The 102,047-nt window shown below is 32.1% G+C and overlaps 1 protein-coding gene and 1 pseudogene across 1 annotated transcript; one reads left to right on the top strand and one right to left on the bottom strand.

The window, feature by feature from the left end:
• Positions 1–2,165: 2,165 nt before the first annotated feature.
• On the bottom strand, positions 2,166–84,999 carry LOC114759102 (subtilisin-like protease Glyma18g48580; annotated as a pseudogene).
• Positions 85,000–95,345: 10,346 nt separating this feature from the next.
• On the top strand, positions 95,346–98,594 carry LOC114759101 (MDIS1-interacting receptor like kinase 2-like). The gene is made up of 2 exons (XM_028948192.1): positions 95,346–98,029; positions 98,116–98,594. The coding sequence occupies exons 1-2, from the start codon at positions 95,374–95,376 to the stop codon at positions 98,469–98,471; spliced, it is 3,012 nt and encodes a 1,003-aa protein (XP_028804025.1). The 5' UTR covers positions 95,346–95,373; the 3' UTR covers positions 98,472–98,594.
• Positions 98,595–102,047: the final 3,453 nt, after the last annotated feature.

The following is a 102,047-nucleotide window of genomic DNA, read 5'->3' on the forward strand; positions in this document are numbered from 1 at the left end:
TATATGTGATACCTAAACCCGCTTTCCTGTCAATTCTTAATTCCTTTATGGACCAGAGGTCAATGCAAATATTTAAGAAGATTCTCCATGTTATGTATAAATTCTAATATACAATTATAAAGTGTGAAACATACAACAACATTTAGCGGTGTGAGGATTATAATATAGAAAGTTTCATAGCCATCATTAATATATACTACTACTAACTTATTTCATACTACTGCATGCATATGTATATGATCCTAGCTTTAATTTAGTGATATTTCATAGTTTTGGTTAAAAAAATTGATAGTTTAATAATGCAATACATCTCTGGCAAAAAAAAAAAAAGGTGGATAGAGATATATCACTTCCCTAACATATATCGCTTCCCTAACAAATAATTGATTACTGATAGTAGCTAGAGATAAGATGGAGATTAAGAAAACATAATTCTAGAAAAAATGTTATATGCCCTCCTGTCTCATGTGCACATATGAACACACATTTATAAAGTTGATAACTAATTTATAATATTATATAAATTAGTTAAGTTAATTATTATAATATAAGTACGTTTTTTTTTTAATACTCTCTTTATTCATTACCCCATTCATGGAAAGCCCATTTAATATAATATAATTAATATGGATTGGTTAAAAAATATGAACTGAAGGGAAAAAAAAAGATTGAAATCTTATATTTAATATTAAAATAAATTCTTAAATTAACTCTTGTATTTATACTCAGAGGAAATATTAAAATAATAGACTCCATCAAGTGAAAAATGCCAGGTAAGTTGTGCAAGAGGAAAAAAAAAAACATTTGAGATGTGATTTTAATGGGAAAGCATAAATGATGTGGTATTCTCAAAGTATTTAAAAATTTCTCCAATAATTCCAATAGCATTTCAACGGTTCAGCCTACCTAGTTTTAATTTCCCTTAATTAATTTCCTTTTAGATTTCACTTATAAATGCGGGAGAATCACCGTTAAATCTCAACAAATAAAGGAATTACTAAAAATTATCATAGCAAGTAAAAAAACTGATTGGTCATGTGCGCTCCTTCTAGTTTTGTCTTTTGGTAAAACGGGGCAAAAGCCCAAACTTAGCGTGGATGGGCGATGACAGCATCATCTAGAATATTTGGACATACTCTCCTTCTTCGTGGACTCTCCCTTCTTCCATTGTTGTCGAGGATTCCATGAAATAGGATTCCATCAATAATTTTTTTTAAAAAAAAAAACTGCAACTTCAGTATTTTACAAAAATTTAAAATTAGGCTAAATTAAATCAACTTTTTTGTTTTAACAGAACTCTGATGTTTTCTTTTAATGCACAAACAAAAATAAATTTGTTTTTCTAGAAAATATACACAAATTTTCTGGTTCAACCACATCCGCCTTCACGTTCTCCATGACCTTCCTCCCAATTTTCTCAATCGACCGTAGACACTCCTAATCTGTCGTTGAATCGAGCAACTGCGCCACTGCCGTTGACCTAAGCTTCCACAGCGAACTTAATGATCTTGGTATATTGATTTCTTAGATAGGTTATGGCAGTGTAAGTCTTCGATTGCTATTTGCATTGAATCCTTGTATATTAACTAGCTCTGTTTCACATGAATATAATTTAGGGACAGGCATCATAACAGAATTTAACCAGATATATCATTTGGTTTACTTGGACTTTATATTTGGATTTGAATGGTATAAATTACTAGTTCAAATAGCCGGTCATTACGGATCTTATTTGCATCTCAAATAATGATTGGCAAGAATAACGACTTAAGTGGATAGTGAGCCTTGTTTCTTTGTTCTCGTTCTCACCAATCTTGTGCAGGAGGATGATTGATCTATTTCTCAATAAGATTATTTTCAAAGTTGCCTTTTATATGCGCTAATATGTGCTTTATGTACTTCAAAATAAGTGGACAGTATCATTTTTCTGCAGATGAAAGACCAACACATGATTCAACAAAACGGGGACAAAATGGAAACCCAATAGGATTCAAATAGAAGAAAGTAGAAACAAAGCAGTAAATCAGAAGTTGAAGTTGCTTGGGAGGACCTAGCGGGTTTTTTTCTGGTAGGAACCGTCATTTTTAAATTATAACATAGTTCAGCATATCCACACATCTGAAAACAGTCACTCTAACACTACCTCTCACTATCTGATTAACACACAACACACTGGATTGGTAACATTGAAATCTACAGAGCCATTTTTGCATGTTGAGGGATTACTATAGGACTTCTCACTTTGTGCTTGCCATCTGTCCATGTCAACTCTCCAAATGAAGGCTCTGAAGTTTTGGCTGAACGTGTTGCTTGAAAAATAACTAGATAGCTCTTCTTTTGGTTTGTCCCCTGGAATGTCAAAGTTGTTGGAAGAACAACAACTTCACACCTCTGCTGGGGCTTTGACATTTACAGTATATGTACTTGGAGGACCAACATTTGTTACTGTACGAGTAACATTTATAGGTTTCACACTCAGAAAAGGCAATGTGATAGAAGGGTAGTTGAAATCTTCTAGTCTGTAGGACCTTGGACATTTGTATGGCTTATTATTATTAATGGATTCAACTATTCTTTCCTCATAAGCTGAAGTACATAACAAGTTTAGGTAATCAGAGGCCTTCAAATCATAAACAAGTCCGGGGTCCATTGCAAGGTTAGGTTTTATGTGTCCTGAACCATAATGAAATGGAGTTGCTACTTCATCATCATTTTCATCTAGAATTGGCCGTTTGGCATTATCCTGGGTGGTTGCTGGATGGGCATAGATTTAGAAATGCTTCAATTAGTGAGAAAACAAAAGAAGGAAACCATAAACACATAACAATAGCACTTCATGTATGTCATCATACCTGTGGTCATAATTGCTGATTTGATAGCAGCTGGACTCCATCTAGGATGGCGATTCTTGAGAAGGCCAGCAACGCCAGCAACATGAGGACATGCCATGGAGGTTCCTGATAGAATGTTATAGTCAAAGTGACCTACATCTAAATCTAGGTTGGTGGGACTTGCCCCTGATGAATAAGCAGCAATTATATCCTGACCTGGTGCAATTACATCAGGCTAAATTTTGGGAAAAAAGTGTTAGGAATCACAGAAACTCAGGAACCATGCAGTTGATTTAGGGAAAATTAGATGGTTTGAGAATGGATAACCTTGAGGATTGACGGCAGAATCAAGTTGGGTCCCCTGGATGAGAATGCTGAAACTTTTGGAGCTGGCTTTATTGGGATAAATGTTTTTGCGTTATTCAAGAATGCAGTAAGGTTCCTACAATTATTTATAAATGTTGCCCTGTTATCAGATAATTTCAGAACAATTTCAAAAGGATTGGTAGAGGAGAAAGATGTATAATAATTACTTGACATCCAAAGGATTCTTTTCCTGCTGGGATATGGTCTTATTCTTTCTTGGATGTTTATATGTTGGAACATTAGAAGTATCTATAACTTGAGCATCAGCTGTGGCTGTGTTCAAATCCTCATCATTTTGCAGAATCATTTTCAAAGCACCTGCACGCTTTGCTTCTTGTCCCTTGTCCACAGGCCTTAAGCTCCTTCCTCTCCGGCATACCAATATACTACCTCTTACTTTGTTTGGATCAAGTGTTCCAGGTTTGCAATGGTCCCTGCAATAGGAGCCAAAATGTTTGTACTCATACTGACATATAAACATCTGATAGGTCAACACACACAAAAATCTATTCAAGAATAGGTAATTTTGTTCTTACGCATCGTCAAATGTCACATTAGGAAGCCTAGCATTACCAGCAATTAGCACAGGAACTAACTGTCGTGATGTTGAGTTTGTGGCAAGACTGGTCCCCTGATTGTCCAAGTTATTAGAAACAATCAATCAAAAGCATATATCACATTGGTGTATTGTTGTCTTGTTGAGAAATGAGCTGAACTGTTAATAGCTTATTAATAGTGCTGCTTCTGTATATATACATATATGCTGATATTGATATCTCGATGTTATAGGCAAATACCTTCATGAGTTGGCCATTACTGAGAGTAATATTATTACTGAAGTCTCTGTCAATAGAGCCAGAAGCAATAGTGAAGATCCAAGGTGCCACATTGGACACAGTTTGAAGCTCAGGTCCATCGTTACCAGCAGAGGCAACAACTAGAACACCTCTTGAAACTGCATGAAAGGATCCAATGGAGATCCCATTGGTCAACATGTCGTTGACATTTGGGACGGCGCTCCGGCCAATCGAAACAGAGAGCACATCAACACCATCATGAATAGCTTCATCAAAAGCTTTAATCAAGTCTTCATCAGTGCACTCTTCAGAATTACCGCTGCCCCAGCATACTTTGTACACTGCAAGACGAGCTTTTGGAGATCCTCCTTTTGCAGTGCCGTTACCATTTCGGAGAACGCTCACATCTCTCACAAATTCGCCGCCGGCCGTTGACAAACGTATGGGTTCCATGGCCAACACTGTCACGGGCACTGATTCGAGTTGATGAGCTAAGGGGTCCATTTTTTGTTTCATAGCCTTGAAAGAAGGTTTTTGCTCCTATTATCTTCCTGTTTCATCATGTTACATAGATCGTGAGCATGTATATGGATATACAGATTTTCTTCTTATTAAATTTTGGAGTGTGTGTCTATAAATAAGTTCATGGGTAGTATTTTAATTGGAGAAAATTAAATTGAACAATAGTGAAAGGTTTGTGACTTTGTGTTGGGGAATTTTGATTTTTTTAAAAATAATTTTAGTAAAATTGAAAGAAATTAATATAACTTAAAAGTAACAACATAAATTTTAAAGGTGAAAAAATTGGCTTACCGTATGTGTGCTTAAATTAAAATAAATTTGATTGACTTGACAGTGATTGAAACTCGTGTAAAGTGGTTGTATCAACACCACAAGAACAATTAGGGTTGGCATATACTTTTTTTTACATAATTAAAGATGAAATAGTATAAATTAAGTGCCCATTGAACTAAGAGGTATTGCTTTTAGTGGGAGAGGCTTTGATTGCTTAAATAGTGGTTTCGAATTTGAGCCTATGTAATTTTATAATTGAGCCTGATAATGTTTGAATCTGATTGAGTCAGATAATGATATAAAAAATTGTAGATCTGGCCTCTAATCTTGATATTTATAATCTAAGATGATTTGGTGATGGAGATGGCTCTAAAGAGACACATATGATGTGGGTAAAATTGAAAATTTCAGAGAATGTGAGGGCTAAATTTAATATTAAAATTGTTTTACAAACAAAATAAAGAAATGTATAAAAATAGTTGGAAGTTGTGAGCCCATGGTAGCCCATGTGATCCCCATTGATACGAACCAATTGTGAATCGTCCAATTCTTCGTTGTTTCCTGCATGTCATATATTATATTTAAACATATATATACTTTTCCGGTTCTTAGTATAAAATATATTTAATTAATTTGATTAGATTAAGAAAGTCAGATAAATTAGATAATTATAAGAAATATAACATACTTTTTCTAAAACACCATAATCATCTTTTTTAATATCCTCCCTCCTTCTTCTATTTGATTATAGTTGAAAAAATATCCATAGGGGTAATTAAAAAAAAACTGATATATATAAGAATATGTCTTATATATAAGATCAAAATCAACTCAATAATTAAGTCCTATATTAAGAATTAAACGAGTTTTTATATTATATTCTTTTGTTTTGGTAGGTAAATTAGATATACTATATTTCAATATTTGATAGATGGTGAGACATCGGTATCGCAGTTTCTTGCACACACTGCCATATCACAAGTTCTTACTCACCAGCCATTGACGAATTGTCCGTTTCCTTGTCGCTATAATTTTGGTAATGAAATTAATAAGGTTTTTAAAGCAAGCATTCAAATTAAATTAGCAAAATAAATAAATAAATAAAAATGAACCTGTTGCAAAGAGTTCTGTTTGCAATGCCAGACAAACTGAACAGCTCACATTTGGATCCGCCGCGCCACTTCCTTGGTATTGGTCCGTATCCATTGTCTCGGAAGCTTCTGGATTCTGGCCAAACACCTGTGGAAGCAAATTTGGAAACTCATTAACTTTATCTTAAAGTATATAAATATTTTAAATTTTACTTTTATTTAAAAATATACAAAAAAAATACTACATTAACCTTCAAGTCTTCTTCTAATAAATTAAAATAAAATTATATTTAAAAAATTAATTAGTAGTCCTTTCAGTCTTTTATATATACACACAGCAGCTAATTAAAAATTACGTCAATCAAAATTAGCTCAAATTAGTTAAAGTTAATAATATATAAGAAATATAATTTCTTTTTCAAAGATACCCTTATTCATGAAGATGGTGAGTGGGAAAGAGTGAGAGATACTAAGTGGGATTTGTTAGGCATAAAAATAAAAAAGCGTATTAAATTTTCAAACAAACAAAAAATATTGCTTATGAGGGTGTTTATATTAGTTTTTTAAAAGTGACTTTAAAGGTAAATATGTGGGAGGATATGAGAGGAATTTTATCTAACACTGTTCTCAGGTTACCAGCCAACCCCTGCATATAAGATCCGTTCTATATATAGAAGAGGAATACACCACAAATTATCTCACATTTGCTCTAATAGGACTATGGCAGAATATATACAGACATTTACTGATAGATAGAAGGAATTATATTACCAGTGTCAATGCTGCCTATGATGACATTCTGACCAAAATTGCCCCTCACCCAGGCAGAGTCCAATCTAACTCTTCCATTCCTCTCTTGTTCAAGAAAGTCCCATGACCTGGTTGTGTGCAGCTTATGTGATTGGCTCAAGAACACTGACACCACTCTTGGATTTTCTGCATATACATATATGCATATATCATTTTCCCAACCATAGTTTCTTTACCGTCTCACACGACTCAACCCACATGTTCCAGATCCACTTTCATAACAAAAACAGATCTGAACCACTCTGTCTGTAAAAGATGATGAGGATGACGATAATGATGAGTTCATATATAAATTTAAAAACTCTTACTTTGGAGCTCTTGTGCCTCTTCGTCTTCAAGTAATGCAGCAAAGCCATTGATGTGTTTATTGTAAGAGTAAAACATAGCTTCTTTGGCCTTCTCATGGCTGCCAAACACATCAATATATATATATATATATATATATCTACATTAATCATGAAGACAATGTTGAGATTGAACAGAACAGACAGTACCTTCCCAGAACAGAAGCGAGCAAATCATGTTGGGAGTTTGTAGCAGAGTCCATGTCAGCAGAAGAAGGTCGGGGGCCATGAGAATGTGATCCCAGGTATACAACGTACGACTGCAATTAGCGGTGAAATTAATGAAGGTTGCTGATACATACATGCGTACATACATACATACATATATATATAACACCCACACACAACACACTTGCCTTTTTAATGGCATACACAGGTTGCTGAAGCTGTGTAATGAAGGAGAAGCAAAGCAGAAAGGTTGAGAAAAGAAGCTGCAACATTGTTGAGAAATAGATAGTGATGAACCACACTGGCGAGTCTGCTTCTTCCTCCTGGCTCTATATATATCCCTTATATTATTACATCCTGGTAGTGAAATCCTGGATTATTGTTGGGATGAATGAGTCGTGTTCATATTATATACACTTCATATATAGATTGTGTAGCTTTGTTCTCTCGTCCAACTCAGATAGGCCAAGTCATTTTAAATAGGTCAAGTCAATTTTCTCATAATTTTAGTTTGAAATATAAATACCATTAATCATGGGGGTTTAGATTGTAAAGAAGACCAACCAATAATATTCAAATTTCTGCTAATTAACAAGAGATTGGTGTGGCTGATTGTGTTCCAAAACGAAATTTCTGCTAAAAAGAATACCTGTATGCAAACATATTATATATATATATATATATGTGTAAAACTTGTGTCCATAGTATTAAATACTCATTTTTCATAAATATCCTTATTTATCATTAACTCCTTGTTTTTTAGAAGCAATAAGCAAAGAATGAATTATTACTACTTATTAATTAATAAGCTAGGAAAAACATCAATTCGAAAGACTAGCTCAACCAATTTTTTCATGTGTGATGTTTAATAATTATAACTTAAATTTATGGTTAGGATTAAAATTTACAATATGCAATGTGGTTCACAAGTCATAAACGTGATGATTAATGTATCAAATTTTATAAGTCCACCAAGTTTGAACGACAAGAAGAAATATGGCTGCTTTGGAAAAATAAAATTTGATAAAACAACATTGTTATTTTTTTTTATTTGATTTTAAAGGTTCTTGTTAAACATGATGTTTCAAAAGTATTTAATACAATCTTCATATAAATTAATCAACATGTGGTTGTTGGAAAGTGACACTTAATATTCTATTTCTAATGTAACCAAGAAAATGGTGGCCAGTGATTTTCCTTTTGATTCCTATGCTTCATTATATTATTCTATTTGTCACCATAATAATTTCAATGCGTTCTTCATGCAATGGTAGAAAACAGGGTTATTGGGCTTATTATCTTCTTCTTCTTTTAGATTTGTGTACATTATTTTATTTGAAAATTTAAGTAAAATGCTTTCTGAGAAATGGGAAAACTGAGAAAAATTTCTTGTTAAAAATTTTATTGGTGATAATGTTGAGTAGGACTTGATAAATTTTTATACTAAGAAAGTATCAATTTCGGTGCTCATCATGATCACCATGACACTAATTGAATTTCAACCATTTAAATTTAATATAGATGGCTGAGATTTAATTTTTTATATATTTTTTAAAAAATTATTTTCTTTTAATAGATAGATAATCTAAAATAAATGTAATCTTTTAATTGAGATTTTTTTTTGAAATACTTTTTGATCTAAAAATTATTATTTAAAAAATTTAAATCCAAACCATTACAAAATGCTACAAGTATCGAAACTGGTTCCCAAAATGCTTGTACTCTGATTAAATATATTCATTATCTGTTAAATAGGATTAAAAATTCGCCTTATGAAATAAAAATACCTATAAAATACATTAGATATTAGATAATTCTTAAGAGAAATGAGACTTGTACACATGACCTATGCATCATTTATCTTGGTTTCGTGAAAAGCTGCTTCTTTCACGAGAGAATCATAATCTATTATATTACAACTCGAGAGAATCTTATGATTATTTTTATTAGATTTCATATTTCGTTAAGATTGATTATTTTTTAGGTTATGCCAACCAATTTTCCATAATGGTCCAGAGCAATGAATTTTTTGTAAACTACTCTACATTAATTAATTTTCACTAATTTAAGTATTAGACCATGTGAGTGTGCAATGTTCATAAAATAAGGGTACGCTTTTATTATAAGAGTCATATTTAAATGAGAAAATGGCAAATAAAAACTCTCAACATGTGAAATCCTGATTTGGGACCCTCAATTTGAAAAATAAGAAATAAAGACCCGATCTCATATTGGAAATATGAAATCTTGGTGAAATGTCTAAAATGCCTCTTAGCCAAGTAACAAGTTGACTATGGAAAATGATAAGTTCACTTTAGCAAATGACAATTTCAGTAGATCAAATCACACCTTGCTGAGTGTATGTCAAATGATAAGTTGACTATAAGAAATGACAAGTTCACTTTAGCGAATGACAACTTTAGTATACCAAATCACAACCCGGATGAGAGGCATTTCAGTCATTTCGCTAAGATTTCATATTTGCAATATGAAATCGGGTCTTTATTTGTTATTTTTCAAATTGAGGGTCTCAAATCACAATTTCACATATTGAGGATCTTTATTTACCATTTTCTCTATTTAAATCTTTGTTGTGTTGACGTAAATTAACTACACAAAGAAATTACAAAAAGGGGGTATTGGAATGTGCGTAATGGCCTGGTCATGAAAGATAAAAGTTGAATCTTTATTTTTTTTAATTATAGAAATTGAATGGATTAGATTTGCAAAAGAAAAATAACATTATCATTTTTCTAAACAAATATACTTATCCAATATTATTTTATTGAAAATCATATTCTTTTATATATTAATGAAAAAGGGGGTTTGTGAGTAATTAATCATGCCTGCTAAAGCATTCCCACTAGAAAAGGCATATTTTCATTTTATATATTTTGCCAACTTGTGCTAGCCAATTCAATTAAGATGACCTATAATTAATTCCTCATTACCAATGGAATTATTATAATCTAAAAAAATGCCGTCTAACTAATACATTATACATATGAGAAAGGGATGAAAAGTGGAAACTAGATTGGTGATTAACCCAATTGAACTGATAATTGAAAGGTCAATTGGTAATTGAGAAATCAAATCATAATTAAAATATAGAAAAATTTACCCATAATCTTAAAAAGAGCAATTTTAAAGAAAAAAGTATAATCATAAATAAACAAAAAATTCATATATAAATCACATATAATTTAGCAAAACAAATTTTTGAATTAAAATCCAAAGGACCATTAGTTTTTTCTTTTGAACTCAAAATAACATCGCCTTAGGCTCAATACGAGAAAAAAAATAAAATACAATTTGGTTATTCAAAACTTTTGGTATGACCGATAAATCCAAGTTAAGTTTTAATTTGATACATGGTATTTAAGGGTGGAAACAGGCCAAGCCAGGCCAGGCCTTGCTCTTAACAGGCCAGGCCTGTTTTGAAGCCTATTGGCCTGAGCCTGGCCTGTGACCTATTACAGGCTTATTTTTCAGCCTGAGCCTGGCCTGTGTAAAGGCCTGGCCTGGCCTGAAGCCTGTTAAAAGGCCTGTATTTTTAAAAAATTCAAATTATAATAATTATTTTTTAAAAAAGCTAAGATTAAAAAAAACATACATAATAATTAAATTTTTAGTCTTGTCTTTTATTTAAATTTTAGTATCATAAGTACTATTTTAAATCTTAATTATAATTTATAAGAATGTTATTGAAAACTAATTGTAATTATATGTTAAAATTTAGAATAAGACTACGTTTAAGTACACACAAAAAATTAAAATTAAGACAAATAAATAAAGAGGAAAAAAACTAATTTTATAATGAATAAAGAGGATATCATACTTAAATTAACATAATACTAAGTTAGTTAATTTATCATTCTTGAAACAAAATTTTCTTTCCTATTTTTTTTTATATTTTTAAGATTTAAAATCACATTATTTATTAATATTATTATTTTAAATTATATTTTTATCTTCACTTGTCATCTAAACTTCAAAATCTAAGAAAAGATTAAGCTATTAACTATATATTAAAATTAAAAAATAAATTAAAAGAGCACATTAACAATAATAGCGTTAATTAATTTTTATATATTTATAATTATAAATTCTTAACAGGCCCAGGCTGGCCTAACAGGCTTAACAGGCTTTTTAAAAAGCCTAAGCCTGGCCTGTTTAACTAAACAGGCCTTCAAACAGGCCTGAGCCTGTCTTTTTTGGAAAACAGGCCAGGCCATAGGCCCCTGACAGGCCGCCTGGCCTATTTCCACCCCTAATGGTATTAAAGAATTTCATAAGGCCTGTTTGTTTCTGTTTTCGACTTTCTCAAAAACATTTATAAAATCATTTTTTAAAACAAGTTTTGAAAACAGAAAAAAAAATCTATTTAGATAATTGCTCTGAAAATTGTATTTAAAAATAGGATTACAGGGTGAAACTTCAATGAAAACTCATATTCTCAAGTGAAGAAAATGTTACTAGTGAAAAAAAGAATTTCTCAATTTTTTCGAATAAAAAATAAGAAAACAACTAAAGATCGTTTTCGTTTTTAACTTTTAAAAACAAATTTTTGTATTTTCATTTTAAAAATATTTAACTGAAAATAAGTAATTAAACATTTTTTAAATTTTTTTAAAAAAAACACGAGGCCATAGTTTTTTATTTGTCGTTTTTCAAATTTAGATCTCCCTAATTTATTGACGGCGAGCTGTAAAGCATACGGCCTTATTTTATTCTCTGCTTTCCTTTTCAATATCAGCAAGGGGCAAGCCCATATCCTAATGATAAATACAATACTTTTCTAAAGGCCATTGTAATATTAACATGAACAAAAATTAAAAAATGGAAGAAAGTTACTACAGATTTTTTTAGCAAACAAAATAAAATAAATCCATGCTCTTTACCATTTTAGAATGGGATCCCTCTCTCTCTCTCTCTAAAATTTTATCATTAAATTAGTTTTTCTTTTGAACAAATGCCAAGTTTAAATCGATCTAAAAAGAACGGGGTCCACACCAAGTCTTCCATAAACGTGACATGAAACCTCTTCACTCAAGAATACGGAAGGTTATCCTAGGAAGCAATTTCTTAAGACAAGAATACCCCTGCGACTCTTCCAAGTTTATCTATTAACGCCATGGGGGTAGTTACGCCTTTTCCCATTTTTGGCTTTCTTCTTACTTTTTCCATTCGCTCATACCAAACAAGCTCCACTAATCATTCTCCGTTTCTTTCTTTTCATGCCAAAGAAAATATGGTCTTCCTTTGACTTATCATGATATGATATAGAAAATGCAATTTTATTATTTTTTTTGTTTTATTTTTCAAGTTACAAAAAGAGGACGTCATAAAAAAAGATAATTGCTCTCGCTAGTCCTAAACACAGGATTTAGTTGGGGTATATACTTTGATCTTAAATAGAAGACCGTAATCTGTTTTGTCTTTAAAATTTATAATATTTTTTTCAAGTTATTTCTATTGATTGCCTTTGTACATGAAAATTTTTTCTCATGAATAGGATAATGATCAAATAAGTATTTTAGAAATATTAACACAAATTTATTATGAATAATTACTTAATTAACTTTTTTAATATTTATAAATTAGTTATCTAATTTTCATATTTAAAATTAGAGAGATCGCAATATTATCAAACTTCAAACCAACAACAACAGCGCATCATTACAAATTGCAAATAATATTATAAAGGGTGTGGATGGTGGGTTTACAAGCCAATCTTGGAGGCACGTTCCCCACTAAAAGACTTGGAAAGCAAATTCACCACCTTTTTCACGAAACACGAGACCAAAAGTGATAGAAATTCTCAATGGCCATGACCAATCTTTACCTTACGTTTGATATATGAGGAAAATAGAGGGAAGGGTGGGAGAAAATTTTTTTTGTGAACTTGATTTAAAAAATTAGAAAAACGAGGTTTTAAAATTTTAATGAAGAGAATGTAAAATAAAAACATAAAAAACCTCAATTAAACTTTTAATTCCACTCCTTTAATTTTTTTAATAAATAATATATCCCATCAAAGTCCTTGTGTAATCATCAAGCAACAGTGGAGAAATCCCATTATTCCTTAAAATTCTCAAAGTCATCAACATGATTAATATCAGAAATTTTATATAAGCAGGTAGACGTGGGGCCATGAGGTCTGGCCAAATGTCTATATATATATATATATATATATATCATATATATAGACATGCCACTTCCCATGGTCTCTACTTTCCAGCAACACATGCATGACATCCATCTCACTGTTATTTACTTTTGTTCTCGTACATAATAGGGTTTAAGGCTTAAAATTTTTAATTAGTATAAAAATAAATATTTTGAAAGGTGCGATTATTTTGGCCGTACATTATTATGATGTTTTCTTTTTTTGGGGGGGGGGGTGGTTAAATTATCCAACAAATCATCATCATCGTTTTCTTGAATGCCCACTCTTCCCGTTCTTTTTCTAAAAAATACTTATTCTCCGCACGCTCTTCAGGAGCTAACGGACAAGTTTGAAATAAAATTGCACAAAAATGACACGCTATATTTTATCTGACACTTAAATAATATTGTGGTCCCAACGTTTTAAATTTTTAATTATAGTACTTGAAAGGAGGAAAAAAGACAATATATATAAAATTCTAGTCTCTTTATCACACACCTACTGCTTATGATAAAAAATTTTTTTTTTTTAAAAAGATCTAAGCATCATTATCGAGCTCCATTATATTGACGCATTTCCAAGGTAATATTCTCTGAGATCAATGATGTATAATTTTGACCAATCGATAATAAAATAAAAGTAATATATTCAGAAATATAATTATTGTCTGCAAGGGCCATCCATTTATAGGATAAGTTCTCTGTATGATCATCAACTTGTTCGTCCCAAGCTTCACATATACGCACCCATCATTCACAGAAACTTATTCACTTCAAACAGCCACCATGTCTGATAGTTATGAATACTGCACTAAGTTTCTATCATTTCAGTGTATTATCTTCTCCATGTTCTTCTTTCTTGTTGCTTCCTTTACATTTTCTGTTTCCACTGCCATTGAAGATGGTGAAGCAAAAGCTCTGTTGAACTGGAAAGCCAGCCTTACTGAGCAAAGCCAAGCAACGTTGTCTTCGTGGAATAATGGAACTAATCTTTGCAGAACTTGGAAGGGAATTTCATGTGATGAAGAATCCATGTCTGTGATCAATATAAGTCTGTCAAATCTTAGCCTACAAGGTACACTTCACAGTCTCAGCTTTGCTTCGTTTCCTAGCCTGCAGTATTTTGACCTGGGTTACAACCAATTTTATGGAACCATTCCCCAAGAGATTGGTAACTTGTCCAGTATTTTGAGGTTCAATTTGTCAGAGAATCCTTTAATTACTGGTCCCATTCCTAAAGAAATAGGAGCTTTGAGCACTCTTAGTGTTCTTGATCTTAGTGTATGTAAGCTTACGGATAGAATTCCCAGTGAAATTGGGAACTTGAGGAACCTGACAGATCTAGTGCTTGCTCGAAATTCTCTTTCTGGTTCCATTCCAGAAGAGATTGGAATGTTGAGTAATCTTTTACTACTTGATTTGGCTAGAAACTCCATGTTATCTGGTAGAATCCCGTCATCAATTGGAAACTTGAACTTGTTACAAGAACTTTATATTGATTTTTGCAATCTCTCCGGTCCTATACCAAATGAAATTGGGAAACTCGATTCTCTCACGACAATTTATTTAGAAAGCAATAAAATTTATGGGCCAATCCCTCCCTCTATAGGAAACTTGACAGGTCTCGGGGAGTTGGCCTTGTCAAATAACAGTCTTTATGGTTTAATTCCTCAATCCATTGGAAACTTGATCAATTTACAAGAAATCTATCTGGAATATAACAATCTTTCAGGACCTATTCCTTCCACCATAGGAAACTTGACAAAGCTCGACACTCTAGTATTGATCGAGAACAACCTCAGTGGTCAGCTTCCTCGAGAAATGAACAACATAAGTTGGTATAATTTACAAGTGGGTAATAATCATTTCCAAGGCCAATTGCCACAAGAAATTTGTCAGGGTAGGATGTTAATTAGGTTTGTTGCTCAAAATAACCAGCTCATTGGTCCTATTCCAACTAGTTTGAAGAATTGTTCTAGTTTAAGAAGACTCAGGCTTCAGGGTAACCAACTAGTTGATAATGTAACAGATGCTTTTGGAGTATATCCTGATTTGGACTTCATTGATCTAAGTGGAAATCAATTGTATGGCCACCTTTCATCCAATTGGGGAAGGTGTCAAAATCTCAAGCAATTGTATGTTAACAATAACAAGCTTTCCGGTGATATACCACCAGAACTAGGGAAGGCAGCTAAGCTTGGTGAACTTGACTTGTCTTCAAATCATTTGTATGGACAAATTCCAAAAGAACTAGGCAAGTTGATAATGTTGACGAAACTATTTTTGAGCCACAATAACTTCTCTGGTAATGTCCCCTCAAGTATAAGATCACTCACTCAACTTGAAACATTAGAGTTGGCAACAAATAATTTCTATGGCTTAATCACAAGAGAGCTTGGGGAATTAAAAAGCTTAAAGTTCTTGAACTTGAGTAGAAACAAATTTGATGGAAGTATTGCCCTTGAGTTTGGTCAACTCCGAGAGCTTGAACAACTTGATCTTAGCCACAATTTGCTCAATGGAACAATACCATCAGCGCTTGGCGTGTTACCCAAATTGCAAGTATTGAACCTCTCACATAATGACCTCATTGGTGCCATTCCTTCTGGTTTTAGTGGATCAATGTCAACTTTGACTATTATTGACCTATCAAACAATCAATTAGAAGGCCTTGTTCCAAACAAACCAGCCTTTCGAACATTTGAAGGATTGAAGAATAATAAAGGTTTGTGTGGTAATGTCACTGGCTTACATCCTTGTAGTAATTCTCAAATGAGTCATAAGAGCAAAATCTTCTTGAAGATATTCCTCCCATTAGCAATAATACTACTAATAGTGGTTGGAGCTTCTTTTATCTTTCTCCTACATGTGAGAAAAGCAAAAACCAAAGATGAAGAAGCACAACCACAGGACTTTTATTTTGTATGGAGTTCTAACAGAGAAATATTGTATGAAAATATCATCGAAGCCACAATGAACTTTGATGATAGATATCTTGTTGGGAAAGGTGGCCAAGGAAGTGTTTATAAGGCCGAGTTGCCTACAGGTGATGTTGTTGCTGTAAAAAAGCTTCATTCCTTACCAAGTGGGGAAATCTCTAACAAGAAAGCTTTCACAAGTGAGATTCGAGCTTTGACAGAAATCAAACATCGCAACATTGTGAAGTTGTATGGGTTTTGTTCCAACTCACGATTCTCCTTTCTGGTTTATGAGTTCTTAGAAGGTGGCAGCTTGGACAACATACTAAAGGATGAAGCACAAGCCACTAAGCTTGATTGGAAAAAGAGAGTGAATGCTGTTAAAGGTGTCGCTGGTGCTTTATTCCATATGCATCATGGCTGTTCATTTCCTATTGTTCATCGTGATATATCAAGCAAGAATGTACTTCTAACTTCAGAGTATGAAGAAGCTCACCTCATTGACTTTGGAACAGCCAAGTTTCTGAATCCTAACTCAAACAATATGACCACATTTGTTGGCACCTTCGGGTATGCTGCTCCAGGTAAGGATAATTTCTTCTTTTGCTTTTCTCCTGAGGTACTTTACACTCTTTGTTGTATTAAGGTTGTAACATTAAAACTATTGCAGAGATTGCTTATGTTATGGAAGCGAACGAGAAATGTGATGTTTACAGCTTTGGAGTGTTGACTTTGGAGATCATTATGGGAATGCATCCAGGAGAGCTTATTTCATCTTTGATGGAGAAATCAACCACATATGATTTGCTATTAAAGGATGTGTTGGATCCACGCCTTTCACCACCTAGAAAATCAATCATTGATGAGGTTATTACAGTTGCAAAAATAGCATTTTCTTGTTTGAATGAGGATCCTCGTTCTCGTCCAACAATGGAACAAGTATCTAAGGAGCTTGAACGGCAACCCAAGTCTCACATGGAAGAACCACTAGTCAGCATCACAATTGGACAACTAATGAATGATTAAACTCATTAATTAGTTAGTCATTTGTGTCTCTGTTGACATGTTGATGAACATAATTAATTGTAAGCTCTCAAAGATCATATGTACCATATGTATCATCAATTATGTTGCTTGAATTAGGTGAATGTTTGCTTTGAGCATTACATTTTTCACTTTTATAGAACATATAATAGATGACAATATTTAACACTACCAAATGGTTCACCCTAAAAATTTATGAGACACCTTAAAAATTTTAAAATGTCATGCTTTACTTAAAGTGATAATATATAATTACTAACGTTATTAAGCAGCTGGCATTAACGTTCATTGTTCCAACGAAGTTAGCAATGTGTTAGGTAAATAGAATCAAATACCTTAATTTATCAATTATTGTTCGGGGATAAACAATTCAATAATACCTTCACTTTTGACTTGATAATTAGTCATCCCACGTGATTTTGTATTATTATCTTATGAATCATATCCCAAAATAATTATCTGAATGGGAAAGGGAAAGTATCGCACCGTTCAAAATTAATCTATCATTGTTTATTGTTGTGATTCAATTTATTTTATATATTAAGACACGTGATATATATTTTTCTTTTATTTTATTTCTTAACATTCTTTATCATGATAATGAACCCAAATAAACGTTAAGAAAAAGGGAATGTGGAAACCCAACTATACAGTGGGGCCGGGACGGAAGCCGAGAGCACGCTAATTTGGAATTTTGAAGATTTAAATGTGTAAACACTCTTTAGGCCAATAATTTTTTGATTTCCCTATGGGCCAATGGTAAATGATAATGTTTGTTGATGATAAACAAACATGTTTGCTTTTCTCCGTATTTCTTTTGTTTTTGTAATGAAACTAATTAATGTATGCTTTTCTAGAAAGAGTAGGAGTCGTCAATGGAAGAAACAATGGTGTCCTCCAACGAAATAAAGCAAGGGAATATTGACAATGCGAATCCAAAATATATTTTTTTTGCCAAAAAACCAAAATATTTGATCCTAATAATTAAAGTTAATTACCATGTTTCTATCGTTATCAAGTTATATTATACAACTAATTATAAAGTAACTTTAACATATTCATAGTGAAATATTATATTATATACTCCTTCCATCCCTTTTTACAAGTAACAACTATCATTCCCTTCTTATCCCTAAATATAAACAACATTGGCAAGTTGTCTTAAATTTTTGTAGCAAATTTCCTATTTTATCGTATTAATTACTTATTTTAATATTTAATATATTTATTGTCTTATTTTTCAAACCATCATCTCTTCCCATCACACATTCTCTCTCTTTCATAATTCTCTTTATTATAAATAAGGGTATTTTGGAGAGAAAAAACTTCTATTTTTACCTATTTATTGTCTTTAACTAACTTTTTGATCTATGTAAAAGTCTTATATTGCTTATAATAAAGGACGGAGGGAGTAACTTACTGAAAACCTTTGGTCATTAGTTAAACATTGCATTTTAAAAAAAAAAATATTAACAACAAGTTGATGAGGATGGTTAATTTGATGAAGGATAGTGGTGGATGAGAAAGAAGAAGATTAGAAAATCACATTTTAACCAAAGATTAATTTGACGGAATCATTTTTCATCCCAAATTTTAGATGCAAAAAGGATGATAAGATTCTCTTTTCAGGCTTTACATTATACATCGTGTAAAAATGCAACCAAATGAGGCATTTTTTTTACTTAGCACAATTAAACACAATTAACAAAAGAAAAGGAAGCCCATAATATGTTCGCTATCACAAAAAAAAAACAAATCAATTTAATTTTATTATTTGGTTATGTATACTATCTATTATATGCATATATTATTCAACCCTGGTACGCGTGCAATATTCATTGTCAATTATTGTGAATGGCAATCCCAAGAAAAAAAAAATCAATACAATATTTAGGCTGTCATCTTTTAAACTAATAGTTTTGCTTTCTCATAGAACAAAATGATTCATATTTTTATTTAATTTTAGAGACCAACGTCTTAGACCAAAAAAAAATTGACAGATCAAAATTTATGATAATTTAAGAGACTAAAAATTATATTAACTCTAAAAAAAGTTACACTGTTGCTATTGAAGCCAGGTCAAAGTACACCAATTTAACATTTAAAATATTTGTGAATATCTAAGCCCCCTTCCCTGTCAATTCTTAATTCCTTTATGGACCAAAGGTCAATGCAAATATTTAAGAATATTCTCCATGTTATGTATGAAGTCTAATATACAATTATACAATGTGAAACATACAATAACATTAGCGGTGTGAGGATTATAATATAGAAAGTTCCATAAGCCATCGTTAATATTATATACTACGATAACTTATTTCATCCTGCATGCACATGTATTTGATCCCTGCTTTAATTTAATAATATTTCATAGCTTTGGTAAAAAAAATTGATAGTTTAATAAACGTAATATATCTCCGGCAAAAAAGAAGAAGTAACTTATCACTTCCCTAACAAATAATTAATTATTGATAGTAGCTAGAGATAAGATGGAGATTAAGAAAAAATAATTCTAGAAAAAATGCTATATGCCCTCTTATTTCATGTGTACATATACGCACGCACATGTATAAAGATAACTAATTTATAAATATTATATAAATTAGTCAAATTAATTATTTATAATATATGTATGTTTTTTTTTTTAGTACTCTCTTATTCATTACCCCATTCATGGATAGATAATTAATTTATAAATATTATATAAATTAGTTAAGTTAATTATTTATAATATACGTTTGTTTATTTTTTTAATACTCTCTTATTCATTACCCCATTCATGGAAACCCCATTTAATATAATATAATTAATATGGATGGTTTAAGAAAATATGAACTCAAGAGAAAAAAATAGAATGAAGTCTTATATTTAATATTAAAATAAATTTTTAAATTAACTCTTGTATTTATAATCAGAGGAAATATTAAAATAATATACTCCATCAAGTGAAAAATTCCAGGTAAGTTGTGCAAGAGAAAAAAAAAATTGAGATGTGATTTTAACGGGTAAAGCATAAATGATGTGGTATTCCCAAAGTATTTAGAAATTTCTCCAATAATTCCAATAGCATTTCAACGGTTCAGCCTACCTAGTTTTTAATTTTTTTTAATTTCCCTTAATTAATTTCCTTTTAGATTTCACTTATAAACGTGGGAGAATCACCGTTAAATCTCAACAAATAAATGTAATTACTAAAAATTATCATAACAAGTAAAAAAAAACACTGATTGGTCATATGCGCTCCGAAGTTCATGCAAGTGGGCTTCAGGATCCACTAAATTTAACTTTGTAAACCCATTAATTTTATCCCAAGTATAATGGGGATTTTTTTTTTTGGTAAAACGGGGCAAAAGCCCAAACACTGAAATCAGATATATCCCCATACAACCAGCTAGTTAGTCAGCTGGACAAATTCATTTCAAAATTGAAGCAATTTGTTCGAGTTATTGACTTAATTTTTTTTTTAATTTGAAAATTTTGAAATTGACTTTTGTCTTATCCATACATGCTCATGTCAAATTGAATTTTTTTTATAAATATATATCAAAATATAAATCATATTTTTTCTATCTCTTTTAAATCCTTTAAATACTCATTTTTATTTAAAAAATCTATTTTATTAAAATAAAAATGAGAGTTACTTTTCCAGTTATAAAAAAAGGAATAAAATGTGTACTTAGAATTAGAAATTAAACTGAAAAGGAATTTTAATAATCTCTTTTACTTTCATTTTTTTTCATTTATAAACGCCCAAGCAAAATGTGATCGTCATTCGTCAGTTCATCACAAAGGAAAAGGATGTCCCGGAACCCAATGACACATCTTCTCCTTCTCTCTCTTCCGCCATAAAGCAAGCTCTCACCCTCCTTCTCGTATTCCTTAATGTTTTCTTTCTTACCATCCTCCCTACCTCGCCGTTCCTTCTCATTAGCGTCATGGGCAAAGACAGCATCATCTGGAAGCAGAGCCGCCAAAGCCATAGTATCAGGATATTTGGACGTACTCTGCTTCTTCGTGGACGCCCCCTTCTTCCATTGTTGTCGAGGATTCCATCAAATGGAATAAAATTTTATCAATAAATTACTTTTTATAAATATAAATATATTAATTTTTCCTATATATATATATGTATATATACCTTTTTGGCCTTTAATGTAAAATATAATTAACTAATTTGAACAGATTAAAGATGTTAGTTAAACTAGTTAACATGATATGATTTTTCTAAAATACCCTAAATATCTTTTTTAATTTCTTCTTGTTTATTGTTAGAAGAATATCAATAGGGTTAATTTGAAAAAAAATTGATAAACACTTGAAATAGGTCTTATATATATGACTAACATCAACTCCCAAATTATGTCATATGTTAAGGACTAGAGGAGTAATACTTTATCTTCATGTAAAAATGCATATGGGTGAGATTTAATATAATGTCAAGTGATTTTACTTTATAACTTTTCGCACCAAACAATCACTTCAGTTTCATTCAAATCCCAAACAGATCATACAAACATTCATAATACAAAGACCACAAGTTTACAATGCATACATTAAAATACCAAGCTAAGCGCAACAATAATTTAAATAAGCAGACACTCAGAAATGAAGTTCAATCCCTCATCAGTTGTGCAATTGTGATGCTGTGAAACTGATCCTGTAAATGAGATATTGGTCTCCGCACAAGCTCCCTACATACTTGTTCCATAGTTGGACGAGACCGAGGATTCTCATTCAAGCAAGAAAATGCTATTTTTCCAACTAGGATAACGTCATCTTGAATTGCTTTTTTGAATCTCAAGGGAGAAAGTCGTGGGTCCACTAGATCTTTAAACAACAAATTATTATTGGTCAGTTTCTCTGCCAAGTATGAAATAAGCTCTGCAGGATGTGTACCCATGATGATTTCTAAAGTCAACACTCCAAAGCTGTATACATCACATTTTTCATTCGCTTCCATGATGAAAGCAAGCTCTGCAATAGATTTAATATTATGTATGCGTGTGTCTATATATATATCCAAAGCAAGCTTCGTAAAGAGTAGTATTTTGGAAAGAAGAGACAAAAATGTTTTACCTGGGGCAGCATACCCGAACGTGCCAACAAATGTGGTCATATTTTTTGAGTTAGGATTCAAAAACTTTGCCGTTCCAAAATCAATGATGCGGGCTTCTTCATAGTCAGAACTTAGAAGAACATTCTTGCTTGATATGTCACGGTGAACAATAGGAATTGAACAACCATGATGCATGTGGAATAAAGCATTACCCACACCTTTGACAATATTCAACCTCTTTTGCCAATTAAACTCAATGGCTTGGTTCTCATCCTTTAGTATGTTATCCAAACTGCCACCTTCCAAGTACTCATAAACTAAAATAGAGAGTTGTGGATTAGAATAAAACCCATACAGCTTTATAGTGTTACGATGTTTGATTTCTGTCAAGGCTTGAATCTCCCTTCTAAAAGCTTTCTGATTGGAGATTTCCCCACTTGGCATTGAATGAAGCTTCTTTACTGCAACGACGTCACCTGTAGGCAACTCAGCCCTATAAACGCTTCCTTGACCCCCTTTTCCGACTAGATATCTTTCATCAAATCTTTTTGTGGCTTTAATGATATCTTCATACGATATTTCTTTTTCAAGACTCCATACAAAATAAACATCTTCTAGTGAAGCTTCTTGATCTTTGGGTTTTGCTTTTGTTGCTATTTGAATGAAAATGAAAGATGCTCCAACAAGTACTAGTAGCAGTATTGTCAATGGGAGGAATATTATCAGAAACTTCCTGCTTTTTTGGCCATGCCCATTTGTTTGAAATTCACCACAGGGACTTAAACCAGGGACGTCACCACACAAGCCTTTATTAGATCTCAATGCATCAAAGTTGTGAAAGGCTGGTTTGTTCGGAATGAGGCCTTCTAATTGATTATAGGATATGTCAACTGTAGACAAAGTTGATATTGGTCCACTAAAACTAGAAGGAATGGTTCCATTGAGACTATTATGTGAGAGGTTCAATACTTGCAAGTTGGGTAACATTCCAAATGTTGCTGCTATTGGTCCAACCAACAAATTGTCACTGAGATCAAGTTCTTCAAGCTGCTCTAGTTGGCCAAACTCAACAGGAATGCTTTCATCAAATTTGTTTTTGCTCAAGTTCAAGACTCTTAAGCTTTTTAATACCCCAAGCTCTCTTGTGATTGAGCCACTAATGTTATTTCCTGCTAAGTCCAACTTTTCAAGTTGGTTAAGTGACCTTATTATATCTAAGGGGATATAACCAGAAAAGTTATTATGGCTCAGAAAGAGGAATCTCAAAAAGACCAACTTCCTTAGTTCTCTTGGAATTTGTCCAGACAAATGGTTTGAAGACAAGTCAAGTAATTTAAGCTGAGTTGCCTCTCCTAGTTTTGATGGCATATCACCAGAAAGCCTGTTATTGTGAATAATGAAATGAGTGAGATTTTGACATTTCCCCCACTTGGATGAAAGGTGGCCATACAATTCATTTGCACTTAGGTCAATATAGTCCAAATTGGGATATACTCCAAAAGCATTTGTTATATTATCAACTATATGGTTATTTTCAAGCCTAAGTCTTTCTAGACTAGAACAATTCTTCAAACTAGTTGGAATAGGACCAGTGAAATGGTTATCATTAGCATTAAACCAAGATAAAATCCCACTTTGACAAATTTTTTGTGGCGAAGGACCATTGAAATGATTATAACCTAGTCGTATGTAATACCAACTTGTTAAATTATTCATTTCTTGTGGAAGTTGCCCACTGAAACTGTTGTTATCCAGGAGCAGGATAGTGAGCTTTGTCATATTTCCCATGGTGGAAGGAAGAAAGCCTGAAAGACTGTTGTCTCGAAGGTGGAGACTATCTAAGTTGATCAAGTTACCAATGGATGGAGGAATTGGACCAAAAAGTCTGTTACTAGAAAAGGACAATCTTACAAGATTTGTTAGGTTTCCTATAGTGGAAGGAATAGATCCTGAAAGACTATTATATTGTAGAGAGAGATATTGTAAATTGATCAAGTTACCGATGGATGGAGGAATTGGACCAGAAAGTCTGTTATCTGAAATGAACAATAATACAAGAGTTGTTAGGTTTCCTATAGAGGAAGGAATAAACCCTGAAAGACTGTTGTTTCGAAGGTGGAGACTTTCTAAGTTGATCATGTTACCAATGGATGGAGGAATTGGACCAAAAAATTTATTATGAGAAAAGGACAACTCTACGAGATTGGTTAGATTTTCTATAGAGGGAGAGATTGGCCCTGAAAATCTATTATAACGAAATTGAATATTAATGAGAGAATAGAGTTTCCAGAATCCGGTAGGAAGAGGACCCATGAGATTGTTCTCATAAAGATAAAGTATTTGTAACTTGGTCAGGTTTCCAATTGATGATGTTATTCTCCCTGACAGAGAGTTGCTATGCAAACGAAGGTCTACAAGATTGCTCAGCATCCCTATCTCTTCAGGAATAGAACTAGAAAGGGAATTTTCTCCAAGCCATAGGAGACTCAAATTCCTCAAGTTCCCAATTTGTTGGGGAATTTTTCCTGTGAGATTACAAGTACTGAGATCAAGATGATTTAGAGTGGTCAGATTCCAGATTTGAGGAGGAATGGGACCTATAATTGGATTGTCTGACACACTCAACATCAAAATTCTAGACAAATTACCAATTTCATGGGGAATGTCTCCATAAAAATGGTTGTAACTTATGTTGAAGTAGAGGAGATTAGGAAAGGCAGCGAAGTTGAGACTGGAAAGTGTACCTTGAAGGCCAAGATTTGAGAGACTTATGTTGATGACGGACATGGATTTATCACAGAAAATTCCCCTCCAGAATTGTCTGCAAGGATTAGTATCATTCTTCCAAGAGGACAACATAGCTTTGCTTTGGTCGTTAAAGCTAGCTCTCCACTTCAACAGAGCTTTCGCTTCGCCATCTCCAGCAGCAACAGATGCAAAGAAAGCGACACAGAAGAACAACACAAGCAGCTTAGTGGAATCTCTTTCAGACATGTTTTTTGGTAAATTTTTTCAATGAGCCAGGAATATATTAGTTCGGCGGGAGAGCTGGAGGTTGTAAATAATGGTGGGTTTCTAAGGCTTGCGGCAGACCTTCTTATAGTATGGATTGGCCTTTGCAGGCAATGATTTCTCAGTATAACATAGTATTTTGCGATAGACTTGCAAACATAATTGACCTCAAGAAAGAGTAACTGGCCAATATTGATTCAGCGAAGCATTTTTCTTTTAATGTTATCCTTGTTTGAAGGGATATAAAGTAGATGATGATGCAGATCTATTAAAGTCGTCACTTTTTTAATTTGGACGTGTTTCACTCCTTTTGCTTCCTTTTCTTTGTTTTTTGCGCTTTTGTTTCGTTTCTTAATTTTCAACAGCAATAGGAACTCATCATTATTGTTTTCCCGAACTGCAGAAACATCTTGATGAAGAAGGTCTGTTTGGATTTTATCTTAATATTTATATCAATTCAAATTTGGTATATATTGACTATTGAGAAAAATGTAGTTTATATATTATTATTTTTCTATAATCTTGTCCCGATTTTATTGCTCTGACTTACTGGCGTTCTTTTTTAATTCTAGGACATTACTTTTAATAAAAGGTAAAATTAAGAATATACACATTTTTCTACCATGTGAAGAATACAGATTATTAGTCTTTCAAAACCATGAAGTAATACCAATGAGGGTGGGTCTAGTGATTGGAATCTCCTCTCAAGAGAAGTACCATACTTTTTTCTTGATAAATGTAGTAATAAATAGCGTTGTTATCTTTTTATCATTAATTATTATGATTTTCGGATGCTTCGTCATTAATTATATTCGGTTAAGTACTATAAATAATATCTTAACTTATTTACATCTTATAAATTAAATAAAATTGGTTTTCTTTCCTTCTATATTCTCCCTCTTCTCTCTTTTAGTTACGTGCCACATGTAACTTGTCACAAAATACAAAATAAGCATATGTTTTTACAATAAAGTGATGAAATTTTATTTATTGTCAACTTAAAAATAAAAAACATCATGCTTATCTCCTTGCATGTATAATTTGTAATATGGTTGGTTTTGATTTTTTTTAGATTCACGTAGCAGAACTAACTTTAATGTATGTTATGTGATGTCTCAACATCTTTAATTAACATAAGTTCTCTTATAAATTAACAAATTATATCCATAAGAAAAAATTCCAAAAAAAATACTGCTAAATTTCAAAATTCTAAATCAATCTTATTTTTTACATTTTAATAGAAATTAACTATACTTGAAAAGCAAATAACAATATATTTTTGTAATAATTTTTTATTTTGGATTTTAAAATTTAAGAGGTATTTTTTTTTAGGGATTTTGCCTATCTAGAATTGAGAAGACTTTAAGAACTTAATAAAAAGGAAAACATTGAATACTTAATTAAAAATGAAGTAAAAGTATTGGAACTTGCATATTAAAACTTAAGAAAAGAAATTAGATTTGTCACTTTGGCGGAGAGAATGGAGTAGGCACTTATAAGATACATGAGCGGAATTGAGAGAATCTTAAATTTTTGTGACATGGGTCATGGGATATCATAATCATTCGATAGTCTTACCGTTCCCTTCTTATGCACATGTGCATTTTTAACCAACCAATTACAAAAATGAAACAAAATATTATATTTCGTCATTTAATTCTATGAAAATAATCAAGTATGATTATTTGATTCCACCAAAATTTACTTTCATTCTCATTTCTGTACCTGTATACTCAATCTCAATCCTATGAGAAATTTTTAACGAAGAAACCAAGTGGGGCTTGGTGGAATCACTTTCCGACATGGTTTTTGTGTAACCAGGAATAGATTGAAAAGGTTGAATCGGTACACGTTTAAAGTTCTACGCAATAATTAAGAAAAAGTTTCTTTTTATTAGAATAACTGTGAGAAGGTTGGTTAGTGGAACAGGAAAGAAACATGATTATTATAAATAAAAATGAAAATTAAAGGGACTTCATCTCCATCTTTTCATAGAGTTGTTGTAACTTGCAAGGTGTTTCACATTATTACTGTGAAAGAACTTGCATAAATTAGTTCTTTGAACCTATTAGGCTTGATCCTTATAATTAGACTTCCACATTAAAAGCACCTTTCAACGGCATCATTAGGTCGCTGCTAAAAGTCATGGTTAGTTGCCACTGAAAGTATCCTTCTAATGAAGATATTAGAAGTCACTGCAAAAAGTTTCACTTTCAAAAATTAACTTTTAGCGGTGATTTTGAAATTTTTTTTTTTTGGTATTGTAAGCTTGTTTAGTGTTTGATAGTCCACACCTCCAAACCCTAACAATTCTCAGATTTAACCGGCTAGCCCTGCGATTCTGGTTCGTTCTCTAGATGATCGTTACTTTTTAACTTGAGGATGGTTTTGGCGTGTTGATTGGAGTGAAGCGGAGGGTAGGGTCATTCTAAGACATGGACGACGGGGAATTTCTCAGAAAACAAAAGGATCTTTTCATTTTCCTGATTCACCATGGAACTTTTACTAGTGGCGGTACTTTTCAGATTCTCATAGATCTTTTTTTTTTTTTTAATTTCAGACCTTTTCTTCCCTGATTCACACACACACACACACACACACACACACACACACACACTCTTCTTTGAAAAGCATTTGTTAGTTTAGTGAGAACATAGGAAAAACTGATCGGAGTTCCTGGCACACTCACTCACAACCACTTTGTCCACATAGGAAATTACAGGGAAATGGCAGTATGGGACTACATGATAATTAAATTCATAATTACATTTGACCTAACTGGTTTTCCCAAGTTAAAATAAATTTGGATCATCAATTGCAAATGCTTCGACCTTGATGTCAAATCTGGAAGGCAATTGTGAAATCTTTACACATGGACTAATTAATTACTATCTCAGATTTTTAATATAAGAATTATTTAATGATTAGATTTGATCCAAAATATAAAACTCCAATTTGTTTTATCCCTCATATCATTGTTTTACTGACCTAACCTTATTGATTGTATATGTAAAAAGAGTTTGCACCATCTAATTAATAGGGATAATTTGTAAAAAAAAATTATAAATTTAGGAAATAAAATGAGTTGAAGTCTTACATTTAATATTATAGTAAATCTTTTAACTAGCTTTTATATTTATAACAGAAAAAACTATTAAAATAATATATTCCATCACATAAAAAATGCCAGGTACGTTATGCAAGAAAAAAATTTTGAGACGTGATTTTATCGGGTAGAGTATAAATAACATGGTACTCTCAAAGTATTTAAAAATGTTCCCATTTCCAATCGCATTTCAGCTTACCTACTTTTTAATTTGCTGTATTCCGTTAACTAATTTCCTTTAGAGTTCACCTATAAACTTGGGAGAATTACTGGAGATGCTATGAAAAAAATATAATTAAAAAAGAAAAAAATCTCACAATATGCTAGTATTATGAAATGATATACTCTCTCTAGTTCTTATTATAAACTTCAAATAACTAATTTACGGATAACGAACAATTAGTTAAAATAGTCAAAAACAAAAAATATGTTAAAAACATACTTTTATTTCCAAATATATCTTTACAATAAATGAGAAAAAAGATGAAAAAGAATGTATGAAAAATATGATAAGAGAAAAATAATTAAGGATAATATTAAAAAAATATAAATTAAATGTTAAGATAAATCCAAATTGAAGCTTATAAAATAGATAACAACTTTTACTAAATTTAAAGCTTATAAATATGATTGGAGGGAGTATTTTTTTGCTGGCACAGGTACCCTATTATTGGAGGTAATCCTGTTTAAGACACTACGAGGTGCTAAATGTGGGCACCTCTTCTAACAAAAATTTGGACCTTAATTCAGTACAGCATTTCGCCTACAATCTTATGCCCTCCGAATTTCGTGCGCTTGGGCAGCAGGATCAATTGAATTTAAAGCGACAAACCCATTGGGTTTAGCCCAAGCATCACGTGGCCCAATTATAATTTTATTTATATATTTAGGTATTCTCTTATTAGTAATCGTATTCGAAGCATTATCAGTGCTAAAATATAAGCATGTGGTTAGCTCTTATCTTTAATATAAGTGCTTGTTTGGATCCCATAATGAACTTTGCGAGTTTTTGTTGGAGTAAAAAAATGCCGTTTGGATGCTTTGGCAAAATAAATTTTTGTCCAAAAATTATTTTAAAAGTCAAGCAACTTTTTCTGGTTTTAATTTTTTATTCTTGACTTTTATTTTTTATATTTGAACTTTCTAAAACTGATTTTATAATATATCATCTAAATGAGTTTTTGTAGATGGAAGAAAAGAAGTTTATGTCAAATTTGATTTTTTTTTTACAAAAGTTTATCTAAATATAAATCATATTACTTATAATTCAGTTTACGCTAATTTCAGTTTCTAAATATCAATTTGGGTAAAACAGTAAAAGTTATTTTTTGAAATGTTACCCCAAAAAAGCCCTAAGTGACATTCTAAATTTTTATTGTCTCTTTTAAACCAACATAAATTATAAATGAAAATCACTTATGAGCTTAGCCATATTATCATCATCAATGGCTCCTCACTTAAATCACTGTGCTATGAACAGTGATAGCTAATTGAACGGTCATAACTCTTTATTGTGAGTATATTTAAAAAATATTTTGAGTATATTTAAGAGAGTTATCAATGAATTTTCAGTGATTTCTAAAAGTTAATTTGAGAAATTAATTTGGAGCATTAATTGGGAGATTTTAGTGTGAATGTCATAGCTTTAAATCAAAATAGAAATAGTTTAGTTTAAGATGCAAATAAGTAATAAAAAGTAGTTTTGAAACGAAAGAAAATATCCAAGTTATTAGTATTTAATTGTGTTTCTTCCTTTTATTTTATCAATTCCTTTTCTTTGACCTTTAGCATAGGTGGCGTCATTTTCTTTAGCCGAGGAGAATGAAGTTTCGAATTTGGAAGAGGCAGAGACGCACCGTTTGGAGGAAGGAAAATTGAAATTTGACTTTTGAAAGTTAAGACGGAACGACAGCGTTTGGGAAGAGGTTGTTGAGGGCTTCAGAGGAGGATTGAATCGGGAATTGGGGAGGCTGTTTCTGTGGGAGGTTACTGTTCTGTATCATCTTCTTGCAGGGGAAGTCGGGCTGTTCCGGACGATCTTATTCTTCGCTGGACCTGCGGAGAAACGCCGATTGGTTCTGCGAGTAGAGACGCCTAGGTGGTTCGAAGAGAGAGAGCTGGAGAAGAATCATCGTCTTCGGCAGATCTTGGAGGACGAGTTCAACGGACTGAGCCAGTGAATGGAGACCAACGGCAAGCACGCTGCTGCTCTTCCTTTTCTTCTCAGAGAAAGCTCGACGGAGTAGCTGAAGTGTGGGAGATCAGAAGCTGTTTTCCGGCGAGAGAAGGGAGAGACTGCATTGTTTGGAGCTTTGATTTCTTCTCATTCAGTTCGCATTCAATTCATTTTCCATCATTCCATCATTCAGCCCATTCATTCCACTTATATTCTTCCATTCCATTTTGCCATCTTGTTTCCAATTTACTGTTGCTGAATTGAGATTACTCAAAGTCATGTGCGGTAGTGTGTTTACAGCCTAGAGGAACTATGAACTTCTCAGTGGTTGAGCTTTGCTTTCACTGAATTAAGGATGCTTAATATTAAATTTTGGTTAGTTAATCTTGTTTTGTTTGTCTATTTGATGACTAGCCACCATGTGAATTTGAGAATTAAAGTTTTCTTTACAAAGGGAATTTTAATTAAGCTTTTAGATTGAGTAATATGGGATTGGATTGATAATCTAATTTGTAATTAGGATAGAAATATACCTAAGTGCCCCGTATAATTGTTGATGAGTGAGACCGAATTGTTTAGTTTCCTAAGTTAATTGTATGAGAGATCACATAATCAATTTAAGACAGGGTTGTAAGTGGACCTGACAGGCATTTGTAGCTAATTGAATTCTAGATTAATAAAATTTGACATTAAAGCTAATCAATTCAGTAAAACAAGGTTTAAGAAACTAGCAAGGGATTGGTGACTCTAGGTTGGTCTTTTTAATATTTGTTTTTATTAATTTGATAAAGCTTTGTTTTGTTTATTTTAATTTCTTTTCACTTGATTTCATTAAATTTTGATTTACTCAACTTAAACGAAAAGAGGATTTTTATTGCTTAATCACTATTAACTGAGTTCTCTATGGGATCGACTTTGATTTGCTACTATCTATTTTTTATGATCCGTACGCTTACAGTGCGTTTTAATATTTGGTAACATCAAACAGTAACGCCTAATTGTATCTGGCAATGTGCATTTTAAAAAAATCACACGTGTGCATGGTAGTTATTTGTCACTGTATAGGTCAGTTACCTTGCAAGCCATGCTATATAAGTGGTGAGTCTAATGTTTTGATTCAGTTGCTTCCATCCCTATATTTTGCAGAAAGGGAAAGTTTCAGTTGAGTTTCTAACTCCCCCCCCCCCTATATTTGTGGGTAGATGAAAATCTAATGCTGTTTGTTGGTTTTTTTCCTCTGGCAGGTAGAACAAACTGAATGGTTTAGTGCGTATTTATATTTTTCGATGTCTTTCATGTGTTTTTTGTTCCTGCATTCCATATTCTCTTTGTAGCTTCAGAAAGTTTCTTTCTTTTTTGGTAGGATTTCCGCATTCAATCGATCGGTTCTGCATGATGGTTGAAGAATGTGAAAGGCTAGATGTCATCTACCCTCTTGTTGAGGTTTGAAGAGTCATCGCAAGAGTGGACAGAGTTTTTATGCATATTGATTTTGATGTACATGATCGGGAATATGGCTACCCGAAGAAGTTGCTTTCTCTAGACATGGTGGTTTTTGATGTGCCAAATGATATGTTTTTGTTTAACTGAGATATGATTGATTAGTTTGTACAGCTTACCAAGCATGTTTTTATCATGATCTGTTTATTTCTTTCCAGGAAGATCATCTGTGACAAACTATAAGAATACTAAATATCTGTTATAAAAAACTAACTTAAATAATTTTTAATATTTTTAAATTAATTATTCAATTTTTATATTAAAAATTAGATATAGTATTATTATTGGAATTTGCCTTTTCCCTGCCAACAACTAGAGACTCGAGGAGACAGATTTAGCAAGATCCGGAAAAAAGAGGTGAAACTGACTCACAAAGTCACGTCAATGAAATTCATGAGTCGTATTTTTATTAATATTTTTATCAGAATTAATTAGAGAGTCATCAAAATAGTTTATCTTCGTTTTGGTTGTTTAGGTTGAGATATTTGTGCCATTATCGTAAATACTGGTTTTCTTGGCTTAACTATAGATTTTCTTTGCATCTTTTGTCTGCTTGTTAACTTTTTTAACTTCACAGCAAACCTGAGCAAGGTCTTATAAAAGGTATCGAAAAAAGTATATGATAAAAATTTTATCTTATACATAAAGAGTAAGGAAAGAAGAAATTCAATAACAAATGGGAAAAATCATAAAACAAAAATCTGCCTGCCATGCCTCTTCTTTTTTTTTTTTTCCTCTATGCACCTGGTGTCTCGACTAAATTCTCAGAAAATTATAAACCGGACTAATTCGGATCAAGTCAAATGAAGCTCTACCACCAAATATTTAATACCACTGTGTTCCCAAATGATCAAACTCGTGTGTTTTTCCTCTACCGTGTTCCCTATATAAAAATCCTCCCATCATTTTTTTCTTCAAAAGAGTGATTTTGCCGTGATAATTTCTAACGTTAAACAAACTAATAAAGAGATTTTATGGTGAAAAAAATGGTCAGTGAAAATCATTGAAAGAGGTGTTGGAAATTTTCTGAAGTGGAACATACGATAAAATTAAAATAGCTTTGTTACACTTAAAAGCTCCACCAACTCATTGTGAATTATGTCCAATGGTACAGCTTCACGTGATAATATAATATTTAATTAGACTCAAAAGTCTTTTTTTTTTTTTGGCTGGCAATCATATATGTAGTGAGTTAATTAGTGATTCATGACTTAAAGACCTCTTATAAATTTATAATAAAATAAGGTGCTTAAATGTCTCAAAAATATCCATGAAGGAGCACCTAGTACTTGGAAGCTTGTTTTTGACTTGTATATATCCTGAAAGCTTTATTTCATAGCATTTCTGTTCCGAACCATTATCCACCATTAAGTTTGATCTTAAAGACAATGGGAAACTTCCAAACATGACAAATTATAATTATGAATAAAATATATATATCTAAAAAAGCTAACAGAAATTACAAATGTGATGCCCGAAAAGAGTCAATAGGTAATATGCTCACATGTGCGGGTGTGTTTTGCCTCCCAAAGTACATGTGTTTTCCTATTAAAAATACTTATGTTCAAGGCACTGTCAAACACCTCTCATAGTAATAATTTGAAGTTTGATTATTACGTTGTGAGAGACTAACTTCTTTTGTTGGACCCAACTCCTATTGGTGACATTTGTATTTGGTAACATAGTATTCCCTTCATGTAGGGGTGCTCAACTTTGTACCCGTCCCCATAGACCCATACCTATCTCGGTCTCCTATCCTAACAAGACTGGGATAGGACAATATCAGGATCGGGACAACAAAGGGACTAGGACGGGACAAAACTCGGCATGACCCTCGAGACGTCCCATCTTGTCCCGGTCCCAACCCCCCTTATTTGTTGAACATTTTTTCATTATTTAATTTTCTTTCTCCATTCAATTTTATTTTGATACTAATATATATATATATATATATATTAGAATTTGAACTGGAATTTAGTTTATGGGTTGTGTTTTTCTTTGTCTTTAGAAAATTTTTATTGTTTTTTTTTTCATTTTAAAAAGTTTTAAGTGAGAGTTATTATAGACTATGTTTTAACATTTTGACTGAATTTTAAACAAGTCTTCACTTTACATTGGTATCACTACATATTAAGTTTTTAAAGATGTTTTGGTCTTTTCTTTAATGAATTTGCTTCAGGTTTATGGATTAATTTGAATACTTGATCAGGTTCATAACTTCATGGGTTAATTCAGATCGTTATATGCAATGATTTTTGTCATTGTTTTTCAAAGATTAATGTGTTTGAATAAATTTGCTAGCTCATCCATTTAAATTTAAAGGATATCTACTAGACACTAAATTTATTTATATATTACTAGTTCATATTATGTCGTTTATTTATATTTACTTCAACTTTATTGTTCATTTTTTCCAATGATTTACTGTTCATTTAAATGATTTACATTTGTCTCAAAGTTATTTTATATTGCTCATTTATATTTACTTATAGCTGTTTTGTGCAAATTTGCTTTAGCTTTCAAGTTTTTTTTCTTTCCAAATATAAGTTGTGATTGGGTTTTTTTCCTAACTAAATTGTAACTGGGCTTTAAAAAAAAAAGTGGTTGAGCGGGATGTCCCTATCTAGTCCTGATCCCGTCCCAATCTCGATCGGGACCGGGGCAAACCAGGACGAGACTGAATGAAGGACGGGGTGTCCTAGTCCTGTGAGCACCTGTTCATGTCTTGTGGCCCAATAACATGAAAACTCTCTTACATGTAGATGGTTACGAATTCTTTTTGTAATCTCTTATTAATGTTTTTATCTTTTTAATTAAAACAGTGATTTGGGGCGGCTTCAAAGGACAATTGCCACCCCAAACACAGCCTTAACCCATGAAGTTGATCAATAATAACCTAGCCTATAAGGTGGGCTTCCCTACGTAAAGGCCTATGGGCTTAGAGACAAACTTGAGCTGAACACCACTATGTATGACTCAATTTGTCACTACCACAGATATATTTATACAAATCAAGATAAAATTCTTTTCGTATATTTATTTTTTACTTTATAAAATTATTTTAAAAAACTAATTTAAACACCCTCTACTACTATTACGTAGAGAGGTAGAGATAGGCCTCAGTTAGATCTATAGGACTGTTTTTATCAACAAAAAAAAATTAGACGGGCATTTTGGTATTTTCGCACTATATGTGAAAAATATGAAATGAAAAATACTACCAGAGTTTCATGATCCTTCCACATCACTTGTATTTTCATTTCCGCTTCTTTTGAAAGCTCTGCCGAGATTTTTAACAGGGCGCAAGGGAATTCATTAGGCAATGACAACAATACCCCCTTGTCCCGTGTATGCTTGATTGCTTTGTTATTCCAGCTCCATCGGTCTTCCTTTGCTGTGAATCATCTAGCAAATAAGATGTAGAAAGTGCGGATGGAAGGGAAAGCATCCTAAGTATTTTCTCTTAGTATTCCTTGTTCCCTAATTTTCTTCCCTTCACAAAAAATTTCATCCCAATAAGGAGATGTTTGTTTCGACTTATTAAAATTTCTATTACATACTTATCTCACATACTGTAATGAAAATCTCCAATGTGAATCCAATTCTACTTATAATTTTAAACCATTAGTAGTAGTACCACTTTTTTTAATTAAAAAAAAAATAAGACTCTAAATTGTCATTCTCTGATCTTCTACTTCTTCATTTACCACAATGCTTCATCAAATTAACCATCCTCATTTGTTGCTAATATTATTTTTATACAATACTATGTTTAACTAACAACGCAAGTTTTGTTCACTACTATATAATATTTAACTATATATTTATCAGTTACTTTATTATAAGTAGTTACAACGATATAAACATGATGACTTTAAGTATTAGGATTGAATATTGTGGTTTTATTAAATTATTAATATTCCCTTGCTTTAGTTCGTTGGGGGACCATTATTGCTTCCATTAACAACTCACTCTTTCTGGAAAAGCATACATTAGTTTCATTGCAAAAACGAAAGAAACGGAGAAAAGCATACATATGCATATGAGTACAATCAAACGTTTGAAAATATTTCCATCACCAAACATCATTGACCTTTGGTCCAAAAGGAAATTTGGGGAAAAAAAGTCATTGGCATGGTCTGTTTACATATTTGTCTTTTGATTATTGGAGTGCCTTTAGGATACAGAATGTAAAGAAGTAAAATAATGATGGATTAATTTTGAATGGTGATGCTTTCCCATTCATATAACTATTTTTGTATTATTTATGCCGCGTTTAACAGTAGATAAAGCTATATGGGTCCCATTTGGAATCGCATTTAAAATTACTTCTAAAACATATTTTACGTAAACTGACACAAAACTTATCTTATATACTTACCTCATATTTTTTAAATTATGATTGAAAAGTTGCTTATAAGACATTCTAAACGGGCCGTTGATAGAGTGATCTATACGTTTGTCCTGCACATTACTCAATTCTTTGCAATAATTAATGAACAGTAGTGCTGACTAGTTAAAGTTAGTAATTGGAAGGAGATCATCTTAGAATCTCTCTTTTTCTTTTTCTTCTCAAAACCCTATCTTTATTGTTAAATTAACTAAAGAACATTCGCCTCTTAAAATATTCTTCTCAAAAAATGGATAGTTCATATTTAATACTTTATAAGAATATTATAATAATATTATATAAATAAGAGAGAGAATGTGAACATTCGCCTCTTAAAATATTAAATTTAGGCCAGCTATTTTTTTATCCAACCATAGAGATAGGATTTTAAGAAGAAAAAAAGAAAGAGGGATTCTAAGATGATTCGGATCCATTAGTAATTATATATTGTTACTTTATGTGAAGAATAACAATTTAAAAATTTTAAGATGTCTCACAAATTTTTAGGACAATTAAGATATAGTAGTGTTAAATTTCATACACAAAAAAAAAACGCGCGCGCGCACAGCGGCACAAAAATGATAATCGTTGTTATCTATTATTATATTCTTTAAGAGTGAAAAATAAAATGCCTAAATCAAACATTCACTTTATCCAAACCACAAACTGTTGATTATATGTATAATTATATACTACCTTCAATCCGAATTATAAAATTTTAGTTGTAGTTTATAAACAAAATCTTATAATTAGGATTGGAGGTAGTACATGGTAGAAAAACAAATGACTAACTAAAATTGAGAGAGTTTACTCATTCATTAGTTGTCGGATTGTGATGTTGACAAATCGATCTTCCACATGAGATTTTGGTCGCCGTGAAGACGCCGGTGGAACCTTTTTCCATGATTCGTCGAGGACGAGGATTATCATTCAAACAAGAAAATTGACCTCGTCAAGGATTGCTTTTCCAAGGGGATAAAAAAGTCGTGCTCCTTTAACAACAGCCTTATCTGCTGAGCTCCATTGCGATATCACCACTTACAAACCTCTCACCACATCACCACCACGTTACCTGCTAGGCAAACGCCATGTCGCAACTAGTGGGCCCTTGTGCCACATCACTAACACATCATGTATTCACATGGGATCTCTTGCTGCTTAATTGATGCCTTTATACTCACCTTTTTACCAGTTGATCTGAACTGCATTCACTTGCGGTTTTTATATGGAATATATTAAACATATTGGTTACTCTCACTCACACACATCAATCAATGCGTTATTCTAAAACACACATAATTTTCTTTTTCATTTATTAATATATTACAAGATCATATATATGTGAGTATGTGACAATTTATATAATAGTTTTTGCACAAAAAAAAAGATTAAAAATGAAAATATATATTTTAAATCTTAAATAATTGATGCTTCATTAAATATAAATTATAATTTATGTTGATAAACAGATAAAATATAAATAATAAAGTAATTTTAACACACAAGTATAAATATAAATATTGAAAAATTGAAAAATTATTTGATTTGTAAATAACGATTAATTAGGAAAAAAGAAGGAAGAAAATTAAAAGGATCACAGGTAGTACCACAACAACTTCATTCCGTAAGGCAATGAGTAATTAAGCAGATCAAATATTATTTGAAATATACTGTTATCAACAAAACCCATAGTAATGATCCGTTGGGTAAAATTGTTGAATCTAACAATTACCTTCTTCCTTGTTGGCAACGTTAATCAAAGAAATGTTGGTTTAGTATGATTAATTGTGCCTGAACTCTAAAGTAACTCTAGAAGAGGTCAGCAAGGCAAACGGACTGTGTGTATGCGATAATAAATTGTTTCTAAAAGTTCATACAGTGTTGGGAAAACAATAAAATAAAGATGAGTTCCTTTTGCTTTTGAATATGCAATGAGCTGACGACAAGTTCACATCGTAAACTGAGAAACCATTCCCTGCAAAGCCAATCTCCATGGCATTATATAAGAAGCTCTGCATGTCATCTACTTGTAACAACCCACCATTAACAAGATCCAACATCTTTTTCTCACTAATAATATTCTGTCTCTGATTCAAAAATTCACCGAAAACCATGTTTGAAGGAGAATACAGCTCCACTAGGCTGCTAGCATTATGGTGTGTAATTCTCTTCATGTTCTCTTCTCGTGTTGTTTACTTTGCCTCTGCTGCCGGAAAAGATAGCGAAGCAAAGGCTCAGTTGAAGTGGAGGGATATAGCTTTGACGACAAAAGTAAAGCCACCTTGTCCTCTTGGAAGAATGATACTAATCCCTGCACGCAGTTGTGGAGGGGAATTTCTTGTGATGAATCCACGTCTGTGATCAACATAAGTCTCTCAAATCTTGGCCTTCAAGGTACAATTTCCGCTCTCAACTTTGCTGCCTTTCCTAATCTCCTCTACTTCAACACAAGTCACAACCTATTTTATGGACACATTCCCCACGACATTGGCAATTTGTCCAGAATTTTGATGTTGGGTGTGTCGAATAATCCAATTATGGGTCCCATTCCTCCTGAAATCTGGAATCTAACCACTCTGAATCGTCTTGATCTTAGTACATGTAATCTGACAGGACAAATTCCCCATGAAATTGGGAATTTGAGGAATTTGAATCTCCTATGGCTCGGAGAAAATTCCCACCTTTCTGGTCCCATTCCTGAAGAGACTGGAATGTTGAGCAATCTTGTAGACCTTCGTTTGCAAAGCAACTCTCTGTCCGGGAGAATCCCAACATCAATTGGAAACTTGACCATGTTACAAATTCTTTCTCTTTATCAGAACAATCTTGCAGGCCCTATTCCTACTGAATTCTGGAGACTCCATTCTCTTGTTAACATTCAATTCCAATACAACAAATTTTCTGGGCCAATCTCTTCCTTTATAGGAAACCTAACAAATCTAGTAGAATTGTCTTTATCTAGTAATAGATTTGTTGGTCCAATTCCTCCATCCATTGGTAGCTTGATCAATTTAGTTAAATTCGACGTTCGAAACAGCAGTCTTTCAGGATTTGTTCCTTCCACTGTAGGAAACATGACAAAGCTCACTGCCCTGCACCTGGATAACAACAGTTTCAGTGGTCCCTTGCCATTGAAACTTTGCCAAGGTGGGATGTTAGCTCAGTTTGCTGGTAATGATAACCACTTCACTGGTCCTATTCCAACAAGTTTAAAGAATTGTTCTAGTCTAATAAGACTAAGTCTTGAGAATAACCAAATAGTTGATAATATAACAGATGCTTTTGGAGTATATCCTTATTTGGCCTATATTAATCTAAGTAGAAATCAATTGTATGGCCACCTTTCATCTAGGTGGGGGAAGTGTCGCAATCTCACTCACTTGATTATTCACAGTAACAAGCTTTATGGTGATATACCACGAGAACTAGGAGAGGCAACTAAGCTTGGTTTACTTAACTTGTCTTCAAATCATTTGTCTGGGCAAATTCCAAAAGAACTAGGGAAGTTGACTAAACTGATGAAACTCTCTTTGAGCGACAATAACTTCTCTGGTAATGTTCCCTCAGATATAAGATTACTTACTCAACTTGAAATTTTGGAGTTGGCAGCAAATAATTTTAATGGATCAATCAAAAGAGAGCTTGGGGAACTAAAAACCTTAAGGGTCTTGAACTTGAGCAAAAACAAATTTGATGAAAGAATTCCCCTTGAATTTGGTGAAATCCAAGACCTTGAACAACTAGATCTTAGTGACAATTTGTTACTTGGATTTATACCATCAAGGCTTGGAATGTTACCAAAATTGCAAGTATTGAACCTCTCACATAATAATCTCACTGGCACCATTCCTTCCAGTTTCCATGGATCAATGTCAGCTTTGTCTACAGTTGACGTATCATACAATCAACTAGAAGGCCTCGTTCCAATCAAACCAACCTTTCACAACTTTGATGTATTGAGAAATAATAAAGGATTGTGTGGTAGCGTCACTAGTTTAAGTCCTTGTGGTGATTTCCAGATATATAGACATGGACATAAGAGAGAAAAGTTCTTGATAATATTCCTCCCATTGGCCTTACTGCTATTAGTACTTGTTGGAGCCTCTTTCCTTTATTATAGAATAGCATCAAAAGCAAAAGCTAAAGATGGACAAGTTCTACTAGAAGATGCTAATTTTGTGTGGTGTCTTGATAGAGAAATATCGTATGAAGATATCATTGAAGCCACAGAGGAGTTCGATGAAAGATATTTGGTTGGGAGAGGAGGCCAAGGAAGTGTTTATAGAGCTGAGTTGCCTACAGGTGATGTTGTTGCAATAAAGAAGCTTTATTCAATGCCAAGTGGGGAAATCTCCAACCAAAAAGCTTTTACAAGGGAGATTCGAGCCTTGACAGAAATCAAACATCGTAACATTGTGAAGTTGTATGGGTTTTATTCCAATCCACAACTCTCCATTTTGGTTTGAGTTCTTGGAAGGTGGTAGCTTGGATAGCATACTAAAGGATGAGAACCAAGCCACTGAGTTTGATTGGAAAAAGAGGGTGAATGTTGTCAAAGCTTTGGCTAATGCTTTATTCCATATGCACCATAGTTGTTCAATTCCTATTGTTCATCGTGACATATCAAGCAGGAATGTTCTTCTAAGTTCTGACTATGAAGAAGCTCGCATCATTGATTTTGGAACGGCAAAGTTTTTGAATCTTAACTCAAAAAATATGACCACATTTGTTGGGACATTTGGGTATGCTGCACCAGGTAAAACCTTTTTGTCTCTTCTTTCCAAAATACTACTCTTTACAAAGCTTGCTTTGGATATATGTATACACATACACACATAAATATTAAATCTATTGCAGAGCTTGCTTTCATCATGGAAGCGAATGAAAAATGTGATGTATATAGCTTTGGAGTTGTGACTTTGGAGATCATTATGGGTGCACATGCTGCGGAGCTTATTTTATACTTGGGAGAGAAACCGTCCAATAATAATTTGTTGTTTAAAGACCTGGTGGACCCACGACTTTTCCCTTTAAGATTCAGAAAACCAATTCAAGATGAAGTTATCTTAGTTGCGAAAATAGCATTTTCTTGCTTGAATGAGAATCCTCGGTCCCGTCCAACCATGGAACAAGTATCTACAGATCTTTTAAGGGTACCAAAATCTCATTTACAGGATCAGTTTAATAGTATCACAATTGCACAACTCATGAGGGATTGAACTTCATTTCTGAGTGTCTGCTTGTTTAAATCGTTGTCGTACTTAGCTTCGTATTTTATTGTACTTATTGTAAACTTGTTGTCTTTGTATTATGAATTTCTGTATGATCTTTTTGGGGTTTTGAATGAAACTGAAGTGATTGTTTGGTGTGAAAAGTTACAAAGTAAAATCACTTGACATTATATTAAATCTCTTTGATATGCATTTTTATATAAAATAATACTTCTTCGATCCTTAACGTAAAACCTAATTTGAGAGTTGATGTTAGTCCTATATTTACACTACTACAAAATAGGTCATTTTTGTTTGTTTTTTAAAATAGAGAAAAAAAAAAAACCTCTATACTCATCTGTTATGGGAGAACAGACGAACATACACACACATACTCGTCTATTATGCTCTAACAGACAAGTATGCGTGTATATACTCGTGTCGTAAGTAACAAACGAAAAACTTTTTACTTTAAATTTTGAATTTTGAAAACATAGCACCATTTTTTTATCAGATCAGAGCAAACCTTAACAGAAGTTTCTCTTTTTCTCATCTTCTCCTTCGCCACAAGCTTCCTCTTCTCCCCCTTCTACTCTTCTCATGTGACAACAACCATTCTTCTATCTTCTCTTTCTTGATTGACGGTAGCTCCTCCTCTCTTCTCTTTCTTGGTGACGCAACCGCTTGACGACATAGTGAACTCTACGGCCAACCTCTCTTCTTGATGGCGGATAGCTCCTCCTCTCTTCTCTTGTGTGCTTGACAATACTCTCTCCTTCTTTTTCCACGGCTTTAGCTTTACAAGAAGCAAGGTAAATTATGTGGTTTGGTGTTGAATGTTTTGATTGTGTGGAACTATTATATGGGTGTTAAAAGTAATTGTTTGAGTATTTTGGTGTTGAAAATTTTCTATTTAAATTGATTGTTGGTGAATAATAGCTTTTGGAAAGCAATGATACTGATTGGGAAAGTATATTAAGCTTAAAAGCATATTAAATTTGTTTAAATCTCAATGCACATAAGGTGTTTGTGAAAATGTCCAGGAGAGAAATTTGTTGGAATATGATAGTTAATTGAGTGTCCTGAATGTTTAATCTCCATGTTAAATTTTAGAAAGGTATGGGATTATAAAAGTTAAAATATCTATTTAAATAAGTTAGGATGTCATTACATTTTCTAGTTTTAAACTTATGTTATATGACTAAGTTAAGGTATTTTGATGTTATTGTTGTCATTTGCTTTGACCCTTAAAATTGTGATTTGTATGGAAAGTGTAAGATGTGTGGTTTTGGTTTTGCTTGGTTTTGGTTTTGCTTCATACATTTTAGAATTATGGGTTATAGTAAAAACTGACAATACAAATAATTATATATATATATATATTTTAAAAAAATGTCACTGTATTCATCTATTCTGGCCAAAACAGACGAATATGATGCCACATATTCGTTTGTTTGACCAAAACAGACAAATATGCAAAGCACATAGTTGTCTGTTTTCCTGAACAAACTAATATATGCCTTACATATTTGTCTCTTAGAAATAGACGGATATCTAACTTCTATCTACGTCTCCTTTGTCTACATCCCCCTTTAAATAGAAGAAAAAAGGCCTCTAGAACATACTACAATGGATATTTTTGTAGTAGTGGTAAGACCTATTTCACTTGTTTATCAATTTTTTTCCCAAATTAATCCTACTCATATTCTCCTAACAATATCAAATTAGCAGGAAAGAGAGGAAGGAAATTAAGAAAGATACATAGGGTGTTTTAGAAAAAGTCATATCATGTTAACTAATCTAACTAACATTCTTAATATATTAAATTAATTAATTGGGTCTTACAATTAGAACTAAAGGAGTATGTACACACACATAAATATATATATATATATATATATATTATCCGCAATTGAAGAAGCACACCAATATGATAGTGCGATGAAGTGGCCCTCATATATTGCATAGCATGCTATGTATTTCACTGGATGAGTGTTGTTTCTTTTGACATAGTAATTTTAAATAAAATATAACATTCAAAACACTTAGAATAAAAAAAATTATAAATTCTTCATATTTACTTATTTCACATAGTTGTATTTTTTAAAAAAATATTTGGAAAATAAAACGTATCCCCAGTGTTGTCCCTTTCAGCTGCTTCATTATGGCTCACCGGGCGTGGTTCTACCATCCTTAGTTTTTCTTGAAAATATCATAGCTTTAACGTTAATAAAAAAAATTATAATTTCTTTATATTTACTTATTTCACATAGTTGGATTTTTTTAAAAAAAAATATTTGGAAAATAAAACGTATCCCCAGTGTTGTCCCTTTCAGCTGCTTCATTGTGGCTCACCGGGCGGGGTTCTACCATCCTTAGTTTTTCTTGAAAATATCGTAGCTTTAACGTTGAATCATGTTAAGCAAGATTTTGAAACTATACAACAACAACAACAAAAACAAAGGACCCGAATCTCCTAGTACAATAAGAAGTTCAGAATGAAGAATGAATGAAAGAAATTTAACAACTAACAAAAAATACTGGACGTAATTATATATCATAGTTGGTTAATTAGATTGTACAAATGATCAATTTCGAAATTGAATCTTTCACTTAATGATACAAAAATGTTGGTTTTTATTGTATGTAAAACTTACATCTTATCAATTGACGGTTTCCATGAAAAACATTTCATGAAAAATTTTATTCCAAAAACACAATACATATCAATTTGACATTGGATTCCCGGATATCTTTTTCCTTTGTGACGAACTGACGATCGTATTTTGCTTGGGCATCTATAAAAGAAAAAATGAAAGTGAAAGAGATTATTAAAATTCCTTTTCAGTTTAATTTCTAATTCTAGGTAAACATTTGATTCTTTTTTTATAACTCGGAAAGTAACTATCATTTTTCTTTTAATAAAATAGATTGTTTAAATAAAAATGAGTATTTTTTGAAACTATTTTTTCAGAGTATTTAAAAGAAATAGAAAAAATATGAATGAGGAAAAAAAATTAGAATGTGGCTTGGTCTTGTTTGGGTTAATGTATATAAAAGTGACTTTTATTCAAATTAATTTTTGCAAACTGAAATTGAATAAATTTGAATAAAATTGAATATGATTTATATTTTGATATACGTTTATAAAAAAAATTCAATTTAACGTGAACTTGTATGGATAATACAAAGTTAATTTCAAAATTTTCAAATTAAAAAAAAATAAGTCAGTAACTCTAAAAAGAATTGCTTCAATTTTGAAATTACTTTTTGTCCAGCTGATTTAGTAGCTGGTTGTACGGGGATATATCTTATTTCAGTGTTTCGGCTTTTGCCCCGTTTTACCAAAAACCAAAACAAAAGCCAAGTGATACTTGGGCTAAAATTAACGGGTTTATAGAGTTAAATTTAATTAATCCTGAAGCCCACTTATATCATTGTTGTGCCACTGTGTGTGTGTGTGTTTTTTTTTTTGTATGAAATTTAACACTACTATATTTTAATTGTCCTAAAAATTTGTGAGACATCTTAAAATTTTTAAATTGTTATGCTTTACATAAAGTAACAATATATAATTACTAATGGATCCGAATCATCTTAGAATCCCTCTTTCTTTTTTTCTTCTTAAAATCCCATCTCTATCGTTGGATAAAAAAATGAATGGCCTAAATTTAATATTTTAAGAGGCCGACTTTACATTCTCTCTCCTATTTATATAATATTATAATAATATTTTTATAAAGTATTAAATATGAACTATCCATCTTTTTAATTTAACAACAAAGATAGGGTTTTGAGAAGAAAAAGAAAAAGAGAGATTCTAAGATGATCTCCTTCCAATTACTAACTTTAACTAGCTGGCACTAATGTTTATTAATTGTTGCAAAGAATTGAGTAATTTGTAGGACAAACGTATAGATCACTCTATCAAGGGCCCGTTTAGAATATCTTATAAGCAGCTTTTCAATCATAATTTAAAAAATATGAAGTAAGTATATAAGATGAGTTTTGTTTCAGTTTACGTAAAATATGTTTAGAAGTAATTTTAAATGTGATTTCAAACGGGACCCATATAGCTTTATCTACTATTAAATGCGGCATAAACAATACAAAAATAGTTATCTGAATGGGAAAGCATCACCATTTAAAATTAATCCATCATTATTTTACTTCTTTACATTCTGTATCCTAAAGGCACTCCAATAATCAAAGGACGAATATGTAAACACTCTCCATGCCAATGACTTTTTTTCCCCCAAAATTTCCTTTTGGACCAAAGGTCAATGATGTTTGTTGATGCATATATTTTCAAACGTTTGCTTGTACGCATATGCATATGTATGCTTTTCTCCGTTTATTTCGTTTTTGTAATGAAACTAATGTATGCTTTTCCGGAAAGAGTGAGTTGTTAATGGAAGCAATAATGGTCCCCCAACGAACTAATCAAGGGAATATTAATAATTTAATAAAACCACAATATTCAATCCTAATACTTAAAGTCATCATGTTTATATCGTTGTAACTACTTATAATAAAGTAACTGTTAATATATAGTTAAATATTTTATAGTAATGAACAAAACTTGGGTTGTTAGTTAAACATAGTATTGTATAAAAATAATATTAGCAACAAATGAGGATGGTTAATTTGATGAAGGATTGTGGTGAATGAAGAAGTAGAAGATCAGAGAATGACAATTTAGAGTTTTATTTTTTTCATTAAAAAAAGTGGTAATAATACTAATGGTTTAAAATTGAATTGGATTCACAACTTCCCAATTAAAAAAAAATCTCCATCTCACTAATTAGATCATAGGAGCATTGGCTTATACTTTAAACAAATGTTAACTTGATGGAATTTTTGCACTGATTTTATATATTAAAATTTTGTATATTTTGTCAATATTTCCTACTAAATATTTAGTTAGTGGATTTTGTATTGCATTGATTTTCTTTTTATAAACGAGATCAGTGCTAGAATCATTCTTTTAAATATGAAAATATTTTTGTTATGATGTGATGTTTGAGCAAGTGGTGGCGCATGCAAGACATCCAAATTTGGGTGCTTTGCTGAGTTTTATTAGTTTCAAATCCGCGTATATACAAAGGATTGTTTCCAAGTTCACTATGGATGGATATAGATTTTTATATGCAAGTTAACCCATTTTGTTGAGCTCGATCACGTTGGGGAATTTGATTAAAGTGTATGGGATAAGCATGAAATAAAAGTTCTGAGAAGTTGAAACAAACATCTTCTTATTGGGATGATATTTTTTGTCAAGGGAAGAAAATTAGGGAACAAAGAATACTAAGAGAAAATACTTAGGATGCTTTCCCTTTCATCCGCACTTTCTACATCTTACTTGCTAGATGATCCACAACAAAGGAAGAACAATGGGGCTGGGATAACAAAGCAATCAAGCATACACGGGACAAGGGGGTATTGTTGTAATTGCCTAATGAATTCCCTTACGCCCTGTTAAAAATCTTGGAAGAACTTTCAAAAGAAGCGGAAATGAAATTATAACTGACGTGGAAGGATCATGAAACTCTGGTAGTATTTTTCATTTTATATTTTTCACATATAGTGCAAAAATACCAAAATACCCTTCTAATTTTTTTTTTTGTTAAAACCCACAAATCAAATTTGTGTCACACGGCTCCAGTTATTGAAAAAGCTCTTCGAACATGATTTTTCTGTTCATATTAAGTTTCAACACTCACCCCCAACCATTATTGGTAGAGTAGAATTAATTTCTTTCACTCCTTTTGAATATTTTCCAAAGTGAGATGACATAAGTGATGTCGATGAGCTGTAAAATTCTAATTCTGGTTTTGATATTTTCTTTTCCCGTCAATATCTGTAATCACTTATATATTCTAAAGTCTAATACGCCAAACATGTCTAAAAGCAACAAAAAAAACCCAGAATATCATGAAGTTTTAATGTTGTGGTAAAAGATGAAAAAAAGTTCACGGGAGTGTGAAAATGTTTTTTTAAATAGCTTATATGGTCCCATTTTTCCTTTTTAAAGCAATCTAGTTTGAAAAATAAAGATATAAATGTCTAAAGATGGAGAAATAACTGTGTGAAATGGACAAGGATGAGTAAAATGTAGCCCATTCTTGAAGCAATATAACCCCACCATCTCATCTCAATAGAAGATGCTCTTATCTTATATCCATAAGCTTAAATTTATAAATTCATCACATTTAGTGTATTGGGCATATTATTTTCACTTAAACGTTTCTTTATAATTTCATGTTATCTATAGATATAGCTTTAACAAAAACAAACTGAACAAAACAAGAACGTAGATATGTAAACAATTAACTAGTATTACAATTACAAAACAAAAAAATTGCATGAAAGAAAGCTTGAACATGCCCTGCAGTAATGGTTTTAAATCTTGAGGTGATTAAAAAAAATTTTTGAGCCAACCTTGAAGTGATTAAAACAAACTAGGCAAATAAGATAATTCTTAGATCGATATTGATTAAAAAAAGAAAAAGGGAATCAAGAGATGGGTTGCTATGGTTCTTGATGATTTGTGGGTCTCCCACTAAGCATATAATCATATATATCCATTGTTAAGCAACTTGACAATTCAATAATGATGACTACTTTATATTATCAAAAAAAAAAAAAAAATGATGACTACATTTCCTGCAGCACTGCCCTTATCTTTTGGAAGAGTCTTACTACTTCATTAAAAGAAATGAAAGGAAGGAGAGAAGCTAAACGTAACTTCTTTCTTGATGATTAAAGCCTGCGTAACTTTAGTTAAAGAGAAGAAGTGACTCTTTATGGATTATAAGTTAATTTCTTAGTAACTGAAGTAATTTTTGTTGGCTAATAGTCGCAAATTGAAAGTCATATAAAGCTTTCAAAATATATAGTTATTGACCCAAATGAAGCAAAACAAGTGGGCTTTGTGGGCTTAACACGTGTTCCTGTGTGAGCCTATTGACGGTTGGGCTAAAGCTCAATAGTTCTGCAGGGTTCAGCTTAAATTTGTTTGAGAAAATAGCAAATAACGAGTCCCTAATATATGAAATTATGATTTGGGACCATTAATTTGAAAAATAACAAATAAAGACTCAATCTGTAAATATGAAATCTTGACGAAATGCTTGAAATGTCTCTCAGTCAAGTTGTGATTTGGTCTATTGAAGTTGTAATTAGTTAAACTGAATTTATCATTTTTCATAGTCAACTTGTCATTTTCCATATTCAACTTGTCATTTTGCATAACTGAGTTGTGATTTTAGATATTTCACTAAGATTTCATATTTACAATATAAGACTGGGTCTTTATTTGTTATTTTTTAAATTGAGGGTCACAAATCATAATTTTACATATTGGAGGTCTTTATTTGTCATTTTCTCAATTTGTTTCTAAATTCTAATTGAAGTCAACCCGAATTGTTTTCTTTTTCCAATTAAAAGTAGGGTTTAAGATTATAAGAAGGATCGGTCTCATGACCTTTCACTTTTGAAAAAGGTTTTCATATTATTAGGCCACAACGCTATTAGAGAGTCATCTCAATACCCAATTAGACATGGTGGGGATAATATGTTACCAAACACACATGTTCCCATTTTACCCTATTAACTCTTATTGTGTGTCACATTTGTAATTTCTATTAGCTTTTTTAGATATATATATTTTATTGATAATTATAATTTGTCATGTTTGTGAGTCGCACAATATTGTTGCCATCACTTAATATACTAGCATTTAGGAAATACCGGAGCAATGTTTAGTACGCGTAGAATTGTTTTCTGATGATCCAAAGAAATGAGAAAATGTACTGCCTTACTTACAACAAACACAACCATCAGGTACAGTGCACTTTTTCGTTCCCTTTTGGAGAAAAAAAACATTTTGGACGAATCATACATTGTTTCATTTAGATTATTAAATCTAAATATAAGAACTAGTTAGAAATTTAATTTCATCTTACATATAATATCTCAACCTATTTTATCTCTCATATTTATTTATTTTTTTAAAGTAGATAGTACATGTTAAGAGGATTAACAATAGTATTTTATAGAAAACAATATTTATTTATTATGAATGACGAAATTAACTAATTTTCTTAATATTTGTAAAATAGTTTCAGTTGTTATATTTAATATAAACTAAGGGTGTGCGTTTTACCTGACTCATCGTGCATCACCTTTAATTTGTTCCAGGTGCACTTCATTATATATGTTTGTTGAATTAAAAAAAGCCATTAAAATAAACAAGTGGCTTTTGATAAAGAAGCTGGGAATTATAACTTTCGAAGAGTTGTTTGAGTCATGAGTCATTAACTCACCATATATATGAGTGCCGGCAAAAAAAAAAATAAAAAATAAAAAAGACTATTGAGTCTAAATATTATATAATCATGAGTTGTACCGTTGAGCATAATTCACAATGAGTTGGTGGTGCTTTTTAAGGGTAATAAATCGATTTTTAGGGTATTTTCCACTTCAGAAAATTTCCAACACCTGTTTCAATGGTTTTCACCATAATCTCTCTTTATTTTGTTTGACGTCAGAAACTATTACGACTAAATCACTTTTTTTTTGGGGAAAAAAGAAGGTCACAAGAGGATTTTTATATATAGGGAACAGGGTAGAGTGAAAAGGCATAGCGTGGATTTTTATTTTATGATTTTCCCGTTTGTTATTAAATTTTTTCTTTCGTCACTCTTTATAGTTTGGCATCCCTTTCAAAAAAAATTTTTTTTACAAGATAAAATTCTTATCATATACTTTCTCCTATCATTTTTATAAGATCTTGCTCAGGTTCGCTGCATAGTTAAAAGACTTGTTACTTAGACAAAAGATGCAAAGGAAATCTTCAGTTAAACCAAGAAAACCAATATTTACGATAATGGTACAAATATCTCAGCATAAATAACCAAAATGAAAATAAACTACATTGTTGACTTTCTAATTAATTCTGATAAACATATTAATGAAAATAAGATTCAATGAATTTCATTAATAAACATAAGAATATTTTTAAAAAATTATAAATTTGAAAGACAGAATAGATTAAGATATTATATTTAAATTCAAATCAAACCTTCATTTAGCTCTTATATTAAGTATAATATTTATACATACATGATTTAATATTTCCACCTAATTAAACAACCAAAATGAACATAAACTACAGTGATGTCTCCCTCATTAATTTTGATAAAAATATTAATAAAAATATAATATCACTCAATGGATTTTTTTGATGTGACTTATGAGGAGTCTCACTTTATTTTTTGTCTTGCTAGATCTTTTTCTTCCGGTCTCTGGTTTTTTTTTTTTTTTAACCAGCTCCGGTCTCTGGTTGTTGGCGGAGAAGAGCTAAATTCTAATAATACTATATGATTTAATTTCATTTTTCATTGACAATAAATTATTCGTTACCCACCAAACCAAATTTGAGCCACGCGGCTCCAATTATTGAAAAAAGATCTTCGAACATGATTTTTCACGTTCATATTAAGGCCCCGTTTGGATAGCAGGCTAAACCATGGTTTGAATACCCAAATCATGGTTTAGGAAAAAAACAATCCAAACAGGTACAAATTATTTGAAACCATGGTTTGGGTCGAAACCATGGTTTTGAAACCCAAAACCCAAAATCATGGTTTCAAAAGAAGTGAATCCATTATGCTTTTAGCTCAAATTGGAGAATATAATTGTGCCTATTAGAGTAAATATCAACAATAATATGATTTTAACACCCCTTAATTAATTTTTTATAAACTTATTTAATTTTATATCTTATAAATAAATATACACATATTAATTATTTATTAATTATATTATCTTATGTATTATTAATTATGTTGGTAAAAAATATATTATTAACAATTTTATTCCTTCGAATTAAAATATATCATACAATCTATATTTTATGTAATTATCATATTAACTTATGTTTTTTTTAATAATTTGTACATATAAAAAGTGCTTCTGATAACAACTATCCAAACACTCTCACTTCTCAGAATCACTTTTTTACAAAATCTATTCTCCACAAAATCTATTTTTTCCAGAATCTATTTTAAAAAAATTATTCTTTAAATCATGGTTTGGTTTTATTCAATCACAGCCTAAGTTTCAACACCGATCACCCCTATCCATTATATTATTGGTAGACTGCTCAATTCCTTTCGCTCCTTTTGAATATTTTCCAAAGTGGAATGACCTAAGTCATGTCAATGAGCTGTCCAGGTCTGATTCTGCTTTTGATATTTTCTTTTCCCGTCAATATCTGTTCCCAGAATATCATGAAGTCATAATGTGGTGTGAAACTAGTTTTTTTTCTTTTTGCTTTATAGATTATACACTCCCGTTATTCCTCTTTAAAAGCAATCTAGTTTGAAAAATAAAGATCTAAATGTCTAAAGGATGAAGAAATAACCGTGTGAAATGGACAAGGATGAATAAAATGTAGCCCATTCTTATAGCAATATTACCCCGCCACCTCATTTCAATAGAAGATGCTCTTCATTGCGGAAAAATGATTGTTTAAAATTCATTGTTCCCTTATATTATATCCATAAGCTTAAATTTATAAATTCATCACATTTAGTGTATTGGGTATATTATTTTCACTTAAAACATTTTTTTTATAATTTCATATTATATATATAGCTTTGACAAAAACAAACTGAACAAAACGAGAAGGTAAATATGTAAACAATTGGCTAGTATTACAATTAAAACAAAGAATTGCATGAAAGAAAGCTTGAACATGCCCTGCAGTGATGGTTATAAATCTTGAAGTGATTAAAACTAGGTAAAGATAATTCTTAGATATTGATAAAGAAACATGAAATCAAGAGATGGGTTGTTATAGTTCTTGATGACTTGTGGGTCTCCCACTAAGCATATAATTATATATATATGTATGTATTTATATATATTCATTATTAAGCAACTTGACAATTCAATAATGACGACTACTTTTCATGCTACACAGCACTTATCTTTTGGAAGAGTCCCACCACTTCATTAAAAGAAAGGGAACGAAGGAGAGAAGAAGTTAATTAAACATAACTTTTCTTTTTCTCTTGATGATTAAAGCATGCGTAACTTTAGTTAAAGAGGAGAAGGGATTCAATTAATACTTATCTCTTTTCATTCATTATTTCAAACATGGCAACGTGGTGGTGACATGGTGAGAGGTTTAGTACGTGGTGATATGGCAATAGAGTTCAGCAGGTTGATGTGATGTGGGTCCAACACTTTTTTTCCCCCCCCGAAACTACTCTCTTTTTTTTTTTGTGATAAATCTTTTATATATATATATATATATATATTAAGGTTGCTGTTAAGGAGCACGACTTTTTTATCCCCTAGAAAAGCAATCCTTGACGAGGTCATTCTAGTTATGAAAATACTAGAATGTTTTTGTTTGTAGATTTTATTCGTCATTACCCTGCCTAAAAAGAGATTTACAACTCAACCACCAAAACTTGGGTATTTATTTGATGAGTTCTTGGGTGCTCGCCTTGTATTCCTTTACCAGATGCAGGAGCAAACTTTACCCCCATTTAATTCTTTCCGGCCTCTAAAAATATAGGGGTTAGCTTTAAATTATTTTAAGCTGAATTATAATGATCCTTTTGAGGCATTATGTTTATATATTATTAAGTTTAGTAATCAGTTTAAATCTTAAATCAAATTAACAATTCTCAAAATCAGCTTTTTACTGACACAAGTTTTCGGGCTTTTTGCCACAATAAAATTTTTCTCTTTAACTTATATATATGTGTTATTATGAACCCTATGCATCTAGTTTGGGTGAGTGGAGGAGATGATTGGAGTATGTAAATTGTAAATATATACATGCCACATGATATTGGCCTTCATACAAAGCTCTATAGTCAGTCACTAGTATTGTCCCGCTAATTCTTTGAGGGACTATGATATCCCACTAGTTCTTTGAGGAGGAGCCCATAGTCCACTGAGTGCTTTGTAGTCTTTGATCCATCCATATCACTTGTGTAGTGAGCTTGTGAGAGTAACTAGTCAAATAGAAAGAACTTAGTCCATGTAATTGCCCTGTCATGTAAGCTCTCAAATTAATTAACTAAATTAACCCTATATAGTGAGGTTAACCTATGTCGTCTCTCTTTATGAGGAGCTTCGTTAAAATTTTGAAAACCTTTTCAATTAAGAAAAACGTGATGTAGAGAAAGAAGGAGTAGGAAAGAAAATTGATAATTTAAAAAAAAAATTGACAAAAATAAAAAGAAAATAGCAATAAGTAAAAGAGAGCAAAAAGAATGAAGATTTTACCAGAATGATGCACTTCCTGAAAATATTGATGAGTGGCTATCACATTTCAAAAGGACGAGGAGTTTGTATAAAAACAATTATTAAGTCAAAAGAAAAAACCCTAAATAACATCTAAGTCGTGATTAATTAATTAATAATTATACCTAGAGAACTAGCATATATTCATCTTTCAATTAATCATTTAAAAACCACTTAGCTTGTGAATTCAATTAAACAATTATATCTTGTTCTTTAAAGAGAATTATCTATCGAAAACCTTAAAGCACGAACTACTTGTGCAAACTAAAATAGAAATCTATAGAGATAAATACTCATAGAATCATGAGGAAACTAAAAATACATTCATTGAAGACTTCAAAACATAATTGTTTAACTGAAACACAAATCAAATATCAATCCACAAAAGAAATCAAAATTCTAACCAGGAAATTCATAAAATAGTGGATTGAAATATGAAAACTAACAAACTCCCTAATATAAACAGGAACTCAAGCCACGTCATCTTGTCCTCAGAAATAAAGAAGACTAGCCACACATATGGCTAGATGACACATAATAAAACAAAAATAATCCAAAGAAGATAGTAAAACAACTAGACACAAGAGAAAGCCAAGTATATGCTTGTGCTTGTGTAGCGTAGATGATTTCGTTTCTTCTCTAAGATTCCTTTGATATCCTTTTATAGCTCTTGAATCTACCCTAGTTGAATGAGGAAACCCTTAAAACTTCTAGCTTGATCTTTTATCTTCTTTGATCTTGTAATCTTGATAGAACTTTGAATTTGAATTCTCTTGATTTGGTATGATCTTCATGGCAACCAAAATAAAAGAATTTTTGAATTTAAATGATATTGGATAAAATTTGAATCAAAGCAAAGGTACCTTTCAAAAGGAAAATTATAAAAATATAATTAAAAAACACTTTTAAGCAATTAATTTATATAATTTTATTTATTCAAAATATGAGTATCTTCTGTATTTTAAACCCTTTAAACATTATAAAATCTCTTAATTATATATAAAAATATATTATAAAATAGGAATATATCCCCATGGGTCCAGTCAGCAGAAATAAGGAGGATATAAGGTGGATTTGGATTTATAGATTGCATATGACATGGAATCTTTATTAATAATTATATCTTTTGAATAAATAAAAAGTATGTTCTCTCTTATGAAATTATCAGTTGTATGAGACTAGTGAAAAAATTTGACTTATACAGTCATCAGATTTTAACTGTTAAATAAATGCCTATTGACTATTATTAACTCTGTGTATCCCATCTAATACCTCGCTAGTCCATGTTAGTGTGTGTGATAAGTAGGAATCTAGTTACTTAAATGTTGTCTCATCCATGTTATTTGACATTTTCCAGGTGAAAAATTTAAAGGAAGGACATCAGGGAAGGCTCAGGAGGAGTAAGACTATAATAGTGACTTGTAGCACCTCCTTGATCTATGAGTTATGTTGTTTTCTATATATTGCCATCATAGGACAATTTGTGTTTAATTGATTCATGCATTATCATGTTTTTTTGTCCTTTTATTTGTTCTGTGGTAGCTTGCATGCTGATAGTTGGCTAGAGGCCTAGGATCACAGATCTGTTTATTATGAATTTATTAGTCTTACAATTTTGCTTGATAAGCTATATAATATGTTGTTTTATGACCATGTTAGATGAGACTGATCCTTTCTAACATGGTTTGCTTTTGAATAAGTTAAGGAAAGTTCTTTTATCTGTGATAAGGTGTATGATTGGGTGCTGTTCTTTTCTATCACGGATAAACTTATTATATAGTTAGTTTATATGATTGTGCAATATTTGAATTTGTTGTTAGCATGGGTTTGTTATAAGAAATAAAATTATTTCTTGAAGTTACTCTGAAAAGTTAAGTTTATCGATTTATTTATAAAGGTTGTTTCATAACTAATAAAAGTTAGTCTAGTTGATAATGAGTTAGTTTATAACCCACAAGGTTGTGAGTTTGAATCCTGCTTCTGATATGAGGACCTTGTTAAGAGGTGATTTGTAAGTATCTTTATAACCGTTCTTTGAGTCTAGAAGTATGTCTTGGCTCTCGTCAGCCTCCAAGACCCAACTCATGTAAATTTTTTTGTACAAAAAAAAGGAAATGAGAAAATTTATTGCCTTACAACAAGCACAATCATCAGATACAGGGCGCTTTTTTGTTTCCTTTTGGGGTGAAAAACATTTTGGACGAACCATGCATTGTTTTATCTAGAGTACTAGGTTTAAATATAAGATCTAGTTAGATATTTAATTTAATCTTAAATATAATATTTTAATTCATTTTGTTTCTCATATTTATTTATTTTTTAAAAATAGATTGCACATGTTAAAAAGGATTTCATTATAATATACATTATTAACAATAACATTTTATAGAAGAAAATACTCATTTATTGAGAATAACAAACTTAACTAATTTGCCCAATATTTGCAATGTAGTTATGTAATTTTTATATTAAATACAGGGATAATATAAATTAAGGGTGTCTGTTTTACCCGACCCATCATGCATTACCTTTAATTTGTTCCAGCTGTACTTAATTATATATGATTGTTGAATAAAAAAAAAAGCCATTAAACTAAACAAGTGGCTTTTGATAAAGAAGGGAATTATAAATTTGTAAGAGTTCTTTGAGTCATGACTCATGAGTCACTGGCTCACTACATGTATGAGTGCCCGCAAAAAAAAGAAAAAGGGAAAAAAGACTATTGCGTCTAAATACTGCTATTACATAATCACGTGACGTTGTACCATTAAGCATAATTCACAGTGACTTGGCGGCGCTTTTTAAGGGTGATAAACCTATCTTTATGTGTTCCTTTGAGAAAATTTCCAACACCCCTTCCAATGATTTTCACCATAATATCTCTTTATTTTGTTTGACGTCAGAAACTATCACGCAAAACCACTCTTTTTTAAGAAAGGGAGGTTTTTTTTGGGGGGGGGGGGAGGGGGGAGTGGTCATGAGAGGATTTTTATACGTAGGGAACAGGGTAGAGTGAAAAGGCATGGCGTGGATTTTTATTTTATGATTTTCCCATTCGTTATTAAATTTTCTCTTTCCTCACTCTTTATAGTTTGGCATCCCCTTCAAAAAAAATTATTTTTAGAAGATAAAATTTTTATCATATACTTTCTTTGGTCATTTTTATAAGATCTTGCTCAGGTTCAACAAAAATGAAGATAAACTACATTGATGACTCTCTAATTAATTTGGATAAAAATATTAATAAAAATAAGACTCAATGAATTTCATTGATTTGACTTTGTGCGCGTCTCACTTTATTTTTTTTTCTTGCTAAATCTTTCACTTCGAGTCTCCAGTTGTTGGCAGAGAAGAGCCAAATTCTAATAATATTATTATCTCCAATTTTTAATATAAAGATTAAATAATTAAGTTAAAAATATTTTAAAAAATTAGATAATTAAGGTAGTTATTTATAACAGATGTGTACTACTTTTATTTATATTGGAATGAAAACTCTTACAATTAATACTGATACTTTGAAAAAAAAATTATAAATTTGAGAGACAAAATATATTAAGATGTTATATTTAAATTCAAATTAAATCCCCAATTAATTCTTATATTAAGTATTAAAAGTAGTATTTATACATACATGATTTAATATCTCAACCTAATTAAACAACCAAAAAGAATATAAGCTACATTGATGACTCCCTAATTAATTTTGATAAAAATATTAATAAAAATATAGTATGACTCAACGAATTTCTTTGATGTGACTTATGAGCGTGTCTCGCTTTATTTTTTGTCTCGCTAGCTCTTTCTCTTCCAGTCTTTAGCTGTTAGCAGAGAGGAGCTAAATTCAAATAATAATATTTATGTACATACACGATTTAATTTCATTTTTTAGTGACAATACATTATTCGTTACCGACCAAACGAAATTTGAGTCACACGTCTCCGAGTTATTGAAAAAGCTCTTCGAGCATGAATTTTTCTGTTCATATTAAGTTTCAACGGTCACCCCCAACAATTATTGGTAGAGAGTACTTAATTTCTTTCACTCCTTTCGAATATTTTACGGAGTTAGATGACACAAGTGATGTTAACGAGATAAGGTGAAGAAATAACGGTGTGAAATGGACAATGATGAATAAAATGTAGCCCATTCTTGGAGCAATATAACCCCACCACTTTATCTCAATCGAAGATGCTCTTCATTGTGGAAAAATGATTGTTTAAGATGCAATGTTCTCTTACATTATATGTTTAAGCTTAAATTTATAAATTCATCACATTTAGTGTATTGGGTATATTATTTTCACTTAAATACAGCTTTGACCACATTTGTTGGCACCTTCAAGTACGCTGTTCCAGGGAAGACTAATTTCTTCTTTTGCTTTTCTCCTAAAGTACTTTATACTTTTTGTTATATTAAGGTTGTAGCATTAAAACTATTGCAGAGAGAACTTAGGGTGTTCAAATTGTCCCATTTCAGTGGGTCCGTCCCAGTCCCGGTAATTTTGGAACAAGACGAGACAAGACAAGAAAATTTGCGAGATGAGACAATACCGGGACGGGACATAATATACCTCGGGATGGGACAAGACACAGGACGGAACCCGGTCCCGTCCCGAGGTATATGCTATATAATTAGAAAAAAATTTGCAAATATACTTAATTTTGGATAAGTTTAAGTTTTGCTCAATTTTAATATTGATCCATCCCCTATATACTTAATAATATATACGCACACGTACAATTTTTTTTATTAAACACATATTTTTTTAATAGAACACACGTAAATTTTATTAAGAGTGAAAAACTTATGTAGATAACAAAATTTTTACAGATTTTGGATTGAGGACAGTGTTATAATTTATTATTTTCATATTTTTGAGAAAATATTTCTGAGGGAGAAAAATACAAAAGTATCAGCTCATATTTTAATTATAGAGGGGCATTTTGGTCTTCTAATAATATTAATAAATATCTAATTAGGCCTCTTGGTCTAATTAGGAATTTAATCAAACTGAAGGTCTAGTTTTGAATTTTAGTATTTCAATTGGATTTAAATGGGATTCTTCCTAAAAAATATGAACTTAAGAGAAAAAATAAATTGAAGTCTTATATCTAATATTATTATATTAAAATAAATTCTTAAATTAACTCTTGTATTTATAATCAGAGAAAATATTAAAATAATATACTCCATCGAGTGAAAAAGGCCAGGTAAGTTGTGCAAGAGGGAAAAAAAAAACATTTGAGATGTGATTTTAATGGGTCAAGCATAAATGATTCGGTATTTTCAAAGTATTTAAAAAATTTCTCCAATAATTCCAATAGCATTTCAACGGTTCAGCCTATCTAGTTTTTAATTTCTTTTTTTATTTCCCTTAACTAATTCCTTTTAGATTTCACTTATAAACGTGGGAGTGGGAGAATCACCGTTAAATCTCAACAAATAAATGTAATTACTAAAAATTATCATAACAAGTAAAAAAAAAAACTGATTGGTCATATGCGCTCCGAAGTTCATGTAAGTGGGCTTCAGGATCAACTAAATCTAACTCCTTAAACCCATTTATTTTATCCCAAGTATCACGGGGCTTTTCCTCCTCTTTTTTTTGGTTGGTAAAAGGGGGCAACAGCCCAAACACTGATATCAGATACATCCCCATACAGCCAGATAGTTAATCAGCTGGACAAAAAAATCATTTCAAAATTGAAGCAATTTGTTTGAGTTACTGACTTAGTTTTTTTTTTAATTTGAAAATTTTGAAATTGACTTTTATCTTATCCATACAAGTTCATGTCAAATTGAATTTTTTTATAAATATATATCAAAATATAAATCATATTCAATTTTATTCACTTTTATTCAATTTCAGTTTGCAAAAATTAATTTGAATGAAAGTCACTTTTATAAACATTAACACAGATAAGCCCAAGTCACATTCCTTTTTTTTTTTTTCCTTTGGTTACAAAAACGGCAAGCAAATGCTTGAAATTAGAAAAGGAGAGGCAATAGCATCAGCTAGCCCCTTGGATAGACCCCGCCACTAAGTTTTTGTCTCGCCAGAAACCTTCCCTGCACCATGTTGGTACTTCTGGATATAAGATGATTTGCTGACTTGCAACCTGGGCTGTTCGAGCCATGCTGTCTGCACAGTGGATAATTTCTCTGTTTCAATGTGAAATGGTCACCTTCCGCTCCTCATACAAGAGTTTCCTGGTTTCCTCACTGTGAAATGGTCACCTTCCACTCCTCATACAAGAGTTTCCTGAATACACGTGAATGTCGCTGAGATGAAGTTCTTTGCAGACCTCGAGCCCAGTCTTGATCGCCTGGCTGCCGTGACAGGGTACACTCCGATCGCTCTTTGGAATCCCATAATCCACTTTCCTGATGCATCTCTTATGACCCTGCCACATGTAGCTTGATCATACTGGCGAACTGACGCATCTACATCAACCCTTCTCCATTTTTTGGTGGCGTCCAGTTTCTCTCATAGTTGCGTTGGAGTAATTTATGGGATAAAGTTCCCGAACTCACTTCCTCCGTAAGATATAGAGGCGTTGTTGCTGCACTTCCAGACTTGTAGGGGTTCCTTCATTAAAGCTTTGCTTGCAACGCGCCTTCCAAATTAGCCAACACGCTTGACCGAACAATTTTGTCCATGGCCATCGATGAAATCTGGCTCTGCTAGGATTTGTGCTCCCATTTTCCCTCAGCCCAAGTCACATTCTATTTTTTTTTTAATCCATGTTTTTTCCTATCTCTTTTGAATCCTCTAAAACAGTAGTTTCAAAAAATACTCATTTTTATTTAAACAATCTATTTTATTAAAATAAAAATGATAGTTATGTGTACTTAGAATTAGAAATTAAACTGAAAAGGGATTTTAATAGTCTCTTTTACCTTCATTTTTTTCATTTATAAATGCCCAGGCAAAATATCATGGCTTTTTTACCAAAATACGATAAACAGTAAAACTATATATCAAAATGCTACACTTTTGAAACTATTTACCAATATGCTGCACTTAAAATCGTTTTTGGTTTCAAATTACATACAAATCGTTCTTGGCGTGAACAATTTCAGAAATCGCTCTTGGCGTGAACGATTTCACTTTTAATTTTTTTAAATCAAAAAGTGAAATCGTTCTTGGCGTGAACGATTTCAAAAATCGTTCACGCCAAGAACGATTTCACTTTTTGCATGCAAATAAGAATCCCCGACATGCTCCTATGAGGCTACAACATATAGAGTAAATATTATTTCACCTGACTAATATTGGATTAAAATTTGAAAAACCCAGTTTTTTTTTTAAATTTTTTTTCAAATAGAACTTGATGAAATTTTCTATCATTTCTTCTTCTTTTTATTTTTCTTATACCAAACAATACGTAACAAAAAAAGTTATGTTTTGATTGTAAATTTTAATTGTAGCAATTAAGTTGTAAGACTAAATTATTATTATTATTATTATTATTATTATTATTATTATTACTACTACTACTACTACTACTACTATTATATTATTATTACTATTATTATTATTATTTTGGTCACAGGCATAAAGGCCCATGCTCAATACTTGATTTCTTGTCAAACCGAACAAATGTCACACGACAGGTTTTTTTTTATCAAAATACTACAAACAGTAAAATTATATATCAATATGCTGCACTTTTAAAAGTATTTATTAATATATTATACTTAAAATCGGTCTTCAGATGAATAATTTTTAAATTCATTTATCTGGTGAACGACTTCTTCATAATCTGTCCTTGATGTGTATGAGGTGAATGAAAATCGTTCTTCTGGTGAACAACTTCAAAACTTCATCTGCTGTTGAATGACTTCTCCCCTTCTCTCCTGGTTAAAATGATTAGTATAATAATTTATCAATCATTTGAATGACAAAATCATGACTATATAATGAGAGAAAAAGGTTATAATGATGTTAAAACTAATTGTGAAATAAGTATAAGATTAAAAATAAAAAGTAATAAATAAAGTTTAAGTTTATAAAGAAAAAATTATCCACCTTGCTGATAGTGACTTCCAGTACCATATCTCGGCTTTCTTCTCATACGTTGTGGGCGTTGTTGTTGTATGTCAATTTCTTGACATTTAAATGTCTCATTTGTTTGTATAGTTGGTGTGTTCAAATCAAACCAAGATGATTCATTTAAATGTATGTCGAGGAGTGACAAATGCTTCATTTGATGGTCCACCATATTCAAAAGTAGAAGCATTGTATTCAGCTAAAAATAATGCAGGATTATCTAATAAAGTTATGAATGGTTGAAATTGAGAAGGATTGGCTGAGTTGGGAGGGGATGATGATGAGGGTGCCATGTAATGAGACTCAAGTTGTGTAGGATCGACAGAGATGAAGGGGGATGATAGTGACGGTGATATGTCAGAAGCCTGAGTAAAAATTGGAGGTTCCTGTTCCCTTGCATTTTTGTTCTCAATTGTAGGTTGGGTAGACAAGTAACCACCGCATCGCTTGCTCGATCTATCACGAGGAATTTGGGGCCGAGGCAACTCAATTGTTGGTGGAGCAGGCTGAGGGTTCACATTAAAACGTTGTTCTGTAAGTGCCAGTAAATTTTACGTTGGTTGCGAGCAATCCTATCTTGATAATCAACACAATTAGGGTATGTTGAACGAGAATTAATTGAAATCCTGTATAGCTCCTCTGCTATGTTAGACTGAAAAAAATAATAAGATATAAGATAATAACACTTTTTGTGTAAAAGAAAATGATATTAATGGTGAAAAAATGAAAAACTTACCGCACGACCTGTATCGCCACTGATATGTTGAATCCATCGTCTTATATGTCTCCAATACCATTGCATGCACTGAGATGTTCGATCAAGTTCATCAAATGCTATAGGAGCATTAACAATTACATGTGGCCATCTATCCCATGCTTGAATGAAGTCTGCGTATTTGTCAATCCAGTTTGTAGTTGTTCTACCTCGTAATTGGATCGTGTGGTAATTTCTCTAATGAACAGGCATGGAAAGAATTGATTGCTGACGACCAAATTGCTGTAGTACACGATCAGGATGATGCCATTCTATAATATTAAAACATATTAAAGGAATTGAAGCACACCAAATTTCGGGTGTTACCAAGCAATACTCAGGAATCAATTGGCGTACATAAGGAGATTCATATGACTGCCATATTATCTCATCATCAGTCGTTTTATCTAGAAAGCTCCTATATCGGATTAAAGACGCAGCAAGTGGATGTGGGTTTTGTCTCACATTTTTCCATCTGTTATTACAAAAAAGTAATGTTAAAAATTATATAATTTTAATAATATAAGAACATAACAAATAGTTAGTGAATAAATTTAGCATACCTAAAACCCAAAGGAGGTAAGAGGGGGTAGATATCAAATTGTGGATCTGGATACCTAGGTTGTTGTGGTGCTAGCAGAGGAAAACAATGCCATGCCCATAAATGAAGTAATGATAAGCATCCTCCAATCCCATCCTCAGTTGGGTTAGTAGCATTACACAATTCTCTGTATAGGTGAGCTAAAACTACTGATCCCCAACGATATTTTCCAGCTTCTTGAAGATCATAAAGTAGTGGAAGGTACACTAGATACACCCTGCTACCCGATCTATCTGGCATGAGATATCCACCAATCAACCTGAGGATATATGCACGAGTAAATTGTTGAACTTGTATATCATCCACATTATCAGGTACGTGATTAAAGTTCTCTTCCAACCAACTTATAAGTAGTCCCTGCCCACTTAGTCTATCTGCAGATGGTCTAATACCTAGAAAATATTCACACATGTTTTGCTAATGAAAATCAGTTCGGCCAATAACTGCTATTCCTTCACATGGAAGGCTCAATTGTTTAGCTACATCCTCTAATGTTATGGTGCATTCTCCACGTGTAGTGTGAAATGTATGAGTCTCAGGACGCCACCTCTCAACAAGTGCTGAGACCAAACCTCGATCATAATCAAAATGTCTTACTCGAGCAGTACCATAAAATCCAGCTAATATAAGATATTCAACTATTTGATTAGGTAGGTTAATCATTTGATTAGCGTGCATGACTCGTCTAGTGTGTAGGACCCTATTAACCTATAGTGGAAAAGGGAAAAAAATATTATTATAGAAACATCAATAAAATAATATATAAGAAATAGATTTTACTTACATTATCATTCCACACATGTTCGGAAATATGTTGGGTTTGCAAGTACAAAAGAGAGTTATCCTTTGGGCTAGGATTTATCATCTCTTCTGGAAGTTGTGTCATTTTAAAATGTCTCTGCATAAGGTAAAGGAAAAATTCTAAATAATATAAAAAAAATCAAACTAATTATAATATAATCTTCATAAAACATAATGTTTTTATTACAAAATGTAAAATACATAAGTTATTGTCGAGATGTTACACTTTGTGGACAAGTAGAACGGTTATGACCAACTTGTTGACATAATCCACACCTGTTAGGTTCATTGGGTGTGGTCCAATCCATCTCATTTCGTATTCGACTTGAGCGAGGACGTCCTTTATCTCTAATCATTGATGGGTTAGGTATTAGAAGAGGACAATCAATTTGCAGCCAATACATCTCATCTCCCAATGGTTGGAACTCATTATTATAAACCATTTGCATGGTTTCCAACCGAAAAACAGGATCCACATATTGTAAATGGTCTATGCCTACTTGTGCACAAGCAGCAATGGCATGCATACATGGAAAATTTTCTGCTTGAAACTCTCCACAATCACATTTTCTGTCAATCAAATTCACCTTGCAACACCGATTAAATTGATGACATCGAACATTATATGGCTCCATAACCTCAAATGATGTTGCTATTCTATTAAAATCTTGAACTGCACATACAGATGCATTTTGTGTTGCTATATCTAACTTTTTTTGTCATTGTCTCAGAAAATACCTTACCAACCATAATTTGAGCATGAACTTGTTGGGCACGTTTGACAAAATACTTATTGACTCTATACATGGTTGCCTTAACTAAACCTGTTATTGGTAGACTTCGAACACCTTTAAATACATTATTCATGTACTCTGCAAGATTGGTTGTCATGTGTCCAAAACGAAGACCTTCAAGGTCATATGCACGTGACCATTTCTCTTTTGGGATGGCTTCGATCCATCTAGCTGTAAGAGTATGGTGCAATGCTATTTTTGCTAATTCTCTGTCAACAACATGACATTCATAAGCATACCCTGCATATTATTATTAGCACTTGTTAGAATGATTATAAAATCATATAGTTATAAGATCATAAAAAGCACAAGGAATCTCACCGATATTTATAAACTTCTTTTTTAACCAATTTGTTCCATTTGCTTTGTGAAGATTTGAAGTCACGTGTTGTAGACAAAAAACATGATGTCCATGTGGTGGTTGCCATCCAACTTGGGGTTGAGTAACAGCAGCCAAAATTGAACGATGTCTATATGAAATTAAGCAAATTCTTGTTCTATCTTTTACAACACATTGGCGTACACGGTGTAAGAACCATGCCCAAGCAGATCTTGTTTCCCCTTCAATTATAGCAAATGCAAGTGGCACAACATTTCGATCGCCATCTTGTGATATTGCCATAAGCAATGTGCCCTTGTATTTTCCATATAAGAATGTTCCATCAACTTGTATAATGGGTTTTAAATACGGAAATGCATCTATGCATGGCTTAAATGTCCAAAAAACACGATGAAACATTTCAATCGGTTGACTGTTTGTATTGACTTGAGAGCATTGTTTGTTTGAAAAATATATGCATGACCCAGGCATGAAGTGTTGAACTGCCACAATGCAGGATGATATAACATCTGCGTTCAACTTTGGATGGTCTTGAGTTAATGACGTGCTCAAGCACATGTGAGGCCCCCCATATTTTGTAATTTGTCAATAGTTCCTGCTTTCTTTTGTGCAAGCCTCACTCTCCAATTGCAATTTTCTCCATAGTTAACACAATGATATTCTTCATACTTTTTACAAAAATAATAGACTTTAAATGTATGATGAACATGAATAGAATATAGCTTGACTGCACGTCTTAAAACTTGGACATTACTAAATATTTTCCCAACATTTAACTCTTCATTATCACTAACATGCAAAATATCTTCCAATTCACCAAATTCAAGAGTTGTAATTGACTCAACATGAATTTGTGGCAAGGAAGCATTTACAACCTGATTTTGCTCATTCATCTCATCATATTCATTGTCATTGTCATCATTATCATCCCTATTACCAGCATTTAAATAAGAATCATATTCTTCCCCATCCTCTGATTCATCCATGATATCTTCTACGTGAGGAAGAGAACATGATGATATAATGTTCCCACCATCTATGAGGAGTTCAAATGGTTGGAAACTTTCCATGTGATCACTAAACATACATTCTTGTTCCATCATGTTCACCCTATTGCTACTTGATGGGGGCATATTTTTGACATAATCACCTATGGGTTGTGACTCAACATAGCCATTATCTAGTAAATCACATGTGTTAGCATACAACTCTGCACATGTTAATTGAGTTGAAAATCTTCTAGTCACTTGCCACATTTGTTTTATATCTGTATCATCTTTCAAATTGCATGCTTGGTATTGTGGTGGATTTATGCATGTAGGATACCTATATACTAAAGTTGTCACGTTTTGATGGGGAGGAAGTTGCAACTTTCGCCCAATAACTTGCTTCAATTTGCCCAAGGTAATGTTTTCATCAACTTTGATAATTTTCACATTATCAAACTTAAATGTTACACTGGCTAGGCCATTAAAAATTCATCCATTTGCGAATATACACACGAACTCCTTTCTATGATCCATTCTACTTCCTAATCATTTCATTATAATCATTAGTCAAGCAAGATTAAGTTATACAAATAAATTAACTCCACTATACCATTACTTTTTTGCAAAATCAATATTTATTATTAGCTCAGAATATCCTATATAACCAAACACATCATGAAATCCATATCTAAGGGAAAAAAATATAATGAAAACTGCGTAATTCCAAATTAGAAACTACTATAAAAGATGTGTTATTGCTATTATTCTCAAAATCTGTTAAAGTATAGTAAATAAACTTGATTACAAATTTAGTAATTTTCAGAACTTTTTAATCATTTTTTGTAAATTATTTATTTGCAATTAAAATAAATAAATAAGTTTAAGAAATAGAGATTTTTTTCCTTTTGTTTCTTTTTCTATTTCTATAATTTTATTTACATCAAGTATTAATTAATATATTATTGCACTATATAAAATACATTAAACATATATTTTTTAATATTAAAATTCTTTCTTGTAATATTATTTTAATAATAACATATCATGAAGATTTTTTTTATTTTACACATATATATTATTTATACCTTATAATACCTATTTATTATTTCGTTATTTTTGTAAAATTTAATTTAATAAATATTAATTTATTGCATGAAATTAAATATTTAATTGGACTAAAATCTTTTAGACCATTGGGTTGAAATGAAGGGTTCAAAAATAAAGATTTTTTTTCTAGTTTATCACATTCAGTAAAAATTATTTACTTTGATTTCTTTTAAATTGTAAAAATATATTTCAAATTCCTAGTTTTTATTTATCATAGAATTTAAATGATATAAGTTTAAAAGATTTTATACGTTATTTCAATTTATAATTCAAAACTTTTAAACACTTCTTTATTACAAAGATTTATAAACATAATTAGTTAAATATATATATTTATTATAAAAAATTAGTTAAAATTTTAATCAAATCTTTTATTTGTCTTAACTGATTGAAATTAATGTAACTATAAAAATATGATTTAAGACTTTATTAGAATCAGAAGTAAAATAGTAAATAAATTTTATTTTAATATAAATTTCAGTTAAAAATAATATTTTTAGAATCTTTTTAGAATACTCATATTAACAGTGTTAACTAATTGGACTAAACTGTATGCTTTTAAAAAAGAGGAAAGATCTATGTAATTGATGCAAACTAGAAGGATAGTCAGAGTATTTTATTCTTGATTCAAAACACTCGTATCATGACATGTCATCATCAATTAAAAAATACAACATAACAAATAGCATGGAAAAGGCAAAATGAAACAAAGAAATCATGAGTGCTCTTCATTCATTTCAATTTTACTTACACCTTATTTTTACCTAAAAAATATATGAAAGCAATAGTTCATTAGAAGTGGGTAGAACACTGTTCTTTTTAATTTACCAACTTAATATATACCACATATTTGATATTTAGGGCGTATATATAATTATTTTTCAGCTTTATCTTACCAAATTTAAACTTCTTGAGAAGTATACTTTTATAAGAAAAAATAATAATCATATACCAAGAAAAAATGAAGCTTATATCAAAATCTTAACATCTTAAAACAATATAACAGATGATAATTTTACCGTTAAAATAAGAGGCACCTAGCTTAGAAAGAGTACAAATATTCCAGATATGAACCCACCACTCACTTCCTGAAAATTAGAACAATGAAATATTAACTCATCAAGGATAGTATGGATGAAAAATCAAATTGTATATCACAACTGTAAATTTTTTAAAAGAAAAAATAGAAGAGAAACAACATACCTACAGCAGCAATAAAAGAGCTTGTCTTGTTTGGAAACAAGAGTGAAAAAATAATAGTACAGGAGAATAATGAAAATGAAACAATAAGTGAGAAGAAGAAGAAAAGAGAACTTGGCGAAGAAGAAGAAAAGAGAACTTGGCGAAGAAGAAGAAGTGAAGAGCAATAAAGCGTAAAGCGTGAAGAGAAGGAATTCACATATAATATATATAAAGCCATAGCTATAGCCTCACAGGATTCTCCCATGCTATGTCAGAGATGCTTATAGAGCATGCATAATTGGTTGGTCTTGCACACATAATTGGTTGGTTTTGCATGCATAATTGGCAGAAATTCATATGCATAATTGGTTGGTTTTGCATGCATAATTGGTAGAAATTCATACGCATGGTTTTGCACGCATAATTGGTAACAATTCAGACGCATGGGGTGAATAGGAAAAAGTGAAATCGTTCTTGGTGTGAACAATTTCTAAAATCGTTCATGCCAAGAATGACTTGTGTGTAATTTAAAAATCGTTCTTGCCAAGAACGATTTTAAGTGTAGCATATTGGTAAATAGTTTCAAAAGTGCAGCATTTTAGTATATAGTTTTACTGTTTATCGTATTTTGGTAAAAAAACCAAATATCATTGTCAGTTCATCACAAAGGAAAAAGATGTCCCGGAATCCAATGACACGCCTTCTCTTTCTCTCTCTTTCGCCATAAAGCAAGCTCTCACCCTCCTCCCTTATTCTCTAGTGTCTTCTTCCTTACCATCCTCCCCACCTCACCGTTCTTTTCTCATTAGTGTCATGGGCGAGGACAGCATCACCTAGAAGCATAACTGCCAAAGCCATAGTATCAAGATATTTGGACATACTCTGCTTCTTCGTGGACTCTCCCTTCTTCCATTGTTGTCGAGGATTCCATCAATAATTTGTTGGAGAAATTAATCTTTTAGTCTTTATACTTTAACTCAATTGTGACTCAGTCTCTCAAGTTTGACGCGTTATAACTTAGTCCTGTAGTTTTTAAGTTGTGATGATTGGGTCCTTAAAATAGCTAAAACTGGGTGAGTCCTTGAAAACTTGTCCACGTGGCAGAATAAAAGCTGAGACGGCATCTTAATAAGCCACATCAGATTCTTAACTAGAAAACGAGGGAAGGAGAGAGGGAGGCGTGTTGAAGAGGAGGTCGTCTTCTTCCCTTAAACCAGAGCACGCTGATACTGATCTGAAATAAAAATTCATCACTGTCATCTTCACTGAGCTGTAGAGGCTGAGCTACTATTCTTCTCCTTATTATCATAAAAATTAACAACAAAATCTATCTATATAATATTTAAATGGAGGTGCGAAACTTACCCTCCATATTTGTGGAATCAGTCAGCCACATCGTGTGTTTATTCAAGGATATGCCTCTCATATATTGCATACATTGCTGCCCAAAGAGTTTTTATTTGTTGGAAAATTACCAACACTGAACCAAAACGCATTTGTCATAAATAACCCAAGTTACCTTCAACGAGTCTCTCTCTGTCTCTACTTCTGTTGGCGTCCAACTCCAGAAGCAGTCCCGGCATCTCCTCTCTCCTCACGTTGTCACACCTTTGTTAGAGGAGAAGATTACACCAGAGAATGATCCTCCCTCAGTGAAGATGAAAGTGATGAACTTTTATTTCAGACCAGTATTGGTGTGTTCTGGTTCAAGGAAAGAAGACGATCTCCTCTTCAACGCGTCTCCCTCCCTACCACCCTCGTTTTCCAGTTGAGAGTCTGATGTGCCTTATTAAAATCCCATTTCAGCTTTTATTTTGCCACATGGATGAGTTTTCAAGGACTCACCCAGTTTTAGCTATTTCAAGGACACAGCCATCACAACTTAAAAACTATAGAGATTGAGTTATAACAGGTTAAACTAGAAAGACTGAGTTATAATTGAGTTAAAAGTATAGGGATCAAAAGATTAATTTTTCCTTTTTTTTAAAAAAAAAAAACCGCAACTTAATATTTTATAAAAATTTGAAATTCAACTTTTTCTTTTCATGTACAAACAAAAATAAAATTTATGTTTTTCTAGAAACTATGTACAAATTTTCTGGTTCAACCTCTGCCTCCACGTTCTCCATGACCTTCCTCCCAATTTTCTCAATCGACCGTAGACACTCCTAATCTGTCGTTGAATCGAGCAATTGCACCACTGCCGTTGACCTAAGCTTCCGTGGTGTCGTCGCTCAGCTCAAAATCAAGGCTAAACAGTGACAAGAGGATCGTTTGGTAAATTACTGTGTCGTTGAAATTGGTTATGCTTCTTTGTTTCTAAGCTTCTTAGCGAACTTAATGATCTTGGTATATTGAATTTTTTAGATAGGTTATGGCGGTGAAAGTCTTCGATTGCTACATGGGCTAATATGTGCTTTTTGTACTTCAAAATAAGTGGACAGTATCATTTTTCTGCAGATGAAAGACCAACACATGATTCAACAAAACGGGGGCAAAATGGAAACGCAATAGGATGCAAATAGAAGAAAGTAGAAACCAGAAGTTGAAATTGCTTGGGAGGACCTAGTGGGTTTATTTTCTGGTAGGAGCCGTCATTTTTAAATTATAACATAGTTCAGCATATCCACGCATTTGAAAATAGTCACTCTAACACTACCTCTCACTATCTGTTTAGCACACAACAAACCAGATTGGTAACATTGAAATCTACAGAGCCATTCTTGCATGTTGAGGGATTACTATAGCACTACAAAAAAACAATGATTTACTGACGGAATTACCAACGGAATTACCGACAGAAGCCAAAATTACTGACGGAATTATCGACGAACAGGAATTATTGACGGAATTTCTGATGGAATGCATTTCGTCATAAATTTTTCCGTCACTAAATCAATTTGTGACAGAATCGCAAATTTTGTCGGTAATTTCTGATGGAATTTCTGTTGAAAAATACCGACAGAATTTTCCGTCGCAAAATTTGTGATAGAATATTCCGTGACTAATTAGCCACGGAATATTCCGCGGCTAATCAGCCATGAAATTTCGGACGGAATATTCCGTGGCTAATCAGCAACGGAATTTGCCATGGAATATTCCGTGACAATTTCCGACGTAAGCCAAAATGCTAGATGAGCATAGATTTTAGAAATGCTTCAATTAGTAAGGAAACAAAAGAAGGAAACTGTAAACACATAACAATAGCACTTCGTGTATGTCATACCTGTGGTCATAATTGCTGATTTGATAGCAGCTGGACTCCATCTAGGATGGTGATGTTTGAGAAGGCCAGCAATGCCGGCAACATGAGGACATGTCATGGAGGTTCCTGATAGAATGTTATAGTCAAAGCGACCTACATCTAAATCTAGGTTGGTGGGACTTGCCCCTGATGAATAAACAGCAATTATATCCTGACCTGGTACAGTTACATCAGGCTAAAATTGGGAAAAAAATTTGTTAGGAATCACAGAAACTCAGGAACCATGTAGTTGATTTAGGGAAATTAGATGGTTTGAGAATGGATAACCTTGAGGATTGATGGCAGAATCAAGTTGGGTCCTTTGGATGAGAATGCTGAAACTTTTGGAGCTGGCTTTACTGCGATAAATGTTTTTGCGTTATTCAAGAATGTAGTAAGGTTCCTGCAATGTATGTGTAAATGTAACCCTGTTATCACAAATAATTTTAGAAGAATTTCAAAAGGATTAGTAAATGAGAAAGATGCATGATAATTACTTGATATCAAAAGGATTTTGTCCTGCTGGGATATATTTTTATTCTTTTTTGGCTGTTGATATGTTGGAACATTGGAAGTATCTATAACTCGAGCAGCAGCTGTAGCTGTATTCAATTCCTTATCATTCTGCAGAATCATTTTCAAAGCACCTACATGCTTTGCCTCTCGTCCCTTGTCCACAGGCCTTAGGCTCCTTCCTCTCCGGCATACCAATATACTGCCTCTTACTCTGTTTTGATCAAGTGTTCCTGGTTTGCAATGATCCCTGCAGTAGGAACCCAAATGTTTTTACCCATACTGACATATAAACATCTGATAGTTCAACACAATCAAAAATCTATTCAAGAATAGGTAATTTTGTTCTTACGCATCGTCAAATGTCACATTAGGAAGCCTAGCATTACCAGCAATTAGCACAGGAGCTAATTGTCGTGATGTTGAGTTTGTGGCAAGACTGGTCCCCTGATTGTCCAAGTTATTAGAAACAATCAATCAAAAGCATAATATCACACTGGTGTATTGTTGTCTTGTTGAGAAATGAGCTGAACTGTTAATAGCTTATTAATAGTGCTGCTTATGTACACACACATATATGCTGATATTGATATCGATGTTATAGGCAAATACCTTCATGAGTTGGCCATTACTGAGAGTAATATTATTACTGAAGTCTCTGTCAATAGAGCCAGAAGCAATAGTGAAGATCCAAGGTGCCACATTGGACACAGTTTGAAGCTCAGGTCCATCATTACCAGCAGAGGCAACAACTAGAACACCTCTTGAAACTGCATGAAAGGATCCAATGGAGATCCCATTGGTCAACATGTCGTTGACATTTGGGACGGCGCTCCTGCCGATAGAAACAGAGAGCACATCGACACCATCTTGGATGGCTTCATCAGAAGCTTTAATCAAGTCTTCATCAGAGCACTCTTCAGAATTACGACGGCCCCAGCATACTTTGTACACTGCAAGACGAGCTTTTGGAGATCCTCCTTTTGCAGTGCCGTTGCCATTTCGAAGAACGCTCACATCTCTCACAAAGTCGCCGCCGGCCGTTGACAAAGTATGGGTTCCATGGCCAACAGTGTCACGGGCACTGATTCGAGTTGATGAGCTAAGGGGTCCGTTTTTTGTTTCGTAGCCCTGAAAGAAGGTTTTTGCTCCTATTATCTTCCTGTTTTATCATGTTACATAGAGCATGAGCATGTGTATGGATACAGAGATTTTCTTCTTGTTTGATTTTGGAATGTGTGTCCATAAATAAGTTAATGGGTAGTATTTTAATTGGAGAAAGTTAAATTGAAAAATAGTGAAATGTTTGTGACTGTGTGTCGGAGGAATTTTGATTTTTTAAATAATTTTAGTAAAACTGAAAGAAATTAATACTCCTCCGGTCCTTAATATAATACCCATTTAACTAATTTGATTAGATTAAGGAAATTAGGTAAGTTAGTTAATTATAAGAAATATGACATGTTTTTCCTAAAACACCATAATCATATTTCTTAATACCTTCTCTCCCTCTTCTACTTGATTATGGTTGAGAGAGTATCCATAGGGGTAATTTAGAAAAACTTGATAATAATAATAAATGGGTCTTATATTTAGGACCAAAACCAACTCAACAATTGAGTCCTATATTAAGAACCGGAGGAGTATAATTTAAAAGTAACAGCAGAAAATTTTTTTGGCCGAAAAAGTAACGACAGAAATTTTAAATGTGAAAAAATTGGCTTACCGTGTGTGTGCTTAAATTAAAATAAATTTGATTGACTTGACGGTGATTGAAACTCATGAAAAATGGCTGTATCAACACACACAAGAACAATTAGGGTTGGCATATACTGTGTTTATATAATTAAAGATGAAATAGTATAAATTAATTGCACACTGAACTAAGAGGTATTGCCTTTAGTGGAAGAGGCTTTGATTACTTAAACAGTGGTTTCGAATTTGAGCCTATGTAATTTTATAATTGAGCCTGATAATGTTTGAATCTGATTCAATCAGATAATGATATAAAAAATTGTAGATCGGGCCTAAATTTTGGTATATATAATCTAAGATGATTTGCTGATGTAGATGGCTCTAAAGAGACACATATGACGTGGGGGTAAAATTGCAAATTTCATGAATATGAGGGGCTAAAATTAATATTAAAATTGTTTTACAAACAAAATAAAGAAATGTATAAAAATAGTTGGAAGTTGTGAGCCCATGGTAGCCCATGTGATTCCCATTGATACGAACCAACTGTGAATTGTCCAATTCTTCGTTACTTCCTGTATGTCATATGTTATATCTAAACATATATATTATATTCTTTTGTTTTGGTAGGTAAATTAGATATATTATATTTCAACATTTGATAGATGGTGAGACATCGATATCGCAGTTTTTTTGCACACATTGCCATATCACAAGTTCTTACTCACTAGCAGTTGACGAATTGTCCATTTCCCTGTCGCTATAATTTTGGTAATGAAATTAATAAGCTTTTTAAAGAAAGCATTCAAATTAAATTGACAAAATAAATAGATAATTAAATAAATAAAAATGGAACCTGTTGCAAAGAGTTCTATTTGAAATGCCAGACAAGCTGAACAGCTCACATTTGGATCCGTCGCGCCACTTCTTTGCAAAGAGTTCTATTCGGAAGCTTTTCGATTCTGGCCAAACGCCTGAATAAGTGGGTAATAAATATATAAGATAAAAATTACATAAATCAAAATGTTAGTTCAAATTAGTTAAAAATAATAAATATATAAGAAATGTAATTTCTTTTTCAAACATACCCTTATTCATGAAGATGGTGAGTGAGAGACAGAATAAGTGGGGAAAGAGTGAGAGATACTAAGCGGAATTTGTTGGGCATAAAACTAAAAAAAGCATATTAAATTTTCAAACAAACAAAAAATATTGCTTATGAGGGTGTTTATATTAGCTTTTTAAAAGTGACTTTACAGGTAAATATGTGGGAGGATATGAGAGGAATTTTATCTAACACTGTTCTCAGGTTACCAACCAACCCCTCATATAAGATTGATTCTATATATAGAATAGGAATACGACACAAATTATCTCACATTTGCTCTAATAGGACTATGGCAGAATATATACAGACATTTATTGATATATAGAAGGAATTATATTACCAGTATCAATGCTGCCAATGATGACATTCTGACCAAAATTGCCCCTCACCCAGGCAGAGTCCAATCTAACTCTTCCATTCCTCTCTTGTCCAAGAAAGTCCCATGACCTGGTTCTGTGCAGCTTATGTGATTGGCTCAAGAACACTGACACCACTCTTGGATTTTCTGCATATGCATATATGTATATATCAGGATTTTTACCAAAATGCTATAAACAGTAAAATAAAATACCAAAATGCTACAGCATAAAAAGATATTACCAAAATGCTATACTTGAAATTCATCACCAGGAGATGAATTTATAAACTTCATCTCGCCCAAAACGAGTTCTTCAATAAAGTGGGAAAATTTGCAAATTCATTTGGTAGAGATGAATTTGTAAAGTTCATCTTTGAGTGATGAACTTCAGAAAAAGTACTTTTGTCTTTTTCTCCTCATTTCCATGCGTATAAGCATCCTTTCCCGTACGAATCTCTCAGAGCCACTTTTGTCTAAGTCAAAAAAGCAACTGAACTCTTTGCATGCGTCTGAAACTGAGAAGAATATTAAGTCATCTCATCTCCCTTGCCCGTGAAGCTACAGTAGCATCGTGGCTTGCTATATATTTTGCATCTCCTCTTACGCCCATGAATGCGTCTGAATCGTCCGAGCTTTACTTATATATTTTGCATCTCCTCTTATGCCAGTAGCCCATGAATGCGTCTGAGTCCTCCGCATGTTGAGCTTGTGTTCCCACTTCATGTATTCAGACTTCTCTCTTCTCTCTCATCATCTTACTCTCTCGTTTTATTAGTTGCTCTAGCCTCCTCCATTCTTTTGCTGTCTTGTTTCTCTACTCTCACTTCCAAACATTCGACACATACTTTTACTACTGCTGAGGGTATGTTATTTCTCTTGTGTATTTTTTATTTTGTCATTATAATATTTAATTTGATTTTCTTCTTTATTTTTTTATTTGATAAACTATTATTTTAAATCTCCAGGTGCTAAGTGGTGGGTTGAACAATTTCAAAAATCTATACTCTTAGGCGCCTCTTATTTTGCTGGTAAGAATCCTCTATTGTATAGTTTTAAGATCTCAAGATTTTGTTTTGATCTTTATTACCCATTTAGTCCTATTTATAAGGCACTTTTAGTATATTTCACACAGATTAAAAAACCGTTAAAATAATTTCACATCCACTATCTCATAATTTGATTATAAAAGTAACACTAATCAAGCACAAAAATGTATATTTTCATCAAGTATTTTTTTTTCAAGAGTCAGATCTGTTATGCATGAAAAGAACTAATGGCATAGGGAAAAAAAAGAGAGTAGAAGAGGTTAATAACAAAAGGAATGAGTAGGGGATAGTGGAAAGGATGAATAGAGAGAGAGAAGAAGTGGAACATGCGGGAATAATAGCATAAGAAGAAGACAAAATTGAAGGACCTTTAGCACTGGATAAAGGAGTAAAGAAAATGTACCAATTGTGCAAATAACTTAATAAGGATAATTATGTATGTTTGTATTAAAAATTATATCAAGTGCCTTATATATAGGATCAAAATTTACACTCTCTCTGTCTTATAAATAAAACTAGAGGAGTATCTTTTACGTATATGATTTTTTTAAATGAATATATAAGAAAAAAATTCATAGCTTTAACTTTTTTTTCCCATATTATTCCTTATTTGCTATCAATTTTAATAATTTTTTTGTTTTACTCGATCTTGATAGGTGTGTATTAAAGTAACTAACAATTAAAAAATTATTAAAATAAATGAAAAATTTTAGATATAAAAATAAATCTGAATAATTTTATTCATTTAATTATTTATTGTTTTAAAAAACCAAGGTTAAGAGAAATAATTATAAAAATTTAAATTGTATTTAATGAAATCAAGTAAAATATGTTTATTTACATTTAAACATATTTATAAAATATATATATGGGGTAAAAAAATTTATAAAATTAAAAGTAACAAAAGAGATGTTTGAAAACAAGAGAAAATTTCAATTAGAATAGAATAAAGACAGATAAAATTTAACTATTCGCTAAGGGTGTTCATGTAAATGAATAATTTCATTTCATTGTGTTTAAATATGTAAGATATTTTAGCTTAATAATAAATGATTTTGATTTGATTTCAATAAATTTTGTTATAAATATTGATAAGAAAAAGATTATAAATTTTTTTAGTACAAGTTAAGGAGATTATAAAAAAGATCTATTCAATGGAAGCATCATAAGAAAAAAATGTAGGGATTTAGTTAAGGGTACTTTAATATTTTTAAATTTATATTTTAGTATTTGGTCCTTATAAATAATTATAATTTTTAAGATCCTTCTCAATAAATATTATTTTTCTAGGTCCTTCCCCCTAATTTTTTCTTAAAATAATATAATTTTTACCTATTTACTAAATATTTTGGATAAAATAATGAGAATAAAATATAATATAAAAGTAAATTTTTATTAATAAGAAAATAGGTGGCAATATTTTGTTAAACCTTTTTCATTAATAAAAATGAATATCATAAAAAATTTAATTTTTAAGAATCTATAGTATACATAGATTTGATATTACTTTTAAAACTATTAGAAATTTAATTAAAAGGTACAGAATGAATCAAAATAGAATTATAATACATACATATATATATATATATATGAATAATTTTTTTAGCACTAGACTTAAACCTATACGAACTATGCATAGGAAACGATGATTTCTGAGTCTTTCTATTTTCAAAGTTTTGTCTTCTCCCAGTTGTACTTAATTAATGATTATAATGCAATATTTAGGAAATAGAATGGATCATAGAAAGGAGTTCATATGTATATTTGCAAATGGACGAATTTATAATGGCCAAGCCGGTACAATGTTTGAGTCCAACAGCGTGAAAATAATCAAAGTTGATGAAAATATTACATTGGACAAATTGAAGCAAGTTATTGGACAAAAGTTACGACTTCCTCCCAGTCAAATGGTGACAAATCTAGTATATAGATATCCTACATGCATAAATCCACCACAATACCAAGCATGCAATTTGGAGGATGATGCAGATATAAAAGAAATGTGGCAAGTCAGAAGAAGATTTTCAACTCAATTGACATGTGCAGAATTGTATGCCAACATATGTAATTTTTCAGATTATGGTCATGTAGAATCACAACCAATGGATGATTGTGTAGGAAATACACTCCCGTTAAGTAGCAATGAGGTGAACATTATGGAACAAGGGTCCATGTTCAGCAATGACATGGAAAATTTTCAACCATTTGAACCACCCATAGATGGTGGCAACAATGGACCATCATGCTCTCTTCCTCAAATAGAAGACATTGTGGATGAATTTGAGGATGAAGATGAATATGATTCATATTTAGATGCTAGTAGTGGGAGTGATAATGATGACAACGATAATGAACATGATGATATGAACGAGCAGAATGAGCTTGCAACTGCTTTCTTATCGCAAATTCACGTCGAGTCAGCTAAAGCTCCTGAGTTTAGTGAATTAGATAATATTCTAAATGTTGGGGATAATGAAGAATTATATATTGGAAAAATGTTTAGCAATGTCCGTGTTCTAAGACGTGCAGTGAAGTTATACTCTGTTCGAGTTCATCATACATTTAGGGTTCACTATTCATGTAAAAAATATGAAGAATATCGTTGTATTAATTATGGACAAAATTGCAATTGGAGAGTAAGGGCTTGCAAGAAAGAAAGCAGAAACTTTTGGGAGATCACGAAATATGGGGGCCCTCACACATGCTTGAGTACATCATTAACTCTAGACCATCCAAAATTAGATGCTGATGTTATATCCTCTTGTATTGTGGCAATGGTAACTGACAAGCCAGATGTGAAAGTGTCACAAATTATTGAAAGGATGCAATCCATATTTGGTTACACTGTATCATATAGAAAAGCATGGAAAGCAAAACAGTTAGCAGTTGCGATTGCTTTTGGGAATTGGGAGATCTCATATTCCTTACTCCCGAAGTGGTTAGCCGCAGTTCAACACTTCATGCCTGGATCATGCATACATTTTTCAAATAAACAATGCCCTGAAGTTAGTACAAATGATCAACCAGTTGAAATGTTTCATCGTGTTTTTTGGGCATTCAAGCCATGAATAGATGCATTTCCTCACCTCAAGCCTATTGTACAAGTTGATGGAACATTCTTATATGGAAAATACAAGGGCACGTTGCTTATGGCAGTATCACAAGATGGTGACCAAAATGTTGTACCACTTGCATTTGCTATAGTTGAAGGGGAGACAAGATCTGCTTGGGCATGGTTTTTATACCTTGTGCGCCAATGTGTCGTAAAAGAAAGAATGGGAATTTGTTTAATTTCAGATAGGCATCGTTCAATTTTGGCCGCTGTTGCTAATCCCCAAGTAGGATGGCAACCACCACATGCATATCATGTTTTTTGTTTACGGCACATGGCTTCAAATCTTCACAAAGCACATGGAACAAATTGGTTGAAAGAGAAGTTTATAAATATTGGTGAGATTCCTTGTGCTTTTTATGATTTTATGACTACATGATTCTATAAACATCCTAACAAGCTAATATTTTTCTGTAGGGTATGCCTACGAATGTCATGTTGTTGATCAACAATTAGCAGAGATAGCATTGCACCATGCACCTGCAGCAAGATGGATTAGAGCCATCCCAAAAGAGAAATGGTCGCGTGCATATGACCTTGAAGGCCGTCGCTTTGGACACATGACAACTAACCTTGCAGAGTGCATGAATAGTGTATTTAAAGGTGTTCGAAGCCTGCCGATAACTGGTTTAGTTAAGGCAACCATGTATAGAGTCAACAACTATTTTGTCAAACGTGCCCAACAAATTCATGCACAAATTGCAGTTGGTAAAGTATTCTCTGAGACAATGACAAAGAAGTTAGACATAGCAACACAAAATGCTTCTGCGTGTGTTGTTCGAGAATTTGACAGAATATCAACATCATTTGAGGTTGTGGAGCCCTACAATGTTCAATGTCGTCAATTTCGTCGGTGTTGCAAGGTTAACTTGATTGACAAAAAATGCGATTGTGGAGAGTTTCAAGCAGAAAAGTATCCATGCATGCATAGCATTGCTGCATGTGCACAAGTGGGCATAGACCATTTGCAATACGTGGATCCTGTTTTCAGATTAGACACCATGCAAATGGCTTATAATAATGAGTTCCAACCAATGGGTGATGAGATTTACTGGCCACAAATTGATTGTCCTACTCTAATACCAGACCCATCAATGATTCGAGAAAAAGGACGTCCTCGTTCAAGTCGCATACGTAATGAAATGGATTGGATCACTCCCAACCAACCTAACAAGTGTGCATTGTGCCGACAAGTTGGTCATAACCGTTCTACGTGTCCACAAAGTGTAGCATCTAAACAATAAATTATGTAGTTCACTTGTTGTAATAAATTATTATTTTGTGAAGATTAGACTATAATTACTTTGATTATCTATTATGTTATTTGTAAATTTTTCTTTAATTTATACAGAGACGTTTTAAAATGGCACAATCTCCAGAAGAGATTATCAACCTTGGCTCAGAGGATAACTCTCTTTTGTACTTGCAACCTCAACATATTTCAGAACGTGTGTGGAATGATAATGTAAGTAAAATCTATTTACTATAGATTATAAATTCTATGCTTCGATACTAACCTTTTTCCTTTTCTTTCTATGGTAGGTTAATAGAATCCTACATACTAGACAAGTGATGCACACTAATAGAATGATTGACCCACCCAATCAAATTATTGAATATCTTATATTAACCGGATTTTATGGTGCTACTAGAGTAGGACAATTTGAATACGATCGAGGTTTGGTCTCAGCACTTGTTGAGAGGTGGCGTCCTGAAACTCATACATTTCACACTACACGTGGAGAGTGTACCATAACATTAGAGGATGTAGCTATACAATTAGGCCTTCCATGCACAGGAATGGTTGTCATTGGGCGTACCGACTATAACTGGCTAGACATTTGTGAATGGCTTCTAGGCGTTAGACCACCTGCAGATAGACTACATGGGCAATGACTACTTATAAGTTGGTTGGAAGAGCAATTTAATGACTTACCCGATGATGCAGATGATTTACAAGTTCAACAATTTACTCGTGCATATATCCTCAGGTTAATTGGCGGCTACCTCTTACCAGATAGATCGGGTCAAAGAGTATATTTAATGTACCTCCCACTACTCTATGATTTACAAGAAGTTGGAAAGTATAGTTGGGGATCAGCAGTTTTAGCTCACCTTTATAGAGAATTATGTAATGCTACTAATCCAACTGAGGATGGGATTGGAGGATGCTTATCACTGCTACATTTATGGGCATAGGATCGCTTCCCCATGCTAGCACCACAACGACCTGTGTATCCAGATCCGCACTCTAATATCTATCCTTTCTTACCTCCATTGGGTTTTAGGTATGTAAAATTCACTTAACAACTATTTGATATGCACTTATATTATTTAAATTATATGATTTTTAACATTACTTTTTGCAATAACAGGTGGAAGAATGTGAGACAGAATGCCCGTCCACTTACTGTCTCTTTACTCCGATATAGGAGTTTCCTGGATAAAATGGTTGACGACGAGATAATTTGGCAGCCATATGAATCTACTGAAGTGCGCCAATTAATTCCAGAGTATTGTTTGACTACACCTGAAATTTGGCGTGCCTCAGTTCCTCTGATATGTTTTAATATTATAGAATGGCATCATCCTGATCGTGTATTAAGGCAATTCGGTCGTCAGCAACCAATTCCTGCCTCGCCTATTCATTTGCAAAACTACACACAATGCAATTACGAGGTAGAACAACTACAAATTGGATTGACAAATACTCAGACTTCATTCAAGCATGGGATGGATGGCCACATGCAGTTATTAATGCTCCTATGGCACTTGATGAACTTGATCGAACATCTCAATATATGCAATGGTATTGGAGACATACGAGACGATGGATCCAACGTATTAGTAGTGATACAGGTTGCGCGGTATGTTTTTCTTCTTTTTTTCACCAATACCATTTTTTCCTCATACTAAAAGTGTTATAACCTGATATCTTATTATTTATTTCAGTATGACATAGCGGAGGAGTTATATAGGCTATCCATAAATTCTCGTTCAACATGCCCTAATTGCATTGATTATCAAGATAGGGTTGCTCAAGACCAACGCAACATTTTGCTTGCTCTTAGAGAACAACGTTTTAATATGAATCCCCAACCTGCTCCACCAACAATTGAGTTGTCTCGCCTACAAATTCCTCGAGATAGACCGAGCAGGCGACGTGGGGGTTACTTGTCAACACAACCTATAATTGAAGATGAAAACATCAGGGAATAGGAGCCTCCAATTTTTAGTCAAGCTGATCACATGTCAGCCTCTTCATCATCCCCTTTTATCTCTCTCAGTCATACACAATTTGAGCCTCATTACATGACACCCTCATCACCGTTCCCTTCTGACTCAGCCAATCCTTCTCAATTTCAATCGTTCATGACCTTATTAGATAATCCATCAGTATTTTCTGCTGAATATAATGCTTCTACTTTTGAGCATGGTGGACCATCAAATGAAGCATTTATCACCCCTCGACAGTCCATACATTTGAATGAGTCGCCTTGGTTTGATTTGAATACGCCAACTACACAAACAAATGAGACGCTTCAATCTCAAGAAGCCAACATGCAGCAGCAACAACGGCCACAACGTATGTGAAGGAGAACAAGGTGTGGTACCGGAAGTCACCTTTTGTAAGGTAGATTATTATTATTTTTCATTCATGTAAACTTAACTATTATTTGTTATTAATTATTTTTTACAAAATCTATTCATTACATTTTTTATTTTAAATTGATACATCTTATTAGTTCATCCTAATTTCATAATCATTATTAGTATTGTTAATATTATATAATATCCTCTAATTAATAATTATGATTTTTCATTCCAATAATTGTTTACTCATTATAGTGAAATTTGAAATTGTTTCTTAAAAGATGAATTTTTTATATTGATTTCTAGAAGATGAACTTCCATTACAAGTATGATGAAAGATATCAAATAAATTATTCTTTTGTGGATGAATTTTGGAAATTTTTCACTTGAAAATGAATTTCGCATATAACATTTTAGTAAATCTTCTTAAAGTATAGCGTTTTGATAAAAAAAATTTACTGTTTATAGGTCAACAGTAAAAAAGCTTCCATTCTTGGGAAGATGATTGAGACGTATGGGTAAGGCAAAAAATGTTTTTTTTTTTTAAATGTGTTATCAGTCTTGGAAAGAATGTATCATTTTAAAAATTTCTTTTTAATTTTAAAAAAAATATTCAGATATTCATATGGAATGGAGGCAGAAGAGGACAGAATGGCTTAGGGGCTCTTAAAATTAATCTGTCAAAGATGAACTTCTAAAATTCACCTCTATGAGATGAACTTCTAAAATTCATCTCCACCAGATGAATTTGCAAATTTTTCCACTTTATTGAAGAACTCGTTTTGGGCAAGATGAAGTTTATAAATTTATCTTTTGGTGATGAATTTCAAGTGTAGCATTTCGGTAATATCTTTCCGCGCTGTAGCATTTTGGTATTTTATTTTACTGTTTATAGCATGTGGGTAAAAAAGCCGTATATATCATTTTCCCAACCATAGTTTCTTTATCGTCTCACGCAACTCAACCCACATGTTCCAGATCCACTTTCATAACAAAAACAGATCTGAACCACTCTCTCTGTAAAAGATGATGAGGATGACGATTCATATGAAGTTCAAAAAAAAGATTCTTACTTTTGAGCTCTTGTGCCTCTTCGTCTTCGAGTAATGCAGCAAAGCCATTGATGTGCTTGTTGTAAGAGTAAAACATAGCTTCTTTGGCCTTCTCATGGCTGCCAAACACAACAATATATATATATATATATATATATATATGAACATTAATCACGAAGACAATGTTGAGATTGAACAGAACAGACAGTACCTTCCCGTAACAGAAGCGAGCAAATCATGATGGGAGTTTGTAGCAGCGTCCATATCAGCAGAAGAAGGTCGGGGGCCATGAGAATGTGATCCCAGGTATACAACGTACGACTGCAATTAGTGGTGAAATTAATGAAGATTGTTAGTATATATATATAATACTGATCACACACACTTGCCTTTTTAATGGCATACACAGGTTGCTGAAGCTGTGTAATGAAGGAGAAGCAAAGCAGAAAGGTTGAGAGAAGAAGCTGCAACATTGTTGAGAAATAGATAGTGATGAACCAGACTGGCGAGTCTGCTTCTTCTTCCTGGCTATATATATATATATATCTATATATCCCTTAAATTATTACATCCTGGTAGTGAAATCCTGGATTATTGTTGGGATGAATGAGTTGTATTCATATCATATATACTTCATATATAGATCGTGTAGCTTTGTTCTCTCGTCCAACTCAGATAGGACAAGTCATTTTAAATAGGTCAAGTCAATTTTCTGCTAATTTTAGTTTGAAATATAAACACCATTAATCATGGGGGTTTAGATTGTAAAGAAGACGAACCAATAATATTCAAATTTCTGCTGATTAACAAGAGATTGGTGTGGCTCATTGTGTTCCAAAACGAAATTTCTGCTAAAAAGAATACCTGTATGCAAACATTTTGTGTGTGTGTAAAACTTGTGTCCATATTATTAAATACTCATTTTTCATAAATATCCTTATTTATCACTAACTCCTCCTTTTTTAGAAGCAATAGGCAAAGAATGAATTATTATTAGTTATTAATGAATAAACTAGGAAAAAAAATCAATTCGAAAGACTAGCTTAACCAATTTTTTTCATGTGTGATGCTAATAATTATAACTTAAATTTATGTATAGGATTAAAATTTATAATATGCAATGTGGTTCACAAGTCAAACGTGATGACCAATGTATCAAATTTTGAGTCCACCTAGTTTGAACGACAAAAAGAAATATGGCTGCTTTGGAAAAATAAAATTTGATAAAACAATATTGTTATTTTTTTTATTTGATTTAAAGGGTTCTTGTTAAACATGATGTTTCAAAAGTATTTAATACAATCTTCATATAAATTAATCAACATGTGGTTGTTGGAAAGTGACACTTAATATTCTATTTCTAATGTAACCAAGAAAATGGTGACCAGTGATTTTACTTTTGATTCCTATGCTTCCTTATTCTATTTGTCATCATAATAATTCAAATGCGTTCCTCATGCAATGGTAGAAAACAGGGTTATTGGGCTTATCTTCTTTTAGATTTGTGTATACTATTTTATTTGAAAATTTAAGTAAAATGCTTTCTTAGAAATGGGAAAATTGGGAAAATTTTCTTGTTAAAAATTTTCTTGGTGATAATATTGAGTAGGACCTGATAAATTTTCATACTAAAAAAGTATCAATTTCGATGCTCATCACATTGATGATTACCATGATACTAATTGAATCTCAATAGTTTAAATTTAATATGGATGGCTGAGATTTATTTTTTGTATATTTTTTAAAAAAATTTCTTTTAATAGATAGATAATCTAAAATAAATGTAATTTTTTATTTAAAAATTATTAATTAAAAAATTTAAATCCAAACCCTTACAAAATGCTATAAGTATCGAACTGGTTCCCAAAATGCTTGCACTTTGGTTAAATATATTCATTATCCGTTAAATAGGATTAAAAATTCGCCTTATGAAATAAAAATACCTATAAAATATGCATTAGATATTAGATAATTCTTAAAAGAAATGAGACCTATACACGTGACCTATGCATCATTTATTTTGGTTTCGCGAAAAGCTGCTTCTTTCACGAGGGAATCATAATCTATTATATTACAACTCGAGAGAATCTTATGATTATTTTTATTAGATTTTATATTTCGTTAAGATTGATTATTTTTTTGGTTATGCCAACCAATTTTCCATATTGGTCCAGAGCAATGAATTTTTTTGTAAATTATATTAATTTCACTAATTTAAGTATTAGACCATGTGAGTGTGCAATATTCATAAAATAAGGGTAGGCTTTTTCAAAATACTCCTCCGGTCCTAATTATAAGACCCAATTGACTTATTTGAGGAAATTAAGGAAGTAAGTTAAGTTGGTTATTTATAATAAATAAGTGTTGTTATTCCTAAAATATTCTTTCTAATTAAGTATATTGGCTAAAACTATCATTATTAGAAGGATTATCTTGGAAAAAAATGCATAAATATAAGAGAGAAAATGGATTGGGTCTTATAATTAGGACCAAATAAAAAGTCAAATTGGGTCTTATAATAAGGACCGGAGGAGTATTTATTATAAGAGTCAAATTTAAATCTTTGTTGTGTTGACGTAAATTAGCTGCAAAAAGAAATTAGAAAAGGGGGGTTCGAATGTGCGTAGCGATCTTGTCATGGAAGATAAGAGCTGAATCTTTAATTTTTTTTAATTATAGAAATTGAATGCAATTTTCCCTTTATAAATGACTGTGGAGACAATGTAATCTAGATTAGATTTTCAAAGGAAAAATAACATTAGCATTTTCCTAAACAAATATACTTATCCAATATTATTTTATTGAAAATCATATTCTTTTATGTATTAATGAAAAAAGGGGGTTTTGAGTAATTAATCATTGCTGCTAAAGCATTCCCACTAGAAAAGGCATATTTTCATTATTTATATTATTTTTTTGCCAACTTGTGCCGGCCAATTCAATTAAGATAACCTATAATTAATTCCTCATTACCAATGGAATTATTATAATCTAAAAAAATACCGTCTAACTAATACATTATATACATATGAGAAAGGGTGATGAAAAGTGAAAATTAGATTGGTGATTAACCCAATTGAACTAATAATTGAAAGGTCAATTGGTAATTGAGAAATCAAATCATAATTAAAATATAGAAAAAATTTACCCATAATCTTTAAAAGAGCAAAGTTTAAAGAAAAAAGTATAATCATAAATAAACAAAAATTCATATATAAATCACATATAATTTAGCAAATTTTTTTTAATTAAAGTATAAATCCAAAGGACCATTATTTTTTTATTTGTTTCTTTTGAACTCAAAATACCATCACCTTAGGCTCAATACGAGGGGAAAAAAAATGTAAAATACAATTTACTTAATCAAAACTTTTGGTATGACCGATAAATCCAAGTTAAGTTTTAATCTGATACATGGCATTAAAGAATTTCATAAGCCCTGTTTGTTTCTGTTTTTTTTATTTTTTCAAAAAGATTTATAAAATCATTTTTTAAAACAAGTTTTGAAAACCAAAAAAAATCTATTTAGATAATTTCTGTCAAAAAAATATTTGAAAACAAGCATATTGAGATCGGTGGGTGAAACTTCAATGAAAACTCATATAAAGTGTGTTTGGATTGGTAGCTAGAGAAGTACCTTTCATCTAATCTGACTTTTACAAAAGTCATATTAGATAAAAATCAAATAATATAATGTGATTTATATTTGGATTGGATTTTGTGAAAAATCAGTTTGAGAAACTAAAACTTGTTTGGATGATTAATGAAAAAATTAATTTATATATAAAATGAACAAAAAGGATATAATTTGATTAAGTAATACTACTTCCAGTCCTTAATATAAGAGTTAGTTTGATATTAAATTTGATTTTAAATATAAAATAACAACTATTTATTATAAATGGCTGATTTAACTAAATTTTCTAGTCTTCATAAATTAATTAACTAGCTCTTATATTAAAAATTAGAAATTATGTGCATTTAATATTAAACTTATATAACGTGACATTTGTAAAAAAAAATCATTAAAAATAAAGAAATTAATTTACTACCTCCGGTCCTAATTATAAGACCCAGTTAACTAATTTGAGGAGATTAAGGAAGTAAGTTAAGTTAGTTATTTGTAATAAAATAAGTGTTGCCATTCCTAAAATATTTTTACTAATCAACTATATTAACTAAAACTATCATTATTAGAAGGACTATCTTGGAAAAAATATATAAATATGAGAGACAAAATAGATTGGGGTCTTATAATTAGGACTAAACTAAAAATGATCTTATATTAAGAATCGGACATAGTATTAAACATTGTTTGCCATTTGAATCGTACATTTTGGTATCATCACGTGAATACAAACATACCCGTACTCAATTGCCGGTGAGCTGTGAAGCGTACCGCCTTATTTTGTTCTCTGCTTTCCTTCTCAATATCAGCCAGGGGCAAGCACATGTCCTAATGATAAATATAATCCTTTTTCTAAAGGTCATTGTAATATTAATATGAACAAAAATTAAAAAATGGAAGAAAATTACCATCGTTTTTTTGTTTTAAAAAAATTTAAATCCATGCATGCTGTTTACTATTTTAGAATGGGATCTTTTTCTCAAAAAAAAAAAATCATCAAATTAGGTTTTCTTTTGAACAAATGCCATGTTTAAATCGATTTAAAAAGAACGGGGGTCACACCAAGTCTTCCATAAACGTGACATGAAACCTTTTCACTCAAGAATACGGAAGGTTACCAAAGGAAGCAATTTTTTAAGACGACAATGCCCCTGTGACTGTGACTCTTCCAAATTAATCTAGGGTTAAGGTGCACCCAGCACCCCCATGTATTTAGCCAGGTGCACCCAGTGGCCTGAAGTAATTTGTGGTGCAAATTTGCCCTCAAAGTAATTAAATTGGTGCACTGGTATCCCACCCTAACAGAGCTGTTATGTTGACCGTGAAACTGATGAGTCAGTAGAAATTTGACCCCAAAAATCTGACGTGGCATGCCTCCTAAGCGGGTGATGTGGCTTTTGTTTTTAATTCCTCTGTTTTCTCTCAATATTATCTCTGGAAAAAACTTGTTAGTCTCAGAAAATTTCCAGCATTTACCGAACAGAGGAAAGAAAGTAGCGGCAGACGGAAAGCTTCATTAGGGTTTCTTCTTTCTTGGCCGATTAACTATGTGATACTGAAAAAGATTGTGAAGGTTGTAGTGATATCGAAATCGAGGGGGATCGGTTCCTACACTCTCTTTTGTACTGGCATTTGGCTGGAAAATGAAAGTGGGCTTTTCTTCTCCATGTTTTGTTTTCAGCAAATCGTAATCCCTGTGGTGTGAAATTTTCTTCTCCGACCTAATTGTCTTCAGCAAATCGGATTCAGTGGCCTCACCCGTTGAAATTTGAGAAACATTGCTCATCTAATTGTGCCTCCCTTCTCCATTTCTCTAATATATATTCAAGAACATATTCAAGAACATATTCAAGATGGTCTTACACGTTGTTCCAGAATTTACAATCTTGAATATTGTTCAAATAATATACATTACACCAAAATAGAAGGACACATGATTCTCAGGTCCTGCGCATTGTTCCAGTGCAAACAAGTCTTGAACATTGTTCAAACAACATATATATATCAGATCTTGCACGTCGGTCACCACAAAATATATATATCAGATCAAAATATTTGACACAATATGGTCTATATGCCATCTTCTCTTGACTTAGCCTTTAGGTTAGCAATCATTCTTGTTCGTTGTGCTTCCAGTTGTGAAGAAGTAAGGCATGGTTGACCCATCCATGTCAAACCTGGTGGATCGATTGGTAGGTTACTTGAATATGTTCTTGAATATATTCTTGAATATGTTCTTGAATATATATTAGAGAAATGGAGAAGGGAGGCACAATTAGATGAGCAATGTTTCTCAGATTTCAACGAGTGAGGCCACTGAATCCGATTTGCTAAAGACGATTAGGTCGGAGAAGAAAATTTCACACCACAGGGATTACGATTTGCTGAAGACGAAACATGGAGAAGAAAAGCCCACTTTCATTTTCCAGCCAAATGCCAGTACAAAAGAGAGTGTAGGAACCGATCCCCCTCGATTTCGATATCACTACAACCTTCACAATCTTTTTCAGTATCACATAATTAATCGGCCAAGAAAGAAGAAACCCTAATGAAGCTTTCCGTTTGCCGCTACTTTCTTTCCTCTGTTCGGTAAATGCTGGAAATTTTCTGAGACTAACAAGTTTTTTCCAGAGATAATATTGAGAGAAAACAGAGGAATTAAAAACAAAAGCCACGTCACCCGCTTAGGAGGCATGCCACGTCAGATTTTTGGGGTCAAATTTCTACTGACTCATCAGTTTCACGGTCAACGTAACAGCTCTGTTAGGGTGGGATACCAGTGCATCAATTTAATTACTTTGAGAGCAAATTTGCACCACAAATTACTTCAGGCCACTGGGTGTACCTGGCTAAATACATGGGAGTGCTGGGTGCACCTTAACCCATTAATCTATTAATGCCATACGGGTAGTTACGCCCTTTTTCATTTTTTTGCTTTCTTCTTACCTTTTCCATTCACTCATTCCACGCAAGCTCCGCCAATCATTGTCCCTTTGTTTCTTTTCTTCTTCTTTTTTTGTTTTTTTTTTGTTTTTGGCCAGACTCCTTTCTTTCTTTTCATACCGAAGAAAATATGGGCTCCCTTTTTGCTTATCATGATATGATATAGAAAATGTAATTTTTTTTTTCTTTGTTTCATTTTTCAAGTTACAAAAGGAGGATGTCATAAAAAAAGATAATTGCTCCCTCTAATTCTAAACACAGGATCTAATTGGAATGTATGTTTTGATCTTAAATAATTTGTTTTGTCTATGAAATTAATAATTTTTTTAAAGTTATTCCTATTGCTTGCCTTTGCACACAAAAAAAGAAATCCATGAATAGGATAATGATCAAATGAGTATTTAAAAAAACACATATTTATTATGAAGAATTAATTTAATTAATTTTTTAATATTTATAAATTAATTATCTAACTTTTATATTCAGAATTAAAGAGATCACAGTACCATTAGACTTCAAACCAGCACCGACAGCGTATCATTACAAATTACAAATAATATTATAAAAGGCGTGGATGGTGGGTTTATAAGCTATTCTCATAGGCTCATCCCCCACTAGAAGACTTGGAAAGCCAATTCACGACCTTTTCGGTGAAACATGAGACCCAAAATTGATAGAAATTCTCAATAGACATGACCAATCTTCACCTTATATTTGGGGGTATTTGGATAGATACTAACGGCTACCCCTAAAATCACTTTTAAAAAGTATTTTTTTACAAAACGAGATAAACTCCTCCATATATTTATTTCATAAATTGTAAAAGTATTTTTGAAATCATGGTTTGGTTTTTATCCAAACACTCTTTAAATCATAGTTTTGAAAGTGTTTTTACAATACACGAAGTAAATATATAGAGGAGTCTGTCTCGTTTTGCAGCAAAATACTTTTTAAAAAACATTTTTCTAGGTTCCCAAACACCCCCTTGATATATGAGAAAAATGAATGAGAGAGGAGAGGAGAAATTTTTTTTGTAAGTTTGATTTAAAAAATTTAAAAAGTAAGATTTTAAAATTTTAATAAAGAGATTGTAGAATAAAAACATAATAAACATCAATTAAAAACTTTTAATTCCACTTCTTTAATTTTTTTTAACAAATTATATATCGCATCAAAGTCCTTGTGCAGTGGACAAATCCTTTTTTATTCCTTCAAATTCTCAAAGTCATCATTACTATCAGAAATTTTATACCGGCAGCGTAAATATGCGGCCATGGGGTCTGTCCAAAAGTATAGACATGCCGCTCCCCATGGTCCCGACTTTTCATCAACACATGCGCGGCATCCATCTCACTGTTATTTGCTTCTGTTTTCGTATATAAAAAGGTTTAAGATTTAAAGTTTTTAATTAGTATAATGTGATTTGTGTTTGGATTTAATTTTATAAATTAAAAAAAGTCTGAGAAACTAAAACTTGTTTGGATAACTAATAAAAAAGTTAGTTTATATATAAAATGAACAAAAAGGATGTAATTTTATTGTGTAATACTGCTTCTAGTCTTTACTATCAAAGTTAGTTTGGTATTAAATTTGATTCTAAATATAAAACAACAACTATTTATTATAAATAGTTAATTTAACTAATTTTTTAATCTTTCTAAATTGATTAACTAGCTCTTATATTAAAAACTGAAAGTAATACATATTTAATATTAAACGTATATAATGTGGCTATTGTAAAAATAAAAATAAAAATAAAATCATTAAAAATAAAAAATTAATTTATTATCAGAAAAAAAAAAAAGAAAATGTTACCTTTCCACCGCGCAGTTACTTCCTACTGATAAAAGTTGGATTTTCATAAGTCCAAATCCAAAAGTTAGGTTGTACAAACGAACCAGACATTATTTTTTCTGAAAAAACACTGTTTGCCATTTGAATCGTACATTTTGGTATCATCACGTGAATACAAACATACCCGTACTCAATTGCCGGTGAGCTGCAAAGCGTACCGCCTTATTTTGTTCTCTGCTTTCCTTTTCAATATCAGCCAGGGCCAAGCACATGTCCTAATGATAAATATAATCCTTTTTCTAAAGGTCATTGTAATATTAATATGAACAAAAATTAAAAAATGGAAGAAAATTACCATCGTTTTTTTGTTTTTAAAAAATTAAATCCATGCTGTTTACTATTTTAGAATGGGATCTCTCTCTCTCTCTCTCTCTCTCTCTCTCTTAGTTTTATCATTAAATTAGGTTTTCTTTTGAACAAATGCCAAGCTGAAATCGATTTAAAAAGAACGGGGTCACACTAGGAAGATTACCATGAGCATGACATGAAACCTTTTCACTCAAGAATACGGAAGATTACCACAGGAAGCAATTTTTTAAGACAAGAATACCCCTGTGACTCTTCCAAATTTATCGATTAATGCCATAGGGGTAGTTACGCCTTTTCTCATTTTCTGCTTTCTTCTTACTTTTGCATTCGGTCATGCCTAACGAGCTCCACTAATCATTCTCCGTTTCTTCCTTTTCATACCAAAGAAAACATGGGCTTCCTTTTACTTGTCATGATTTGATACAGAAAATACAATTTTATTTTATTTTCTTTTGTTTCATTTTTTAAGTTACAAAAAGAGGACGTCATTTAAAAAGATACTCTAATTGCTCCCACTAGTCCTAAATACAAAATCTAGTTGGGATGTATGCTTTGATCTTAAATAGAAGACCGTAATCCGTTTTGTCTATATAATTTATAATGTTTTTTCAAGTTATTTCTATTGATTTCTTTTGTACACAAAATTTTTTTTCATGAATAGGATAATGATCAAATAAGTATTTTAGAAAAATTAATACATATTTATTACGAATAATTACTTAATTAATTTTTTTAATATTCATAAATTAGTTATCTAATTCTTATATTCAAAATTAGAGAGATCACAATATCATCAAACTTCAAACCAAAAACAACAGCGTATCATTACAAATTACAAATAATATTGTAAAGGGTGTGAATGGTGGCTTTATAAGCCAATCTTGGAGGCTCATCCCCCACTGGAAGACTTGGAAAGCCAATTGACCACCTCTTTCATGAAACGCGAGACCCAAAAGTGATAGAAATTCTCAATGGACATGACCAATCTTTACCTTTATGTTTGGTATATGAGGAAAATGGAGGAGTGGGGAGAGGAGAAAATTTTTTTGTGAGCTTGATTTAAAAAATGAGAAAAACGAGGTTTTAAAATTTTAATAAAGAGAATGTAAAATAAAAACATAAAAGACTTTAATTAAACTTTTAATTCCACTTCTTTAATTTTTTAATAAATTATATATCCCATCCATGTCCTTGTGTAATCATCAAGCAACAGTGGACAAATCCCATTGTTCCTTAAAATTCTCAAAGTCACCACCATGATTACTATCAGAAATTTTATATAAAGCAAGGTAAATATGGGGCCATGGGTCTGTCCAAAAGTCTATAAATATATATATTTATATATATATATATATATATATTCATATATATAGACACGCCACTCCCCATGGTCCCTACTTTCCGGCAACACATGCATGACATCCATCACACTGTCATTTACTTTTGTTCTCTTAAATAATAGGGTTTAAGACTTAAAATTTTTAATTAGTATAAAAATAAATATTTTGAAAGGTTCGATTATTTTGGCCGTACATTATTATGATGCTCTTTTTTTTTTGGTGGGGGGGATAAATTGTCCAACAAATCATCATCATCGTTTTTCTTGAATGCCCATTCTTCCCTTTCTTTTTCTAAAAAAATACTTATTCTCCGCACGCTCTTGAGGAGCTAACGGACAAGTTTGAAATCTAAAATTGCACAAAAATGATACACTATATTTTATCTGACACTTAAATAATATTGTGGTCCCAACGTTTTAAATTTTTAATTATAGTACTTGAAAGGAGGAAAAAAGACTATATATATATAATCCTAGTCTCCATCACACACCTACTACTTATGATAATTTTTTTATTAAAAAAAAGATCTAAGCATCATTGTCGAGCTCCATTATATTGACGCATTTCCAAGTTAATATTCTCTGAGATCAATGATGTATAATTTTGACTAATCGATAATAAAATAAAGGTAATATATTCAGAAATATAATTATTGCCTGCAAGGGCCATCCATTTATAGGATAAGAAGTTCTCTGTATGATCATCAACTTGTTCGTCCCAAGCTTCACATATACGCACCCATCATTCACAGAAACTTATTCACTTCAAACAACCAGCATGTCTGAAAGTTATGAATACTCCACTAAGTTTCTATCATTTCAGTGTATTATCTTCTTCATGTTCTTCTTTCTTGTTGCTTCCTTTACATTTTTTGTTTCCGCTGCCATTGAAGATGGTGAAGCAAAAGCTCTGTTGAACTGGAAAGCCAGCCTTACTGAGCAAAGCCAAGCAACGTTGTCTTCGTGGAATAATGGCACTAATCTTTGCAGAAACTGGAAGGGAATTTCATGTGATGAAGAATCCATGTCTGTGATCAATATAAGTCTGTCAAATCTTGGCCTACAAGGTACACTTCACAGTCTCAGCTTTGCTTCATTTCCTAGTCTGCAGTATTTTGACCTGGGTTACAACCAATTTTATGGAAACATTCCCCAAGAGATTGGTAACCTCTCCAGTATTTTGAGGTTCAATTTGTCGGAGAATCCTTTAATTACTGGTCCCATTCCTAAAGAAATAGGAGCTTTGAGCACTCTCAGTGTTCTTGATCTTAGTGTATGTAAGCTTACGGATAGAATACCCAGTGAAATTGGGAACTTGAGGAACCTGACGGATCTAGTGCTTGCTCGAAATTCTCTTTCTGGCTCCATTCCAGAAGAGATTGGAATGTTGAGTAGACTTTTACAACTTGATTTGGCTAGAAACTCCATGCTATCTGGTAGAATCCCATCATCAATTGGAAACTTGAACATGTTACAAGAACTTTATATCGATTTTTGCAATCTCTCTGGTCCTATACCAAATGAAATTGGAAAACTCGATTCTCTCAAGACAATTTATTTAGAAAGCAATAAACTTTATGGGCCAATCCCTCCCTCTATGGGGAACTTGACAGGTCTCGAGGAGTTGGTCTTGTCAAATAACAATCTTTCTGGTTTAATTCCTCAATCCATTGGAAACTTGATCAATTTACAAGAAATCTATCTAGAATATAACAATCTTTCAGGACCTATTCCTTCCACCATTGGAAACTTGACAAAGCTCGACACTCTAGTATTGATTGAGAACAACCTCAGTGGTCAACTTCCTCGAGAAATGAACAACATAAGTTGGTATAATTTACAAGTGGGTAATAATCATTTCCAAGGCCAACTGCCACAAGAAATTTGTCAGGGTGGGATGTTAATTAGGTTTGTTGCTCAAAATAACCAGCTCATTGGTCCCATTCCAACTAGTTTGAAGAATTGTTCTAGTTTAAGAAGACTCAGGCTTCAGGGTAATCAACTAGTTGATAATGTAACAGATGCTTTTGGAGTATATCCTGATTTGGACTTCATTGATCTAAGTGGAAATCAACTGTATGGCCACCTTTCATCCAGTTGGGGAAAGTGTCAAAATCTCAAGCAATTGTATGTTAACAATAACAAGCTTTTCGGTGATATACCACCAGAACTAGGGGAGGCAGCTAAGCTTGGTGAACTTGACTTGTCTTCAAATCATTTGTATGGACAAATTCCAAAAGAACTAGGCAAGTTGATAATGTTGACAAAACTATTGTTGAGCCACAATAACTTCTCTGGTAATGTTCCCTCAAATATAAGATCGCTTACTCAACTTGAAACATTAGAGTTGGCAGCAAATAATTTCTATGGCTTAATCACAAGAGAGCTTGGGGAATTAAAAAGCTTAAAGTTCTTGAATTTGAGTAGAAACAAATTTGATGGAAGTATTGCCCTTCAGTTTGGTCAACTCCGAGAGCTTGAACAACTTGATCTTAGTGACAATTTGCTCAATGGAACAATACCATCAGCGCTTGGCATGTTACCCAAATTGCAAGTATTGAACCTCTCGCATAATGATCTCACTGGTGCTATTCCTTCTGGTTTTAGTGGATCAATGTCAACTTTGACTATTATTGACCTATCAAACAATCAATTAGAAGGCCTTGTTCCAAACAAACCAGCCTTTCAAACATTTGAAGGATTGAAGAATAATAAAGGTTTGTGTGGTAATGTCACTGGCTTACATCCTTGTAGTAATTCTCAAATGAGTCATAAGAGCAAAATCTTCTTGAAGATATTCCTCCCATTAGCAATACTACTACTAGTAGTGGTTGGAGCTTCTTTTATCTTTCTCCTACATGCAAGAAAAGCAAAAACCAAAGATGAAGAAGCACAATCACAGGACATTTATTTTGTATGGAGTTCCAACAGAGAAATATTGTATGAAAATATCATCGAAGCCACAATGAACTTTGATGATAGATATCTAGTTGGGAAAGGTGGCCAAGGAAGTGTTTATAAGGCCGAGTTGCCTACAGGTGATGTTGTTGCTGTAAAAAAGCTTCATTCCTTACCAAGTGGGGAAATCTCTCACAAGAAAGCTTTCACAAGTGAGATTCGAGCTCTGACAGAAATCAAACATCGCAACATTGTGAAGTTGTATGGGTTTTGTTCTAACTCACGATTCTCCTTTCTGGTTTATGAGTTCTTGGAAGGTGGCAGCTTGGACAACATACTAAAGGATGAAGCACAAGCCACTAAGCTTGATTGGAAAAAGAGAGTGAATGCCGTTAAAGGTGTCGCTGGTGCTTTATTCCACATGCATCATGGCTGTTCATTTCCTATTGTTCATCGTGACATATCAAGCAAGAATGTACTTCTAACTTCAGAATATGAAGAAGCTCACCTCATTGACTTTGGAACAGCCAAGTTTCTGAATCCTAACTCAAACAATATGACCACATTTGTTGGCACCTTCGGTTACGCTGCTCTAGGTAAGGATAATTTCTTCTTTTTCTTTTCTCCTAAGGTACTTTACACTCTTTGTTGTATTAAGGTTGTGACATTAAAACTATTGCAGAGATTGCTTATGTTATGGAAGCGAACGAGAAATGTGATGTTTACAGCTTTGGAGTGTTGACTTTGGAGATCGTTATGGGAATGCATCCCGGAGAGCTTATTTCATCTTTGATGGAGAAATCAACCACATATGATTTGCTATTAAAGGATGTGTTGGATCCACGACTTTCAACACCTAGAAAATCAATCATTGATGAGGTTATTACAGTTGCAAAAATAGCATTTTTTTGTTTGAATGAGGATCCTCGTTCTCGTCCAACAATGGAACAAGTATCTAAGGAGCTTGAACGGCAGCCAAAGTCTCATATGGAAGAACCATTAGTCAGCATCACAATTGGACAACTAATGAATGATTAGACTCATTAATTAGTTAGTCATTTGTGTCTCTGTTGACATTTTGATGAACATAATTAATTGTAAGCTCTCAAAGATCATATGTACCATATGTATGATCAGTTACGTTGCTTGAATTAGGTGAATGTTTGCTTTGAGCATTATATTTTTCACTTTTATAGAATATATAATAGATGACAATATTTAACACTACCAAATGGTTCACCCCAAAAATTAGTGAGACACCTTAAAAATTTTAAAATGTCATGCTTTACTTAAAGTGATAATGTATAATTACTAACGTTGTTAAGCAGCTGGCATTAACGTTAATTGTTCCAACGAAGTTAGCAATGTGTTAGGTAAATAGAATCAAATACCTTAATTTATCAATTATTTTTCGGGGATAAACAATACAATAGCTTCACTTTTGACTTAATAATCAGTCATCCCACGTGATTGTGTATTATTATATCTTATGAATCATATCCCAAAATAATTATCTGAATGGGAAAGGGAAAGCATCACCCCGTTCAAAATTAATCCATCATTGTTTATTGTTGTGATTCAATTTATTTTATAAATTAAGACACATGATATATATTTTTCTTTTATTTTATTTCTCAATATTCTTTATCCTATGTGCCCTCTAGTAATTAAATGACAATGAACCCGAATAAACATTAAGAAAAAGGGACTGTGGAAACCCAACTATACAGTGGGGCCGGGACAGAAGGCAAGAGCACACCAATTTGGAATTTTGAAGAATTTAAATATGTAAACACTCTTTAGGCCAATAATTTTTTTTAATTTCCCTCTGGGCCAAAGGTCAATGATAATGTTTATTGATGATAAACACACATGTTTGGTTTTCTCTGTATTTCTTTTGTTTTTGTAATGAAACTAATTAACGTATGCTTTTCTAGAAAGAGTGAGAGTCGTCAATGGAAGAAACAATGGTGTCCTCCAACGAAATAAAGCAAGGGAATATTGACAATGTGAATCCAAAATATATATTTTTTTTAGCAAAAAACCAAAATATTCAATCCTAATAATTAAAGTTACCATGTTTATATCGTTATCAAGTTATATTATACAACTAATTATAAAGTAACTTTAACATATTTATAGTCAAATATTATACTCCTCCGGTTCTTAATATACGACCTGTTTAACTAATTTGATTAGATTAAAAAAATTAAGTAGGTTAGTTAATTATAAGAAATATGACATGCTTTTTCTGAAATATCATAATCATCTTCCTTAATATTCTCATTCCTTCTTCTACTTAATTATGATTGGAGGAGTATTCATAGAGATAATTTAAAAAAATTAATAAATATGAGAAATAAGTTATATATTAAGGACTGGAGGAGTATTATATACTCCCTCCATCCCTTTTTATAAGCAACAACTATCATCCCCTTTTTGTCCCTAAATATAACCAAGACTTACAAGTTGTCTTAAATTTTTGTAGCAAATTTTCTATTTTGTCCCTATTAATTACTTATTTTAGTATTTAATATATTTATTGTCTTATTTTTCAAATGATCATCTCTCTTCATCACACATTCTCTCTCTTTCATAATTCTTTTTATTATAATAATTTTCTTATTCTCTTTCTTATACTCTCCTCTCCCCTCCATAAATAATGGTATTTTGGAGAAAGAACTTCTAATTTTTTACTTATTTATTATCTGTAACTAACTTTTTGATCTACATAATAGAGTCCTATGTTGCTTATAATAAGGGACGGAGGGAGTAACTTAATGAAAACTTTGGTCATTAGTTAAACATTGTATTCAAAAAATAATAATATTAACAACAAATTGATGAGGATGGTTAATTTGATGAAGGACAGTGGTGGATGAGAAAGGAGAAGATTAGAGAATCACACTTTAACCAAAGATTAATTTGATGGAATCATTTTTCATCCCAAATTTTAGATGCAAAAAGGATTATAAGATTCTCTTTTCAGGCTTTACATTATACACCGTGTAAAAATGCAACCAAATGAGCTTTTTTTTTTTTTCTCAATTAGCACAATTAAACACAATTAAGAAAAGGAAGCCCATAATATGTTCGCTATTACCAAAAAAAAAATTAACACATCAATTTAATTTTATTATTTGGTTATGTATAATATCTATTATATGCATATATTATTCAACCCTGGTACACATGCAATATTGTCAATTATTGTGAATGGCAATGCAAAAAAAAAAAAAAATAAATAATACAATATCTCGTCTGTCAACTTTTAAACCAATAGTTTTGTTTTCTCATAAGACAAAATGATCCAGATTTTTAGTTAATTTTAGAGACCAACGTCTTAGATAAAAAGAAATTTGACAGATCAAAATCTATGATAATTTAAGAAATTAAAAATTATATTAACCCTAAAAAAAGTTGCATTGTTGTTATTGAAGCCAGGTCAAAGTGCACCAATTTAACATTTAAAACATGTGTGAATATCTAAACCCCCTTCCCTGTCAATTCTTAATTCCTTTATGGACCAAAGGTCAATGCAAATATTTAAGAATATTCTCCATGTTATGTATAAAGTCTAATATACAATTGTACAATGTGAAACATACAATAAAATTAGCGGTGTGAGGATTATAATATAGAAAGTTTCATAAGCCATCATTAATATTATACACTACGATAACTCATTTCATACTGCATGCACATGTATCGGCGAGGAACCTCTGCATTGTATACCCTCTCTATTACGCCTCCATTTAATTGAAACGGTATCGTTTGCTTATTTTGAAAGAAGAATTGGCAGCTTTCTTTCCCAGTCCTGTTTTGTGTGCATCCCAGATTTGGCAAATTGATATCGGGTGATCAACCAAAAATCACCCAGGACAAAGGTGATGAAACATGTAAGAGGCCAACAAAAGTATAAATATAAAATGAAATGATTCTTTCTTTTTCCTGGTTAAACGATCATAAGAAACAACCTGCAAAAAAACTCAAAGGATTGCATGCAAACTATAAAACGAACAAAGAGGCAACCAACAAACACAAGTGGTGAACCAGTGAGCAACTTCTTCGATGATTTCTTTTCATATATGACTTGTGAAATTTTTTGGAGACAAAACCCAGAATTTTTTGCTCAGCTGCAAAAAAAAGAGAGGCGAAACAAATTTGGGATGGATGCCGAACGGGATTGGAAAAGAAAGCTGCCATTTTTCTCAAAAAAAAAAAAACGCAAACGACGCCATTTCAATTAAATGGAGGCGCAATGGAGATGATATGCAATGGAGAGGTTCCGCGCTGGCACACGTATATGATCCTTGCTTTTATTTAATAATATTTCATAGTTTTGGTAAAAAAAAATGTAGCTAGAGATATATAACTTCCCTAACAAATAATTAATTATTGATAGTAGCTAGAGATAAGATGGAGATTAAGAAAACATAATTCTAGGAAAAATGTTACATGCCCTCCTGTTTCATGTGCGCATATATATGCACAGACATATAAAGTTGATAACTAATTTATAAATATTATATAAATTAATTAAGTTAATTATTTATAATATACGTATGTTTATTTTTTTAATACTCTCTTATTCATTACCCCATTCATGGAAAC

Source organism: Neltuma alba, unplaced genomic scaffold (assembly GCF_004799145.2).
Source record: "Neltuma alba isolate B1F8T4 unplaced genomic scaffold, ASM479914v2 tig00010787_pilon, whole genome shotgun sequence".
NCBI classification, from domain to species: domain Eukaryota; kingdom Viridiplantae; phylum Streptophyta; class Magnoliopsida; order Fabales; family Fabaceae; genus Neltuma; species Neltuma alba.

Excerpts from the sequence above, each read along its gene's own strand:
- LOC114759101 (XM_028948192.1), top strand. The coding sequence starts at position 95,374 with ATGTTCTTCTTTCTTGTTGCTTCCTTTACATTTTTTGTTTCCGCTGCC. Across the intron at positions 98,030-98,115 it reads CTTCGGTTACGCTGCTCTAG|AGATTGCTTATGTTATGGAA; the intron begins GTAAGGATAATT and ends AAACTATTGCAG.